The sequence below is a fragment of the Liolophura sinensis genome, chromosome 6 (genome assembly GCF_032854445.1).
Source record: "Liolophura sinensis isolate JHLJ2023 chromosome 6, CUHK_Ljap_v2, whole genome shotgun sequence".
Taxonomy (NCBI): Eukaryota; Metazoa; Mollusca; class Polyplacophora; order Chitonida; family Chitonidae; genus Liolophura; species Liolophura sinensis.
Window position 1 is genome coordinate 55,841,269 of NC_088300.1, and position 144,179 is coordinate 55,985,447.

The window sequence follows — 144,179 nt, forward strand, 5'->3', positions numbered from 1 at the left end:
TTCTCAATGCAATTTAAACCAACTTCAAGTAGGCCTACATGTATCCCCTTGTATATAAAGTAGTCTTTTACGTACCGGTACATCTACATGTGGCCAAATGACGAGGAGTATTTATGATGTCAGTATTGAAGTTTTCTTGTACAGGTAAAAAATGGTAGATTATAATGATGCAGTGCACTTTCGATTAAGATTAAAATTGTTGTGGATTTTTCTGCAGAGCAGAAAGCAAGGCATATAACAACGAATGTTGTTGTAGTATAGTGGAACCGTATTAGTTTACGTGATTTAATAAATATCATTATAATCATGGCTTGAATTGGGCTACATTAACAATATATGGACAGCCATTCCGCTGAGATTCTCGTGATTGGTTGCTGCACTGGTATAGCAAAACTTGGATATATATACTCTCTTTCTTAAGTCATACTGGAACCCTCGCTGGCTAATTGATACAAGGCTTTGTTTCCGCCTAATTTGATATCCACCTGATCAGTGAGGTCGCCGGGTCGAATTTAGCTCTCGCCGCTTGGGTAGTGACTCAGTACAGCCAGAAGGTTCATCAGGCAGACGTCTACTTGGCGAAGATCGCAGGTTAATTCCGCGCCCTCCGGATTCCTCCCCCATGAAATTGACCAGAGTGGTATAGGCGCTGACAAATTCTTGATTATGGCCATAGTCATCAATAAAATAATTAAATGAAAAACTTATTACTATAAATTATAATGCAACACTGTCAGTGTGTGCGGATTTAACTTCAATGGAGTAAACACCAAATCAGGTTGAGGGAGATGAGGCACTATGGACTTAGGCCTACATAGACTTTGTCATAGGGGTGCTCTTGTATAGGCTGTACAGTCGAGTCAATTAGTTTTAAAATATTTTAAGCCACAAGATCGAGCCTGTGTTTGTCTCGGTCATGCACATATTACACTATAGTGACGACATTCAATCACAAAATGACCAGTTCTTATGTGTTTAGCTTAATAATGCTGATGTATTAAAAATATTTAAAGAGTATTCAAATGCCGTCCTTGGATAGATTATTAGAGTTGTGGATTCCTTTTCGGGACAATAAGCAGGCAACGACTCTCGTATTTGTCGTTTGCGCAATCTAACGTTTGTTGAACACCAAATTTCTTCAGCTGCCAATGATGTGTAGGCTACATAGGTGTACATAGCAGAAGGCTAAGGTCGTCAGTGTCTTGCACTTTAGTGTTTACCCCAGGCACTGTAGTTTTTACCCAGGGCACTTTAGTGTTTACCCCGGGCACTCTAGTTTTTACCCCATGCACTCGAGTTTTTGCCCCGGGCGCTCTAGTTTCCTCCACCCGCAATACCGTGAAGTACTTAATTTTCCCGGATTTCACAGTCAATAATGTACCGCGAAAAATAATTCCAGCGAAAAAAAATATCCAGTACTGAATCATATACTACAGGCAATGGTAATAATGAAGTGAAATCTTTGCCAGGGTCAAGGGAATTGCGCTAAGAAAGCACGACGGGCCAGCTAAATTTTTTTACAGCAGGGATGGGAACTTATGGTTTGAATATATAAAAATTCTGGTGCTAAGGCTTGGTGGGTATAAAACGAATTGGCAGTTTATTCGTCTTTAGTTTGATCAATCTTCACTATGCCCGTAAAGTGAGAGAAAAGTAGATACCAGCACGTGCTGGCTTTTAATGAATGTGGCTCTGATACACGCTATCCCATTGGCTGTGTCTCTCCTGTGGTCCAATAAATGAGCTTGTAACAAACTGTGAAGCGTGTACAACAACACAATGGCCGTTTGACAGCTGCCACAATGTTTGCGCTTTCTCACCTGCTACAGAGGACGGTTAAAACCGAAAACAATGCAAAACTTTAACGTGTTGCTTGATAAAGAATGAGTGACTGGCGCCGATAATGGTGAATTCATATGTTTTTCGTTGAACTGTTCAAAAGGTGGCAGATAACTTTGCCAAGTGTTTAAAAGTACTCAAGAAGTGACTCCTGTTTGAGTACTGCTCACGGTAGGTGCGAAAGTAATCTTCTTACTTAGTGATACTCCATCCCCTATTGTTTTAATCTCTGATCCAGATCACGAGGATTAGCGACACCGCAGGAAACAAAGGAGGATTGAAGCCACCCATGATGATACCTGTTTGACTTGCGTTAATAATTTCGGCCATATTATATCTTTGAAAATTTTATGATTTGTTCTTCAGTATTCTCTTAAATACGCGAAACTCAATTCCCGCGAACATATTTTTGGAGAATATCCGCGAAAATAAATTCCAGCGAATAATAAGGACTTTACAGTATTGACCGACATGGTATAAGTGAACAAAAAATTCATGGCGTTAAACAACGATCAAATAAATAAATAAATACATTTTAAGACTCGCTCTTCCAGTCAAGGTTCGAATATCTCAATCGATTTATAGATACGCCAGAGGGACGTTGACTTGCATCATGTTGACAAGAATGTTCCGCCTTAACGTTGCCATAAAACCATCATTAAAAAGCAACAATCCTCTTCGTAACAGATTGAAAAAATGTCTACAGACTTAGGGTAAGCTCCACAGAGTTACTGAAATATATATGAATTTACATTACAGCAAATGACGACAGTGTGATAGTTGCCGGGCGGTAACACGTAATCGGTGAAATACGGCCTCTTGTCAGACTGACGACTGTTTTAAGAATTCGCCCCTTCACCATAGGTTGTCTTCTGTATAGATCTCAGATTATCTGTTTAACGAGATAGTTCGTCGGGATAACAAAAGAAATGTTTTTTTCTTACCAAATTGAAGACTGTTCTATCTTGCCTACACAGATATCATTCAATGCCAGGAGCTTCAGTTGGGGGGTCTAAAGCCGACGTTATGCTCGTACCTCGGTTGCCATGTAGAAATGAATGTGAAATTCTAGATATAGAGTCATCTACCTTCCGCTGCAGACATCCAACGCAAATTGTTCAGAGTCTTATATTTTTCATTTTTGTGGGGAGGGGAAAGGGGTAAACAAAGCCGTTTTAGCGGTGTTCCACAAACGAAAAAAAAAAATACAAAAAAATTAAATAATCCTCCTCCCGCATCTAAAAAAGAATACAGAGAAAATAAATCAAGAAAATCAGATATCACGCTTTATTGCATCACAAGAATGGCATGTTCTCAAATGACATTACATGGCTAAGGACTTCTGCAATAAGTCGACCAGGTCACGATCGTGTCTTTAGAACTGTCCACGCCCAGATATATAGCATCCTTACCACGTCCATTAAGTGACATATTTGTTCTTTAACCCGGCCTCCAAGAACCCTGGCTCCTATATCTCAAGTGGACAGCTTCTTTGTCTTGTCACCGGGGTATTAGCTGGATTAAGAAGGATTAACGGTTATCCGATAAGCCTTGATCATGGCTTTTCCCAGACACATTAATAGGCCAAGAATGTTTGTGTAGTGACATGTGTCTAGGAGACTTAAACACGTCTTAGATATAACTATGTTAAGACGCATGTACTTTGATATATGACTCTAACACTAGAACAGAAGTGATGCTTTGACGCACACATCGTTTGAACAAAAAATGAAGAAAATGGTAGTTATAAGAAAGAGCTGGATTTAAGAACACTGCACAGGGGTTGTCTGTCATAAAAATGAAAATACTTCTAAGGGTGTAAAAAGTCTTACAATATGGTATTTTGGGGTGCATTTTCCACTGTGTAAGGCCAGTATAATTTATTCCAGTTTATTGATGTCTTGTTTATTCCGGTAATTTAACCATGAGTATTTCGGAATCTTTGAATCATTATGATGATCGTTTAACAGAACGTTTTAGAACTTGAACACCCTGAAAGGGGCTGTTTAAATATTGAGTGAACACATGCGATCTGACCATGACTGACAGTTATCCGATGTTTGGTCGTTTTCTTCCTGGAATTTGGATGATATGGTCAAGATTGTGTTAAACCACGCGGGGTGTATGCAGCGCGCACTTTTGTACAAGCTTGACCCTGCACTTGTGCGAGGTCACGCGACAACAATTTCATGTGGCTAACCATCAAGGCGTGCAGAATTTGCTTGTGATTAGAAAAAAACACGCTTACAGTCCATGAGAGATAAATAATTCTCATGCCACGGCTTTCAAATATTGAACGTGAACGTGCAATTGCCATGCGCCACGCTGACCAGTCCACTGTGGCTGTTGCACGTGTCATGAGATGCAGTAGGCGAACAATTCACAATCTGAGGACACGTGTGCTTCAAAAGGGATCGTGTGACGACACATGCCGAAGACAATCGAATTCGGATACATCATTTGCGCAATCGTTTTACGACAGCCACTTCAACCAGTAATGCATTGCCTAGGGGTCACGTAACTGCCCAGACCATACGAACTTGCGCCCTGCCCATCTTCTTGTTCGACGTCCTTATTTTGGGCCGATTCTGACACAGATAGACCCGAGCGAACGACTACGCTGGGCACTGGAACCAGAGACAGTGGAATAGGGTTGTGTTTAGGGACGAATCACGTTTTACGCTGGGTTTTACCGATGGATTTGCTGACCTTGTCCCGAACTGGTACCACTCTTGGCTGCTCATATGGTGGGAACCTCCAATTCAACAGGACAATACGGCACCACACACAGTTAAGTTGACACGAAGTTTCCTGCAAAATGTGGGTAGGGCCTACTGACGTCATAGAGTGGTCATCGAACTCACCTGAGCTCAGTTCCATCGAACGCGTATGGGATGCTCTTAGAAGAAGCCTTCGTGCCTTGAGATGTCACTCCCAGAATGTTCAAGAGATTGGCGCCATGTTGGTACAGCAATGCCACAAGTATGCTGTGTTAGGCAGTCAATGAGACAACCTTGTCTTGCTGTTGTGAATGTGAGTTGGACGGGAGTGGGTCAGGGTGGAAGGCGTGAGGATGGAAAGTGGGGGAGGGCGGGGGGGGGGGGGAGCGATGGCTTGAGCATACGCGGTACTGAACAAGCTCCAGTACAGATGGCTGGTACCCCATCATGCCACTGTTCACTTTGGAGGGTGCAACATCTTAATGCCTAATCCTGTTTTAGTGTAGGCTCATTACATCCATAAACTAAATTGACGGCCAAAAAAAACTTTAAGACTCCGTGAGTTAAATGTAACCAGCCTTTTCAGTAAATTAATACCAAATTATTGTAGGTAAACATTGTACGAAGCATATTCCCATGTGCGACAAGTGTCATATACGGCCACACGAATTTGTTTTGAGACAACGAAGAAAGCTGAAAAATCACGTGACTCATGGATGGCCGCAACTGCACATGTAATAAGTGTATAAAAATGTTACACACAGTGTGCTGGACTGACTAAAAACCAGCAATGCATCGACTGACTCCAGAACAACGCGAGAGGGCTCTGGGTATGGTATACATGGGAGCCACCCATGCCACATTGCAAGGACCTTCGGCTGCTCTCGTGTAACTGTGTCAAACTTGATGCAACGTTACAGACACACAGGGCAGACATCGGACAGGCCAAGAAGAGGCAGGCCTAGGGTAACTATGCCCAGAGAAGACGGGTACCTGTGCCCCTTACCCCAGGCAGACCGTGTTCAGGAGACTCAAGTCTCACGGAATTAGGGCCTGTCGACCATTCAGAGGGCAGTTGTTGACATCCGAACATCGTCGCCAGAGGTTGCGATGGGGTCGAATTGTACGCCGTTGGCGGCGACGTGAATGGCAACGTGTTGTTTTCACGGATGAAAGCCGCTTCTGCCTGTTCCGCGCCGATGGCAGACAGCGAGTTTACCGTCGAAGAGGCGAACATCATGCGTCCAGGAGGTGCATCATGCGTCCAGGAGGTGGTACCGTTTGTTGACAGCAACGTGATGGTGTAGGGTGGGATTTGGGGAGAGGAACGGACACTACTGGTCATCATCCACAGGAACCTAACAGCTCAAAGTTACGTGGATGAAATTCTACGTCCTGATGTCCAGCCATTCCTTCAACAGCAGACCAATCCTGGGTCGAGTCACACCTAAGACTTGAAAAGAGGAAGTTGTAACTTCCTCGCTTGGCGTTCAGCATGAAGGGGATAGTGCAACGACTGGATGACCCGTATCAGTATAATGGCTTGAGCGGGGTGGCCTACTTGCCTTCGGTAAGTCGTCTCAGTGAAGCAGCACTAGATAAAAGAGCGGTGGAAATCCGTCCTGCAACAAGGAGGTACATTACATATACCCTAAGGATTCATCCGTCGTCATATGACCGAAAAATTGTTGAGCACGACGTTAAACCCCAACCACTCACTCACTAACTCAACAGCAGACACGTGGTGTCCTGTACCAGCATGACAACGCCAGACCCCATACAGCTCGAGTTGTGCAGAACCTCCTGGACGCCAACGACGTCAACGTCTTGTCGTGGGCTGCACGTTCCCCATATATGTCCCCCATATCCTTTGGGATATCATGGGCCGTCGAGTAAGACAGCGGACATAGCTTGCAGCCAACCGACAAGAACTGGCGTTCGCTCTCCCAAGATGATTGTCCCACGTCATCTCATCAGACGACTGACTTTTTCTATGCGTCGGAGAGTTTTTGCATGCATTGATGCAAGGGGTGGCCACACACGATATTGATTGCTTTTGATATTGACTGATTTTAAAATTAGTCTACGTTTTGTATTCTCTGCCCATTGTTAATCAAGATGGAATGGCTATTTTTCTACCCCTGCTCTGTTTGTTCACTTGTAAAATGATTTGAGGGCTGCCTTGTCCGTTCTTGCTCAAGACTTTCAATATATAAAGGTCTTATATATAAGATTATTTATTTATTTATTTATTTGATTGGTATTTTACGCCGCACTCAAGAATATTTCACTTATACGACGGCGGAGAGCATTATGGCGGTAGGAAACCGGGCAGAGCCCGGGGGAAGCCCACGACCATCCGCAGGTTGTTGGCAGACCTTCCCACGTACGGCCAGAGAGGAAGCCAGCATGAGCTGGACTTGAACTCACAGCGACCGCAATATATAAGATTAAACATTTCATATAAGATCATTATGTTAAATTTCAGTCATCCTGTTTTTTTCTTTGGAAAAATAAATTGATTTGATCTCTTTGTAAAGTTTCTTTTGGGCGTCAGTTTAGATTTATCCATTCTGTAAGACGGGTCTGAAGTTGGAGGTCACGTGACCACCCTTTCGTGTCTAAAGCAAAATGGCGGCCCCAATGTTAAAAAACATTGAAAAGGTCACTTTTAGCCACTTCGCTAGCGACCAGGAAGGCTTAGTTGTACAAAATAACGCCAAAATAAAACTCTGCAGAAATACTCAGACTATCTGGACAGCTAACAATAATATAAATCCAACGGATACAAGATCGCTGACAGCGATTCAAGAAAAGGCATTCTCCCATGTAATAACATTGGAGGGGGGGGGGGGGCGTTTCCTTCACCCATGCAGTTTGTTACTAAGGAGATCACGTGGCCCCTAGCTTCCGATCCGTCTTCAGAATAAAGTAACACGTGAAGTTTTTTTTTATTATATATTCATTATATATCTTTAAGGGCAAAGGTAAATACTAAATAGAAGTATATTATCATGTCCAGGCAAATTTTATTGGGGAATTTCTCCACCTGGTAAAGTGTATTTAAACATCGGATTCCGCGGTAGTTCGTTAAGTATCAATGGCGTTACAACCGTATTTTTTTGCTTGAAATAGTTCGTTTCAAGGTCCATTCGGCGAATGCATTCATATATAGTTCTATATTCTACAATACAGAAGTCCAGTAGTCTGTTCAGAAAAGGACACACTATAATCCATTGTTTGAAATGCATTTTCACTCGGTTGGAAAGAATTCTGAGAAAAGAAAATCGAACAGTTTGCCTGGACAGTGCTTTGTCTTTCATCAGTACGACATATACGTCACGAAAGAATTCTGAGAAAAGAAAATCGAACAGTTTATCTGGACAGTGCTTAGTCTTTCATCAGTACGACATGTACGTCACGTTATAGTGTTTTCTTTGCCTTGAAAGGACATCGTTTCTTTTCAGCTATTTATGTGATGTGTGACTTTGTAATCCATCGTCCATCCAGCAAGAGTATGACCTTAGTGTTTGTTGATGTAATGCTGCTGAGTCATTTCATTTTGATATTTAGTTTCAGTGAGATCCGAGAATACCACAGTCCCGTCAAACTTCTCATGGCCTCGTGTTAAGCTGAACGCCAGATAACGCGAGACTGGCGTTTTCACCGAGACCACTCTTAATTTGAGTCTGCTCACGGAGTTTCATTGATCACATAAATCTACAACATGGACAAAAACTTTTCTGTGACAGCAAGAGATGCAGATGTACTAATCAGAGATGTAACAGTCTTGGTTCCCTTCGGCGATATGATAAAAAAGAATGACGTACAAAAAAAATACGACTACGTTGGTTCGATCTTCCATGCATGTGCATGCGTATGGCTAAATGCATGAGTGCCCGTCCATTGTTATCTATCTGCAGATTGAAACTGAAGCAACTTTTTTTGCCTTATCAGGTAATGGTGTTTTTTGTTGGAGCAAATGCGACATTGGGCCGAGAGCGTATAATTTTTACAATCTCATACACGAAGACGACGGTGTGTAAGATGGGTCCTGTGGCTCACGGTATCAGGAGGGTCGTCGTTGTAAATGATGACTGATCTTCCAGTCGTCCTATGCTCAGTGATGTTAGTATAAGATAAGTCCGTCTGTCCACGTTTATACTCCTTTGGCATTCCATACCCTATAGCCCTCAGGCCATGGTGGTGCCCGACAGGACATTTGACATTCTGTCTTGAAGATGAAAGTCAACGCTGTTTGTTAATGTTGTCATTAACAAAGACTCAAGTCAAGCTACTCACCGTGCTAATAATTTATGACGGTCGTCATATGACTTAAGCTTTTTGTTTCAAATGAAAGGGATCGTGGGTATGGATGTGACATGAATTCCGGTGGACTTGTACCCTTTTTAAGGCCACTTCTGGCCTGTAAGTGACAAGATCTGAGTGTAGCTGGTTGTCATCCATTAGCCGATGCGTACGTGTGTGACGGCTGTAGCGGACAGGTGTCAGAGCAATGGAGAAGCTGTGCAGGAGAGCGCGTCAGTCGTCGACTCCATCATGACTCCGTCACATTAGCCAAATGCTTCTATCAGACGTGTTAGTCACATTACAAAACCTGTTTGATAAAACATTTGTCTGTATGCTAACCGCAACTGGTTCCCCCGAAAGCTTCGTAAAGCGTAAAACGACCAATCGGTATTATAACTGATGGCCAACATACCTGGTTATGATCTCACATCAAGATACAAAGATGAATAATTCTGATGTCATTTTTATGTCACTTCATATTTTATGAGGTTAAAGTTCGTTCGCAACATTTCCGGCAGAGGTTATGTCTTGTTTTTTAATACTATTGTTTTTAATCTTTGTGGTTTTACGACGATGAACTTTACTCACAAGGTGTGATATATATGGTGTTTTATATGAACACATAAAACACACTCTGGATGACACCTACAACCCGTCTTCCTGTATACACTTTCTTGCATGTTATAGAACCACTGTAATACTTGTAGTCGATCCACTGAAATATCATTCAGTACCAACACGTAAGTATATAAGGTGCAAAAAGAAGAAGTCTTGATTAGAACTAATTAAGGTTTCATATCTTGGCATGACTGGGTAGTCTGTAATACTGCCGATGTTGGTAAGCCGTATCGTTAAGCCGGTCGTTTAAGAAAGACCACAAAAACGCAGTGAGCATAAGGAGATAGGCAATTGGATATACATGTATTTAAAATCAAAATTGTTTAAATTCGTTTTGCTCTGAATTAAATGTTTTGATTTAAAGGTGGGCGTTATGGACCATGATGCATATTGATCGCTATTGGAACCATTGACCTCACACAACATTTTCTATTCATATTTAGGCCTGAATGAAATTTTTTTTCTGCTTTTGCTTACATTATTTTCACATTTTTTTCCCTTCAAGTTTTCCTGTGTTACTCATTTTCACTTGTGTGAGTTGTGCACAATCGATGTGTCCATGCTTCGGTGTGTTTGTTTAGAAAACTGTACTATACGGGTTTAAAGCCAACATTTAATCCGCTATACGTCTTCTATACGTCAATTGTGTCCACTCCATCCTATTGGACCATCCCTACAATGTTAGTTGTATACTAATTGTAGAATTCCAGACATGTTCAGATATAATCCGAAACAAAGCTTCACAAGGTGGTCAAGACAGAGAAAGAAAAAAAAGAGAGAAAAAAATACTACACTAGATTGTTGTGTCTATATCGACTAAGCTGTAGCAATCAAGAGTAGCTTAATTGGCACTTTATCTGTCTGTTTGTCATTAGATATGATAAATGAGCTGCTGTCAGTCATGGTCTGGTTCTGCTGCCCTGTTGAACTGTCTGCTTCGTATGGCGATCCGCCTGATGGCCACTTCAACCTTAGCACAAGCCTCATGTCTCCGTCGAGTTCAAGGTAACTATATATGAACATTACAAATAAAGGTTCACAACGAAGCTCTTTTTACGTAATCTATAATATATCTCAAGATTGCGCCATAATGGCAAAGCAGATTTTGATAGGTTGGGATAGGAATCTTGTTCTATATACTTAGCTTCTCATCTCAACTCCGAGGCCCAATTCCTAATAACGTATAGTCAGAAGACATTTTTAATTAAATCTATTTTTTTAGTATATACTAAAACTAGCGTGGATACAAGGATTATTATTATTAAAAGCATTTATGAAGGTGTAGTCTATTGTTTGTATTATCGTTACCGTGCTGTTACGGTTACCATGCAAAGTAATGATGTGCGAAGAGGCAAGTGTCAGTTTTTCGTACTAACATGATTACCTTTTAACTGAAACGACCAGGGTATGCTGTTCATATCCACCAGCGTGGTTACCCTTCGTCCAAAGAGAGTATAAAGTCTCTTGTTCATGTTCACCAGTATGGTTACCCTTCGCTCAGACACTAATGGATCATTTGTTCACACCCAGCAGCATGGTTTACACCCTGTGTCTGGAGATGCATATTCCTGTTTGGTTATGGTGGTTACACTGAGTTTGAAGACACATGGGTTTATTGTTTATATACTAGCTAGGATGCATGGTCTTTCTCTATATGAAGAAGTATGCTATGAGAGTGCATGTTCACTGCACTAAGAGCTGATCCACAACCACTCAGTGTTAATAACCGTCACCACATGAACATTGTAACAAGTGACGCTGATTTGTTAACGACCAAGGAGATCTGGAGAGATTACGTATAATCAGCACAGTCAGGATTCGAAGCTGTTATAGCGATCCTATATTTTGAGGTGTCCCGGTCCAAACAACACTCGAATATTTTTATCAGATAAAGGAATTTTATAGCCCTGGATACCGTTAGATAGACAAATACAACTTCCCTTTCTCATGGGGGTTGACCAAATAGTACCTTTATACTCTTTAATGTCAATACAAGATACTAAATATAATCCTCTGTGGTTATTCACCACGAGTTTTACACAGGCTAACGTTAGTCTAACTTTACTTTGCTCCCCCTGACGTTGTTTGCCTTCAAATCGCATGATAATAGCGCTTCGGAAGATGTGTGTAATTATTTGTATCTGTTCAGACTAACTAAATATGTCTAAGGTGTGGAGGGTCGGCGAATATGCTCGGATTACATGTAACTAGGAGCAACGTACATTATGACAAATTGTGAAAAGTGTAGGCGATTTTTTTGTAATGAACATTTATCTTAGAATGTATTTTTTGTGTGTAGTTGATTACTTTTTGTCTGTAACGTAAACATAGATTTTTGCATTTAGGCGCTCCCTTTTCATGAAATTTGCACGAAAAAAGCGCATGTGAGTAACTGGTGATGAATGTCTGATGTCACGTGGTTAAACAGCTCCGATACAATTAATCTATGGAATGTACATATATGTGTGGGTCCTATATAGTTGTGTATGTCCACTTTTTCACTAGATACAAATTTATAGTAAGAATGACCAATACATGCTGACCCCTTTACTTGATTCTTAGGTGTTTTGTTTTAATTTCTTTTTTAAACATTGGCCATTGCCATTCAAATATTCAAATATTGAATGATATAGTGCAACTCATATTCCGATGTTTACTTGCAGTTTTTAGAATGTGGCAAGCTTTTACATCGGTAAATTGCTGACGTGGGTTAAAAATTGTGCTGACCTATAGTGCTAGTGCGCGAGAGATGTATGTTTTAGGCACCACCTAGTTCTACCTATGGTGGATATCCGACTCGCTGGGATTTTCACGAACTTGACCAGTGAATTCCCGTGTTCGAATCTGGCTTTCGCTGCATGCTTGATCCGGTTGATCTTTTGTGCTGTAAAGACTAATGGGATAAACAAATAATGAAATTTTTGACATAGCATGCGACTTTGATTTTGTATATGAATTATCACGACTTTAATCCAAAACCCAGTTTCTTTCATCATGATCATTGCAAACTCTAAAAAAAATGCGCATGCCATGAAATTGCCAAAAAACTTGCCAAGCAAGACTTGTTAGAACTGCGGCCGTTTTTGGACACATCTCTCTCTTCCTGACACATTAGAGGCGAAAGCTGGATAAGCTTATCTGACATTAATGCTGCTAACACAGTACCTGTCGGGAAGATGACATGACCACATATATCACGTCTCATCACTCTGCTGTGTCCTCGGTGTTTGGCAGACACGGGTGTTTATACCCTGTGTTTGTATCAATCTGCCTGAATACATAAAGCTTTTAAAAATCAGTCATACGTTCACAAACGGTTTTATAGTGTATCGCAGTATTATATCGTCTCACGGCACGTTGGCCTATATCTTGTTACAAAGTTCAACATCTCAGAAGACGAATTCTCCCATATGCACGGTTTCATAGTGCACTGGCCGAGATTCGAACCAACAACGTCTCTGACGCTAGACTATGGTTTATTACACCGCACGCCTGTCTTCAAATACAAAAGGCATTTGCACGCTATCTGTATGTAAATATAAGAAAAGATTATAATTGATTGTTTATTTAAATAGTTTTGTCTATTGTTGTTTTTTATTGCCGTATTTAAGAATGCTTCACTTATTTTACGGCATCAGGTTTATAAGGGTGAAACCGGAATGCGCCGAGTAAACCACCGACGTATATCAGGTACCTGACATACCTACTGACTTAAAGGTGTAGCAGAACACGAGACCTTAAAGGCCTGGTAGTTGCATAGTGCTATAGCGCTTTAACCATCTGAGCCATGCAGCGAAGCCACCAAAGCAATGTGTGTAAGGTATGCTGGTTTCATTTGTGTTTGTGTAGGCCTACTGATCCGATCGAAGAAACTGTTCTGGCACTTATGATATACGTTGTACGTGTGTAACTGACTATACGGAGCGTTTTAACTTATATTATTTTCTCAGCTGAGTCAAACAGGGTGATATCGAAACCTTTGTGATCATTAATTTTGTGCACAAAAAGGGCAACTTTTAATGGCTGAGCGTGATGAGAGAGGCGACCAGAGATTGGCCGACTCTGACCGGAACACACCATGTCGCACGTGATCATGTTTCAGCAAAGTGTATCACAGGAAGGTCTTGGTACCACCTGTGGTAGTGTAACGTGTTTCCTTCATTTAGTAATTAGACCTATATGTAAGTGATCTGGGGGATAAGTTATTGTAGGGTGTCAGAAGACGACGTGTATAGCACATCAATCCATCAGGGCCGCTCAGATTGTCCTTTCACAATACAATGGTCTCAGTGGTATGGGTATTTCATCTATGTGATCCCTCTATCCATCATGGCTTTAATTCAAACTTCCCTTTAGCATTACCCCCTGGAAACCTCTTCTTTTCGGATGTTTGTCACTGAACAGAGATAACCACCCCCATCGAGTAAAAACTGATTTATTTTGGACTGTCATTGTATCTGTTTTGAGGTAGCAGGACTGACCGTTCAGGATGACTGCTCCTGTACGTAGATCCCACGGAGTCGCTGTACCCACTGGACTACTATATATAATAGTCCTCGATGACCAAACCCAGCGTTTTACAGCCAATTTCTTGCCTTTGCACTGTACAATGTAAAATGTCAAGAGCAAACAATGGGATGTGTAGTTTATAAATCTTCTCTTGAGAGTTTTAGCTATTTGAAAACTGTGGTCAAGAGGAGATTATCTTTACAAACCCAACGAACCCCATCAACCTGTAAATTATACCTATATAAATGTACTTTATTACATCTCGATTTCTCTATGCACTGACTATACAAACGCTGCGAATGAAGGTGGCAGCGTTCCAGAATCTGAATTTGCTTATTACGAACGAAACATATAGTTTGGGCAGTTTTTATTCTCTATAATAAGCACTTGTAAAAGTGAAGCAAATCACTTCATTCACTGATTGATCGATTGGTTTTGACACCTTAGTGGTGAGTATTGTGCTGTTTTCAAACGTTATTGGTTAGGATAGTTAACTATTATTGAGTTACTTCAAAAAGCTTTCTACATCGATTCTATACCTTTTGGTTCAGATCATTAAAGAGAGAAGTTCGTGGGTTGTGTATTTCTATAAATATAGTTGCATTGAAATTTTCGGCTTATAATTAAGTAATAAACGAGCACACAGTATAGCAAGCAAATAACGCATTCATACATAGATTATGGAGGAAAGCTTTTTCTCGTCAACCATGGCGACATTGGGTTTATTAAAGGGCATCGCTGATTAGTGGACGATAATATCTGCATCTCTTAGTATGCCGTATATAAGCTCTTCTCCACGCAGTCACGGCGGGCCCATTCCTATTAAACTTGTGTTCAACCTTGTGATGAACACCCTCTTCCTCGCCTTTTTTTTTGGCGTCTTCAGCAATAATTGCTGGTCTTTAGTTGCTTGATCTTTGCATTATGAGACTTTGATGGCGCTCTCGCTGCCTATATATAATGTACACGAGATGATTTATTGCGCCGTTGACGCCACATAATACAAGCACTACCATGACTGTACATAATAAACAGCCTGACGTAGTTCTGGTATAAATGTATGTATATAGAGAGCCAAGACTGGAATCGCGCTGTGTCGTGTCCACACTCCCAGACAGCCAGACAAACAGAGGCCACGGTAATGTATAACCAGACATCTTGTCAATTGTCCTTTTTTACGAGCCAGACATTGCGTAATGAATATTCACGATGTGAGCACGAGAGATAAAGCCATCAAGCATACCTGTCATTGTCAGCTCTATGTTTGCCTCAGGTCATCGTATCTCAGCCATACATGTACATAGGTACATATCTTATACACTATACTGATACGGTAACTAATTTAAGACGAATATAGATATACATAAGCATATAGTCCGACATTCGTATACCACTCGTAAACCACGAAGGGTGCACCAATTTCCAACACAATCTAAAAGGTTTCCAAAGGTATTTGAAAAAGTAATTAAATTAAAATAGCAAGTATAAAGCTGGTAACTTGCAAAAAAGATGCACTTTGCAGTTATGCAGTGAAGAGAAGCCATATTTTAAATTGAATAATTCCTTGGATCAAATAATGCAAATGTTGGCATCTCATTCCCGTCTTGATTTGCAACTGTTCATGCTAGTATCATTGTTATGCATATTCATGAAGGCCATCAGATAACTGCACGGCGGCCCGGTTTGTGAGAGAAGGAAATGACGATTCAGATGAAACTAACAGTATACATCGATGGGCACTCGAGTTAGATAAATATCTGTGTTAAAGTAATAGCAGTAAAGTGAAAGCGAAACTTGGCTTTACTGCCACTTTGATAGCAGGAAGATGTGATGTAATCACTGATGTGTTCAGTTAAGAGTGCGAACAAACACAAGGAGGACTCGCGTTACGGCAGACGGGTATGGATGAACAACGTCTCAACTGTGGTCAGGAGAGATGTTCATACAAAATATGAAGAGGACTTTACCTCTTAAGAAGTGGAGGGTTGGACAGATTTCTACTTTGTCAATGTTAAACAGCTTAACTGGTCTCAACGTGGCAGCAAGGAGATGTCTAGGATGGCACGGAACATCTTGATAGATTATTCGTTATTGCGATAGATCTAGTGACTAGATCAAAATATTTATTCATCAGAAATTGCAACCGGGATGTAATTTCCTTAAATTGTGTTCATGTGCACGTGATTTCCACTTCTGGGCCTCGTAGGAAGCCTTATACTCAGTCAATAAAGCGGCTCTCTTGTCTCCACACTCGCTCTACTGCTCCCCTGCCCTCGATTACACATCAGCTGTTACGGCCGTCATGATCAATTACCAAAACGACACTTGGTCATTTCTGACCGATAGCAACAGTCTTTGCTCATTTGCAGGATCACGGACACATCCGGTGGTCGAGAGTGTGAGGGAGTGCATAGATCTTTGTCCATGTCAGAAGAGAGGAACGTATACAACCAGCAACTATATATCACCGTGGCTGTTCGTCTGAGGCCACGCCAGATGTGTTACTGTTTTGATCAATTGTCTAAATCCCACAAAACTCACATGAATTTGTCCCACATTCTTACACTTATTGCTTTTGATTTTCGTAAGTTGTAAAGTGGCACTATAAATCCAAACTGCCATACAGTTTTTAGACAAAGCTTACATGTATACAAGGACTGATGTTCACTGTTTTAATTCACTTACAACCCCGTAATTCCCTGGTCAGCAAGTTGTAGGCCACTGCGTGAAGATCCGCTGTCCAGGCCTCCTGGGTGATTAACGCTCTCGGCTAATGAGCACGCCACAAATATCCACACGGTCAGAGCGAATACTTCAGGCCAAGTAAAACCGTGAAGAAAAACAGATTTGTTTGTGAGACAATATATACGGTGGCTTAACTGTATAGGAGTGTGTGTGTGATTACATTCACTAGATTTAGTTTAACTAGGCACCTCTTGTTGACAAAATTATTTACCATAATGTAATTATTTATTAGCATTAACTATTTTTCCTACATTTATCATTATATATTATATCGGTAACTGATTTTGTTTCAACTGGCTTATAATTGCCTTGTAACATATATTTCACATAAGTATGCATTTTTCACATCAGTGAAGTGCGCGTTCCGGGCACACGCCATTCTTCTAGTCCATTTAGGCATACCTATACTCAATTAACTGTGAACAAGAAATATATTTCAAGGCGAAAAAATGCCATTCGCTGTTTCCCAAGTTTAGTACTTATCAAGCTTTTAATTTAATTACAGATGAATTTGGACTAAATGCACATCCTCGCTGCCTAATGCGGAAGACAGCGGGATACCCTGTAGTAGCCCACCCCCATCAGGGGCAGGCCGGACGACTGGACAACTTCCCACGGACTCCCGACGCACACGCAGAACATCACCTATAAATGTTAACACATTTCTCAAACCTGAACTGAAAAACCTGTATCTATATTTACTGTGGCAAAGTTTACTGTTTCCACTTTTATTAATAAAGTGTCTGGCCATATTTTGTGGCCGATGTAGCCTGGGCCAAGGGCGAGCATGCACCTAGTAACGTGGAAGGATATTTTTCAAAGCGGATAATGTTCTTAGTTTTGGTAATACATGAACTTAGATGACCCATAAAATATTACCTTTGACAATAGTTGAAAAAAACAATGAAAATTCAACGAAATAGCCTGATGTATAGCCTTAACGAGTTTACGATATATTGTGAAAAGAGTTCTTAATCGCTGCTTTTTGAAAAAATGTAGATTAAGTTTTTCTATTCAAGCTCATCTGTCTTAACACATGTGTTTAACCACCAAGCAGAGGACACGCCAGATAAAAATGAAAGCTTCCATATTATTTACCTTTATCAAATCTGCCCGAGTGGAGTATCTGTTTGAATTTCTGCGTGAGTTTCTGCGCACTGCATAGACAAGCCACCATAGTGTAGTCTGTGGCAAAACTTTTCATCAAACGTGTTGCCAGCTCCACGCTGATACACGGAGCTATACACGTTTCTTTCTGTGTAAATCAAATATTATCTTACTGCGTATAAAACACTTATGTATGGCTGCTTGACAGTGTCTAATGACCGTGGCATAGTGTTCAGTGGCTAATGTGGTCTGCGTCTAGTATAAACGACAGATGTCCACGATAATTTTAGGTATGCCATGGACTGGATCTGACGCCATCGTGCTCTGGACGGTCTCCATGAAGGTCTGATGGACAGACGTAAGCCTGATTCCAGTTATGATAATAGCGATTCAAGAACAACATGGAAAGGAAAGGATAAACCTCTTAAAGACTACACTGCAGGGAAATCGTGATGATGCATGCTTTATCTGAGATGTTATGAAATCTAATTCGTTCGTAGTTTTGCAGTGTGACAAATGTTTTATATTATCCTACTTCAGTCAAAGAAAAGAACATCAAAGAGTAGGGCTGGAGCAAAGTGAATATCACAAGCAATTTGAAGGAGACACTGGTCTGTTTCCTGTACAGGGGCAATTAATCTTAATAAGACGTCCTTGATATAGATCTGTGCGGGCCTGTTGGACCACTGGACATCTCCAGCCACGCAGACTGACCACTGGTCAGTATGGACGGGACGGTTGACGGTCAATCAGGGTTCATGTCCTCTTCATACTTACCTTAGTCGGTCACTTGAAGAATGATAGGTGTTTCCTCGAGTGGCATGAAACCTATGAATGTTAGCAGCGCGGTCCCTTCGCCTCCCACCCACGGCACCCACCCCACCAACACAAATGACCTAGCACTCGGCGTGAGAAGCACCACGGCAACGATCTAATCAACTCTAATCAACTTCTCCGGATAACAACTTCATTCACCAACCTGTTTTCTTACCGGCTCTGTACTTAACAAGCGACAGTTTACATTAATCTTCGAAGATTTTAGAGATAGGCGCGGAAACGACCATAAAACGCTGAATGTGAGCGACAATGTGTGACTTTAACAGTTATGATAACAATATGACAAATGTGTGTCTGTGAGCGAAACCGGCTCGTACAGAACGAAATGCTGGATAGAGAGGTACGACTCTGTACAAACAGTGTGGGGTGACAGGTAAAGCTGTTGTGGCAAAAGGGCACAGACCAGTGTACAATGCAGTAAATGTCAAGGGGACAGAAAGTCACCGAAATACTCAGCGCTTGGCCTACACAAAATTACAGCTACGTCGAGTCGGAATGAATGGAGTCAAACTCAAGCGCACAGCATTGTCACATCAGAGTCATTAATTTCTCCAAACATTGTTATTGTTTGTAGTACTATAAGTAGCTCTTAAAGACTGTATGACTGATGTGTACCGTCTGACCGGATCTACATTTGACGCTGACCATACCTTTCGATAGTTCTCATAATATGCAGGTAAATTTGTAGCTCAACGAAACAACGAGTTGAGACGTTTTGTGTGGTCAAAAGATAATGATCTATATTAAAAGAAATCACGAAGTCTCACTGTAAAGATTAATGTAATATCCGCGCGGCAATTTTTGATGAGATGTATAGGTAAGGTATACATAACCTGTAACCCAAATACCTTCCTTAATATTATTAATATATGTACTCGTGTAACAGGAGCCAATGGTTGTGTACAGCCACCATCGAGGTGGGAATGTAGACGCATCGTGTTGAATGAAATAGCTACGCTGGATATAGAACGGTTGCATTCAAAGCGCAACAGCTATAAATATACGTACGATTTAGTGACCAAGAACAATCCTTGCGTCTTCCCGGCATCATTTGAAAACTGTAGACTGCTCATTTTTTGTAAGATTTTGTCTTAAATTCTCACTTTATATACCTCTTTTTTTCTTGCTTTGCTTTGAACGTTGTTTCAGAAATTTGTCTTGCGATTACTGGCCGGGGACTGAACATTTTGGTCGACCATTTTCGTATACAAATACCTGTTACTACACCGTGATATGACATGAATATCTACAATGAATAATGACAAGAATATACAAGTCTGTTATATCAGATGACTGAAAAGATGAAAAGACGTCCATGTGAGATTGTGAAGAACGTGTGTGGTTCACGCAGTTGTGTGTATAAGTACGAATGCCAAACATTAATCCAGATGATCACCCGTTTCCCCTTTCACCAGTTTATGTCATGTCATGTATCGGACAATATTTGTTAACACACACGATTACTTTGGGTATTACATTAAGAGACTTTTTGTTCCGTTTTAGAAGAATGTAATAAAGCCGACCTTGGTAACAAAAGGTTCAACAGAAATGTCAGGATGGCGCAGAAGGTTGAGTACATTAAAGCTGGTTTGAATTCCAACAAAAGTTTTCTCTCCGATCTGAGATATTACCCACAGAAATACATGTTTTTTCACGTGCAGCTTGTGTGTTTAAGAAATAAAGGGATATCGGTTCAAACCTATTTTATTTTTGGAATGTTCATTGGCAGATACCATAGCTGGGTTGCTGTGGACCACACCTTGAAGTGATAACGCCTTGCCCCGCGGCGTTCCCTTCCAGACATTGCTGGCTGATCGACTAGGGGACAGTCGGCTTGCAGTCAAGCGGTGGGGACGCGAGGAAACGTTGTGTACCCTCACCCTCCAACACGTCTAACAGACACGTCTTAACGCCGTTGTCACTGGTGCCTCATGATGGATGCTGTGTTATCTCGACTTTACTAGAACCACGTGTTACTCTTAAACTACCGAACGAACGGTTCTGTTTTAAATTCCTTTACATGAAGACATCAAAATGGAAGTCACTAAAAACATTGACAAATGGTTTCACTTAGGCATGGTGCGGTATAAAATGGGCGGTGCTGTTCCCAGTTATTGTTATGGTTAAATTCGCAATCCTGGTTGAATGGTTGGTTACGTCATTGTTGTGTGAAAGCCGTAAAACAACCTGGCAGCTATTGTTTTCCAGCTGAGGGGAATTGTTCACTTAGAGGGCTCAACAACAACGCATGTTCACTGGGTCTGATAGTGGGTCTGAGGGATGTAGGAGAGATCTTCTAGGACCCAGATAAGAAAATATGTCGTTATTAGCCACGTAATACTGGGGCATACCTAAAGCTTTAAACCCACTGGACTGTTCATAGATTCAATAAAGGTGCTAACCACGAACATACTTCAAATAATGGTGCACAAACGTTAGGAAAACAGTTTAACAGGATAGTCAAAAAGCTTTTACTATGACAATGGTGAGCGAATTAGCATTCACTTGATAAATGCAGACTGGAACAGATTAAGGGTAGGCTGATTAGCGCTTAGCAACAATATTAATTCCTCCAATAACAGTAGAGTAATACTGCTGCATTTCTTTCCGCACACCGGATAAAGCCAGGAGACAATACGAAACCCATACTAATATATTCAGCCTGAAGTAAAGGAAGTAATTATTTTGTGATTTAATAGATTCTGATGGGTTCTACTGGCCGCTGTTATTGAGAAGTTACTCGGCTTTTTGCTTAAATAGTAAAGATGTAGAAAATTATTCCAAACAGCACAGTTCCATGTTTCTATGATGTTTATGTTAATTGAAGCTTTTCTAATACCCGCGTTATTACTTTATAACCTAAAAAAACATGCTTCACCTCGTGCCAAGCAGAAGAAACCCGTTCTTCGGCATATTTCGTTGAATACAACAAACCACTGATCACTTAATGAGGTTCCAAAGTGGTTTCAGCACTTGCTCCGAAGCGCACGCATTCGAATTTCCGAACGGTCCAATGGGAGATTTTTCCAGTACAATCTAATAGCTCAACAATGCTGGAACATGTGGAGAACACCAATCAGACAAAGACATCCACCTTGCAAGTGAAATGAGTTTTAAAAGGTAACTTGTTGGCTAACTATACATTTACCAGTAATTTTGTTGTCAAACTCACGGTTGTTTCATTTAGCACATTTGATGTATTTACTAAATGAACCTTGTATCCTGGGTTCGGAGATACATAAATTTCGCGGCTTGGTGAGTCGTAACTGATGAAATTGAACGAAATTTATGTTATTATGACAACTGTTCGGATAAGATGTTTCTTTTATCATTACCTTGGATATGCCACAGTGATGTCCTTGGTGGAGCAGAAGGAGCACAACACCTGTCTGAGATGATCTAGAAACCAGACACTGCCATGGCTATAGGGCCACAATCGTTAGGACAAGTGCCACAGTCATTCAAGGTATCGGTCATCCTTTAGAATAACAAAAACGAACAAAAAACACAAAACAAAAACAACAAAGAACAATTCAAAACAATGGGCATGATAAATACTTGGCTCAGTTTATTTATCTGTTACACCTGTGCCTTTTTCACATTTTTCACACGTATACATGTTTCAAATAAATAAACAATAAAATAAACATAAAGGAATCATGCAGTTTAGGGTCATGCACCATAGGATGGTTGTTGGTGTTTGCCAAAGTTTCATCTTGGGCATTTTATGTGTTGATGTTCTATGTTGCTCTTGGCACTAAACCCTCATCAAGTATAAATGGATGTACGGTCTGGCATATATATTAACTAAAACTCTATCGAAGAACGTACACAAAGTTCCTTGGTCTGCATGGAACAGATGTGCAGAAACGCCAGTAGCGGGGCTTTTCTCAAAGCATGGCATTCAGTTGAATAAACTACCCCTGTTTCGCTAGGTGACAAGTGAGATGTACCAACTACGCTAGCTGTGGGTTTTAGTACGATGAATGGCTACAAAGACTCGCACTAATAGCATATACGGATATCCCGGTACGGATTGAGATCTGAAGTAAAAAAATTATTCCGATTCCGACTGCGCATCTTCTAATCAAATTCTTCCGTATTTTGGGAGATTGTTTAATTGTTTGGTTGTTTACTTCGTTTTCTATTTTTTAAACAACGATTCTGATTAGTACTACAAGTAAAAGGTTTTAACCAGGTGCTACTTTGTATCTATATAAGTTAATCAATACGTCGTAATCATAACGTCCCGTTATCATATCTGACCTGAATGAGATTGGGGTGTATAATTATTATTGGGGTGTAGAGAGATTATAGATTATAGATTATAGAACTTTATAGAATAGCGTGACTCAAGACTTGGGTACGGATTTCACTCATTTCTCCAGAACACTCTTTACGTATTTCCATTATCTTGAAAACTGCTGATTTCTTGTACTTTGTATACTTTCTTAGTTCTTTGGTGGTTTGTTTTGAGCGTTGTTTTGGGGAATTGGCCTTGTGATTATTGACATGGAATGTCGAATTTGGAGGATGAGTTGTACACGAATGTCTGTTTTAAATGTCTGGATTCTTGCTGCTTTGTCGAGACGTGTGTCGTACTTATATTATCGGCATGTCATATCCCAGCGTAACACTGTCGTCTGTATATCATCCGTGAATCGTATTTTTCCGATGACGGCTTTCTCCACCTCTAAGAACATGTTTCCGTTTTGCTCGATTTTGTCATCACACCCTTGCAAATGAAGTAAAAAAAATTGCTATTGAACTGACAGTATCGAATCAGCCCATTTCATCACCAAATGTCAGGGTAATGTAAGAACTCAATCCGACCATTTCCTGTCTCATCCGTATCAGTTTTTAGATGCTTGTCACAGTTCATCACATGTAGCCAGTGCCAGCTGTACCTGTGGTCTATATCAAAGTGACTGCAAACAGCCCACGGCATAACAGATCACTCCGATAAAAAGGTGCCTTTGTTGTTCTCTTTTTGAAGAAGCCAAAAAACGTTCTCACTCCTTCAGTCATTCGACAGGTTTAACCTTGAGTTGAAAAAGCTTACCTCGTTCAATTGAAGTTTTAGAAAGGCTATCCATGTAATATGCCAGAAGGCCACCCCGACATTAACAATCGTCCTGTCTGTCAATATTTCAATGAACGTGCCCTCTATCTTCTTGTAGTCCAAATGGCCTTCCATACCATCACACGACCAACTGTGGATAGTTTTGTGTGCCATCGTCTGATCTCAGATCTCGTGATTCCTTTTTATGCAAGACTATTTTGATTGTCCCATTAGAAGACGGTCACAAAGGCATGCTTATCGAACCTATCCTGTTTATAGTTAAGAACCACTTTTAAAACTTTTGTCAGATTTTTCGTAACCTTCTTGTTTCGTTTCCCACTAGGAGACAATGCGATTTACAAGTAAATTTATTAATAAAAAAATCTTAAGAAGTTTTGTGAAAGTGAGAGGCGCCTTGTTACCTTTTAAGCATTTACATGGACAATAAAAATAATACTCTATCTGGGGTAAGTTGACAAGAGACCAAATTTCACCGGTGTGTACAGTTCAAATGTGACCAGTTGCAACCGTCACACTTTCGTTGGCGCCGTCGTTTTGCTCTAAGACTCTGAACTTTAGTATTTTACGTTGACCAACAAGGACGGAGCCCTGCATTTGGTGTTATAATTCCAACAGGATATGGCGTGAAATGCTGACTAAATGTTAACTGACCAGAGAAATATTTTTGCCAAAGTTTACTGTATAGTTATCGTATAACACTGAAACAGCTTAGTTCACAGGGGAAAGTGTAACAATGTCAGCCAAAAATTATTTTTCTTAAAATATATAATTAAGGGCACTTTCAATGATATAAAATGCACTACTTTCATTTAGTAGTTAGCCAAGTGGTAAAAGATAACAGTGAGGCTCGAAGAGATTTACAGTGTCCCTGGAATTTATGATGTACTTTCATCCCGCAAATAATTAGGTGACCTACCTGACTAAGAAATGCATGTAAACGTTACTTGACTCACGTGACTCATCCATTACGTGGATCAGTGGACAGAACTTCTGTGAGGGACTCGTCAAGGTAAGTGGAAATTATGGAGGGAGATCCAAATGCGTGCCATGCTGGAGAATAGTTAATGAGTAAAATCGGCTCATGGGCAGTACTTGAGTGCCCGGCACTCTCTGAATCGCCGAGAAATGTATCACTTATAGGTACGAGGCGCACACGACATGTTGATCGATGTTAACCGGCTTAAGTCCTGTTCATCACTTTTGGCCATTTGTTTTACACAAGCCACACCGGTTAAAACAAAACGATCAATCCTGGTTCCCTGTCATCTTGTCACCGGGGGCCAAAGTCTCCTCATTAACATATCGTTAGTGTTCTTACCGAGAGGTCTGGGTCGGTTGACATCGTACACGCCAGTCACGACCTGGTATGAACCAGAGATGGCGGATTGATCTATGACGAGCAGCCAGCTGTATGAGGTCACGCCTTAATCATTGGTCATGGGCAGGTATATGGACACTACAACTAGTTCCTCCGTCATCGTGTGCGAAGGTGATATCTCTTTGTTACAGGATTTTCTAACTGTCGAATAATATTTTATGAACGACCTCAATGTCAAGCAAAGCCATAAATGTTTGTTAGACTTTGAAAATATAATAATTCACCGCATTACCCATCACGGTAAAAACGCTTACAAATTGGTCACCGTGCTACCCCAAGAAAGGGTTTTCAGATACTTTGTGTATTCTAAAAAGCGATTTTATCAGAATTATTTGGCGCCTAATACTCTCTGGGCCGTCCAATGTACAATGTACACCAGAATGGCAAACTGACTGCAGGGCAATTCAAACTATTTGAATAATGTTTCCAACATGTAGGGTTATTTCAGTGGCTTTGCTGTCTATGCCTCCTGGTTACATCATATACACTTGTTACATCATATACACTGGGGCTAATCACACCTGTCCTCCCCCCACCTCACCTCTTCTGCACAAGGCACCAGCCAGTGCACCAGCATCTTTTGAAACTGAATCTTGCCCAGATCCTTACCCCCCTCAACCAGTGTACTAGGGCTGTGTACTATGGGGTATGAAGATGCCGCTGTGAAGCGGTGTGCGTGATACCACCCTTATGATGAAATTATCTCTGATGTTTCAGACTGTGCAAATGTATAAATAGCAGCTAAAAGCACAAACTCCCTGGCAAAAAATTCCGAAATGGTTTCTGCTTTATGAGTTATATGCTATACCATCAAAACATAACGCCAGTCTATAAAGCACCTGATTCAGCCAACGCCTCGTAAATAACTCTAGAGCCTACCGCATCCAGGAAAATACTCTGATATTTTAGGTAACGACTCAGTGTGCTTCTGATGGCCGTTTCTGAGTTAATTCTGCCTGGTTACGAATGACAGAGTCCACCTGTGGACCCTCGACCAGGGGGTACGCTTTGTACACCGATTTAATAATGACCAGGCAGGTTGTGGCGCTGATTTGGAACTGGTCAGGGAAGAAAGCAGGCAGTATGTAGTAATGGTCAAGCCGTACCAAACCTGTTCGACAGCTGTTCCCTCGTAGTTAGGCTATAACCCTGCCAGCTGAAAGGGGAAGCATCTTTTCACTTTCCTGGCACCATCATTCAACATCATAATTAGTCTACCACACACTTCAAAACCGACCTCTCTCAAATTGGTTTAGACATCTCAATCTGCATTCTGGCCTGCAAGTTCAGCTTTCCAAATGTTCCGTCAGTTCTTTTCTTACAGAAATCTTCATTGACCTCCCCATCTTACTTCGCCAGGAATTCTTCGAATACGGACAAATAGTAACTGCAGTGTATCCCTCTAGCAGGCCTTCAATGGGCTTGCTCTTTGATTTTCGCATAAATCAGTGTAAGTATTCTTCGTTTTTTTTTTTTATCTCTTTTCCCATTATCGTCATAGTGCTGCTTCACTGATAGCATCATGTCCATAAGACACTACATGACACCCCATCCAGGCACAATATGATAAATCTAAGCGTTATGCCCGACATTTGTATAACACTCGTCAACCACGAAGGGGTCTTCCAAGTTGATAATCGCCACACCAGTGGCCAATGGAACTATGTAAGAAATGGCTGAATACAAACCTGACCTAAACAGACTTAAATCAAGGCGTCGTATCAGACCAATCATGAAACAAAATGAACGTTACCGTTCAGAAAGATTCCCCCGTGCCATCCCCAACCCAACCCCTACTTACATACACACTTGCATGCACATAAAACTCAAAACAGTACGAAGAAAGTATGTACAAGATAATAACTTACAACAGATTCGTATAAAGAGAAGCAGTCAAGAGTTAATTAAAATATTAATCTCAGCATAGCGGCCCTTATATTATCATTGATGTACTGATGTATACAGCCCTATTGCAGGGATATGCGCAATTTAACACAATAATGAAACAGAGCTTCGGCTCTGAATCATATTCATTGTAAAACAAGAAATGTAGTCTTTTGTGTTTGATGTGATATCGTTGACATACTGGTTTTTGAAGTCATATAACTTGTAAGTTATGTAAAATTGATTAATGTCATCACAAAGCACAGAGGATCTAATAAATATAAGCGTCAAGTCCGACATTCCTATACCATTCGTAGTCCGTAAAGGGCGTTCCGTAAAGTCGATAATCGCAAGATCCATTTTCACAACAACGTTTAACACTAACTCCCGAAGACAAAGGTATGTAAGAAATTATACAAATAAGAAATAAAGCCGGTAACACACAAGAGAGAAGCGGTCATCAGTTTTCAATGATGCCGGGCAGACAATGAATATTCCAGGCATGATCACTTGTCCATCGTCGTGCAGTCAGAATTATTTTGTTACGGTTCTTAGGCTGGCAGTTAAGCATACACTGCGATTTCTTCGCAACAACTACTAACTCCTTGGACTGCTTGAACCCGACTGGACATTTCCCCAAATATGTGGAGGGAATTGAAATCAGTTAGTCGGTGGTTTTCTCGACCATTTTGTACACAGCATAACTCAGACTCAGAAATGTCCAGGTTTATTAACGGTCGGGAGGCAAACCTCTAAGAATGATACTTCTCAACTGGGCCCTAATTGAATTTGATAGCACCCCTGGTGCATGGGACCAAGAGGCCGGTGTTCCTGGGGCGAACCCGTCTCCACCTTACCGGTTGGGCACGGAGCCCACGGCCTAAGACATACTCAAGGAAATTTCCGGACCATTGGAGGAGGCCAATAAATGTCACATTTATAAATATTCCATATACAGACGAGTGATGACGAGTTGCGTTGTTTATGCAAGCCTCGGTTAAGGCATCTCTCTATAGAAGACATTTATACGGTCACGTGTAATGCCAAGAAATGAGCACGGATCAGTTAGAAGTCCTGTACGAGGCATGTTTGAAAATAACCCTGCACATCCTTATTTTGGCCCATTTTGTGCGTTGAATTAAAGTTGCAAGTTTGAAAAGATGTTTAATTATTCATAGGTAACTACAAGTAACTCCGAAAATTTATATATAGCTTAGGATATCTATAGCCAATGTGACCACTGAAAAACAGTTGGCCTGTGTTTCAATTTTTTGGAACATTGAATACATTGAATGAATTATTATGGCTTAACGCTACGTTGCCAATATTTGAGCCTTATCGTGGCGACGCACGCACTGAATGCATAGTTATAATATCTGGAAGTCACGCAGTTACGGAGGATAATCTTGGGGCCTCATTGCCCAAAGACTGGTCGGGTAGATTGCAACCACAATTTCGACACAACTAATGTTCAAGTAAAGAAACTTGTACCAGCGTCCGGAGTGTGCAGGATTCCTAGTGTCGGTCTTTGTTTCGGCCGCCTGGGTGAGAAAGGCGGTGCGTCCCGAGGGACAGCATCTGGCTCTCATCGCCTGTCTGCGTGTCGCTGTATGGAGGAGAAAAGTGCGAGAAATGCTTTCATGCCCACAGTTTATTAATACAGTCCGTTAACAAAAGGCCACAGAAGTTTTTGTTAGTCTTTCTGGAGGTCGATAGCTACAGAGACAACATACTGTTTGTCTATTAAACCATATAATTTTCGTATATTTATAACCCATTTAGTGTCATCCAATACCGCATTATGTTCCAGTGGAATGACTTTTTTGACAGCAAACATTAGTAATCTGGTTACCCGGGTTATTATATCCCATTGCAAATAGCCATTTTTGAAAAGAAAATTCCGCCAGGACAAAAGAAGGAATTTTTTGCAGCACAGTTTACAAACAATGTCAGGATTTATTTTCGTTCCAAGACTACTGTACTATTGAAAAAACATACCTTGTGGTGTTTTTAGTGAACAAAATTCTTATTTAAGTGCTAAAACTTGAGTTGCCTTCAGCTCTGTCCATAAAGTCAACAAGGTTACCAAAGGATTGTCGTGAATCTGTCAACTGCAAACACGACAACCTCCGAACAATTTCCGCCAAGACCTTACTCAGTCAAAATGCTCAGAACGTCTGAGCGTCTGCCGTGTGTCGCGTCAATGCGGTGCCCAACGCATTTTACCAGAGCTTCTGGAAAAACATCGTTACGACGATAAATCCAACCGAATTATTTGACGCCATTTTTGCTACGATATCCGTGCTCTCCAACAATATAATGTAACCTTCAAGCCGATATGTAACATTGGCAAGACTGGTTGATGTTTAGTTGCAGGGTAATTGTCGACGATTCGTTAAGCTCAGATGACGATAACACCTTTTCCCAGTTTACCTCGATCTGTTACTGCACATTTGGGTGAGGTCACTTCGTTTCAAAACAGCTTCTTAGGATGTTTCATGTTTGTTTGAAATGAAAATGTTGCAAATGTTAAAAAAGTCTTAACCATGCAATCACTGGCCTTCAGCAATTAAATGTAATATTTGTGTAATAATTTGGGGTAACAAAATGCCAAGAAGTTAAGGAAGCTGTCCTATACACATGTAACTGCTGAGCACCTTAGCGATCTATTTTCAACTCATGTGTCGTATGAGACCGGGAGCCAATCCGGCGAAGCCTTTCGTGGCTCCATGATAAACATTTTGAAACCTCATCACAGTATTTAGTTTTTCGTACTGGAAGCTGAAACCCTAACACATTTGTCTTTCGTTCAAATTTATGAGGTAGTCAATCTTTAGTTGCAAAAGACCAAAAATAACCTCTACATTCGTAAGCCATAACCTCTAAAGGTTTGTCAGAAATGGCGTTATGCAATCGGTACCAAATACGTGATGGCTTGGTTATAGATAACATGTCGTGTAGAAGTCTTAACCTTCTTGTCTAGATTCGGCCACAGGCTGAAGTTATACAAGCCATGTCAACCCTAATGATCGATGGATACACTTTCTTACCGCCTGTTACCAGTTCATCATGTCCCTCTGCTAACTCTCTCAAAATGTCGGAGCTGGCTTATGTAAAATGATGCCTGTCTGGCATCAATCGATGGTGTTGCCAATCTTAGCAAGGCTATGTGACGTACAAGGCGTGACCAACAAACACATGATACTAGTATACCAAGAAATACATACTTAAAGTGTGTCCGGTGACTAAAGTATCGCTAATTATTTAAAACAATAGAAGGGAGTTTCGGGCTGAAGTTGGCTTGAGAGAGTGCCAGGCCTTCGCCATCTGCCGGTAGTGTTGGGCTGTATCCATTTTGGTATTTGGGTGGAATGTTTAACCAAGAGCTCGGCATTGCTGAGTGTGACACGTCTTTTGTTCTTTCCATTTGTCAACCAAATGAATGCTCCGTAAGGAAATGGGCGATATCATTGTGTAGTTAAAATTAACTAAATGGGACATGAAAAGGCAGTGGCAAAATCAAAGTAAATCTCTTGTAACAACATGCCTTGTGGGCATGTCCTGTGATGACTTAATATGTGGAACACGCTGACAAATGGGACAAATGTGTGGTAAACTGGAATCTGTAGAATAAAGTCACAGGGCAAACAGACTTAACGCTGTCTTGAAAAGAAATCAGATGCCAATCAGAAAACGATGGCATCATGTCTTTTTTGTTACAATTTAGGCTACAATTAGGCATACCTATATACTGCGTCTTGTATTGGACAGCAGTTCGTCACAACTTTTTGTACCGTTGATAAACTTTAATGATGTCTTTAGGCTATGGAAAAGCAGTGGTAAACTTACCTCGGCCTCATAACTCAACATTGTTGTATACCCTATAATACTTATACTTTGCGTCGACAATGGAAGGTGGTCTCAGCACAAATATATATTCAAAATAACGTTACTTTTTATTTTATCATTATGTTCACAGATATTTAAGCATATATCTTTGCACTGAATTGTATCTGGATACCAACCATCAACAGTTACTTATCTCGTTGTCTGCAGGCCATGTTGCATTACACTGACAATTTACGCCAGCTATACTGTCGTTCGAACGATACAACATGAATTTAACTGCAATGTGTTTTGAAACATACATGTTAAACAAAATTAAAAATTAGGAATTTATACAACATGAACCAAATCTAAGAAAATGATTTCATTCAAATGATCTTAGCTAAAAAATAATGGGCTAAATAACCACAATTATAACATTTTTAATGTATTTATTTGATTGGTGTTTTGAGCCTTACTGGTATTTCACTTGTACGGCCGTGGTAACATTCTCTAATTGCTAGGTGCCTAATTTGGAGTGTTTTAATTAAAGTTGCCCATGCGATTATTTAAGTCTTTTCTATATTTTATTCTTACGGTTGTTTATTGACGAGCACAGATTCGGATTCGCTGCTACGGCCTCTTTATGTTGCAAGTTCATGATCATTTACCACGGGGCACTCCTCCTCGAAATCTCCACTCGTTGTTGTTGGGTTTGTTTCTCCCATCTGGCGCCCAACAGTTGTCTCGCCGTATTGGCCCTGCACAAGGCGGGGAATTATGTCAGCTATGTCATTCGGTTACACGTCATCGCCATATTTCGCTTCATTCTCCAGTTTTTCATTGTAGTTGGCCGACCTCAAGGCTCTAAAGCTACCTGGTATTTGCTCTGCTTCTGTTTTATATCAATGGGTTTTGTCAGGGAAAATTGGTCACAGCAGGCTTAGAATTAAGTTTTGTAAACGTAAACATTCGCACATGTGCAGCGCTGCTGGCCTTTCACTGTGAAATATAGTCCTACCTCGGGGGGTACACACGTCTATGTGCTATAGTGTCAGGGTGTTGTCCGATCTGCTTATTTGATCTCCATATTAAGGCTATAGTCTTTGATGTACTTGTCATGATTTCTTTGGGTTGTTATGAGGTGCTAGTTTGATAATCTACTACCTCTGTATTCATTTATTTTATTGATTTGATTGTAGCTTTTAGCCATACTGCAAAGTCTTATACCATCCTCAAACCACTTATGTCACTAATAATTTATAATGTTGATTTCGCTTAAATATTAAGAATGTGTGTTATTCCCTCACATCTGATCTTACGTTCATCTTGTTAGATCATATTTCCGTCATTACATGGCTTTAGCTAGACTATAATATAGTCTTTTAAGAGCTTTACTCTTCTTGAACATATGTATCCTTTTCATGCAGTTTGAAAACCATCTTTGGGAAACCGTTGCTGGTTTCATCAAAGTCTTACAATGTCAGCCATATTGGTTTGTAATCCTGATCGTATCACCGACACTTTGATCATATGTCTTGTAAGCCAACCATGCACAACAAAAGCTATAAATCTAACTATATTATAACTGTTTCAGCCGCCAGCATCTAATCGGGAGTGTTGCTATACCGATGTCGCCGCGGTGTCATAATTGCTATGTGACTGGTGCTGCAATATACATGGTAACCATCGGTTTGTCCTTCACTAATGCTCCTGTACATGGCAACAACGATTGTTGAAAGTACTGAGTAGGTAATCATATAACTCAGTCTTTAAGGCAATTTGTTTTGCCTGTTTTCGGCAGGGGATTCATTAGCATTGGAATAAATGTATCCGTGACATCATCGGATTCATTAACCAATGTTCTTTGGGCTGATCATCCACGACATGCGTGAAACATAGGGAAAGATGTATGACAATACTCCATCAAATAATGTGTTGAAAGCGAAATTAATTCTCATCTCAAGAATCAAGGGAACACCTCAGATACAAAAACTCTTCAAAAAAGGTAAAAACACAGGTAAAATAATTGATTAAAAGATCTATCAGTATTATGTAAATTTACATGAAACTTATATTTAGCTTGAATTGATTTTTTTGAAAATAATTGTACTCATAGCAACTTCCAACTTCCCACGCTGGTGAATCGTTATGACATCATCTGTCACACTCACGGAAGGATATATATTCCAGGATGACACCCGCGAGACACCTGTGAAAGTTCTACTTCAAGCGGAAGTTTGAACTGTGGTTTCCTCAGGTGTTGAGAGTGTAAACAATACCCACGGTTAAACTCGATCCCGTAATTAAGCCCACACTGATTTATGATGAAAATTTTCGTGTAGGAACTAAAGATTGTTGTAAAATGTATTAGAGGAAAGGAAAGGAAAGAAAAACGATCATTTTGTTTGAAATTGCGTACAGTCCATCAAAGGTGGACGAAGAATGGCTGGAGATAAATAAAGGAAACGATGATGAGACTTGTTCATTCGAAGCCGTATTGTATCCCTTCAACAAGGCGTGACGCGCACAGTGCCTACTATAGAATAATCCCAGGATTCCCTTATCGTCCGGATGTTAACCCCAAGGGGTACGCACGGGGCACACCCCGGCCGCCGGCGAACTGACCTGGTGCACTGAGTGATTGACAGCCTCTCTGTATAGCTGCCGCGTGAGAGCGCCTGACAACCAAACTGGCTTGCAGCGTGAGAGCCCCTGACAACCAAACTGGCTTGCAGCGATTCTGATCCATAACTTACATATCAGCAAAAGAAAGAGGTATTTAGAAAGGATTTTAATCGATTAAACAAACACAACGGACCGTGTAAAATAACAAACGCTATACGAAAGAGAAAATTCATAAATTTATTTAAAATTAATTCAGAAAAAATTTGGTTGTGTCTTAGAGGTAATTGGAGCTGCTATATTTGCTAACATTGCGCTGTCTGGTTGACTGCGCTGCCGTATTACTAGCGAATGAAGGTTCTTTCTACATACCTTGTAACCAGCAACTCAACCGTAACGTAACACTTCTTATAAAATTACGATTTGAAGAATTCGGTAGAAATTAGCATATTACCTCGCTATCATTACGCGTAATTAAGTTCTAAATTATTAAATAACACCCTTACATTACTTGCGCAAATATCTTGTCCTGGCGATTATATAGAGCCACTTATCAGAGCTGATTATTCCTTCGTAAACAAGTATGGGTGGACGCAAAATTTGAGTTTTTTAATAGCTTAACATTCCTGAAATTCCAGTAAGACGAAATCTAGCGCTAAATCTTGCGTGTAATAGACACTCTTAACTAGTCGAACATTTACACCCAGAGTCCTTGTCTATAGGTCAAATTATTAATTATTTGTTACAACAAATGCTTAGCAAATTGTAGTAATATACCACGAGCTTTATGCGTAGCACATTTTTAAGCCATAAGTTTCAGTTACCGCTGATTCAGTTACATTTCATGCCAACTCGACATACACAGACAGACTACGTGTAGAACATGATTCATCATGTGTCGTGAAGGATCTAAACAGAATCGTACAAATGCATTACCAAAGTTATGCGCGGACTGCTGGAAAGTTAATTTAACTTCATATGCTGTATTCAACGACAGTGTGACTGACAGGAAAAAAAGAAGTTTTGAATGTGGTTTTCTAACAAGAGGGTACCCACTTAATAAATGTAGGAAATAATTCTGCATTCCTTTTTAGTTGGAAATTAAACACCCCCTTGACATGTAACAACAAGAGCCCAGTGGAAACAATTCTACCGGTTTCTATCATTATGTAAAAAGTTTTCATCGCGATTGTTTGTTGTTACTGTAGTGGCACAAGGTTCATCACCATTAGCCCGCTTACTTAACAGCTGTCTAATCTTTTTTCTATCTTTTTATGAGACTATATTTTCAGAAGACGTTGGCGTACAACATCAGTAAATTTCTGTTTGGTACTTTCTATCTAGTTTACCTCTCAGGCCAACCAACGAAAGATTTTTAAGTTTTGACGCTCTTTACTGTTGTGACACTTTGACTGTTGCGTACATCATAAGATCGTCACGAGTGTCGCCTTTCCTTCCCCTACCTGTCTATCCCTGTGTCAACACTGGTCAGATTGACCCACGGGCCCACTATACAGGAGACAGGTTTGTTCAAACCTCAGTTCTCTCGGCTGTCTGGGGTGGGAGGGCTGATGGTCGTGCTCTTTTGTGTCCAGCTCTCGGTGTGACCAAAACCCGGTGATTAGAGCAGCGGTCTCCCGATGCAGAACGGGTGACACCCTCTGTTGGTATTTCACTCCAATCTGAATAACCTGTACACACAGGCTTGCAGTTTTGAACGGATCATCTTAACACATGTATAAAACAACAAACAAACATGCGATGTGACCAGCTGTTTGACAACCATAATACCAAACTCTTGAGAGATTGGGATTTGTTGATCCAAAGTAGCTGGTTCTCTATTGTGCCCTTAGGCTCTCCCGCTGGGGAGGAGTGAGGATGGGGCACAAAGCCTTTCTCATTTCTCTTGGTATTTTGACGCCAGCTGATAAAAGCCTGCGCCCGGTTTATTTCATGACTATTCTGCCAGGTATAGACATCACGGGCGTGTTTCAGCTTCGCTCACTGTACGTCTTATCCAGTTAGACCACCTTTGTTCGAAACTCAAGTCGAATTAAACAAAGTAGGGCTTCGCCCAGTTCTTTTGCTAAAGACCCATTTCCGACAACAATGGGCAATAAGGGATTATTTGCCTTGGCTTTTCATCGCTATGGGCTGACCAGTTGACCAATTACTTTGACCTTCTGACGATACTGTCCAATGAGTGACCATTGGTCCATAAACTGCAGCTCCAGTCTATTCACTGTTTACAGAGAGACAGGCTTGACCATTCAACCGTCGACATCACTCATCAAAGCCTTAGGGTTGAGTGTCTTTATGCCATAGTTACAGCCACTGATTTAAGAGAGGGTATCAATAGATACGTTAAAATGGGGCAACATAGAATTAAACTCCAAAGATCTCCAAGATTTGTTAAAGATTTGTAACTGTTAGGTGTGTAAATAAAACAGAAATGAAGTGATTATTCTGTTTGACAGAGAGTTATAGCTGGAAGCACCAAGCTATGCCCATGTTAATTCGCAAGTCTTTGTCTGTGGTGCCGTAATAAAATGGACCTACACTGATAGAACAGGTGGCGTGACGGTAATGGCGTTTGGTGAGGAATGAGACACGAACCAGATGCATGTAAAACTCCCCAAATCCACCACCTACACATGCACCCCAAACTACCTGCACTGAGGCTGTTATACACTAGATGCATAAAATCGACACGTTAGATCGAGCAGTCATTTTTTTAGGTACTGTCATTATACGATCCGTGGAAGTCGGCAACGAGGTTTATCATCTAGACATTATTGCAGGTTTCTCCATACCAGTCATCAACCATAATGGACGTCTCATACAAATAACGTATACCGCAATCCCCAAACGAACTATGGGAGTATATAAAGTAAGAATTTAGAAATTTAGCATTCGACAGTCGCCAGTAATACCAGCGAGCAGCAAATAATATTATCAGATCCATATCGTGTGCCGTGTTAGTGTATAAGTGTCGTTGATAAAAAATATGACTAACCTATTGGGCTTTGCTTGCAGCTATTCAAAATGATGTATATACAACCCCTAGCACATTTTAAGCGGAAATAGACATAATCACGAAGCAGAGCACAACAGATTCGGGGCGCTTCTACGAAATTTACTTACAGAGGAATAATTGAAAAATTTTTACAATTGTTTATTTGATTTAAAAAAACTAAAGAATTTTAAAAACTAAAAAAGTCTTTATTATATGCATAGTCATTGTAGTCGTTGAAACCATTAGTTAGTTCCATCGGTTAGTTAGTTAGATTCAGCTGAAAATCTGTACATTGGCTCAAACACATAGGGTCATAATAACTGACGATTCACTACAGAGGAGTGCCCTGTCAGGCTTACTAGATGCGACTTCGGTCACACTGGATGTGACATCAGTCAGTCATGATGTTGCATCTGAAATTTTAAAAAATATTGCATCTGAAATTTTACAAAAATGTTGCATCTGAAATTAAAAAAAAAAACGCTCCGGTTTACGAGTACAAGAGAGTTTGTTTAGACGGACATGATCACTACAGAAGCTCATTCAGGCGTATTCCGATAGTGTGAAATTCAGTTGTTCATTTTACAAGCAGTTGTTTATTACAACTAAGCAGGAGTTAAATTTTTTTACAAGCGCGCCCATTTCAATCGTTTATAAGCATTTTATGAATACTGTTGAAAAACACAATGGCCTTTGTGTTATTCACATAAAAGCGAATGAAGTTTACGCATTTGTAATAAATACATAGATGCATGTTAATAAAACCGTTCTAGAAAGCAGTCTTTTTTATGTCTTTGACGCGTTTAATTTGGTAGTTAAGTTAACTTAGCTTGCGATCAATTTGTGGCGAATGTTTCCTTGCAAAAAACCTCTATGTGCGGATTTGCTCTGGCCCCAGTCAGTAGACAGTACCTTGTCTTGTCTGTCTTCTAAACGTGTTAAAGAAGCTTGTCGGTCGGTTGACAGTAAACAGTCTGTGAAAACCCTGCAACGCTGCTGCTGTGTTGCAGCTTATGCGGATTAGCTAGCAATGTCTGATTCGTGTAGATAGTTTAAAAGCCGCATCCTAAGGGATTGCATCAATCAACACACATTCCAACTGCTTGTTGCGAAACTGAGCCTTCGTCGATGCCAGACAGACGTTATTTTTTATCCTGATCAAAAGGTATCTCTCTAGGGAAATTACCCGCGCCTTTGATACTTACATATACGTAATTTACCAAAATCGTTTCATCATGGCTAATGATCATATACAAGTACATTAATACATTGCCAGATGCAAACGCGTGAGCACTGGAACTGGCTGCTGAACAGTTAAACCGTCACTCAATGAATGCCGTGGCCACGACGACCTTAAACTATTCACCCAGCAGGTTTCCAAATGCCCGGAGATGGTAAATTAAGGTGGGGGTGAGGCCCTATCCCCCAAGCACCCAGTACCCTAACAGTAACCTGACCAATCCACAACCGCCGTGTTAATCCTTGTATCTCATTCCTCAAATATTTGGAGACTTCCCAGCAGGACAATTCCCCACGGACCTATGGGGAGAGCACTTTACACCTCTGGATTAGGCGGCTACTGATCCTGTGTGCCACCTTCAAAAGGCACGGCCAGCACCCTCATGGATGGGTTACTCTGTACTTAATTAGTTTCAGTAATGACGGCTGTCCTCACGTTTTGTCAGCAAATGTGTTCTGTCCACGTGTGTTGAGTACTTCGTCCTGACTATTTCTCATGCGCAAGCTGTACAGCTTGCCAATGGAGACTACCTTCAGTTTAGTTCTGAAAAACACGATGATAATTTTGGTCTCTGTAGGACGCTTTATAATCATTATTTACATTCTTATATTTTTACAGTTGTTATCAACATTTTATAGCTTTTATCATCATGTATATAGCCGTGTAAGTCATCTTCTACGGAACGTCTGTTCTTATTTCCCTCCTTAACAACCTTGCTCCAGTGTAAGAGTGTAAATGTGTTAAGCAATCCTAAAAACTGTCGACGATAAACCTTGGAGAGTCCCCGGCGAGATGTAACGTTATCTGAACGAACACCCCTCAAGACTAGTTACAGAATTCGCCGTGTGCAGTTCTGGAGTAAGTCGTCAAGGAAACACAGCCAAATTCTGTCTGACATCTCACCGGGGAATAAAGTCGCTGAGAGAATATGACACATAAAGCAGTTTATAAAATGCTGTTATAGGGCAGTTAACAGAAAAGCCGAAATGGATAATCAATTAAAATTAATTGGTAACAGTTGAGGGGTTTGCAACATGAATGAATTGGAGACAAACCAGAAATGGCTTTTTGCTGGTGTTGGCATTGTACCACGCAGCGAGAGGACAGTTCTTAAGAGAGGCTGATGTACTTGGTTTACCTTTCCCAAGCAGCTTTTCCCATGCAGATTCTATCTGCATGTATATTCCAGTAGGAAATATCGGGGCCGGGGAAAACTCTGAACTGAGAACTGAGACGGTCTGAGCTGATAATAATAAGAGCTGCCCGAATAACCGGTACGTCACATCACGACCCCAGATAGACCCTACTCTAACCCCCACTCAGGCAACGAGCTAACGAGAGCTGGGTACTTACACCATTATAATAAAACATCTGTGAAGAGATGCCAGTTTGTTTTGCCACTTCCCTTAAAAACTCACACCTCACTCCGGCCTTCGACAACACACAGACTCACGAGAGTCTTGTCAAACTAAATTATCTACCACTTCTGGTATTTGAAAAACTTTTAAAGAACAAAGAAAACGTTTAATAAAAATGTTGTGTTCTTTCACACCTGAACTGTGGAATCCATAAAATCCATAAAGATTATATATTTTCTTTACAGCCATTTTTCTGGGAACACGCAGTAAAAATTAAGAAATATTTAGAACATCTTACAGTGTTAATGTAAAAAACGCTTTTTTGTCATTGTTATGGTCTCTAAGACTAAGGGAAACGGATTTCAGAACTTTATGTTTTTTTTTGGTCTTCAAGATAACTCCATGTCGCCTGTATGGGTTTCAAAACTGTAGATTTGCAAACCACAAGTCTGCAAATCCATACTTCTGTATCATGACATACTGTTCACTGGGTGTACAGCTATAATTTACACTGGTCGTTGGAAGACAAATCATCTTCGTAGCTTTTACTGTTGAATCGAGTATATATTCCTTCTATTTTTGTCACATCTTCTGAACAAATTCCCGAAAGATTATATACACATATATATGTATGGAACTAAAATAATGTGTCAGTCACTAAGATGAAAATAAATATGGCGATTATATGTCTTAATTTCGCTCTCAGTTGTAAGCCTGCTGTTTAAACAAGGTAGTTTGGACTTCATTCTTTACTTTCTTATCATTCTCGTCGTGCTCAAGATTTTCTAATTCTGTTTGGACAACAGTCAGATTTGCTAACTGTCCCTCCTACATCCAAGTGGCGGTGTACACACGCCACGATATGCCGGATTCCACAGATGCAAATAAAGGAACATTTATTGGTGTAGATATTGTTAACATGAACAACGAACCACGTAGCACTATAGTTAACGGTTACAAAAGATTCGTCGGTTTGTTCTGTGGAGAGAAGAGTCCCAATGCATACTTGTTGAGCAAAGCAGCTCCCTTCGTGTTCATTCACGGCTCGTGTACTTGATCGCACTTGCAGACCGTCAAAGTTGTGTTGGGTTTTGTTTACCAAAGAAATACACACTTCCAGTAACCTAGGAAAAAGCACTACAGCTTGTTGTCGTGTTCTTGTCACGTGATCTTCGACGTGTGCCCTCAAAAAGCGGAGCTTTGGGTCATAAATGGCGGTCTCAAAGTGCGGTAATCCATCAGGAATTTGTAAACTCTCCAGTTTATATCTAACGTATGGTAAAATACATGCTGTTGCTGTGGCAGCCTAGAGCCGCCCTGCATTAGCCGCTGATGATTTATCTCGAGGCTGTAATGTCCCCAGCAGACATGGAATCGTTTCCCATATGCTAGCCAGGTGAAAATGGAATTAACCACGTGTCTAGTAACTGTAGCGGATAGAGTTCGCGCCGAAATGTTCCAGTTGGGGTAGTTCTCTGTATAACCACGACCACGGCTTGTAATGCTTTGGACGTTGAGCGCCTTATCGACGTGTGTGGTGACAGGGAATGAAGGAGGAGTTACCAAAATGCCCTGAAATCCTGTCGACGTTGATTCCTATATAACGTTACGAATGGACGGTTGGTCCCGATGCGTGTTTCCATACGGCGAACAGTTTACACCTGATAGAAGCTCAGCAATACCGCTATATACAATGACATACGCGTTGCTCATTCTTTCATAATGCATGATATGAGTGTAGTTAAAGGTATACAAACTGGAATCCACGTAGCGTTACGTAACAGTGTTATTGTTTGTTATTTCTAGTAGCTCCTTTTGCACTCTGTTGTGCTTGTAGTAACTGTATTACCATTCTGCGCATGTCGAAAGCATCAAAGGTACTGAAACATCCGACATTGTAATGACTGGCATGCGTGGATAAGACATCTGCAAAATCTGAGCCATCTTGTTTGTCAAACTGTATATATAACAGGTGTTCCATGTCGGACTCTTGTATTAAAATTCACTATTACCCGGCTTTACTTCGACCATGATATCCTGGGTTCGAATTCGGGTCCGGGCATGTTTTGAATACTAGTTATTACCAGTACCAACTTATGCATGTATTTCTCAGCTATAATGCATTGAAGACTTTAATATATTAATCTCTTCTGTTGTCAATCAGACTTTGATTACACACCTACAGAATACTGACTTTCTTGAATGATTTCTAGCTCCCTTCTTTATTTAGTATGTCGTCCTATATTTGTGTATTCATTACACTTTCTGGAGGCGGTGTTATTGGATGTTTTTTTTTTACAGCGACGATTATCTGCTTGTCATGCTCGATTGACATGTGACATAAAACGATTTACAAGTACATTCGTAAATTAATAAGCTGTAATCACAAGTTTAGAGCTATCCCACTAATGATGTTATTGAGATTATGTATATATATAAAAGCGTGCATGTTGGCGCCGAGTGTGACACGAGATCATCAGTGATGATGTATGATCTTTCAGTGTGAATGTGAACTGGCCTTGATGAGCTCTGGAAATGAAGGATTGATCAATGTATCAGGGTTATGTAACCTTTATACGTAATTCATAAACAAGTTTTCACGGAGGAGTGTATTGTTTTCTTTGAGGCTGATTTACACGGTAAACTTAAACCAGAGTTGCTTACTTCTTAACACATATCGGTATACGTATACGTGGGAAGGTCCCTCAGCAACCAGCGGATGGTCGTGGGTTATCCAAGGGCGCTGTCCGATTTCCTCCCACTGTGATGCTGGCCGCTGGCGTATAAGTGAAATATTCTTGAGTACAGTGTAAAACACCAACCAAATAAATAAAAAAACATGTCGTTATGGGCATGTGTAGCCCATATTTCTAAAATGATGCAAAAGTTTGAAACGGCTTTTCCCCTTGTTTATCTACATCAAAACGCTTGCGCCGAGGTTGAATTGGAAAGATAACATGTCACTTCAACCATAACGTGTTCAAATCACTCCACCTCTTCCACACGCCCTATATCTTTTAGCCACAGTCAACTACACTTCTGCTTACAACTTAATTTTGAGTTCGTAGCTATCTTTGGCAAATTGTCAACATCTTCCAAGACAAATACCCATGTGTTCACCTTACACTGATTCTGGTCTTACACCTTAGTCTTTGAAGTCATATACATGGATATCGAATGCGGTCTAAATCGGGCTATCTCTTCAGACAAAATCTGCTCCACTTGTTTTGACGGAGTTAAAAATGGATGCATAACAACTGTTTAAGGAATATCAAATTAGTATCACGCATGCGTTTCAGGATCCGACGTACCGTGTTCTGGCTAAACCAACAAGTTCATGTATTCATTTATTTCAGTGAGATAGTTCTAGTCATTCTCCGAGAATATGGTATTTACATGCATTTATGAGACAGTGGGTGAAGGAAGCAACGAGTCTCATTTGGTCGCCATGCAGTCTATTGGTCGTATGTTTGTGTATCAGCACACCCACGTGTACAACCAGACCATAGAGAACCCCTGACCTTTAGCCTGTATTGGACGATCTCATATCATACACAGTTTAATAAGGGATCTGTGTTAATATAATAGGTGTCAAAGTGCACTTGTTATGGCCTTATGCAGTAATGTATACGTGTGAATAGCCATGACGGGATGGAATAGCCACAGCTTTCAAGGTTACAGGATAGCGGGACAGGTGGTCCTTTATTGAAGGAGAATATGATATTTTGTGATTCATATTAGCCAGTGGAATCCGGGGTCCGACTGAATAATGAAATCAAAGGCACGTTTCATGTAATGTAGTCAACAGTTTAACGTATTATAATTTTTTTGAAAGTTTCATTGTAAATTTGTCTGTCAGACAAGTGTCAGTCAGTAAGTTAATGCCAGTCAATTTGGCAATAAATCTATGAAATATCAATTTCGATCTCATACAACACCATGCAGCCACATGACGGTGATTTTGTGTAATGCAGATTAATCATGGCTGATTATCCTTTACTAATCCTGTAAATTAATGGCTCTGTGGCTCAGCTGTGACAGGATTAATCAGGGTTAAGCCTAATACCATTGATCTCTGATCTGCTAGAAATAAGAGGTGAGAGTAGAGGTTTGTTTCCCTCACTGGGTAACAGCCGTGCCTTATTACACTCCACGGCCATGACACCCACCTGTGTGACCCTATAGCATATTTCTGACCACTTGATAAAGTGGTAAAAAACAAAAGACGCCATTAAAAAAAAACATTTTCAATTTTCCAACCTGAATCATCATCGTTTTAAGTACGAACTCGAAAAGAGAGGAAAAGAAATTTAAAAAATTAACTGTTAAACCATATCAGGGATAATATCTCGAAAAGTAAATTTAAAAGAAAACAAAACCAGTATCTATTTTATATCTGTTCATGAAGGTGGAATCTTCCTGACGTATGATGTTAGAGTCCACTTTTATTTATATGTCTTATTTTCAACGACGTTAAATTTGTGTCTGTTCTTTATTGGTGTACATATAACATGGTGTATCCTTCACAAACTCATGATACATGAAAAGTCATTATTTGACCAACTTAAATCCACGACCCTAGTAGATCGGACGTGGGCTAGGATAGATGCAACTGTTTTGTTGACACTTCATAAGTCGTCAGTTTAACTTTAGGATAGTGTAAAGAACGTCAACCTTCACTGCCTTCACCGATATCCATGACTCGCGACACAAATGTTCGATTGCACAGTGTAAAAGAAGTGTGTCTGTGGAGCAAAGTGCGTGGCTTCAGGGTACCTAATCCAAATTGTATTTCCACTGTCTGGCACAAAAATAATATTGGGTTTTCATATACGTGATCTATTTGATTAATCTGAACTCAGCCGGCAGGGGGCGCGCCGGTACGGCGGGCAAGTAGTTCAGCAGGCACGTTGTGTGTGATATAGCGGAAAGACGGACCAGCTCCCCATTCGTGTACATGCTGTCAACCGCAGCGCATGCTCATCACAGAAACCAGCGAGCGGAACTTCGCAGACCAGGTACTTTTCGGAGATCGCGCAACACAGCGGTGATATAACATAGGAAACTTTATGTTTTCTTTGGCTGAAAATTATTCAGTGTGAGTTTTTGCTGTGCTGATATATTTTTATGGAGAGATATTCCATATTAAGCATGATGGAGTTGACGAAGGTGTTATAATATTCAGTGGGTACTCAGGCAGAATTTGAGTGGAGCACAAGCTCAAATAGTCATATCGTCGTTAACGGCACTGAGAGCGGTGCTGGTGCGTGTACACTGGAAGTTTTACCTGTCAATACGGGACATTTCACGTCAGCCACGGCTGATATGTGAGACACAGCCCCTGCCTTGGGACTCTCATATCCCACTACCGGATTATCTACCGGATTATCTTGGGATAACATTTTCCACCAGATATTCAAACTGCAAGGTGAGTCATTGTGGGCTTTTGGCAAGCAGATGGAATTTATAACCAATGTATAATATACTAATGTAAGAAAGATCTTCATATGTTTTTAAAGTTTTTAACCACAGATTTTTATGCCAGATTTTTTCAATTAATTTTGTATATAAGACATAAGGCTAGATTAAAGATATATTGCAAACGAAATATGCAAATCAATGTTACCATAGTTATATTGCGACAAAACATTCAAATCAATGTTACACAACGTGTGTATATATATATTTTTTTATTTTAAATAATGCTAATGAATTCAAAATGAAGTTTGAAGCAGTGTTTTTACATTTTCCCAGTAATTTTAGAAATTTCCACTTGTCAGTAAACTTGCTAACCTCCTGTCAGTTGTTATGAAAATATAATAAATGTTTAGGATAACTGATGGCAAATACTTTGTCAACTTAACGTAAAGATTGTGTTAACAATTACCCGTTATCATAAACACTATAAATAATTCTATCACGTGAAAGGTTAGCATGTATAATATATTGTTCCTTAGTCATATTAACTCTGTTGATTTTGTACATACACATTGCCCGGTTTTTATTTATTTACTTGATATATACTTTTGAATTATTACTTTACTGCAAGTTTCACCGCACACTTCACCCCTGTTGTCTGACGTCTCGCGGGCAAACAAGTCTGTCTGACCATATATTCGAAGTCGTTTCGGTCTGATAAGTAAACTTGCCCTAAGTTTGTATCCGCCTGTACATACATCGCAGTTCAGCGTCGTACTTTGTCCTACACGAATATCAGAATGTTATCCCGCTCGTATCATATCGCATGTGTAATTGGTGGGTGCCGTCATTTAATCCCGTTGTTTTGACCTGAATGTGTACCGAATATTTTAGGTAGAAAGTAAAGGCCCTTCAGTTGTACTGAAAGTCACAGGTGCGAACAGGTATCTGGCTGAATATGGTCGATTTCAATCCAGGTGCGTCTGCCCGCTCGGGCCGATTGGAGGAGAGCCGCGGTCTTTTCTGATGTTAAACCTTCTAATACACCTTACCTACGGGCGGCTTTAACTGGGTGCTAAGATGTAGGGTTAAATGTTTCAGACAGAGATTGAATACGTGATTTCCTCACAGACGTGTTACGTGGACTTGTTTATGACAGGGTTAAGCTAACGCGAGACTATGTATAAACAAACCTTCTCGGCGATCTTCTTACGTGCCCCTTTAAGAAACGTCAGCAAGAGCCTTTCATTTAAGTAGGGCGCACTGAGGCAGACATTGTCCCCCGACCACACGAGCCACTCTGCGCAGTTGACTCCTTACATTAACGCTCTCAGCCGAGAAATTTGAGATTTCTGCATTTATCATTAAATATGTGTACATAATAATAATTTAAGCCGTGTAGCCGTGCCTTGCTTCAAATCTTTCTGGTTTAACGGCTCCAATAAACCATGCAGACCTGCATATATAAGATTCTGTTGGACCAGTGCTATTTCAATCATTTCTTTATGGTCCCAGCTCTGGTATTTATTAATGTTTGCAAACTTTTGGTGGCAAACGTACGTCTGTAAAGCGCTGGTGGAGAGCGAGTGGTACGGCGTCATACTGGTATATACGTCATTGTGTCTTACTGAATATCTCTAAGACATGCCTTTGTAGGTTACCATAGCGTTATTTTGTAAATCTTCGCTATTTTTTTTATTGAATAAGTCGTGCCGGAGAATCGCTGCCGGAGATCCCAGGTCTTTAGCACTGTTACATGATATACTATGGGTGTCACGCGGTCGCTGTGTCAAAGAATTGCGGACAGAAACCCAGAGAAAGACCCTCCCCACGTTCATATATCCAACAGTTTCAGTTCTTAGCCCCCTAATACCCTCAGTTCGTCTCCATTATGCAACTGAGCAGTTATGTACAGGGGACAGGTTATACCGCAAAGTCAGATCAGGTTGTCGCTGCCGTGCTGTGTCACACATTATTTCACTTCGCTGTATAGGCAGGTTTGTTATATAGGGCCTGCCCGAGTATCAAGTGCTCAGCTCAAGTGGTGTTTATAAATATATCAGGATATACGGGAAAATAACTGGGTAATAATGGCAAGTACAGGAAAAGGTTTGTCTGTCAAATTCTTTCCTCTATCAATAGCATCATGTCGTCACCGGGAAATGATTTTCAAGAATCTTGGAAGCTTTAGGGACTTCTTTTCATATATATATATTTAATTTGAATAATAAATGCCGATTCAATCCTGGGTGTTAATAATACTGGATAAAGATTTTTTTCATCTGGTTTTAGTGTAATAAGTTGACGCGCAATACCCTTCCCGTACACATAAACCTAGTTCTTTGATAACCTGTTGTTATTATATAGCCCGGTATTTTTCACGTAATTATGTTCGTTAACATTTTCTCATTTGTATGTATAAGATTTTCCAAGGATTTGAAAGTTGTCTCCTTATTTTGGAGTCTGTCATTTTTTCCCGTCGCCTTACATCTTTATTGGTCGATCAAGGTTGAATTGTAGCTTACATGAAAAAAAAAAACAAAAACAAAAGGTACGCAATTATTCTATTTGTTTGAAGGGTGTTTATCTCTGTGCTCAAGAATACTCTACTTATGTTACTTTTTTGAGCTGGAGAATGCCACCCACATGGACGAGTGTCTTAAACAAACCACTAACGTAAGTTCATGTAATCCCAATGCCAACAGAGGCCGCGCTGGTTTCGAGCGCTTCGCTTTGGAATTACTTGATGCTGGTGTAGGAATCTGAATGAGTGACGATTCCTGGGCCATTAGTAGGGTAGCTTTGCCCTTCCCGCACGTAATGAGAATGCATTTGTGATTTTGCTCCTCACTTCACTTGCATGTAAATTAAAACAGTAAAGTTAGGTTGCACACAAAGGCCTTGACGCGTCGATCAATGTATTGTGGATAATTCTCATCAAGGGATTGAGGTAACTAAAGAGACTCATATGAATTTCCACCTCATCTAACTGCTGACGAGGTTAGTATTTTGATTAAAATGTTGATTAATTAGGCAGTGTTTTCATTACTTGATCCAGGGCTCAATAAATAGACGCTTTGTATAGCATGTGATGGAGTTCTGTATGCAACGTCAGGAGTTAGACGCCGAGCCGTTTTCAGGCGGAACCGAGACCGCGCTCCTCGGCCTGCCACCTGCTCGACACCGGGTGAAGCTGAAACCTTAACCCTGTAAAAGAAACAAACAACAGAATTCTGATATAACAAACACGGACGATGAAGTGCCAAGTGCAAACCATTAATCTGAACATTCAGCTAAATGATCTTTTTGGTGCTGGGCTCAAAAGGTGAATGACATTCTGTGGGAGTAAAGCTGAACTGTAATCTGTGAGCAGGAAAACGACATCAATGTACCATACTGTATAACGATACAGTCCGGTTCAGTCATCAACGTTATAGAGGAGGTAATAGACACAGAAGACTGACAATGGTTGATGTGAAAAGAAATGCAAAGTATAGAATGAAATAAAGACACCCATACAGTAACTGTAAGTTTTTTGTAAATCTGAATTTAAATAAATACATTATAGCGCAATATTCTAACATTAAAATGTTGCCGAATCATGAATATTATTTGTAATGGAGATTTGATAAGTATTGGCGTATACTTAGCAACAATATGCTTGTAATGTATAGAAGAGATGATTTGATTGGTTTAGGTACGCCACTGGATCTTTCATATATTGTCGTATTTGGGGGCCTGGATCATGCCAAGCTTAATTCTATCTTGGAAAAGTTCAATATTCCTTGGAAACTGGGACAGCTGCAAAGCAGACGACATGCTCTGATTCCTGGGGCTATAAAGAGAAAAGAAAGTATTTTGTTTAAAAATCGGTCCTATATCCAAGAGTGTATACCATAAATATGACTACATGGAAGACTTGCTGAAATGGAGAGACTTGAAATAGGAGTTTTGCAGGCATTTATCGGAATAATAGTTTTCGATTTGTATCTACGAAGCATCAGAAAATTATGATATAAAGTATTGTGTTGTAGCTTTAAATGCAGGATTCGGAATTACACCGAATAAAGATAATTGGCACGGCTGTAGGCCTATTATGTAAGGACGATTCTTCAGATAAGTTTACGGGTATTCAGGCTTTCATAGTAGACACAGTATAGCATCATAAATAACTCACGAAGGAATACAAACTGAAGGACAAAGTGACGGAGTGGAGTCGGGGCGCGTGTGTAGAATAAACCTTGGTTGAGCTGAGATATCGGAGAATCTGAGGCGAGATGATAGAGGTCGTAAACAAAGTAGTACATAAGGTTAGAGGTAGCGTGTGTGGCTGATAGCGGCTGTCAACGCGGGCTTTAACTCTGACAGAAACAGTCCCATTACATCAGGGAGTACATTGAACACCAGGCCAATACCCTCCACCCTCCCTGATAATAATGTGTGACACAGAGGTGCAAACCTTTAGGGCACTGGGGATGGAGCACCAGTTCGATGTATACAAGACCTGACTTCAGTCTGTCGAAGGGTTATGTCGAATGTTATAAATCCGCGGGATTGTCGAATGCATGATCGTGTACAGAAATGCCAAGCCGTAGTTTTTGCTGAGGTGCCGGCTGTCCAGGAAGAGTCCTTATGTCGAAGAAGATTTTTGTCAGCTAGAAGAAGGGATAATTTACTGAGGTGCAGATTATATATTGAAGAAAGGGTAATTTGCTGAGGTGTAGCCTGTTAAAAGAGGTGTCATTTGCTGATGTGCAGGCTGGTAAAGAAAGGGTCATCTGCTGATGTGCAGGCTGTTAAAGAAAAGATCATCTGCTGATGTGTAGGCTGTTGAAGAAAGGATCATCTGCTGATGTGCAGGCTGATAAAGAAAGGGTCATCTGCTGATGTGCAGGCTGTTATAGAAAAGATCATCTGCTGATGTGCAGGCTGTTGAAGAAAGGATCATCTGCTCATGTGCAGACTGGTAAAGAAAGGGTCATCTGCTGATGTGCAGGCTGTTGAAGAAAGGATCATCTGCTCATGTGCAGGCTGTTAAAGAAAGGGTCATCTGCTGATGTGCAGGCTGGTTAAGAAAGGATCATCTGCTGATGTGCAGGCTGTTAAAGAAAGGGTCATCTGCTGATGTGCAGGCTGTTGAAGAAAGGATCATCTGTTGATGTGCAGGCTGTTAAAGAAAGGATCATCTGCTGATGTGCAGGCTGTTAAAGAAAGGATCATCTGCTCATGTGCATTCTGTTAAAGAAAAGATCATCTGTTGATGTGCAGGCTGTTAAAGAAAGGGTCATCTGCTGATGTGCAGGCTGTTGAAGAAAGGATCATCTGTTGATGTGCAGGCTGTTAAAGAAAGGATCATCTGCTGATGTGCAGGCTGTTAAAGAAAGGATCATCTGCTGCTGTGCAGACTGTTAAAGAAAAGGTCATCTGCTGATGTGCAGTCTGTTGAAGACAAGTCTGTCAGAGAAGAAACCATTTCAGATTAACTTCTGGGACATTGGCTTCTTAAATGTATAGAAGACTGGATTGAGATTGACGGAGGAGTGTTCGTTTTGATATATCTTTCTGAACTACACAGAATTCACCTAGGAATTGTTTGTAGCCTACTTCGATGAATGTTATGGGATTATATTTTTAGCGGGAATATTCTTGGTTTTGAAATTCAAGCTGAGTTAGCCTTTCTTCCAGCCCAGACTTTAACTTTCTCAGTGTAAGTTTATTTACAACAGTCGTACCTAGTACTCTTCATCCACTTGTGTATTTATACTGGCCTGTGTATTTGTATTGGTCACTTTTGTGTTTGCTTTTGTCACTTTATCACACACCAGTAATTACATCGGCTGCTGTCTCTCATATTTGTATATATATCGGCCAGCCTGGCCTACATTTTCTCTGCCTTGTCCACTTCGCTTGTCCCAGCACAATCAGGGGCCTAGCAGTCATTATATGACACTTAGCAGCCTCAATTCTCTCTCACATGACAGGTCCACTCTCTTTTTGTCCTCATGCTCATTTCTCAAGTCCACGTAAGTTTCCAGGGACAGGTTTATTGCTGGGTGTTAGCTGTGACCAGTCCGAGGGGCAGTAGATTTCTCACCTACTCTCATTGTTTGCAGTTCCTAGCCTTGTCCTCGCTGGCTACCTTACACTCTCTTTACCTTGGGGTCATCTGGGGACACTCTGTGTCCAGGTATGTATATCTATCCCTATATATTACGCCCAGTGTCCATGTGCATTTTCTTCCCACACATAAATTGTCCCAAACGCAGTGTCAGCTGATAAAGCCACGAACATACAATCATTTTCTCTCCTGTTTCGCAAAACAGGTCACATCTACATCTATGAGGTTTTATGGACATATTATTATGTGTGGCAAACATTTCTTCTGCTGATGAAAGCTAGAATTCATAACGCCAAAGTTTTTACTGTTAGAGGTAATATCTTTAGTTTTTGTACACATATTGTGTTCGTATGTGCTTAAATATTTGCATTTGTGAATTACATGTAGTTAAGAAATGGGTTTTTTTTCCCAGTAAATCTTTGTATATTTTCGTTGTGTGGAAAGTTTTATGTTAACATTTAGCTCTGGTGGAAACTCTTTCATTCTGTGTTTTGTAGCTGTCCCTGCATTTGCTACTACTGGCTTCTACTTGCCGCTTTTTACTACAGAGGAAAATCATAAGCTCTGCATATACAGAGTGAAATGCACCGTGAAGCTGTGAACTGGGGATAATTTGACTCAAACTGGAGGTTGCAAATTTTGATCTGAAGGAAGATCGTAAAATAACAGAATAATGTGACCTGGTCATTCGTGTGTTTCTTATTTGTTTGTTTATTTATTTGCTGAGTGTAGCTCAGTAAAAGCTGGACCATGTCCATCGAAGCGGACCAGGTCTTGTAACTGGCTGAACATTCGCGCCAGGTGTATATACAACCACGGTTGGTCATTATAAAGACTGTAATGAAACGCCACTCACAGCTGGCCTGAAGGCAAAATGCCCAGCTTTGATCGTGTGTATATATGAAATGATTGTTTATGCTCTAGATGGTAGGTCATTGGTATTTCAAACTATAACAGCATGGCTATAAGGAAAACAAACAACTCTGTCATACTAGGTCTGGACACTGGTGTATCCCATGCACTGTATTGGTTGAACGTTATATCGTTTTGACAAACACAAAGCGGTAAAGAAACAACAATTGGCAAGTAATTGATATTTTTAGGCAGTGTGTTTAAGTTCATGGAGAAGTTATTTTTAAAAGTTACACCCATATGGCACAGAAGAGATACGGAACCATTGTTTTATATTATCAACTTGTTTAATTTACGACGAATGTTTCTTGTACGAGGGAACCACTAGTTTTGTGCATGTGTGTGGTAGACTTAACGTTGTTTATCTAGGGCCAATGTAGAGAAACAAGTAAATGACAGACCAATTTCTTGTCCCCAAAAATTTTTCCTATTTCTGCCGCTCCTCATACTGATCCTGCTTTTCTATCGGCTGCGCCTTCTTCGGAAAATCCAAGCCTGTCAGACGACTGATTGATGACATTTTCCTGTGTCAACTGGCTCTGACTTGGTTCATGAAAAATTTCGTTTACATTTTTTTTTGTAGTTTAGTCTAAAACAGGTTTTGATAAGTTATTCGTGGCGTTTGGGTTATTATTACAGTTTCAGCTTTAGAAGAGGTGTATGACAAGTATAGTTTATGGTTATATTACTCGGTTACTGTGTATTATGACATCTATTTCCGAGATGGCATTAGGGGGGTATAAAATCTGTTTGCCAGATCGTATTCTTGACAACACAAACTCATGGTGTCCAAAGGTGTTCTTGTGTTTTTAATGGACGGATTTTGTTTGACGTGGTTGCACTCATAGCATATATAGCTGGGTATTTTGTTTGAACGTGTGTAGTATGCCCATATATTCTGCTAAGGGTGCGCTTTGCTGTAAGATCACAGGAGAATTTGTTCGCAGGAATAATTGTTTTGTTGTTATCCACCGCGGTGACTACGGTATTCTGTGTGGGAACACTATTACCGAGTATATATACATTCCAAAAGCATGCCGGAACTTTATGAGTGATAAACATTTAGCCCTCTATTTCTTTGCTCTTTATTTCTGTGTATGTGTGTTATCAATTATACATTAATCTACACACAAAGACATATACAACCTCGACTTTTGTTGCCTTTTGACTAAATTAAACTATGTTAGTATTTACAATTTGTACATTCAGTTGCTTAAGTAATGTTAACATTTTGCTCTGGTTGTGTATTATATTAAAAAAATGCCTGGGAATTTAATTTAGAGAATGAGACACAAGACTATGCTACTAAAGAATGCACCAAAAATAACTCCCCAGTTAGACATATATTCTGCGTGACCTTGACCCAAACTCAAGGTCGTTTGTAATACAGTAAGGGTTATACATGAGAAATATCAGTGCATGTGCAGGTTTGCTGCGGTTATCACCTATAGTTTAACTATTACATACATGAACTAGGAGTAACATAAATCACATATCTACATCCTGCATGGGTTTAACCAAAAAGCCAGTGAAAATGCTCTAGTAGATCTTCTTTGTCACCCAAAAATATAATTTACTGAGGTAATTCAATATAGATCAAAGCGTACTACTTAATCCTGTATACCACTCGTAAACCACTGTGGACTGCAGTGAAATCTAAAATCATAGCACTCCAACTGGATTAAATGCAGTATTAGTTTATTCCAACGCTTTACTTCCGTGTCATTTGAAGGGAAATACAATATCAAAATAAGATTCAGCTGTTTACAGATACGATAACTGTTTTCAGGAAAGTATCAGATGAATTGCTCAAGAACATGCTTATCTGCGGCAATTCAGTTACAGTAGTATCGCCGCCACTGCGTTTACTTACATGAGCTTTATGGTTCATAATCGGTCCATGCATATGTGTCTTGAACTGAATAGTTTTGCGCGGCCAGTTAAATACAACTTATTTGTTCAAATGAAGATTTTTCATTGCCATTGGCGTCTAAGTTTTCAGCATCACTGAGAGTTTTAAAATGTCAATTGCGGATCTTAGAAAAGATCAAATGCTGAAGTTGTTCATTAACGACTTAATGTCCACTTCTTTTTCGTTCTGAATTAAGTGTTATTCTAATCTTAAATGAATCCACCTATGGATGCATGTGATAAACATTTCTGATTGTTGTATTTCTCGTCTGGCATACCTTTATGTTCACTTTATTGTTTGACTTATAACCTGTTTTTCACAGTGATAACACTGAGGTGTAGCTTGAGAGAGAAATGTCCAACAAATAAGTCAATGACGACGAATAAATCTTAATCTGTTTGCTTGCTTTATTGGAAATGGCGACTGGTGTAGTGTAAGAGACATATGCCAGCTTCGAGTCAGCAGTAAAAACTTGAACAAATAAACACTGAGCGAAGTCTTCAGAGCGAACACTTGTGCAAGATAAACAGAATGCGGCTCGTAACAACATCGCTAAAACTTTCCACTTAGAGGAGGAAAAAATGCCAAGTGTGCAAACGCTAGATGACATGACAAATTCAGGCGTTATTGGCTGAGTGCCGTTACGACATCTGCAGTCGTTTTTTATGAATTAATATTAGTGCCAGATGCAGGCAAGTGTCTCGGCCGACTGCAAAGCTCTTTCGCAGAGTCACACGTATTCTTGCTGATGGCGAAAAGGAGCACGATTATAGAATCGCACAAATTCGTGTCTTGTAGGCTTTCTGTATTGCATATGACTATTTCTCTCAAGATTTCTGAAGTAGATAGTAAAGACTGTTAGGGTCAGAGGACCCGCACAGATTCTTCGTTTGTAGGTTTCCGTGTTGCATACATCTGTATTTCTGCCAAGATTCGTTATGTGTGATTTTAGGGGTCATATCTTTATTGCTGTTAGGCCTTTTCAGGCAGTCCGTTAGAATCACTGCCGCTGCCACTGCCCTCTGCTTTTTTGGTATCACCAAACGAATCGGAATTCCAAACCTAGCGTGTCAAACGTGAATCAACGCTTTAAACATGTTTACACTAAAAAAAAGCCGTCGAGTGTTGGCCTGTCCACCTGTCGTGTTGAACTGATCGCCTTTGACATGTTTGAAAAAATTCTTAGGTTCGCATCGTCTTCATGATGAGAGAGCGTTGGAGAAGTTCCTTTTGGCCTGGTAGTCTTGTGATGGTTTTCTTGTGATGTATAGTACACAGGTGTAGATGCCAGGTGAGGGTTTTGCTGTTAGATTTGAAGGGGTGAAAAGGAGAGTGGGGGAGGGGGCAGACATCTGTGACCCGTCCCCGGCTTCCGTTACAGAACCAGGCACAATCCGTCTTCCAATTAACTCTCGGACTGACTTTCTGATTTTTGAACTAGAAGTGAAGTAATCTCGGCAGATGTTCCTTTCATGTTTGTCTTAGGATTCCTCGTTTTGTTCGGGATTTTTAAAATATTTGCCCGTTGGTGTCTATTATCAGCAGAGCACACACGTATCAGAGCTCAGATCTACCAGTTAAAAACCTTGAATTGGAGAGTAATGTTTATTTAGTTTAAAGTAAGTAAGGATGTCTTGGGATGAATACATGGTACTCATATTGGAGAGCGGTGCGGATCTACACAAGTTTACCTAAGTATGTTTTATTCTTAGATTCCCCACTGCACTCACGCGCCCCTGCATGTATAAGCCATATGCTAGCACTCTGTGTTCATCCGTGAAGTCTGAAGAACTGAAAGATCAGTGGATCCCCGTATGTTTAATTTTTGTTTGTGCCTTCATCTTCATTATTATATTATGAAGATATTTCCTGCACACTTAAAAGTCGCGTGTATATGTACATCTGTCATTCCATGTTTTTTTTTAAAGCGCTAGGTTTGTTTTTTCAGTGTCATACTACATACGATGAGTTTAGCTGAGTGACGGAATACGAAGAAGGTTACATCATAGGAGATTTTAGAGTCCAGATTAAAAGTAATCAAAGTCACTTATAACTAAAGTTCGGGAAAAACCTGCTCGGTAGTTAATGAATCAGTCTCGGAAAGGAGCGGAGCATGGTTTAGTGAATTTTGGGAAGAATAACCATTTTATGTAAACTCGGAGCAGAAGGCAATACAATTGAAATTAAAATTTAGTTTGCCGACAGAAGAAGTATTTAAACTGTTGTCAAACGCCTTCACTTTAAAACCCATGAATAGTGCAATGACTTTTTTGGCAACTGTGAGAACTTGGAAGAGAATTCAGGGTGTCTGGGGATTTCTCTCACAATTAAAGCACGACTGAGTTACATGTATTTACGTGATGAACAACGTAGATTGTTACTATGTGTCTAGATGTCGATTATCGGTATCTAGAAAACTATATTGTCTAAAGTCTTTCCTCTGTCACTTCATGCCACTCGACTTGTTAATTGCCAGTAGTCATGTATTTATATCTTACGTTTTGAGTCGGAGAGTTGTGCCAGTATTTGTTGAAAACTTTTCAGCGCGAAACATTAACTGTTGAAAAGTGGTCGACGAGTGTCCAAAATAAAAAAAATTAAAAACGGGAAGTTTTTTTTTCCATGGCATGGTTTGGGATTAAATAGGTAAAGTTTCTTCTGTTCATTTAAAGTTGTTCAGATTGTATATAGTTGCGCAGGTAATTGCGCACTAAATGATTGTAGCGACGGGTGTGTGAAGATCTCTGAAGACAGTTGGAATGGTAGAGTGTTCATCCACATGGGTATAACGTTGAACGTTTCCATTATAGACTGGACTTAAAGTCTTATGAGGGTTGGTTCGTGTCCTTGTCCAGGTAGTCTCGTATAACCTCGTCTGTCTCTCCGCTGGACGCCTGATAAAGCGAGACAGTACGAGGTTTTGTGTGAAACTACATCGAAGGATGTTTGACTTTCAGTGACGTCTATACCAATCTCGATCGCATAAAGTGCACCACAACTGAGCAAATGCTTGAATACAGTGTCATCATTGGGTTCATATCAAAAGCAGTGTGTTCCGACACATCGGCGGAAACAGATGTGGTATTGGATTAAATACACGTGTTCGCATTAGTACTTGTAACATAAAGAGCAATGTTCGTGGAAGAAAATGTTAATATTCACCCAACCAATACTGAACGCTGTAGAATGACGAGTCAAAAAATGTCAAGTATGGTCTTAAAAGCACTCTTTACAGACCGTCTTACATGACATATATGTACACTTAAATACAAGGGCCAGTTTTATGTAGTATATGTTCGATATATAATGTCGTTTTGGGTCGCTCTAGTGTAGTTGTTCGTTGGATTGAATTCCGACCTCAGCGAGCACATGAAAACAACTGGGTGTGGTCGGTTGTCGGTGAATACGACAAGAATTCTTGTCGGGTTTCTTTGAAATCTGTCCTGGCATCATAGAGAGAATATAAATATGTTATTTCTTTATAGTACTGTGTGTAGGTGGGTAGACAGATGGTCGTGGAGAGGCCGTTATGTAGTCTTGTGCTTGTCTTGTTTACCCTGATGTGATGCAGTCCCGTCTAATGGTTTGAACAACGTCCCCTCATGGCGACAGGAATGCAGTTGATCATCCGGCCGAGTAACGACCGGGTAGGGAGTGCTGAAGTTTTTGATTAATCGTTTGTCTTCTCTTGCTTCTCGCTTTTGATGTACCGTTAAGTTAAACTGTCCTTCCTTCTATACGGCAACTGGTCGAAGTGTGTTGTGTTCAGTCCATTGAACATTTACCTGTATAGATTCACGATAACGATAACGACAATCGCCTGTTGTCAAATTATGGATATACATTATGGGATCGAATTCTGAATGTAGAAGATTTTGCTTTGGCAGTGCTTAAGTTGGAAACCCGAAAAAGAAGCCGAATGCGATAGATTTGTTATAACACGTGAAACACAACCTTAAGACAGTTCTGCTTTTCGTAGTGTCAAAACGAGTCCAGATAAGAGATATTGCATCTGTCCGCGTACATATCCACTAGAGCATTGGATCCAGATGCCTGTCAGACTTGCATACTGGCTTACTTTCCTGGGCAGACGTAAAACACTTAACACACGTCATACTTTCCCCGTCCCTACTTTACTCCAGTGCTTTAATCTGGCATTTTATTTCTAATATACAGAGTGTTCTTTCAAAAATATCGCATTCCACTCGTCACCTTTATATTAAAAAGGCAAGTGGCTCCTTCCCTAACTTCTGTTGCCGTGTGTCTGTGTCGTCAGTGGTCCTGGGTTAATGGCCTCTAATTGTGTTGTACATACGATATCATGACTGGCCTGTTCAGGGGGTGGCGGAAGGGTAAGGGTGGATATAAGTGTGTGAGCTTCAGGGTACTTAACCCGAACTGTGGGACTTTTACAGTTGGAAGTGGAAATCGCATTGTTCAGATTCCATTGATTTTGCCTGTGCCGCAGTCTGCCGGTGCCAGACCGAGGTCCGAAGTTTCTCCGACACACCTTCTAAACTGGTGGTGGTGTTTCTAGCGAGTAGAGGACGTAGGGAGACTACAGTCCTTTCTGACATGCACTTACAGATAACCGTTGCTGGGCGTTATGCTGGCAAAATATCTGGCTCTGTTTAATACTCAAGACCGAGTAAATACTCGAGACAACTCGGCCACTTTACAATAGTGCTTTCTTTGCGTTCTAAGTGTAAGTGCGGGCGATACAAGAGGCACGTATTTCAGTACTGAGTGTTTTTTCACTGATAAATCGGGCCGCGTAAATCGGCCTTATCTCTGATACTGCTGCCTCGCTCTGCTAACATTTACAACCTGATTAAAACATCTCTGTTTGGCTTAATAATGACTCGGTTGTTTCCCAGTAGACATGGTGTACGAACCTAACTATCCCATGTTCATTTCTGTTGTGTACAATTTGGACGTGCTAAGTTGGCACCTGAGATATATACTGTGGTGCACTTGACATTCCCCTGTTCAGGCCACCCTCGGGCCGAACCTGGGCCTGACATTTACTTTTGGGACTTGGGTTGAGTTTTGCGGGACAATCAACCAACCAAACAACCCGTCTTGTCCCGTTTACCTGAGCGACACCGGCCTGCTGTTTGAAGTTAAGTAAAAACTGATTTTTCAGAAGGTCATCATTTCAAGCTGTCTAGTCAAAAGTCACTGAGAAGATGTTTAAAATTCTTGTAGCACAAGCATACGGCTGAGTAGTTCCGGTGAAGCCGAGTCGTTTTAATGTGGAGCCGTATGCGGCGATGAGGGCAGATTTATGGCGTTACGTCCCGGAATGTTATCGCTGATTGAAGGGACTAGTGTGGCGACGGCTAGTAAGATCCGACCGTAGACGGACTCAGCTCTGGCAGACTGTTGACGCTCGATCAACCGTGGGAAGACCAATACATGACAATTCGGACTCATGAATAATTTCTGATCATTTTTTTGTGACACGGTGTTTTTCAGGAGATAAAAGGTTCTGGGTTAAACACGCACACATGTCCACAATAACCTGTTGACATGTCACCAAACTTTTTGTACAGGTATGCGGTTCATTGTACTGATATTGTGTAACTACTGAAATGATGGGGGCCGTCAGATATGGAGTATTCAGAAACTTATGACGTTTTGGGGCTAGTGCTGTAACATACCCATCAGTGTTTCTTTTCAAATTCCTTTTACACGTATTGTGCACGTCATTACGTCAATATGTTATTTTGGGAATTGATAACAGCCCGTGACTAAGGCTAAATGACTGCCCAGATGACGCCAGTGGTCATCTGGTCGTGATCGGATTTGGATTAACGGATTATCCCCAATAAGGTACAGGTGGCGTGACTTAGGTTATATACGGCCTGGTCTGGTGCCGGGTCGATAGCACAAACCGGTTAACTGCCGACTGGCCAGCAGTAAAGTCGTCTCAGTCTGCCAGTCCTCATTAGCCTCTAAGTATGGATAATTCTAATTTGTTTTATTGAGAGACTAATTGCCGATAAATCAAACAGAGGTCGTGTAATTGCCAGAATTATACCCATCACGTGACTTCCACCGACAAATTACGCTGGCCAGTACCTTGTGCGGTTTGCACGGAAGGCTGTAGGGGGAGCAGATGTACGAGAAACTCAAAGTGTGTTTTTATAACATTCTATCGTTAGTCAGTGTCAAGATTCGTAATACACTTATATTTACAACTGCAGACAGATAAATTGGGTCAGTGTTTACCTCATTATGCCGGATCACTACATTAGACACTCTTCGAATCCGCACCACAGAAACCTAAGGCCACATATCATTGGTTGATAAAGTAAAGAGTTTATTCTATACCGTATGCCAGGACGATCCAATACCAAGCAGCTTCTTCAACAAACGATATAGTCAGCAGCCATGAGTCATATAGACATCTCTACTTTGGAGGGGTTTCTTCGCCTAAACTTCATAAAGCATCTTAATGTAGATAAATTTCTGTAGTTTCATGTAAAACATACGTACTGTATCCAATCACATCCGCACAACGATAAGAATGTCTTAAGTTTCTTTGGTTGAAAAGATGTCTGTAAAGATTTTAAGATGGGAGGAAGCACTATATACTGTGTATGTGGACATTTACTAGTGTGATTATTTGGGGTGATAGAGGGCTGGCAAACATGTAGTACCACCCTCACTCAGTTAGTCGGTGTATAAGCACAGCCCTGTGATCTACTGAAGCATCAGCATCTATTGTCCTGCTCATATACCTCAGAAATACTTACAGGCATGTTTCCCTCAGGTGAAAGCGTGCTGTTTTACAAGGCAGGTCTTTCCCAGGTTGTTTATACAAGGCAGAAGGTGTTCCCTCCTGGTAAGGTCATATACTCACACACACTCAATACAAATTGCTCTTAAATATGATACTTTGAAGACGCTAACCTGAAATAAGGAGATTTTAGTCCGGCCGGGTACAAAAGCTGAGTCGGGCTAGGGCCAGTTTTCTGTTTACTGTATTTCTCTTTTCTGTTTTTTGGCAGATGCTGTCGCGGTGGACTGCTGGCCTGGTGGCCCTGTTAGTGCTGGTGGGACTCTGTAGTGCTCAAGGTAAAATCTCCACTCTCTCTTTCTCTCCCTCTCTATAGGTACCCCGTCTCCAATAGAACAGTCGGTCAGCTCTATGGGTCTTACATCCTGCTTTATTAAAAATCCGTTCAGATAGCGCAGATATGGAATGTCTGAAGAGAGACTCACCTGAACAAATATTAACATGTCAAAGAAAGTCTTGATTACCACGTCACAAGGTGGAATACTGTAGCACGCTGGAGCACATAAGCTGATGACGTCACAGGATGACGGGCTGGCTTTCAAAATATTTCACAAACAACGTCACTAACTAAATGTATGTATGTTACATTTCTTCGCCCACATAATATTTATTATGTAGACTAATGTCTTTAAGATCCTACCTGTCGAGCAACAGACACCCGTGAGGCATTAACACTTAAATATGGAATAAGGCAAAAAAGGCAAGAATCTCGAACTTAAGCTTCACTGCAATGTTTTGTAGAGGGGAGAAAATTAACATTGCACTATGATGCCTCATACCGTGCATGAGTGCAGGGGTGTGAGCAGTCATATATGTCACGTAACGCTGTACAACTCCACAGTCACAACTAACCTGTTTTATACGGAATTGATGGGAGGAAATGCATTCTGGTGAATGTGTACTTTCTGCAAAGCTGTAACTGGCTAACGCACCGGGTAGTTTGTGAACGAAAAATGGATACTTCAGCCGGAGTGAATTATTTCACAGGTTCTGACAAATTACAGAATAAAACTTATGAAGTGAATAAGGTAAAACTTGTTCATGAAAGACTCTACTCTGGTTAGACAGTTTCTATGACTAATATACTCTACATAAAGGAAGTCAGTAAAGGAACTAGCATGTGGATATGTTAGAAGAAATGAAAACCAGCAAAGCGATATTCTGAATAAGAGATGTGAACATATCATATGTACCATTTTGAACTTACATTTAAACTATGTAGTAAAGAAAACAAGCTTTATCACGCTAAATTTGTGGGATGCAAATGGTTTAAAGGCCAGGTGGGACGAATAGACCGTATTGTTTATCTTACACCTGAAAGTAAACAGTTTGCATCATGCGGTGGCTTCAGATAACTGGCACTGTATGTCGGCGGCAACACTTGGTATAAGAAGGCAAACAACATGTGGTAAAAGTTATTGTAAATATAACACCAAGTAAGAAGTGACTTCTGGAGAGGTAAACAGCAGGCATCTTATCTGAAGATGGATTATACATGCAGGTTTATACAGTACGCTGTGTAATCTTTTTCCGAATGGATAGCCAACCAAAGTAAGATGACACTGCGGTTGTTACCTTGTTTTGGATAAGGTACTGTATATATGGTTACATAATGGGCTTCAGTGGTAGGACAGCTAAAGAGCCTATTGTCAACCCGCCTATATAACAATGGACGTGCTGTCACGTTATGTACAATTGGCTCGGACATTTCGCGGGCAAACAAAGTTTTGACTGCGGCGAATTTTTCTGTACTTGACAACCCATCTCTTGTCTGGCGAGTGCTGGTGGGAGAAAGCCCGGGACAAGGCGGGCATATTTTCATAACCTCTGACAGGACGGTGCTAACACCAGGTTCTATACCTGTCACAATTAGCTGTCCTCATCTCCAAATTACCACAGCTTTACCGCACATTAGCTGACATTTCACAACACCTAGGTGCTTGGTATGGCTTACTCGTTGGCGGAATCTGGCGTGGGTTTTCAATGGCAAGGTGGAGACGGCGTACGAGACGCTATTGCAGTAGAATGGGGGAGCGATTAGAGCATCTGTTACACACAATACTTCTGTCATGTCACCAAGTGCGATAAGAAGAATCAGCTTTTCATTTATTTGACCTCCAAAACATTTCTCGTGTGTCTACCACGGATCAGTCAATTTCGCCAAGAATGTCTCTGGAACAACACTGACTGGGTATGGTACTAGAGCAGTGCCAAGGTGTTTATTTTTCTCACATTACTAAGTACCTTAGATATGATTGTCTGAACGCTGATTTCTTTGTGGTTCGGGGAAATTCGGTTTTGTTTGCACAGAAGACTGAGTACCTCGCAAATAATTTCACTCGCTTAAATGCTTCAGTAATTATATTATAAACGGTCATTTCTTCAATTCAGAGAGTCAGCGGATGCAACATAATTTGTTGCAGAACAGTTAGTGACATATAAAACTACTATACATTAAATCGTGCGCCTATGTTTTATAAGTTTAGTCTGTAACTTAATCTGTAAACAGTGGACTCGCTTGAGAAATTTATTTGCGAACTGCTTTCTTGATATAAAGTGCTTTAAAGATAGGCGTAAAAGAGTCAACCTGTCATCAACGCGAATAATTATCCTCACTAAGGAATGTAATCCTGGCCGTCCAAGTTTTCCCCTTATATGGCCTCGTGTACACATCGTACCGTGGACAGGAAGGTGGGGCCTTAAACTCCCCATCTTCCGCAAATTTACCCTGGCGTGTCGGCTACCTCATGAGGTCGGTATTGTTGGCGTAGACTGAAGAGACACGTGTTACTGGATCCTCAATACTTCGGAACGCCTGATTAAGCTTGGCTTGTTGCGTCAACAGGCGAGCCGGAGTGAATCCCAATGAAAGTCTTTTCAGTGCGTAGAGTGAATGTATTTGTCCGTATTGTGAGGGTAATAAATGGTGGAATTTAAGGAATTCTCGAGGTGTAAAAACACTTATTTGTCGAGTGCAAGGTGTAGTATGCTTCTATCAACGTTTCATCCTTAACGCAATGTTCAGCGCCCCCTGGATACACCTCACCTTCATATCCCATGCAGGATGCAGTCTAAGCCAAACTACAGCCCAAATACCCTCACCGTTTCTGCGCCATCAATTTGGCTTCATTGATATAAACATGAAGCTCAAGGACACCAGAATCTGCTCAATTCATGTGATTACATAAGAGCAGGACGAACTTCTAAAACTGTCAGTCGCTTGGTGCAGCCAAAATTTGGGCCTGCACATGTTCGTTATCAGAGGACCCCCCACTTGGTTCCAGTGAACCTCAATCGCCCCATACATCATCATTCATCTCCACATAGAAGTCAAAATACCACTGGATACATTTTCATCCAGATTACTATTACTAGATCCATGCCATGCTTTCGTTTTCCGCTGACGCCTTATTGACGTAGGCGAGACGATTTGCGTAGTTTTATTAATATCAATCTGTTGACGCATAAGTCTGCCGGGTGACTGTTTCTAACTTACGTCATCACTCACTGCAGTAACGCTCATGCTAACAACATAGTCTGCAGCTAAACACAGCAGTCATTTATCTTAGTACTTTCGCAGTTAAAGCGCAAGACGATTAGTTACTGTTTGTACACGTACATACAGCATAGATTCCCTGCATGTGGGTGTTCTACACGTTTACAACATATACAGTCGTACATCCCTAACCTGGTTATTCAAGACAAATCCAGGAACACCTGATAAGCCTGGAGACTAAATGCAGGTGACTCTCTTGAAAATGGCGGTAGATATACGGACATCTGAAACTGACATATCAATTCCAGGAGCGGTGGAACCAGTTCCAGAGTCGGGGATGGAAATGGAGATGGTGACGGATTCTGAGGATCCATTGGTTTGCCGAACAAAATCGGCTGCTTTTGAAAAACGTTGGGTTTGACTCCCTACGAGAAATCCCCCCTGCTCCGATTTCGTGGCATGCACCTTAAGTCCAATAAGCCTAGTCGTTTATCCTTTCTTATGTTGACATATATAAACTTGGATTAGACCTATGTGAGTCATTGGATTTATTTCGCTAAAGGTTAAATCACTCACCAAGTAATAAAGTATATATTGTCATGGTCTCCTGGCTTGGAAATTGCCCCATAAAGAGAAAAAATCAAACGGCAAGAGTTTTGACCAAGGTGGACAGCTTCTGGATGTGCCTAATCTAAGAATTACTCACACAGAGAGCTTCTTGCTTTGACGCCTTTGTTTGCTGGGATAAAACTGTCGTACAATAAAACTGTGTGCTAACGTAAGTTATTCTATATGAGCCAGTATATGAAAACTTAATCCGTAGGTCAGTTTGTCTGTATTTGCAGTCTTTTCCGTTGGGATTTAGATACGCGTAAATTGGCCAACCTGTCATTAGCACGGGTTCCAGTTAAAGGTCTAACTTGTGTACAGGGGCTTTAGTAGTGGCAGTTATTTGAAGCTTGCGTATAGAGAGCGGCACTTACTCTATCAGAAGTATGGGAACAGCCCTATATAGATATACACTGAAGTACGCTTATAGATCGAGGCATCGCGATTACCTCAGTCACACCTCACTCCAACATGTCTGAAACCTCACAACTCGCGTGAATGTCTCAAGTTTCTTGCCAGTATACTATGAATTTATTTCGGTTATTTACCAAGTTTCTTCACACAATTAAATCTGAAGAGCTCTTCTATATTTTTATAGCTGAAATATTGATAAATACGGAGTTAAACACAAACCACCTTTTTGAACCACTTATTTGTTCCTTTGGTGCTAAATTGTCCGGAAACATGGTGCCGTTTATGTTACTGTTGTTAGCGAGGCATGTTAGATACTAGAGTTATGTGTACCCTTAATATGCCCGTCCCCCCACCGATAAGAGACCACTTCCCAACTCGTTAAGCTAATTTCTTCCTTGGTATTTCTTTACTTCTATGTGAAGAGTTCAAGCGTGGGTAAATGGCAGTTTGTATGCGGCAGAATCATATATCCGCCACCTCTTTATGTGTATAGTTTGCTCGATGTCCTTAAAGTCTCATCGTCTCACCGCGCAAATAATTACACTGAGGTAGTGTTAGACCATTACAGGTATTGAAAACAGGTAAACTTTTTGCTCATTTTCAAGGGACGTACAAAAGAGCTCCCCCCCCCCCCCCACCTCCCCCAAAAATACATGACGGTGGTTAGCCGAGGCAGAGCTATAGCACATAGATCTTGTCCTTTTGTCCATCTCCACCAAATAGTGTGACATACTTCATGCTTCAAGTGGAACTATTCCAAGTATGCAAACCAAGGGACCAATTAATGAAGAGATAGATCGAGTTGAACGCAGGCTGAAAACAAATATCTGCGAGGTATAGCAGGGGTCCTAGGCCATCCGTCACTCAAGGAAGCCGCCAAGCGTTGTAGGGAGGATATCCCGGGGCGACTCGGGCCTTGTGAATCGTCTACCTGTGGTTAGAAGAGAAAAACATGCCTACCCGCCGAGAAAAATGCTCTGCTAAAAGAATTCGATACCACCGTATATGCAGTCTGCTATTTCGATCACCTTTCACGTAAAACCGGGGCCACCTTAATTTTCTCTATATGCTCTAATTTCCGCTTGCATACCTGTATCGAATCATATTCAGGCGTTGTAATTTTATGAATGTTTCGTGAAAAGTGGACATATGAGAAGAAAACTTGACATACTGGCATAACCTTTCGGCGATTTTCACACGCCAGCGTGAGTAAGAATTACCGATGTTTCTTGTAGCAGTATAGTGCGCTAAAAAGAGGTCCAGAGGGCCGACAGGTACACGGACAGTAACAGGTGTGGCTGTCTTTGCAAGCTTACCTGCTGGATAGGTGGGTTTTAGGGCGCAGAATATCTCCCAGATGGAACAGCCGTAATTACAGACCAGCACCTTAAAATATACTTACATGAAGCACGATATCTTATACAGATCATTTTAAACCTTTCGGTTATCATCTATATTTACTGTGCAATTAGACCTATATTATTTGAAGCGGATTGAAAGGACGAGGTTTTAACGATGGAACCCCGTATTATAACTGCAGGGCATTGGTCACTGTGTTTAATAATGATAAAACTCGTGATAGCGAGGTTTATAGGGGCCGATTAGCGGTCACTAGAACTGGTCATTACTGTTCACTGTCCACATTTATAATGGCTATTCAACAGGGAACGGTCCCCTATTTCTGGACCATCTTCATATAGACACACAGATGTGTCGATCGTCACAAAGGGTTCCCCAGAAACTTTGTGTTTAGCAGAAATGGATTAGGTATTTGGGACTAGCACAACTCGGGACCTACATATATTTGTAAAGGACCGGTGTATTGTGATGCTATAGGATAGCTACATATGTATTTACACGTCCTGTTGTCAGTCTCTTCACGTATTTCGGACAATGAAGTTTTCACAGTGTCCTTTACTCAAGCTTCCGTACAAGCTCTGTCGTTGATATCAGGAACCAGATACGGTTTATATGTTTCACGTATATACGTCTTACTCTGTATGTTGATTTGTATAAAATTATTTAATCTGATATATGATATTAATGTAGCGCGGACTTTTGTCCTAGAACGGTTCGTTTCGTGACTTACTAAGCTGAGTACTTGTCTTAAAACTCTGGTTTTAAAAACTTATTGTTTAGAGATTGGTGCGTATACGGTAGTTGCACACTTACAGTCTCTGATATAAAGTTGTTTTTGTTAGCAGATAGCATCGTGGTGTAATGTTATATTAAACAGCATATACATAATGTAGAGCATGCAGAACGACATGCCTACGGGTATTAGTAGTGATATGTATACATATCCGTACATATGAAGCTGTGTTTCCTTTTGGACAAGGTTGAGTGGTTTTTACGTTTGTAATAAATACACCGTAATCGTTATCACGTGGACTAACTGGAAGTCGGAGATAGACATCGTATTTCATGCAATAAAGACTAAAAAGTTTAAACTAGCACACCATGTAGATACAGATTGACTGGAGTTCGTGCCTCCCGGCGGACTCATTCTGAACGTAAATCAAAGTCATTGTTCACGGTCAGAATCTTGAAAATTAATTTAACATTACACATACTATAGGTTTGTGTGTTTTATGTTCCATAAAACAAACACTGCGAAGAAATCATTTATGACCTTTTTATGCCCCGGTATTTATGATAGCAACCAGTTTACACAGAGCCATTTGTTGTGAATGGGTTCAATCTGTTCTGTTCTGACAGTGCTATGTATACTCATTCCGAGATTGAATTGTAGATTGAATTTAGATTGAACTAAAACATCCAAGACCTAAGAGAAAATGCGAAATGTCAACAAAACTTCCCCAGTTAACTGAAAGACCCCACATACTACGGCGGCATAGGCAGTCTTTCCGAGTCACTGGTTTTAATTGGTTGGGTCACACTTTTCTTATATACCTTCGTTGTGTACTGACTGGTGAAACTGTAGAGAACAGCCTGCATGAGTGTCAGTTCTTTCACTCCGTCATTAATGTATATCCCGCCTTCGGGCGGAATCTACGAGCGTAGAAAGAACGGAGGCTGTCAGCGTTCCTAAGGGTTCACCCCTCGCTGCTTTACCAAACTTTTACTTTGTCCAGAAATGAAATTAACCCTCTCTGTACGGAGGATGTATAGCTTTCTCTACGGTCAGTGCGTCCCTTGAATGTCCCCCTTTGGTGTGTATTATATGTCATCAACAAATGAATCTGGCGCGCTATTCCGCGATGTAGGGGTAGAGACACAATGGTGAGCGTATTTTTCTTACCAGTTAAGGTATGATTAACTTTGCCCATCCAAGTTGAAGACATATACAGATACATATATATGTATATAAGAACATCTGTTGTATACAGCACAAATGTCCCCAGGTAAAAGAGTTAAAATGTGATATGTTATAAACATCAGTTATACAGTATAAATCGTTGCAGTCAGTACCGGTATAAACCTTTGATATAGGCCTACGTGTTTTTTTCGTGGCGTCATCATTTTGATGTCGTGCATGTACTATATCCTTAAACGTGAATCTATGACTGCCGAAATTACTAGCAACTGTTTTCGTGCACGACATGCTTATTAAATCAGAAAAAAAATTTAAGAGTCTCCTGGAATTTTACTTCTCTTAAAATTTCATGGAATTCTCTGTTTATTGTTTTCTTGACTTGAATTTTATCACCTTGTGCATTAGATTATATGGAGATTGGATAAACTGTCGTGGCAATATTGCTATAGCCGTATGCTACTGTCTGCTTTCATCCGTAAACTAAAGCTCATTTCCATAGCGCCATAGCCCCAAGTGTATAGCAATGCCATGCGATTTAAACGACCACTATAAATGTAATTTCGTCGCCTCTCGTACAGTTAAAAATGAAGCACGTGGTTTAATCAAATGACATCTTCTGAACTACTGACGACAGTGACATATACCCGTAAGAAAATCACAGTGTGGTAGGGATTTACACCACGATGTCAGTATTTCAGCTATACTATAATTGGGTATATGTCTACAAGTCGTCAGGGTATATAGTTACAGTGGCCTCAAAGCTCATATCTCCTGGGACAGGGCCTTCAGTGTTCGGACCTTGCTGAAATGCTAGTGTTTTGGTGTGGTGACTAATAGCGGTCAACGATTTGTTATCGGCTACTGTCAGAGAGCATGCCAGAACTGGACGTTCGGGAACTGAAGGGGATTGGGAATCACTGCGATGTAGTTATGCCCGTGCCCTGTCACTTCTATAGCTGTCTACTTGAGACGACAAAGCCTGACAAATATCTCCGGCGACAGCTCCCTGAGACCTCTTCATATCTGAGAGAGATTCGGTTCCTATCTGCCCCTGAAGTTCGCCCTCAGCCCCTCCCTTACTCTTTGAGGCCCCGGGATCCTAAACCGAACTCAGTATTACTTTCTAGGTATATACACATCTCGGGTCTCTTTTTAGCGGCCATCAAGTGTGAGGCTTACAAATGATACAGGTATACAGGTGTGTCTGACACAAACAAACAAGTGGTCACTCAGCGGGATAATCTGCTCATCACCTGATAGCCTTTATGAGGAAATCATAGCAGAGAGCTTATATAAATCAGGCTTAATGTGCGGCACTGTATTCCATCTGTGACCCTCAGCCCAAAGACCGACCGTATAATAAACCATAGAGCTTTCTCAGTGGTGAAAAGTCCTACCTTTGAAGCCAAATGCTTTGTACCAAGACGGAACTGTCACACTGTACAATCTCACGTCTGTGGGGCATTTTGAGCATGCAGTCTGAAACAAAATCCGTGTCTTTGAAGAACGTTGGCAGCGTTGTCTGAGCAAGCACCAAACACTCCAGATGTGATATGTCGCCCTGCATTCTGGGTGACCAGAGAGCTAGCAGGGGCTCCCCTCACAGTACTTCGTACACTGACTTTTGCCACAAATAACGTCAGCATGTGGCGTACAACATGGACAGCATATATCTGAGAAAACCAATTCTCCCTGCGCAGCTTCGTGAAAGTGGCCGAAGATACAAATAATCCCACAGTTTTCGCTACTTTGATCTAACTTCCTTCACAGGTTTCCTGTATTGGATAATGTCAAATTTCCTGTGGGTTTTACGATCATCGATGACTGTCCATCTGACCACTTCAACTAATCTATACTAGCTTTAGATAAAAGCTCACTTTATTCTGCGTCTTACTACGGAAAAATACTTACTTTCATGAAATCATGAGTATTGATCTTGGTCATGGAGCACTACGTTTTTATGTACGTGTGTCAGTTAACAGAATAGTAGCCAAAGGGAAAAGATACAGGTTGAATGCTTTACCCTATTATCATTTTGTTGCTAAAACATTGCCACACGTTCAGCTAGTGTTAGTGATATGAAAAGTCCTCCTGTTTATAGTCGTCTAGTTTCATCTATAACGTTTGATGCAGATACAGGACCACTTTTCTAGAAAGTCTGGTTGTAGCTGACGACAATGTCAAGAGACGGGACCTGTTGGTCACTTTTCTAGAAAGTCTATATCTGTGTCTGATGGCAACGCCAAGAGACAGGACCTAAGTCTACCTGTAGCTGATGGCATTGCCAAGAGACAGGACCTAAGTCTACCTGTAGCTGATGGCATTGTCAAGAGACGGGACCCAAGTCTACCTGTAGCTGATGGCATTGCCAAGAGACAGAACCTAAGTCTACCTGTAGCTGATGGCATTGCCAAGAGACAGAACCTAAGTCTACCTGTAGCTGATGGCATTGTCAAGAGACAGGACCTAAGTCTACCTGTAGCTGATGGCATTGCCAAGAGACAGAACCTAAGTCTACCTGTAGCTGATGGCAGTTCAATCCATGTTTCATTAATGTCACAGTGTCTCTTATCATTTGTACCCTGCAGCTGCTCGTGTTCGAGGCGCGTGTTTATTCAACTCTTCATTAGAATATTATGATGTAACAGACGATCAAGTTCCTTTTTTCTCTGTGTTACAGTCTGTGTGAACAATGGGCCCCTGGGGATGATCACGGGGAAGATCCAGGACTGGCAGATTACGGCCTCGTCTACCTACCCCCAGGAATGGGACAAGCACTGTCACGAGAAGTATGCCCGGATCTACCTTCCTAACAAGCTGGGCTGGTGCGCCAAATACAAATCCAGCTCGGAATGGTTGCAGGTCGACCTGGGAGTGGCTGCTAAGGTATCAACTCTTCCACTGTCTCCTCGACTTTCTATTTCAGCCTGGTTGCCATTGAGGTGACACAGAGGCCTATCTAATTGCTGTACAAACCTGGCGGGTCCCGGTGAACCGTCCGACCTATTAATTAGCCCGTTAAACAGGCGGTCGGGCTGAGTGGGTCCACAAGCCTCACCTCCGTGCCGCCCGCCCGGTTTGTTGAGCAAACTTACGTGAACAGCTGAATAAGATGGAACAGGACCGCGAATTCTTGCTTAGTTACAGAGTCAGTAGTGACACTTGTTCAGTGCGGTGTTAGTTACTGTTAACACATACTATCAAAGCAAACTGTCGCAGAGGTGAACTAAATAACTGATTTCAAAGGTGTTCTTAGGGAATAAATAACCCGCGGGAACATCTGAATCTGAGGTTAAGGGTCATCGTCAGAAGTGAAGTAGTCGATGATGGCTGGATGAGTACAGAGGGACCTCGCTGCCGATTGCCCAACCCAACTCTCTTCCCGACCCCCCGGTCTGATCCAACAAGCTTGCTCCACAATGGGACAATTACTTGTCTAAATTTGTTATGTGGCTCATGCGAGAAATGGTACCTATCTTACACGGGGGGGGGGGGGGGGTAATGGTACATATGGTGGGGTTAAGAGTATGTGAGGTCTTCCCTATATCATATTATGTCAGACTGATAGTCAATACCCCGTGGTTAGAGAGCTATCATGTGTCCCGCGAGGCGAGTCTCGTACGCAGGCTCCGCTCGCAGTCACTGGACCAGGTGATGGCCAAATAACAGGCTGCCATAGAACGGTCTAATTGTCAAACCGAGGAGAAACTCACGGCCCTGACCCGCCCCTCCCCAAGCACGGATTCCTGTCGTATACCTACTCTACCAGGCCCACGTGATTTGTTACTCGGAGATCAATGACTGACAATTACCTTAGTTGCCATATCATCAGGAGCAATTTGAGAAAACTCTATACCTGAAGTATCCCGATCTGACAGTTTAGCAAAAGGGTAAATTATGGGACTTCGCATAGTTGTGTCGTTGTTTCCACTCTTGCCTGTGTGGACTCGTTTGAAATATATTTACGTTGTTCTAACCAAGTATCTCTTAGATTATAGCGTATGAGTTCAATATCAATTATCATGGAGTATTAAGTCGGATCACCGTAGGATTGTATTCGTTGAATACTTGTAGGGCTGATGGCTTACATTGCTTGGGAATTTCGTGCATACAATGCACCCAGTGACTTGTATGTCAGCCCTTAAAGACGATTTACGCCCTTCATAATGACACTGACATTTGTCATTATTGGTTTCCTTGCTATGAATTTACGATAATGTCGAATTAATGCAGTGATTAATCAGAGAAATGTTCACTGAACAAAAGGTCAGGGCTGTATAACTGTAATCCGGTGAAGTCAGTGCACGTGCAGTAGGCAGTTTGACAGCCAGAACAGATGGGCTCCGTTCTGGTTCCCTAAAACTGCCAGAACTTTGATCTCATCTGACGTCGAAACCCATTCCCTAGAATATTTCTCCCCAATGTGCCTCTCAGCGCCTCTATTATGCAGATCTACCACATGCAATGCCCGCAGTTAAAACCTTATGTACCGCGGTCTTATCTCATTGGCTTAATTAAACCGTTTATACACATGTTTGCATTGGCACGTCTGTATGTCATATTTGTTTTAATTTCCTTTACACACTTTCTCACGCTTTCACTATTTGTCTCGTGAGCCACAATTTAATAAGTTTAGGATTTTTTCTGCTGTGCCAGTGAGTTATGCAGTTTCTTTAGGCGATGTGTATTTTATGATAATTCTTGTTCGGTTATGTAGTTTAGCTTAGGCGAAGTTATTACATATCCTGTCTGTTGTTTCACAAGGTGACCGGCCTGATGACACAGGGTCGAGGTGACGGGGTGGAGTGGGTAACCGCCTTCATGGCATCCTACAGCATGGACGCCTTCAACTGGCAATACGTTACAGACCAGTACGGTAACCAGCGGGTGAGTTATCACACGGGCCTACTATGCTGGGTCCCTAGACACGATAGGAAAACACAAAAGCTGAACTTGCCTAATAAAAATTGTGACAATTTGTTTCACTGTCATATTGCACATATCACGATATAGGTAACCTGGCAGGGAGTTACAAAACCATTGGTGGGGATCAGCTGTATAGCTGTAGGGTAATTGTTTTGTAAAGATAGTATGTAAATCATCAACGCTTTGCCAGCAGTGATAAATATCTAGGACTTGTATGTCAGCTCCACTGGGGTAGGTAAACAGAAGCCGCTGACTCTCTGGTCCCTCGTAACAGCACACTCCCTCACATAAACCACAGCTATGTGAGGCCATACCTGTGTCAGATGCGACTTTATGCTGTTATCGCACAGAGCACCGAGTGAATCTTTTTGGCAAATAGACAGATATGACGCTGACTGCTTACATGAATATGTGCTGTATTTTTATACTTACGTACCACATAATTTGCCTTCTTGGTCGTATGGCGGTATAAGGAAACCTGTGTGCAAACTATCTTGTTTTGCTCGTAAACTGCTTCTATCTGTTATGGTCTTGCAGCAACCTGCGGATGGTCGTGGGTTTTTCCCAGGGTTCTGCCCGGTTTCCTCCCACCATAATGCTGGCCATCGTCGTATAAGTGAAATATTCTTGAGTACGGCGTAAAACACCAATCAAATAAATAAATAAATCTATCTATTATTTAACATATTTTTGAGTGGATAAAATAGTAAAGTTAAATGCTTGAATTTTATATTGGGATATTTGTACCATGCTGATAATGTTTGATGTTAATGAGAAAAATCAGGTTTTGTCCTTTTATGTTCACCATTGGGTGAAATTGTTATGAAGTTTTACTAGTCCAATGTTCACTCATGCACAAGAAAGACCTTTCCTAGCATTAAAACGGCAGTTCAGACAAAAAAAGCATTTCCCACGTCATTAATACCTAAAGTCGCCTAAAGTTTTCCACTTTAAAGTTAATGTGCCAGTAAATCCGACCTACAAGAACATTGGCTTCGTGTAGGCAACGTCATTTGACATGTAATTTTAACGTATGAACACAAGTACTTTGTTGTATACATCTGTGTACGCCAAGCTGTTTGGACTCTTGAAAACAGTTTATATGTTGACATCAAATACGGGTTGAGAAGGGTGTATAGTCACTCTTTTGTAGTAGGTAAGGACTCAGTTTGAAACATATTTTGAATATCAAACGCCTATCAATCAATAAATCTATCACAGTAGTAGTAGTAGTCTGTCTTTATGATGCTCTTATACATATATATAGGGATGTTTGGGTTATTATCTTCCAGTTTACATCCCGCTGAAAATGGAATTGAGTTAATTACTGAACTATTTATCGTTGAACGAAAACAGTCACCACTCACCTCTGTTTCTACTTTATATTACTTCATTTTGGTTATCGTTTTGTTAACGGTTGTGTTTATGCTTTGGTGGTCAGGTATTTGAGGGAAATGTGGACTCGTATGGTGTGAAACATTCCTACCTTGATAGCCCAATCATCGCCCGTTTTATCAAGTTTCACACCGTCCACTGGCACAGACATCCCAGTATGAGGGTGGAGGTCTTCGGGTGTCAGTGTAAGTCTACTTCTCTATATACAACTAAACCTACATTACATCTGTATTATAACCGTTCACAAATATTTATTTATTTATTTATATATTTCGCTGCTGTTTTAGGCCGTGCTCAAGGATATTTCACTTATAGGACAGCAACCAACATTACGGTGGCAGGACATAGCCAGGAGATCCACGACCATCCGCAGGTTGCTGACAGGGATTTTCCACATCATCGGACCAATTTTATGCTCATGTTTTGTACAGTGTATATATACTGACAAGATACATGCACTTGGATCGAGTCGTGCTTACCATTTTATCCTTGGCAGAGAGTACGACAGTTGCAGATCGAGTCGTGCTTACCATTTCATCCTTGGCAGAGAGTACAACAGTTGCACTACCATTTAAAGTTACGTGGTTGTGCCATATATTTGTACATAGGCATGGCTCTTCAAAGTTTAATAATTTTATTTCCAGTGTGCAAGGAACCCATTGGCCTACCGCCGTATGGCAAGATGACAGCCTCGTCGTTTTCATCCCGGAAACGAAAGCGATCCTGTCAACCGGAAGATGGCAACATTCTTAGCAACAAGGCTTGGTGTTCCAAGAAACAAGATGGTATGTACTTATGTTCAGAGAATTTAGGACGGTCTAAAGAATTCGGCGTAACAATTTATTGCACAAGATTATGTGGCGCCAAGCAGGATAACATAGTCCATCCGCAACACCTCGGTGAATATCCAAAATAGTTTGAAATAGTTCTGCTTTGCCTTTGTTATTTATTTGTTTGTTTGATTTGTATTTTACGCCATACTCAACAATATTTCACTCATAAGACGACGGTCAGCATTATGGTGAGATAAAACCGGGATCGGAGAAACCCAATCTGCCTTTGTTTAAACTGACCATAGACCTTTTTTGATGTCAGTTATTTATGGCTTCTCTTTGACCTTAAAAGGTGAAACACAGCCCCGGCATATTCCATTGACTAGAACATTAACACGTTGAATTATATCCTTAAACGACCTGACGATAAAAATATATAACGAATGCCGAGCCATTAAACGCTTTTCAGGTGATTTAATGGCGGCTAATAGTTGAGTAAATTCTGATCAGCGTTCCCCTCGTTCGAGCAAGCCTTTTTGAAACGTCTTTGCGGATATTTAAGCACATTATGTAGAGGAAGAAAAGCTTCACTCATTACCATATGTGCCAGTGGTTGAAGAGGCGGTAACAGGATATAGACGGGGAGGGTTTCCTCTTTCACGTACAGCTCATTCAAATCTCTTCAATTCTTTGCCCAGTATGTCTCGCTTTTGATTCTGGGACATGAAAATGGTAGAGACGGCTTGTATCAGTAAAACCGACCCTGTATTGCTCTGGATTCTTGTGGACTTGGATACAAGTTTGTGTGTTGTCGCAGTTCCTGCTGGGACTACAACAAATGGTCGTAATTAACATTGGTAGAGATAGGATCGGGGACAAGCGACGATGCCTGTAACCGATAGGTCGTCGTGGAATGTATTAGAGCCACCTGACTGAGTCGGCCATGCTTGGTTGAACCACTCCGAATTAATGTCCGATTAAGCCTCACCGGCTGACTTTACGCACTTTCAACGCTTAAACTATTTTAGATAATCCCTGAGCTGTTGCTGATGGACTATGGTATCCTACGTCCCTCATAGTCTTGTGCAATAAATTGTGAAGCCTAATTCTTTAGTTGTTTGTTCGCCAAGATACACACCATACTGTTTTCCTCAGTGAACTGTCAGTTACCGCTATCTGGACACCGTTAGGTTACACGGTACGGCTGGCGTTTTTACGGCCTCTCGAGCTGTGCACAAGATGTCATAAAAACTATCCTCAACGTAATAATCATCGTGGACGTATTTCCATCCTCACCGGTGCCTTTAGTTGTGTTAGATACATTATAGTGAAAGTAGTTTGGGCAGTTTTTTTCACCGGTTAAGTTCTGCTGAATTTGTTCCATTTCAAGAAAATGCTGTTAAGTTTTACCCTCAACTATAAAAAGGAATTTTCACTCATTACTTATGTAAAGTGTTGTTCAAAATAGAAACGGTCTGTCTTTTACAACACTTCACTTAATAGATCATTCTGGTTCATGGAGTGGCACTGAATTCTGCTAATGTCATTGACACAAACTGTATACTTCATTGTCGAGAAAAACATGTAAAAAGCATTTTTGAGATGACTCATAATTGTCTTTCTCGAGTTATGCTGATTCATCCAGTTCACGGTTTTCTGTGATTATATCAGGGTTGTGGGTTACCGCGAGAGCATCTCGTTTGTAAGATTTCTTTTAAAGGGTTGAAAGGATATCCCCGCCCCAACAATAGACACAATATAGATTTACTATCACATCCCAACTTCGTCGAGGGTGGCAATATAAGTTTACTACTGTAACAATATGTGTGGTAATTTTCAGAAAATCAATGGATACAAGTTGATGTTGGTCCACCAACACTGATAACTGGCATCCTGACCAAGGGAAGAGAGGACACCCGGCGTAAACACTGGGTCACGCGATTCAAGGTCTCCTACAGTAACGACACCCGAGTATGGTATTTCTACAAAGACGCCAATCATCTGGACGCGAAGGTATCTTCAGGCATCATGTAACCAGCTTACAGAGTAGGGCCTATAGTGTTATTGTATTTAACGATTCTCCAACGTTAGGAAGAGAGTGACAGACCGCCTTTGGCAATTAAGTGCTTCTTTAGAAATCGATCAGAGCTAGATACTAAATCGTAGATGCTGTATCTGCAGACTCTCGTTTGAAACTATTACTGTTACATATATAAACAGAGATTCTCTTTTTTCTTACGCTACTTAACGAGTAAATTCCGGTAATTCTTTAATATTGATAAGGGTAACTTGTAATTGTAAATGAATAATAATTTTTATGTGATTTTTTAAAGGAAAGCGAAACAGTTTAAACATGTATGTGAATCTGTATATAGGCGTGCATCTGTCCAAGTCGGGGATTAATGTTCAGATTTAGATGTTGAAGGTATTAGATCATCCTCACACGCACACGAACACCCCTCCAATCCACGGGCAGCAGCAGAGGAGAGAGATAAGCCATCGAGTAGGCATTCATCTTGGCTATTTAGTTACCTGTTGCCCATTGCCAACAAGATCTGAAGGCTCTCGTCCCAGTTCTAGATACCTTCCGGTCCCTTCTCGGGTCTTTGGGTCCAGCCGTGCCGGGCCTAGGCCAGTGTCGGGGGAAGGCTGCTCGTCTGGACAGGCGCTTTACTCACTCGACTCGCTCAGGTGTCTCCGACCAATAATATATCTCTATCGTTGCGGTGGTGATTGGATAATATGGTATAATGACAATATCCTCGGCTGTGGCGAAATCCTCTCCATTCTCCTCAGGGGGAGGGCAACATGGACAGGGATGGTTTTGTAACGGCTTTTTGTTCATTTTCGACTCTTCTTTGTAGAATCATTGGTTGTGGACATCACCGCCTAACACTTCTACCCATCAGTTTATACCTGATATCCACACCGAGGACCTCATGGTAAGCACTAATCCCTCAGCCCACCTCTAGTGCATGTCCACACATTAACTTTAATGCTACGTAATGCCAAGCTTTGCGCATGTACGAATGGGTGAAGCATGTAAACAACGTGTTCATATTATAATTGCATGATTTCTAAAATACTATTTCGTAATTTTCTTTTTAACTGAAACTTTTTTTCTTGTGTAAACTGTTCTATATTAATGAATTTACGGTGACGATATTATTGTCTTTTTCTTCTGATTACATCTGTCATTCATATTAAAATTTAATGCCTAAGCTTCAGATGGTGCATGATGACGAAATATGTTATTCTAAGATTAACCTCGGACTTCTGCATGAAGACGCCATGGCGTTATCACTAACCTTTACTAACTGTCCTCTCTGGCTAACCATTGATCCTCCTCCGCATCGCTAACCCCGACAGCGCTATGACTGACATAACGCACGAGTCTACCCCGAGATGCCTTCCCCTCCCATGGCAATGCTCTATACCCCAATTGATCCCCTCCCCGAGCACACCCTCACAGGGCCCCTGACGCCGATGACGTAGCTGCATGATACAGTAGCTGCTAGAGGAGTTCGCGCACGGTCAGCACACGGCATGTCGCCCAGAATAGAGTAGATACCAGCACGACCCCGCCTTGACCGGAAATGACCACCACACTTCCGGTTTGGGCATACTCGCCATAGGATCTTCATGCTTTACATTTTCACGACAGGAATTCGGTGGCAATATGGACAAGCACATGGAAAGGGTTCACTATTTGAATTCCCCTTTCGTGGCCCGTTATGTTCGGTTCCATCCAATCGAGTGGCACCAGAAGATAAGCATGCGTGTTGGTCTTCTCGGCTGCCCTTACACAGGTGAGTGAACTTTAATGACGTCATCGCCAGATTTATTGCAGCATCACAAGACAGCCTCAGGAACTTCTACCTCCTTAATGTGTTAATCAACGAGATCCGGTTGCTGGATTTTTTTGTTGAACATTTAATGGTGACAGCGTTGTATCTATTTTTGCTTGTCTGAGCAAAACGCTCCTAAACATTCAGCAAATTCAAGTTTATACAATTTTCAGTCGAAATTTTGTAAAGTTATGTCATTTTAATGCGTTATAAATGGTTGAGAGGCAAATTTATAACTCTTTATGCCACTAAAAGTGAGGAATGTTTTTGTTGGGTCGGGTATTGATGTCAAAACGTAAATAGTGGGCGATCTGTTAGTTGGATGGGAGGAGAATTGACTCCTGTTTATTTGCCGCCCCAGGAATGTGCTCTGACTTGGACTCCGTCCAAAGCCATTCAGGCAGGTTTGGTGTAAGACACAAAAGCTGTAAGGTGATTTGTGACGGCTGGCCAATATGTGTGCTTTTGGTATGGTAATTATCACTCGGCAGTCCCACGACCCCTGTATTCTACACACAATCTAACATCCACTTCTATATGGCTCCACAAGTCAACCGTCTAATTGCGCATATGAAACAGGTTACATTTTTGACGCGTCACTGGGCATTTCTGCCATGCCCGATACTCATATATTACCACTACCCCCTCCTTGTGTTTCTGTGATACCCCTTTATCATTCTGACAATTTTTTATAGGACAATAAAGAAAAATGTTTACAAATATGCCTAGTCACTGTGGTGTCGAATTACCGACTGGAATCAATTTCCTAAAATCCAGTAAATGTTGTGTTGTCATTGTCTTCAAGATGTATAATTGAGGTATTTTTGATACAGTGGCGTCAATAAGCGACTTGTGTCACATTCCTGGTCAGGTATTTTCTCAGAGGGTACTTGTATAGCAGCGTATGTTTGTAATGTTGTTAGAGTTCATCAACACCAACACCCTAACCACTAGTCATTGTGTGGTACACCAAACACAAAATATCACACAATACCCGAGTAAGATATTGTGGTATGATTTATGAAAGCCCGGTACCCTGTATTGTGGCATGCACGTTTTATGTAGCGTAGAAAACGTATCAAAGGATTAGCTGTGAGGGAAAAAACCCACCCTCTGTATCATTCTTCGCAATGCGCATCTAGCACGACCACATGGCTTCACTGTTGCAGTTAAAGGTTCTAGGTATGAACATAATTATAGGGCAGAAAACCATTACCTAAAGTCGTAATTTTGTTTCCATAGGTCACTGCGGCTCGGGTTTTATGCGGGTGAACGACGACACACCTTGTAGTGAGTATGACCTTAATAAAACTCTTTAGATATTACGACCTGCTGACGTAGATGGTAATCTGGTGAAACATCCCCGCATTTTTTGGCTTTGTTATTTACTGTAAGGTGTAGGTGTACGCCCCTCTTCGTCAGACTCTTTGAACACGGATTGAATATCGGGAGACTGTCTTTATAGTCTGGTGCCCTCTACAGCGCGGGTCTGGACGACGTGTTACATTACACTGAAATGTGACTGACATCAGACTTTATCTCAAAAATACACTCTATTTAAATTGAGGTCTTCAGCTCACGCGTTGAGCCGGTTATAGATTTGAAAACCTGTCCAAAGTTTAATCTGTATGAATCCAAAAGCTTAAAGCATTGAGAAGTAATAAAGTTGTCAGTTGTTGGAGATGTTATTTTTATACTGGTATTTGCGTCTTTACCCCAACAGTTGAAAACTTGGCGTTTAAAAAAGAGAGCTGGATTAACAGCCGGCGCCATTACAAACGTCACATCCGGAATAGAATCGTCCACGGGCATGCTTCAAGGGCCGTTGATGGCGACTTCAACCGTAACCTAAACAGCTGCACGATTCTGGATAACTTGTATGGAGACAACCCGGTGTGGATGGTAGACTTGGGCAGGAAGGCTAAAATCGCCGGGGTGATGATTCACACCTGGCAGGGCAGCGGACAAGGTGAGACCAGAGACTGCGCACGATCGTAGTCATACCGGAAGTGGTATTTAATAACTTCAGTTTTAAATGATTTATGATGAGCCTCAGGGTTTTTAATTAAAGAAAAACATTAAATAAAAGATTACGAAAACATTTTCTACTGAATTTATAAAAATATACTTTATTTATCCAATTATATATATATATATATATATATATAGATATATATATATATATATATATATATATATATATATATATATATTGAAAAGTAGATAGGACCAAATAACATGCAGCTGCAATAGCCATGCATGGAATTCTGAAAATTGTATAGGCCTACCATTCAGAGGTGATTAAGTTATGTTATCTGTTTGTTATGTGTTATTTTTTTCTCAGATATTTCTCAGATATTTCTTTAATTACTGTTGTCCAATAAAAAAACTTATGGTGATCATCGAATGACATTCACGACAACGCACTGACATCTCCGATTAACGTAATTCGAAATTCTATGCCAGAGCTGTTCAATTTAACCTTTTTTAAAATGCAAGGTATGTGCAAATTGGATTGAGTGACGTCATTTGTAACTGAGTTGTTCTAAAGCTGTCCAAAAGATGTTTCATGAAAATTCCGAACATTTGAATAGATATAGCATTTAAATTCCAAACAGTACGATGTTCACGTTTGATTTGTAAACATTAGCGCATTCCTCTGAGATTGCAGCACGCCGTGTAATTGGTGTTTTACATGCAATACTTGACCTATGGGGATCAGTTACTTCTGTGAACAGAGGTTTTTGAGGGGCTTCTGACGCTATCAGGTTATCATACCATTGGATAACATAGACAGGTGACAGCCGGGGTCAAACTGTCTCTATAGCGCACTGCTCTGTCATCTTCAGACCTTCTAGTATGTTCTACACGCGCAGGCGTACTGCCTTAGTAGTAGGTTTTGCCAGCGCATTGATTTTCGTTACTATTTATGTAGTAAGTTTGTCACCTTTAGCCGAATCAATATAAATAACCAAATATTGGCGTGCTGCTATGGTCTACCACCAAGTGGAGCTTGCAGTTTTCTCTACAACAAATGAGAAAGTCAACCTAGTGTGACAAGCATTTTTTTAGTCACTGCTGCTGGATACCAAGTGGTGGGATTTTGTGACCTTGGTACCCTCGAGCGGGTGGTTAGTATTGGTTGTTAAAAACTGTTCCTTTTCAAAAACAGACAGAATTTCCTGCAGAATATTTTACATATAACAGGGTACAAAAATAAATAACAAAATTTTTGATGTATTTCCAACCAGTGTTGTCTGTGTAGCGCTAGCTGCGTAAATTTCGCATGTCTAGCACATAGCAACATACTTCTCACAGCCAAAGCACCAATTAAGACTTTAAAAATCTCACCGGAAGCACGCTGAGGGCACAATTGTAACTCGGAGCAGGAATTTGTGTAAAACATTTTCAGGTCCAACAGATGCACTTGGGAAAATAAAACAGGACTCTAGTTATACCGAAACCTGTTTGAAAAAAAACGGATGTGATAAGTCATTTTTTTATCATGACTTATGGTTTTGCTAGTGTTTTTGCATGCAGAATTAAGACAGTTAAGTAGGCCTAATTGTATAGTTATCAAATACCTATCAATCACATATTATGGTTTTTCAGAATTCTTAATTCAATACATTGAAAACATTATAATACCAGAGTAACCCTGCGTTTGTGGTTTGATTTTCAGAGGATGTCACTAAGTACAAGAACTATCAGTCGAACCTCGACAAACTGGTTGTATATGTTGACGATAAGTTGAAGGATGAAGACGATTCCTATGCTTCTGGGAACATGTGCGGCTACGTGTCTCGACTAAATAACGCACTTTTCCTACCCAGGTTACACATCAGTTGTATCAGACCGATGGAAGGTCGCTATGTGCTGGTGGAAGCCTGGGGCGTGCCTAATAGCTGGAGCAGACTTTTCAGCGCTGTATTATGTGAAGTTCAAATTTACGAATAGTCGGCTGACAAGAATTAATGCAGATCCGGCCACGGCTGACGGACTGTCTTCTACAGATACGACCTTGGACGGTCTGCTTCTCTTTGTCAGTGTTTAGCGTTTATGGCACAGTGTGATTCCAGAAAAGTGGTAAACAATGGACCATGGGTACAATGGACCCAGACTGCATCACTGCCGCTCCTCAGGTGACGTCACTTCCGTTGAATTGTTGTGCTCTGGCGTCAATCTCAGGCAGCTGAACTTTTATTCTGGGTGGACGTCATCATTAGACTGTTGGACAAGTGTTTCTCACCATGAGATCATCGTCGGTTGATATTTTCGTTAATATGTGCTGCTTAACGTGACAATGGCCAAAGTGCTATCACCAGGTAGATGTACCTTCTGCTTCACACAGACTGCATAGGGTTGGCGATGTATGTGCACAGACTTGATACAGATCGCTGCTCTCCGTACGAGATTATATGTCTGCTTTGATTGTCATATTATGTGTTGGTTGACGTAGGCGGGCCTTATGCCGATTGGTGAAGACTAGCATCCTATAACGACTGGCACTTAAGCTCTGTCTTAAAATGACGTCATACGGGAAGCACTATTATAGGTCAGCCAATCTATTCAAATGGGTTGCGGCCATTGACGCCGCAGAAGATGATGATGGTGTGGAAGTGAAATCACAAACTATGGTGTCTCATACAGCGCCTTACAAGTGGGAAAATTCTCATGCTTTGACAACACTGTAAATCTGTAGTTCTCTGGACAGATAATGGTGAGGGCCGCTCCACGGAAGGTCAAAACTCACCGGTACTACAATGTTATTATTGTATTACTCCAAACAGATATTCGACATTCAGCAATCCTAGAGACTTGCTTAAGGATGTGTACCGGAAGATTACTACTTCACACGACCTTTAATCCAGTCACTTCTTACTACAACAGCTGAGCAGTCGGGTGTGCTGTACATTTAGCTGTACAATAAGGCCATTGTTAATTTAACAGTGGTTGTGGACTAAGCCACGTCACTGATTCAAAGACAAGGTTGTTATTTCTGTTTATCAGACAACTTAAACACATTTGATTGACTTCTGCTTTGAACTCCCAGTAGTCCCAGCTCTCAAACACTATCAAAGTTTCTGTTTAAAAGTGTTGAAATTTGATTGTACTTTGGCTGAATTATTTTGAAAAACTGGAAAATAACATGATTGTTAGTTTAGGACAGCATTCTCCTCAGACATCAATTGATCTTTAGGTATCACCCAGAACTCCCAAATCCTAACTCGTTGACCACCATCCACAAGTCTCTACTCTAAATTTTAACGCAGATGATGCCCTCTAGCTCCTGGTATATGTTATATGTGTGACCGTTAAGTTTACACCAACGTTGACCATAGGAACTTGTTTTCGTAACATGTTAACACGCTGTTTGAATATGCATGTATATGTATGTATTAAACAATTGTTGGTGTATTCTCTTAAAAATAGAACGTTATGATTAAAATTTGTGAATTGCTGAAGTGCACGCGGTATTCAGAAGGCCTTATCGTCAGTACTTACTGAAACAAGTTTATCTCGTCTTCCATATATCTCCACCCTAACACCCTCTCCCTATATGTGGATTGCTTCATCCAAACTGTTAGAATATATCCTTAACCGTGACTTTTATCTCTCATGCCTCCAATGTTCATCAAACACCTGGAATAGTAGATTTGTCGACTTGTGCATAAGAATATAAAGTACCGTAGAGAAAACTGTTATATTGTGTGTTCCCTGTTTATATACGCCGAGATCCAATATCTTGTGAGTGCATAATAAACGCTGGGCGTTGTTGTTGTTGTTGTTTCATGTTTACAATGGCGGAGAAAATTAAGCCGCGCTGTCTCTCTCGGTCACGTGATGAAATAGTAGATTTTATACACTTTGTTACTATTCTACATTCGTGATATAGTATATAGTTTTTATACACATTTGTATTCAATGGAAATCATGAACTTTGATATCAGAGGTGTGAAATAGGGCCTGTTTTTGTAAAGAGTTTTATGTCTCTTGTCACTCGTTGTTTGGTATTTACCGTCTCGTTGACCTTCTTCTTCAGCTGGTCTCTTTATAGGCTGACGTATAGGGACTAAGGTCTGTCTTCTCAACTTATGACACTTTTAATGACTTGTCTCAGGGCAGGGAATGTTCAAAGGTGCGGGTAAATTTATACCATTTGTCATGGATTGTGTAAGTGACTGGCTTTTCTTCACTGCCTTTCAGGCCAGTCGGGACGTTTTTGGGTAATAATTGTGTGACATGCGTTAATCAGTGTACACGCTCCGTCCATGCCGGCAGGTCTTCCCTACCACTTAGCGGGCATGAGCGGGAATACAGACGTGAGTAATATCGCTTAACGGCTGTTCATCTCCCACCTGTGTGAGACTGTTATATACAAGGTGTCACTTTTACACCTCTTGTATGTACTCTTCCCTCAGTCCGCTAAACTCTATAGACATCTCACACAGATGATGTACATAATGGAATACTTACATAAAAGAAAAGTGTGGAAGAGTGATCTATGTATAGAAAAAGTTATCACGATATGTGGTGGTGATAACATTATCACCATATTTAGCGACAATGTATTATCACTGTTAATAATGATGATGATAATGCCATCACTGAATGCTGAACATAATTCCGCATTCCCCGCGGTTATGGTAATTGCCATTACATTCTGTGATGATGTTGTGTCATTATTGTCTATTGCAATGAAGAAATATGCCATCTCTGTACATGCTGAGGATGATATGACGTGTCTGTATTTCCTTAGTGATTGTCGTCTTCGATGTTATGGCACTGTTCATCATAATGTCATCAATGTCAGTGCTGATTTGTGTTGTCCATGGTGGTAACGATGTTAGTACGGTGAAAATAATTCCACGACTATCGTCCGTGTTAAAACACCATGTTCAAATACGGTGTTAACGATGTTGATAACAAGTATAGTGGCCATCAAAGAAGACAATAGTGTCATCGGCCACTGATAACATTGTCGTTGGCGGTAGTATAAGTGTCATGAGCCGTGATAATATTGTTATCAATGATAATAACATTGTCACCAGCAGTGCAAACAGTGGCATAAGCGGTGACATTAGTGGCATAAGCGGTGATATTAGTGAGTCTAATACCATCCTCATTGTGTACAGTGCTGGCTTAATCCTCACAGCTGAGTATATGATGTATTTATTTATGGACATAACAGTGGTTGGTGCGGAACGTTCTGCATCCATCAATCATGTATAGTTTACCTCAAATAAATTATGACACTCAATCTCCACTGCTCTATTGCTATGTGTTTTTGTCTTTAATGGCGACAGGCGTTATTGTGTGCGTGACTTAAAATTGTTTATTTCTTTTCGATAGCTTTTTTTAGTAGAATTTCTAACAGACTGGTATGTCATGAATTGTTGTATGTAGCACAAGTGGACCCTCAAAGACGACAAAGCAGATACAAATTTATTTTCTGGTTGTTCTGCAATTTTAACACCTTGCGTTCACTGACGACTCTGTCATCAAATATAAAGAGACTTAAGAAGAATGGAATCGTTCGTGTCCCGTCTAAAAGTAAAGTTCCGACAACTACCAGTAGTCTCGGAGAACCTCACACAGAATCCTGGCACCTGGGGCCGGTCATACAAAGCAATCGTAATGCAGCGTCAAGCGAATTTACCATAGTGACATATCTCTTCACTGTGCGATGTCACTGGCGCTACATTGTTACTGCATCGCAAGACGGGCTCTTGGGGGCAGTCCTTTCGTCAACGGAACATAGAAACGTTCACACTCTGACTAGATTTCCCTCTCAAGACGTGCACCGAGAGGTCTTCGTGTTCCGCATGTAATCAGTCGTAGGCGGAGAAAATTGCCGTGATCGAGGAATAGATCTGTGGGTAAACCCAGTTTATTTGTTGTGGTGTTCAGGACTTTTTACTAGTTCAGCTGCCAGAATGTTCGCTAGACGCCATGGCAATGGCACGAGACAGACGAAATTCTGAGGTACTAGACTACCCTGTGGCCAATGCGGTCACGTATATTTGTTGGAATCAGACATGTTTTGCTCAATCGGTTTTGGTCTTATACAGCTGAAGTTTTATTACGTACCTGTCGAAAAGTGGTAGTTCTTTTCATACTCCAGCAGGCTTTCTCAACGTCTCCACTAATATTCTTGAGTTGGCCTCTATGGCGAATGACCGGCCCGATGGCTCGGTAGAGTGTCCGCTTCATGGGGCGGTACTGGATCAATCCTGGATCGGGTCATACCTCAGAACTGAAAAGAGGAAGCTTCTTCGCTTGGCGTTCAGCATTAAGGACATAGCGCAACGACTGGTTGACTGCTCAGTATAATGGCTCGGGTGGAGCGGCTTTCTTGCTTGCGGTAAGTCGTCTCAGTGAAGCAGCATTGGATAAAACAGCGGTGGAAACCCGTCCTGTAGCAAGGAGCCACATTACACTTACATGCTCTCTAAGGACTCCGTCTGCCTCAACAATAACTATAGTTTATAATATTAGTGTGGATACTATGACTGAAAAATTGTTTTACGTACGACGTTAAACCTTAAGTTCTCACTCACTCTGTGGGGAAATACCAATCAAACAAAGCCATATCTGATGATAAACCAAGCGAATAAACTCATATGGGGAAAGACCAGAGGTAAGAGCAGCTGAGATCTCCATTCAGAGGTTTTGAAGCTGACTAAGGCATGATATAATTGTGCAGCATAATATATGTAGATTTGCCAGTCTTGTGCTACGTACCGCCTTTAGACGGTCATTAAAACTCGCTCATTGAACTCGCTCATCCTTTTGCTCATTTAACAATGGTGTTTGAGTAACGAAACTCGCCCGTGTTATGACATTTAATTCTGAGATGTTAATGGATGATGTTTACAGGGCGGGCAAAAACTGGTTTCTAATGTCCTAGCAGATAAATAACTGATTCCTTTTGTGGATGTCGGGGATATTACGGTTGTCACGTCAAATTTCTCTTTTCTGTTTACGTCGTCACACAGTCACCCTGGATACAGTTATGAGATAAGTGTATACATACAATGTGGTAAAAGGTTCAGACTTATTATAGTGGCGATAGATAAACTTTAATAGATATAAAGATGTGCTGTAGGTGTAAATTGCTCCACCCATAAAGTTAAATCTTATCGTCGGTGTATAAGTATATAGAAAATCTTTGATTACACCGTTAAACCCCCACATGCTGATAAACAAGTGTGGATACGAAGATTAGATGTGGTTTAAACCCGTCTGTAGATCAGTTGTTCTATAGTCGACAACCACATCGCTGACTATTGATGTCGAGAGTTCGTTGCATGCTTCCGCCAATTCGACTTAGTTTTACTATCAACAGAATTACAAACTTGGACATCATTTCAATTTTTTTTTTTTTAGAATTTTTGGAACGGAGCATTTATTTTTTAAATTTATTTATTTGATTGGTGTTTAACGCCGACTCAAGAATGTTTCACTTTACCACGACGGCGGTCAGCATTATGATAGGAGCTGCAGGAGTGTTGGCAGACCCTCCCACGTAAGGCCGGAGAGGAAGCCAGGATGGGCTGGACTTGAACTCACAGGGACGGCATTGGTGAGAGGCTTCAGGGTCTTTACGCCGTGTTTGCGTGCTAACCCCCTCGGCCAACGGGGCCCCTTGAACAGATTAAAATGCATTACAGAATTAGTTTTTCTACTTGCCAATTTTTTATATATATATTACATAGCTATGAGTGCATTCACTTTGATACCCACTGATGGTTCACAACAGACAACCCGTAAACACCAGTGTTTTAAATCAGTTTTATTGATCGGTAGACCCAGGGTCAATCCTGGGTTGAGTCACACCTAAGATTTAAAAGCGAAAGTTGTAACTTCCTCGCTTGGCGTTTGGGATTACGGCGACAATGCAACGACTAGCTGACCTGTATCAATATAATGGCTCGGGCGGGGCGGCTTTCTTGCCTCCGGTAATGCATCTCAGTGAAGCAGCACTAGATAAAAGACCCGTGGAAACAAACAAGGGGGCACATTACATGCACTCTAAGAATTCCTTCGTCGTCATATGACTGAAAAATTGTTTAACAACGTTAAAACCCAAGCACTCCACTCACTCCACTCTTTCAGTATACGTAAATGATGCATAAAGCAGTACATGGTCGTATAAGGTATAATACCTCTTATAGTATCCACACTAATATTATAAACTATAGTTATTGTTGAGACAGAAGTTCACGGGAATGGTATGAGATCATTTTGACATGGTACAGACTCGTCCCACCCCCATACAAGACGACTCGCCCCTTATCTAAAGGTGTACGTGTATGCCTTCATGTGCATGACATTGGGTACTTAACCCGCTCCTTGAGACAGTTGTGTAACAAAGAATTATGATATGATGCAATACTGGCAGACGTTAAACGCCCTTGGTTAAACGCCCTTTGGTATCACCCAATATGAAATCACACATGGTATTAAACATGTAGATAAAGCTTGTGGAATGTACAAAACAAGGTTACTGCGGCCTAGGGATCACACGCCTAGTGATTGGTGTGTGCGTGTCGTAATGCATGTACAGGAAAAGGCGTCATTATGTCACAACATGGTTATTTTTTATAAAACAGCGTACAGCTAGTAATTTTGTACATTGTGCAGATTAGAAGTGTAATAAATCCGAACCGGTGAATCGAATTGTCGTCTTTCAAGAACAAGATATACATTGATCTTGACGTGTTAATTGTGTACATTTTTTGTGATCTTCGTGAACATGTAAGAATTTCGTTTGCATGTGTACTTGACATTAACTAGTTATATCGATATGCATACTACGCTGTGTTGTATTCAGTGGGATCGAATCACTTGTGAACTTGTTATCAGTATGTTTATGATGTGGACAAGCGTGCAGCTTGGATTCCATTCTTCCTCAACACGTCACTACTGTCATATTTTATAATACATTCTCAAAAATAAAGGTGCCGCGTGAAACCATAAAGTTGCTCCAGCTTATAGCTATGATGGAACACCCAATGGTTCTATACAGAATTCTATCCACACGTGAGGTTCCATATGGGACCATGTTAAAATGGCATGATACGCAATTCATGCCTGGAATATCCACTGTCTGCCCGGCATCATTGAAAACTGATGACCGCTTCTCTCTTGTGTGTTACCGGCTTTATTTCTTATTATTTTCATACATACCTTTGTCTTTGGGAGCTAGTGTAAACGTTGTTTTGGAAATGGATCTTGCGATTATCGACTTGGAACGCCCTTTATGGACTACGAATGGTATGTGAATGTCGGACATGACGCTTATATCTACTATTTTCTGGTAAAAAGTTGTTAACAGAAACCTTTTTAAGGAAGTTTTCTATTTTTGTCCAGACTGCATTCCGAGCCTCAAAGATTAGCACAATTTCATACCCCCAATTCCTTAAACTCTTTGCACTTGGAACCTTTATCACTTGTTACAAACTTCACAATCATAAATTTTATCAAGACAACTTTGCTCTCATAACTTACAACGTAAATGTGTGAAACCAAAGGTTAAAAAATGAAATAAAACATTCTTCAAACTTCTAAGGTAGGCCCACACGTATTTCTAGCCAGAGGGCGAGTTGATCACTAGGTCAGGTCTACCTTGCCATGCTTTTATAGACCTATGTCAACAAAGGCAAATGCGACGAAATGATATGTGGAAATCCTTATTTACATTGAGCAAAATATCCATTGATTCATTTTTCACCGTGGATAATTGGCTAACGGGGTTATTGTTTTGGATGTTTTTAACAACAACAACAAAAACTCTCAAATATATAAAACCTTGCAGAGCGTTTTGTGCGAAGCAGAGATGAAACATTATCTTCAATAAAATATGTAGACGTTTCATTACGCTGGTTGTGTGGTATAAAGGCATCGAATTCTCGATGACGGATCACCCTGTATAAATACCTCTATAACCGATTTAAGCACGCTGTCTGCACATTGCTACCCTAGCCTCCCTGGTCCTGTGTTTATGTCGGCCACATCTGTCTACACGCAACCATCAATCAATCAGTCAAAAAAGCAAACTTCCACAAGCGGAAAAACAGGTTCTCTGGCTGAATGATGCGCTCAGCCCCGTTTTGCTGGCATCGAGCCTCGTCCTGGCCCTCAGCTGACCCACAGCGCCGTCTGTAGGCCTCCGCCAGTGACATATATGATAACAGTTCCTTACCATTACGTAACCAAACAATAGCAGGTTAATAACCCCGATGTTTAAAAGAGCTTAGCCGGTTATAGCTGTGTATCATCAGCTCTTGGAGTAGCCTACATCCAGCGGAGATTTTGTGAGGGATTGGTGTCACGTAATGCGTATACGGTTGTTCTATAACCGGAGATGAAAGCAGAGTCATGCATGCCTTTCACATCTAATAGTTTTACTGACCTTATTCCATGCTCGAAAATGATCTTGATTGTCAGCCAGTTGTTACCGCATAAAACCGATGAAACATAAACTGTGCAATTAGACAACACATGCAGCAATGGTTACTTTATGTGTGTGCATGGGGTTCTGTTTGTGACACTCAACCGCAGAGTGGGTCTACCTAGCCCCCAAAACGCGACGGTCACAAAACGCGACGTCGAACTTTGAAACGCTACATGGGTTCTTTGCAATGTCATTTTTGCTCATGTTAAAAACTCATTTAAAATTTGATGTCGCGTTTTGAAACTGGACGTTGATTTAAATGGGTCATCAATATGTCAAGTCGGGCTTTTGGTGTGGTTTTCCAGTAACAAATATAACACCATACATAAACTCACCATATATTGGCAAATGGCTCTGTTCTGTTAGATTTTTAATTGTGACAAAATTTACATTTCTTTGTTCCAAGTAAGTCAGACACCAGTTTTAAACAGGAATTATGATGGTAATGATAATGGTGACGGTGATATATAATGATGCACGTCTTTGATTGTTGTGCTCCTACAACTATTATTGTACTATTATAAGCCTCCTCACGAATTTCACTTCTGTGATAACTGTTAGTATCATGGGTGGACAAATTCAACTGACTGCCTCCTCACAAATGCCACGATAACACTGATAATGATAATTATAATAAAATGTAAATGTTGATGATGTTGATGAGGCATGGCGATTGTTTATTTATTTGATTGTTGTTTACCATACTGAATACTTATACGATGGCGCTCAGTTTATGAGGACAGGAGGCTGGAGTTCTCGTGCATGGTAAACCACCAACCTTCGCCAAGTTACTAACCAACTTTCCAACGTATGATGTACCTACACTGGAATTATACTGATAGAAAAGAAGTAGTCGTCAACGAAAGTCACATTAACATGACATCGCCGCTTCGGTGTTTCGCTATACCTTTCCGTGTGATACAAAGTTTGATGGAGAGTGAATTATCGAAGCAGCCATCGATTTCCATAAACGTCTAAATTATCCGTCTGCTAGGTAAAATGCATGTTCCTCTTAGATTGTCACAATGTCTAATAATATGCACTTCTCTCGAATATACAGAACGCTTCGGTGGTTTCATTGTTAGATCGTCCGCATCGAACTCGCGGGAAAATTTAGTAAGAAGTAAAATCCCAAACATCCATTCATTCATTTGGAGTGGGGAGATCTGGGATCAAACCTGGGTCGGATGAGGCGGTAACCTGCGGATGGTCGTGGGTTTCCCCAGGGCTCCTTCCACCATAATGCTGGCCGCCGTCGTATAAGTGGAATATCCTTGAGTACGGCGTAAAACACCAATCAAATAAATAAATAAATAAATGGGTCGGATGATACCAAAGTATAAGAATTCGATGAAATATTCTTGAGTGGTATAAAACAAATCAAATAAATAAATGTAATATGGCAGATTTCGTATTACATAAAAACTGCTTAGTTGGAAACTTATTTTTATTGGAAACCATTTTCTGAGTCTAAAATACATAAGCTAGGCCAAGGAATACTAAGTACACAACTTATAAAAGTATACACTAATTATGAAGAAAGAATACCACCCACTACTTCCCGGAGAATATTGACTTTACTAAGAATACAGTCAAGTTATTATCCATTGGATTAAGTAGGGTTCATATATATGATAAACAGGTTACCGCAAAAAGGTAGGCCTATGCTGTACTTATGGCATTCCGAATGGGCACGTAACTCCCAATGTTTTAGTTATAAGTAAGTTAATAGTAAATGCAAGGATTCCATCTGTTTTGGGGAATCGTACTCAGTATTGTTCAGAAAGAATTACAAGGAGATGTCTTCTATATAAAACAGTATGTGTGCGTAAATTTTCTTAATTGTTACAGTCTGACGTTGTGATGTGAGCTTTTTGCTAAATAAAATGCGAATTTTATCAGATGAAAACTAAAGAACGCTCTTGAGAAAATTAGATTTCCTCTGCATGAGGATGAAAGTTAAAAAGAGTAGAAAAAAACCTATTTCTAGACCTATTTACAAAAAAAGTACATGTACATTTATCGCATCACAACAGATCATTGGTTGATGTGAGTCGACACGTCAACATAGTGCGCTATATGTCACTCTGGCATCTGTTAATGTTATAATGCCGGGTATAAACCACAGCCCTGTCAACGCCTGTTTGATATCATTGTAAGCGAGGTAAGCTAAGTGCAGAGATAGCGCGCGACTGTTGTGGAGTATCAGCATATGTATCTGACGCATTCATGCATGGGGATCGGGGCAGACCTGACCCACGGGAAGGGTGGGGCAATAGGGTGGTTTTGAGTCGCTTACCTCATTATTCTTGATTGTAAGAACTTTTGAACTATGCGATATGTGTTGAGATATGCTTGTGGCCATGCTGTGATTCGGTTGACTTCAGACTGTAGCTGACATGGCTGGTACATGTAAGTGTTATCTCGGCAGGTGCCCGCATAACCTCTGTGTCCTCAAGCCAGCGAGTCCTATTCTTTCTATATGGTCCTATTTCACAACCTTTTACTGAAAAACCCAACTATCGCAGATTCTTGACAAAAAAACTGTAAGATTCTTTAATAATAAAGAAATAACATAACTACTGATGGTATCTAGGGCGGTTTTTATCTCTAGTGCTATTATGTAGGACTCGCATGCTCGGGGCTACAGTTTTCATCCTTTACTCAGGACTGGAATGTGGTATGCTGCGCAATGTGATGACTACATATAAGGAACATGAACAACGAAAGAAACTTGTAATGTAACGCCTTAGAATTACACACCGAGAGCATATCACGACAGTTACGGCATGTCAGATATAGTTTGTCGATGTTTATCTCAGAGTTTCATGGTGATTCCTTGGTAGCCCATATAGTAAAGGGTAAAATGACAATTCATCTGTTTTCGAATATCCAAAAGTTATTAACAGTTAAACAGTATTGAGGGCATTATGACGTAAACCTCGTACCTTTGATACTTGATAATTATAGTGTGACACAAAGCTTGGCTTGTACCTGTGATCTGTTAATACCTGATGATGATAATGATGATGCGACATAAAGTTTGTACCTGTGATCTGTTAATACCTGATAATGATAATTATGGTGTGACATAAAATTTGTACCTATGATCTGTTAATATCTGATGATGATAATTAGGGTGTGACATAAAGCTATTACATGTGATCTTTTGATAAGAAAATATCATAGTGTTGTTGTGTAAAGCTTGTACCAGTGATATTTTGATAACAGATCTTGTGATGTAAATCTTGTACCTGTGACCTTTTGATAACTGATTATCATGGTCCTTTGACGTAGAGTTTAGACCTGTGATCTATGGATGACATATTATCAAGATCTGGCAACGTAGGCTTAAACCTCCTCTCTGATGATAACTCATGGTGATGTTGTGCTTCAAACCTTGTAAAAATGTAGAGATTTACGAACAATTAACTTAGAATGATTTTGTTAGAAAAGGTTACCAGTTAGAAAACATTTGACACATGTTATTCTACATAGCGTTTATCACAAAATGTCACAGACTGACGCTTCAGTAAAACGAGAGAAGATATGACAGTGTGATAGTTGACAAACGGCTACACACAACCAGTGTAACCCGGCCTCTTGTCAATTTACCCCAGTTAGGTTTTTATTCTAATTGCCCATATAAATGCTTAAGTGGTAGCAACTTACACACACTTAGCAACATTACTTGAGAAGAATTTGATAGATAATTCATGTATGTTAACAGCAATTTATTAGACGTCATCGTTATAAAATTGCTCAAAACATTGTGTTGTCAGTACATTTAATAGACAATGACATTGAAAGGGTGCAAGGGGACCATAACAGTTTCCTCTCATAGGGCGTTGACGACAGTATAGGAATAGTTTCAATGCTGACATTGTTTATAATCCGTAGCAATTTATAGCAATATATGCAGGCACGTGGCCTGTACATATCTCGCCTTGTAGCGGGCGGAAGGTAGGGCCAGATTCGTTTTTCGTTATTCAAGCATCGAATACCGTGCTAGCACCACATTCATTAAATGAATCTTGAATAACACCATGACAATAAAGAAGTTAGCAAGACATGCGTTTTTCATTATTCCATTTACTTATTTGGTGTCTTACGCCCTGCTGAAGAATATTCCACTTATACGAGGGCGGCCAGCACTATGGTGGGAGGAAACTAGACGATGCCGGAAGAAACTCACGACCAGGCTGTCAGGTTGCTGACAGCCCTTTTGTTATTCCAATTACGACTATCGTGCTTGCAAGACACCCACCATAATGCTGGCCGCCGTCGCATAAGTGAAATGTACGTCGTAAAACACCAATCAGATAAAAAAAATAATAAATACAGCATTTAGCATCGAATTTACACATGCTGACCACTTACATTCTTACCTCCAGTAGCGTGCTCACTAGAGTGCAGTGCTATCACGTTATTCCAAGGTGAAGTAAGAAGCTTGTTCGAAGTTTGTGCGTAGACATTTTTCGTTATTCGGTTAGTCATTAACGTTCCTCCTCGAGTGTAAGAAGTTTACACAAACATGGTGCTAGTGAGTTTTACGTTATTCAACTTCTCAGTAACATGCTGGCTCGAACATGGCGCTGACACGCTTTTCATTATTTAGATTTTCAGTAATGTGCTGACTCAAATTGGATGAGGGCGTCCAATTGATTTTCTTTTGTACACTGCTTATAAGCTTACACCATGTACTAGAGCTATACATATGTCAGCAACAGGACTGAATTCAAAGATTGGATGAGTGCTTTACATGGCCTATAGGGCTTTTAAGGAAACCCTTTGCACCGTCAAGTCACGACACAAGAATACAAGGAAACCCTTGTTTAAAAACCCTTAACTGATTTTTAATATATAAATAATTGTACTGTAAAACAGCGAAGTCTTGAGTCCTGTACCTGTTTGGAATATACAAAAATAGTAAAATATTTATGCTATACTTCACCTTGGGTAACTGTGTGTTGATACTCACTATCATATCCATATATAATACGACGTCGTACAGTCCTAAACGTCCTCATTAAAGCTGCTTAATTACTTTGTTTTATCTCTTCTGATAACAGATACCTTGTAAATAGTTTTTATTCTACATTAGTGATCAACATACCATAACGCAAAGCCTTCATCTTCATTGGCCTCTATGTTTTTTCTACAATTTGGTCAATAACAAAATTATTAAGGCGGCGCCAAGGGAGTGGAATAAGATTCCTTCGAAATTAGGAAGATCCTTTATCTACTTGGCTGTAATCTAAATCTAATCAAAACTGAGGTAAAAGAATATTTGGTAAATACGAACGGGTTTTTCTCCAATTATCCATTTCCGCTATTTACAAGTAATCGGGCCACCAGCAAAGTAAAAATTACCCAAAAAAAAAGAAGAGAAAAACAGAACGGAGTTAATAAAAAAGCGAAAATTTCTCACAGCCTTGCAGTTTGAACGGTCTCGTGAGGCCTGTCTGCATCGCTTGATTCGATTTAATACGTAAAAGCGTTTTGGCATATAAAGCTGGTAATAGAAGAGCAGGAGCAATCACAAGAAAGAACGCACGCGTAAACGTAGTTGAGATTCTTAACCTCAGTTACTTTATACATAGGGGGGCTGCCCAGTGTTTCACTGGATTAGAACTCACGGCAATATTTAGTAGGTTAGTGAACATCATTATCAACATTGTGATATTACAACAGAAAACTGTGGCTGCCGATACCCATGGTAATAAACCGAAAATCTCTAATGACAAGCAATCTTTTCATCCGGTGCCTTGCGATTTCATTCCGTTCGAGGGTAGGAGATAGGCGATACCGGAAGTCGTTTCTCTGCTCAGTTGCACCTATCTCGTCTACATTATGATCGCACCTGTAGTAACCACACTCTTATGACATCCTATATCTTTGCTGGTACAGATCTGACGTTATTGCGTGTATATTGGCGTACATCATGTTCAGGTCACACTAAGTGTATTTATTTGATGCAATTATGTGTTAAGTGCACATTCCTTGTCTAAGTATTTTACATTCATGAAGTTTGTCAGCTTTCCTAGAGAGCAGGTGGTAAGTGAGAAGCTTTGAGTATTTGAATCAACTTAGTACAAGAGCAGCCCAAAGCGTCCCAGTCTCGCCATCTTCCATGCTGATTTGATGCGTCGATCTGGGTGGGAGGCCATAACACAGCAGCAGGAAAACTGCTGCCGTCTTTCTGCACAATCCCTGGAGATGTCATTAGCCGTTTTCATCAGTGTGCACCCTGCAGGGAAGGTTCTCTGCCGTTTCACCCACGTCTTAGCGTATTATTGGATCAAACGGTTTTTAATTTTGGCAAAGTATGGAAATAATATAGTGGGCGAATTGGTTTCTGTCCAGCACCGGTACTTGACAGAGGATATATCCGGTAACGGAGCGTAAATCCACCAGATTTGAGGTTAAGGAGGATCAGCAGTACCGCATTACTTCATCAGTTACCTCAATGCAAACCACATGAGGCTCATTTTCCGTTCATCTGAACCATTAGGGAGCATTTAGTCCACAAAGTGCATCCATGCAATCCGCTCATATACACCATGTCTACAATATAACACTTATGGACACTTGTACAGGGAGTATCCAGTCACGATCTCGTCGACTCTGCTTTGCAGTGCTACTGTAGGACAGATGATGTGAAGAAAATTCCTGGCACCGATGTATAGAACAAGGTGTGAACAGTAAATTCCAGTCGGAGGGGTTCGCTGACTGATGCTTGAGTGATGGGCTGAATTGAACACGTGACTTACTCTCATATGTGATAGTCTTACGTATGTAGCATGGAGCTACAGGAACCTAGTTCAGAGCCAAACAACTAAAACCAAGACACAAAGGTGATTTCTACAGAATGTCAAAAGCTTCAGTTTTGTGATTTTTAGCTTACACAAGTATAAAAACCTGTATTTATTCCTGTGACAATGCATGTACGATATACGAATAAAATGACCAATAGGCCAATTGGATGGAAACTAAGTTGACTTACTTACTTGATTTATTGATTGTATATAAACTACCGGGCAAAAGAAACGTATAACCTTGTTCAGCACCACAAGAAAGAGAAATAAAGACAGACAGTATCAACATAATAAGCATTATAATGCAATAAACCATTTTCCAAGTTCTGTTCAAAAATTCAAAGCCATATGGATATTACACTTGCTGTCAGTCCGAGTAAAGAAGGCATGGGGTAAATCTGAAAAATTACACAAATGCAAGTAAAGGGACTCCCTTAAAAAACTGTACCTAATGTCCTATCATGTCATAAGACAGATCGTTAGTAGCGTGTGTGAGCACCCATTGCATCAATTAAAGCTAAAATACGTCTCCTCATGGAAGTCGTCAGCCGCCGGATGACGTCATCAGGAATTCTGTCCCACACCTCAAATAAAGCCTGTTCGAGCTGTTGCCTGTTTTGTGGGGGAGGGACGCGTTGTCTCAGACGTCGATCAAGATGATCCCACAGATGCTCTAAGGGATTCATGTCTGGCGATCGTGCTGGCCAAGGCAGTACATTGACATCAACGGTGTCCAGATAATTTAGTACAACTCTGGCGGTATGAGGTCGTGCAATGTCCTGCTGCAAAAGGATACCCCTTTGCTGTTGATGCACGAATGGCACCACAACAGGTTCCAATATTTCATCTCGGTATCTTTGGCCAGTCAGATTTCCCTGGATGATGACCAATCTCGTTCTAACCTGTCCACAAATTCCGCCCCATACAAGCACCCCACCCAGCACCAAAAGGGTGGACATTCTGAATGCAGTTTTGTGCCAATCGCTCTCCCTTGCGTCGATACACACGAATTCGACCATCATTTCTGAAGAGGTTATATCGGCTTTCATCAGTGAACAGCACCCTTTCCCAGTCTCGTCGCTGCCATCGACGTACAACTCTAGCCCAACGCAGCCTGTTTTGACGGTGTAGAGGAGTCAATGCCATTCCACGGAAGGGGCGATAGGCTCAGATACCACTCACGCGGAGTCGTCGTAAGACAGTGCGTCTGCTGATGGGGTGTCCCGGTGCCGTTTCCGCCGTTGACATCGCCGTCACAAACCGGTTACGCAGGTGGATTGTGCGGATGTACCGGTCTTCGCCAGGCGTTGTAACACTTGGCCTGCCCGATCTTGGACGATCTTGTGTCCTGCCTGTTAGGCGGTAACGACCCAACAGTCTGCTGATGGTGGCTTGACTGCAATTGAATGTTCTGGTAATGTGGTGTTGGCTGGCCCCCATGTTGGCCATACCAGTGGCTCTATCACGTTCTGCTTGTGTGAGTCTCGGCATCTCTTAGCTGTTTTTTTATGGTATTGCACCCTTACCATGTGCTATATCGGTATTTATACGGCGGTCATTATCGAGAATTTTCAACAGGGCCCGAAACTCTGTTTTTCCGATTTTTCATGATGTCTTACACCAGTTTCAATGAATCTCGTTAAAAAGTGTACGTGTACACAGGGTGCTTATGTGCAAACGTATTCGCACAACGTTCAAACTTATTCAACTTATTTTTCCATAGAAAAAACTGCATTTAAAAGTTATACGTTTCTTTTGCCCGGTAGTATATGACTAAAGTAACGATGCTTGGACTGCTTGGATTATTGTTAGATGTTTGTATTATTCTGCGTCACGCAGTTGATTCGTAATATTTTTACATGTCCTGATTGTCGTTTTGTTGTTTAAGTTGGTGTTTTTAAACGACCTGGTACGGTAAGGCGGAGAATCGGCCCAAGAGAGGTACGACAAGAAAGTGCAAATTTCAAACTCATACAAGTTATATGGCCATAAAAGAAATGGTTATTTGGTAATAATCCGCCAAAGGTGCACTCTCGATCAAAACGCCAGTTTTTCGTTCAAACGAGGTATTGTGTTTTCAGTTTACAGTATGAAGATCAACGTTGACCAGAAAAATATCTTTACTGGAACTTGTGAATATTTCTACGTGCTGTCAGAGTTTTGTTTTAGTTAACATTCGTCTTCATATGTTAAAACATAAACCTTATAATATGATCAGTTTTGTCATATGTTGGCAAGCCTAAAATCCGTATTTCTGCGATAATCTGTCAGGCAACCTCCATAGTACAGTTGCAGTTGAGAACAAGTTGTACATCGAGGAAGAGTTCAAGTCTTCGTGTTTCTTTTTTTTTCTTCTTTGGAAACATAATTTTGTGTGAGTAAAGATAAAGGCCATCTTGCATTAAATAAGTGTTATCCTGAAAGAGAATGGTTAAGCTATGGTATTACTTAACATTCAGCAACTACAGCTAAATCATACGTGAATTGGGGTTTAGAGCATGTGTGGTTCTCTAGCTATCATTAACATTAACATGCTCTACGTAACGAAATTTACATATTTGTTTAATTGACTGGTGCAAAGCTGCGACCTCAAGAATGTTTCAGAAAGTTACATTTGTAGTTCTGTGATAGTCACAATTCTACAGTGTGTAAAGCAAAAGAAAAGATATTTCAGTGTGACCGGAGCCTGGTACAATTCTTCGATTTTATGATCTATAAAATTGTATGATCTACAATCCGCAGGTTGCTGAGGACCGTCCCACGTACAGCCGGGGTGGAGCTTTACAAGTCACATGCTTATCATACAACATGAGAAGAAGTGTAAAACAGAACTGAAAAAGAAGTAACCTTACGAGTGTGTCAGCAGCTGTCAATCTTACCTATAGTGAGTTTCTCTCCTTGTGGTGCACAGTTTATCGCACTGGGGACGATTCCCCGCCTTGCCGTGCCAGGTCCTTTATGACATGTGGCTGAAGATGGTTTACTATCTGCGGTCTGGTTTATCGGTGACTTCTTGCTTATACAAATAGGCTGGTTGGTTGGTGTTCTGTTGTGTGTGTGTTCGTTTATATTGCCTTTTCTTGTTCTTTGATGCCTTATTGTTGGTGGCGGTTGACGGTCTATTATAGATGAGTTACTGATATTTTATTTGGATTTGTTAAGAGTATTTTATCTTGGAAACTTTTGATGATATGTTGACAATCAGTTTTTTGGGTTGTTGGTTAATAATGTAAATGAGGGAAAATGTCTAGTCGGTTGATGGTCTCTATGCTTGGATGGTTGATGATCTGTAGTCTAATGTGATTGATGGCTACTGTACCTTGTTTATGATTAATGACTGGTTTTTGTGTGGATTAATTGGTGTATTGATTGGTTAACTATTAGGTTTATTAGACAATAAAAGCAATGATCGATTGGTGAGTGTATTAAAAGACTGTCAAATACTAACTAGAGCACAAATGGAAGAGATACTGAAATTATGAATGTTATGTGTGGGTTTGCTTTACAGACGATGGACCAGGTGACGCATTAACAACAGTAAAATATGCACGACCTGTTGATAGGTGATAAGGAATTTCCGGCTGATCGCAGAGAAACGGCTGGGTAGTTATCGTCCTACTGGATTAAGACTCCGTCGTGGGATTATCCAGACTACTGACCGCCGAGTGGCCGGAAAGGTGAGCTGGCCTGGTCATAAGGTGAGGAGGGAGTTAATTAGCCTTACCTGTTCACGTCAACTGGCCGAGACGGAGAGCGCGGCGTCCAAACATTCCGACACTCTTCATTCGGGCCCGTCGCGCGCGCAAATTCCCACACGTTCGAGAAGGTGGGATCGGAAAATGGTAGAGGCGAGTCGAGCAAATAGCCCCTAGCATGTATACACAAAATTCTTGTCCTTCCTTTGAAATGTCATAGCTTTCTGGTAAGAGAAGGGATCATGTCAGTAGGTGCTCTGAAAGGGTAGTAGGGCTGATGAACAGCCGGGTTCATCCCTGAGTGACCACTGATAGATCGCGGGGATGGCGAGGAGTGGAAGGAGGGTCAATCTGAGCTCAATCTTCATACCGCTTCCGTGGTCATTAAGGCGGCAGGCGCTCTAACCGTTGATTTTTAACGTACGGCTAACATGAGTAGGTAAGATCAACAGGGGGTTTAGGGAGGAATTACCACGAGCTAGATATACCGACATTACAATGACCATTGACGAACTGAGGGTAGCTCGGGTCCATATCGGTGTCATATTTCACCAATACCAATTTATGAATGCTGGCCAAAGAGTGTACGTTCCATTATTTTGTAGTTAAACAATGCATCCATTCATAAGTTAACTTGGAATGAACGCGGCAACTATTTTAGGCAGATTCAGATGAGAAATACCAAACATTGCCCAATTATTATAGACCTCATCTATAGTTTCCAGTACATATATCATATTAGGTATGCATTGTGTTATTGGCTTTAATCTCTCTTATTTAATGTGCTGTAGCTGACAAGCTGAAAGTTGTCGGTCATGTTTCCACTATTTAATCTGTTAAGATCTTTTAAACCGAAACCCAATAAAGTGGAATTAGTGGAATTTGGGTTGCTTCGGTTCACCCGGGAACAATGCAGACGTTGTGTAAGTCTGTGGGCTATTTAGACGGCGACACCTCGTCACTATTATCACCTGTCACAAAAACACACCTTAACCAGGTGTAATCAGAGGGTGTCATCTAATTTATGTCTCCACGAACGCATAAACTATACCGAGGGGTCAGAAAGATTCACAAGGTAAGAACTACAAAGTGGCCTTAAAGATCAGGAGTGGGATTCTTCTGGTGATAATAAACTGTAGTTTACAGCTCTGATCAGTAACTGAATACACCATGCGGCCTGTATATGGACTTGCTAACACCGTGTGGAGGCGCACAGCACTGAGTTAACATAGCTTACTACAAAAAATGCCCTAAGCAAAGGAGGATGTCTGGGGCCATCGTGGCCGTGGTGGTTAGCACACCAGCGAGGCGCAAGGACCCAGGAGCCTTTCGCCAATGCGGTCGCTGTGAGTTCAAGTCCATCTGATGCTGGCTTCGTCCGCCGTCGGCCACCTGCGTATTGTCGTGGTTTTCTGCCAACATACTGCTGACCGCCGTCGTATAACTGAAATATTCTTGAGTACGGCGTAAAACACCAATCAAATAAATAAATAAATAAATAAAACCTGCCTGTCTTCATGGGTTTCCCCGGTCTCGTCCCACCATAATACTTGTCGCCGTCGTATAATGGAGATATTCTTTAATAAGGCGCGAAACATCAGTCAAATAAAGGAATAGAAATAAATATTGAAAGTGAGCAGGAGGGGTGGTGGTGGCAAAATGTCATGAATCAGTAGGCGCACGGCTATCCATAATGATGTTGTCCTTATAATATACAGATAGTGAAGGTAGGACATCAGGATTTGCCAGCCCGAGAGAAGTGATATTCATCTTGTCGAGAGCTGACAATTCCTGAAGTCCCACCTCACAGCATACACCATATGCATTACTGCGCAGAAAAAACATTACCTTTTCGAATTGTACTTTAAATCGCCGAACTTGTACGTCGACAAGGGAGTTATAACCACCGTCCGGTTGTTTACTTTACGAACAAGCAGACGCCACATAGCTCATAACTGTGTGGAATAAACGCACGTGATCGTTGGATATTAACACGAGATCGTTGGATATTGTCTCGTGATAATAATTTATGAGATTGACGTTGCATTCCTTGGCGCGCGTGATTGTTGTACATCATGTTTTGAGAAATATCATGTGACCGTCTCTCGACCAATGGAAACCGAGAATTACCCTATGAGGTATAATAATGCTTTGAGCTCAAAAGTTCCCGCTGATTTTGTCAAAGAACATTTGGCGTAGAATAAATCCAAGAGTAATGACATGATGTTTTTGATTCAAACCTTTTTGAAACAGTACAAGGTATAATATAATAGTGGTACAATAATGTAGCCCTCAGGTTAAATGGCGAAAGTGTTATCCGGGACAGAAGAGAATCTGGGAGAGTTTTGTCTCAATTAGAACCGAAAACTTTGAGGTTTCCTTTAATACACAAAATGGAAAATGCATTACTTTGTCGATTTGGGAAAAGAAGACGACTTTACAATAAAACGCAAGCATGGTGTTTTCTGGCTATAATGGAACAAAAGTAGGGTTTTGTTCAAAATAACAATGTGAGTGATGGTAATATGAGGATGATTTTTAGTGTTATGATGTGTCCGTCTTTGTTTTCAATAGTTAAAGGACAGAAATAGAGAATATCACCCATGATAGGTTCAGCACTATGTCCTCAAATGAATATAAAAATAATTAATTTCTTTTTATAAGAACAGACGGAGATGGAAGGTTTCCTCGGTCGTAAATAAAGTTCTGTAGAGAAATCCGTATTGGACGTTTGTTTAACCTAAGTAACTTTATTCTGTAATGCCAAGAGAAGTCAATAAAAGACATCATTATTGACTTACGGCCAACATATTAACTGAATAGCACCTCTGTACCTATAGTTTTAGTTGTAATTTTGTTTGGAGTAGTTTCCATAAGGATGAAATAGGACTGACTTACACACTGGGCTAACCTAAATTAGAAATTGTTTTGAATATAGACTTTAATATCATATGGAATTCTAAACTCTTATTGTCTCACGCTGGGTGTGGAATTTTGATATGTGACATATTTTTTTTTTATAATAACAACCCAATGGATAAGTTGTTCAGGTAGAATATTAACCACCGCCGTGCCACTGAGAGCAGTACTCCGCCACATATAAGGTAATATATTCGTGGCCTAGACAACAGTGTGTCCATTGTGCTCCGCGAAAACTGTGGACCAGTCAGACTGACCAATCATGGTGGACATCTGTCTTTGTCCTCACGCAGTGAAGACCACTGTCAGTTAATTGACTTATTATTAAACCAGGAATCAGCTGATGACAATGATTGCTGTAAAAATCCAATAAAGACATTCTTTATCAGAGATCTCATCAGTGCGCCCTCGGGGCCATTGAAGGGCTAAGTTGTCAAAACAGCCATGTGGACACGTTATTTCGCCCGACTGACCATTCTGTTATGATAAACACGTTTAGAATGGCTATTTGGTGGTCACTCTCTAACGATTGCTGTCTAATTTGACATGTTTGGGTCGACATGCAGTCATTCCGGACTTGTCAATGTCATCTCCGATCGTGAAAGAAAATAGCACGCGGATTGTCAGATCAACAACAGATAACAGCCAGTTTGTCAAACCAACTTTTTCTTCTTTTATCTTTAGTTCAATAGAAAATAAAAAAACAGGGTCCCAGCTTTTATCCCAGGTAAGTTCTAATTGCTGGTTTGACCAGCCGAATGTTTAACCCAAATTCCAGATAACACAGCTTTCTGCTGTTAACAGCGAGTCGCCTTGCAGAAACATCCGCAAAATCAGCTCTACTGGTCCGATATGCTAACTTATCAACTTCGCGAATAAGCCGATCCTAGCAACACAACAAATATTTGACTAACCACATCAAAAATAGCCAATGTTCATCGTATATCCCGTTATCTTTTGATGAATAAAATCGATTTCACAACTTAAGTCGTGTATAAGTATGGTTTCTGCTTCCTTTATGGCTGGTCTAACGTTTGTCTGCTCTTACAAAGGTTAGCAAAGCGGAGTTTGCTCTCCTTATATCACCGTTCACGGTGATTTTTTGTCCGCGGGCAGAATCTATGGCCTCAACAGTTTTAATTGTGCAGAAGAAATTAAAAATACCGTACGCCTCAAGGAACGATCTGTAACCTACCACACGACACTCGGAAGGGTGTAAGTCTACAGATCACATAATCCAATACTGGAGCTAGCTCAACTTTTAATATAGGTTACATAATTCAATACTGGAACTAGCTCAACTTTTAATATAGGTTACATAATCCAATAATGGAACTAGCTCAACTTTTAATATAGGTTACATAATCCAAAACTGGAACTAGCTCAACTTTTAATATAGGTTACATAATCCAATACTGGAACTAGCTCAACTTTCAGTTTAGGTATAGTCACATACAGACCACAGGGTCATGAACAAACACCAGTATACATTCACATGTGTGTAGGTTCATATACAGGCAGATTCAACTGTTTCCATTGCTCACGGTGCACTGGTGGAAGGAAGCGGTGGATGGTGCTCACATTGGTGTGGTGTAACATGAAGTTCGCTGGAGACAACTTGCCATCCACTAAAACGATGTACTGGTATACTTGGAAAAATACGGCAGTAACTTGCCGATGTTCGGTGATTTACTGCTTGCACCCCGGTTACCTCAACCCATGAAACTGGCCTACATATACTCTACGTGAAAATTTTTGAGTACACGGCGTTGAACCACACAATCCAGTAAATAAGTGTATTAACTATTGTGTACAAATATTTTAACACACAGGAACTGCTCTCTACAGGCAGACTTATGCAGGTATTTCCATACAAAGTTAAGATTGCATACAGGCATAGTGGTATAATGGCATATAGGTGTACGCCCACTGTTCCTTGACAAGAGATTTTAAACAGAGTGAAATCTATAATTAAACACATGTAACATCACATGACATTCCGGTGTCGCTGTGTATGAATTCCAGCCCTTTACATGTTTCGTCATATCACTAACTGTTGTCGGAATTATCGTGTATGTATGTGTAGAGGCGGTAAGGTCATATCGGTGCTCATAAAACATGCTGGCTTTACAATATATTTGTCAGCTTTGGACTTTGGTTTTAAGACGGACGAAATGATAATATTTATGTACTGGCCCCTTATATTACCCTGCGGAAGTCACCCATAAATAGCCGCGGATTGTGTGTTGTGTAGTCTGTTTGAATCGTCCGATACAATCAGTATATATATACCCGCCCTGCTCTGGCTCTTACCTTATAAGCCTTTAGATTTCATAAAAGACATTTTACAAGACGCCTGAAATGTACATAATCCAGCAGGTGTGTTTGTGTGTATATATATAGCAATGTGGGGGAGTAAGTGTTCTCGACGACTGAGCATGTTGATCTACCACTCACGTTACACAAAAATACATCGGGTAAATAAAGTAAATATGACTACACGTAAAGCCGGTCTAGGGGCGGTGTAGAGTTGGGGGGGGGGGGGGGGGGGGGGGGTTGCAAATGAGTTTTAAGATAAATGGGAATGGCGCACTTGTACAGGTATGTCATGCTTGCATCATAATGTGAAAAACTTCTCAGTTCACATTATCCGGATTACCTCAGTGTCGGAGTGGAGTGATGAGGCTGTTCATTGTGTGGCATTATAAGACGTGCAGTGGCCAGGGTGGTGAGCGAGAGTTGAGCTGACTCTTGGCGCCGTCTATCCCCAATCCCTACCACAAGCCTCTGCACTATTAGGTACCGGTACTCCACAACGCACTGACATCTCCTTCATTCCTCATAGCTTCAAGTGCCCCTTACATACCACCATTTACCACATTCATTAATAGGCTAAAACCATTTTTTACCGTCTCTTTCACTGTTAGAAACGTTCCATGACTTAAAGTGGATAACGTTCACGTCTTTATCAGTAAACCATTTTTTACATACATATATACACATGTATAAAACCGTTTATTAGAAAGAATGACATAATTACGAGTACCGTCAACTTGCCAACATAAATAACCGGTGACTCGAGTGCTGTGTTTTTGTCCTGTCAAGAATGGTTGTAATCAGTGAGAAACTTGTAACGCCTCAAATGCCACCAGCTGAAGAACGTAAGTCTAGCGCAGAAAGCATGCGCGATGCACAACTTGTTACGTAGCACTGACGAATGTCTTTGTTCCTTTGTAAACTGACGCTGTTGCTAATGATAAAAGGAACGTGTTATGTCGGGTGGACAGTGGCAGCCAGAAAGGAAAACGGAAAGCTTATTCCTAAAGTTTGAATCGCATATTACTTGTCCATAAAATTTGTGAAATCTCTATAAAACCTGTAAATGTTAAAGAGCAAGAACGAATTCGCAACATACGATGCCGAGTTGCACTCATGAAGGCAGCTCATTATGACCTATGTTAAACCATGTTCAATGTTAAAACCCAGGATGCTAAACAAATGACCAATGCACAGACAGAGCGAACGAACTGCTGACCAACTGACCAGACGGACATACGGAGCGGCATATAATGAGCTGAATGTGAACTTCATAAGACGTCAACAAACTCAAAAATCGCGGCAGTCACCAGGTGAGGGATGACACAGGAGGGGTGGTGAGGGGCCTGTAGATGGCTAGTTCTGATAGCGTTGCCCAGAGAATGGGGTAGCAGGGTATACATTCACACGACTGACCACAGAGGTTTTAGTGTGATAACTATTATAGATCTGTTCGTCACCATTGTTAACACGTTTATACAGTCTATAGCATCTCGCTTTGTACTCTTCATGGCGGTGACCTCTATAACAGATCTGCTAATTAACGATGACACGACGCTGTAATCAACTCAGTTAAACCTCTGACAAAATGTGCACTACAATTGTAATTTGCTAGCGAAGGAAACAAGTGCCGCAAACGTCATTTCGCTTTCCAATTATCTTGTGATTTAATCATTCAATTACAAGCCGAATCTCGCCTGGGCCACCCACGGTGGAGCTAGACAGTCTTACGCCTGAACCCTGCACCAGCCCAACAACCCGTATACATCTCAGGACTTTTCACAACAGACAATCTAAAAGCTGCCATTTGTTGAGAGTAGGAGACAGATACAAAGCTGGATTCTATCTTGAATTAGGTAGGTCAATCATCAAGTCTACTATGCATCAGTCTCCTTTGTGGTGATTGAACGGAGAAATTAACTTAATCACACTGGTTACACTGGTTATCTGACCCCTAAAACCTGAAATAAGACAGGAAGTATCTGGGTCTTGGTTTCTTTTGAGTCATAGATTAAAACTCTTTAATAAGCCATACAAGCATACAAACCTAATCGGTGACAACATCTACACACATATCTTCTCACCATAATGCTATCCGTTGCATAAATGAAAATATTACTGAGGGCAGCGTAAAACACCAAATAAATAAATAAATAAATAAATAAATACACGCACATATATCGGACAAAGATGATAGTTGAAGGGAGATAATCCAAGCAACGTGTCTTTGAAGACATCCTGTTTGCGCATCGCCTCCCTTGACAAAGCCGAGGGCAGTGAAATCCACTCCATAAATGAAAAAGGGAGCCCATAAAACGAATTTTGCTTCCAAAGTTTCCTTTGTGTTCTCAACCTCCCCCCTCTCATACCACCCCTTCAATACACGCACACACTCAAAAAATATCGAAACAGACTGTGTAAAATCTTGTGTCTTTTAGGCTACCCCTAAGATTTCACAGAGCTGCCTTAATAGCCTGCCTATTATTTATTAATATAGTTTGTGCATTCGGCGAAAACAACTTCCTTTTCACCAATATGACTTTCACCTTGTACATTAGTTAAAAGCTTGGGTAGCCTAGATGTATGTTTGGTAGGTTGTGGTGACTTGAGAGGGACATTTCTGTTATCCTCAGTTCATTGATGTTTACAGAGTGTTTATCTCGTCCAAATAGAATCAAGAAAACTTTATTTAGTCATTTAAGTTTGAATTTTTGACTTGGATTCTTTGTTTTCAGAATTTATTTGTCCCCCCCCCCCCTATTGTGTGTCTGTTTTAAAAGAGTAAACTACGGTACATGGGCGATGAAAACGGATGAGGAATTTATTACGCGCCACAACTGTATGTTGTTGTGGCGAGAAGATTTGGCGGGAATGCCATGTCATCATTGTAAACATTGGGTCTTTCCATGTGTTAGAGGAAAGCTAACACAGAGTAGCCATAACGCTAGAAGATTGGCAGTTCTGTACTTTCAGCGTAAAATTTGGTGCTTGTGGTTCGGTTCTCTACCAGTAACAATGCCGAGTAACGTTGAGATCAAGGCTAAGGTGGACGATGTAGAGGCCTTAAAACGTCTGGTCGAGGAGCGAAGCGGACAAAAGCCTACTGTCATTCTTCAGCGTGATACATTTTTTCAGGTGGCGTCGGGTAGACTTAAACTTCGCTTTTTACAGGTAAAATGCTACTCTCAAAACAGATGTCATTCTTAAGCGTGTAACTGTCTATATATAGTATATAAATATACACAGGCCTACGCTATATACCTATGTCAGGCCTCCGTGCGTGGCCTAGTGCGCAGCATAATGACCCAGGAGCCTCTCACCAATGTGGTCGTGTGAGTACAACCCCGACTCGTGCTGGCTTCCTCTCTGGTCGTACGTGGGAATGGCTTCCAGCAACCTGCGGGTGGTCATGGGTTTCTCCCGGGCTCTGCCCAGATTTCTCCCACCGGAAGTGAAATATGTGAAATATCCTTGAATACTGCACAAAACAACAGTGAAATAAATAAATAAATAAATAAATATGTCGCTGTCTTCGTCAGGCATGGATAAAGATTAGCTATTAGAAAAATCAATTTATTTCAACTGGATTGAATCGCTGTTCTTTCCCAACATAACATTAACATGAATTTAACTGTTCGCCAGGAAATTACACAGTAGTGAGGCTCCTCTGACTGAGACCCCAAGACGGATAAAGGTATATACAGACCTGGTCAATTATACTGGACATGTTAGTGTACAAAATCCGTCAAATTTATACCTTGTGTAAAAGGTACAGCAACAAATAAAAGATATATACCGAATAACGTGAAGAAATGCCTTGTTGTGTTAGGACTCTCCATCCCAACTTATCTTCTACAAACGAAATGACAGTTCAGGGCCAAAGCACAGTGAATACCATGTGAGTGAGACTCTGGATCCCGAGTCGCTACAGGTGAGTGTGAAGGGGTGGGGGTTATATCAAGTGTAGGGAGATATATGGGCGAAGTGATATTTTCATATATTTGGAAGAGTATTGGATAATCTTGAAAGGGAGTGAGAGCTTGACCCTGAGGTAATAGCAGGATAGGAAAGTGATGATGTAATAGTGGAACAGCGATTTGATACGACGTCCGTCTGAGTGATGGGAAGAAATATTAACATGAGTGGGATATGAGGAGAAAGGAAAGTAACACTCAGAGAAGGCATAATGTGTAGATGCAGTAAAAGATACGGAAGGCCTGTGTAAGGAAGAAAAAAAAAACATTAGCAAAAAGGTTAAATGTGAAGATAAGTATATGATAGGAATAATGGACAAAGCCTGAGAATAAAATGTGACAAAAATAACTTTTGAGAGAAGCATTCGAATTTTGAAAAAATTCGCTTAGCAAGGAGGGAGCTTAAGCTGAAGTTTGGAATTAATACGAAAGTAGAATGGACACTGGAAAAGTAAGGATCGCCTTTTATGCTGTATTCCTAATACATTACCTTTCTATATTTCAAAACTTAGCATGTGGAAATGGTGTCCTGTACTTGTCAAAACAGGTGCTTTACTTCAGGCGGTCTGGTTTCCACCACCCATGGAATTGTAATCGTATAACGGAAATATTCTTGAGGTTAACACTAATGAATTAATCAATCAACCAGTCTATCTGTGTATCTATTTTGTAAGTTTGCCTTTCTTTCCCAACCCTAATAAGAATGTCCTGGGCGAAGCTATAGGGATAAGGGGTGAGGTGAGGAAGACGCGACTGCTGTACATGGTTGGGCAGACACGGGTGCACGTGGACTCGGTGGAAGGACTGGGCGATTTCATGGAACTCGAGGTAAGACAAGCCCGAATCGGGCGGAAGCTTGTGGGAGAGGTTGGGGCAGGTTGATTTAGTTTACGTATGTGTATATCTGTTCATGGCAAGAGGTGGTTGTTATGTTGGCAAAGTATACCCTAATTGTGTGGTATTATTTTGTTGCAACAGTATTATTGCGTTGGCACATCACTGTTGTGTTGGCACTCTATGTATCATATGCAGCCACAGTATTCATTGTATTCGCACAAAATGTATTGAGCTGGCACATCGTAAAGATGTATGTAGTATGTATTGTTTTGGAGCAGTATTAATTGTGAATGTTTGAATTGTCTTGAAACAGTTTTTTGCCTTGAAGGCAACATGCAAGACTTCCTTAGCTTACTGTTTCATGGATCAGTTTTCGCACACTATTCAGAGTTGTATAGACAACGCTTCTTTATTTTTATCACGGTCTACTTTTTTTTTTTTTTTTTTTTTTTTTTTTTTTTTGATTGGTGTTTTACGCCGTACTCAAGAATATTTCACTTATACGACGGCGGCCAGCATTATGGTGGGTGGAAACCGGGCAGAGCCCGGAGGAAACCCACGACCATCCGCAGGTTGCTGACAGACCTTCTCACGTACGGCCGGAGAGGAAGCCAGCATGAGCTGGACTTGAACTCACAGCGACCGCATTGGTGAGAGACTCCTGGGTCATTACGCTGCGCTAGCGCTTTAACCGACTGAGCCACGGAGGCCCCCGGTCTACTTTAGGAACCGAACCTAAAGTCGTGTGGGAGACTTTTGTTACATTTAATTGACCTTGGCGTAGTTAGTCAAGGTAATCATGCCCTCTGTACCTTTGTTAACACTTTAGAATTTGAACTATTTATGTAATGTATACTAAACATATATCTCACATCCACTTTGTCGTGGTGAACAAGTTTTCTGTCTAGTCAATAGGGCAATCTTTCATGCAATGGTTCGAAATTGATTTATGCATTAGTTATAATTTTCAGAGCTAATATTTTATAGCATGGACACGGTGTCTAATTTATGAACACTAAAAGTTTATATTTTTGACCCAATGTGTTAGCTGTGAGCTTAATGTTTTGGGTATAGACTTTATTTAGCTCAGGCATCTTGAGTTTAGTACATACCCCGCATCCTTCCATATGTTTACTTTTTCCGTCTGTCACGGCTTGGTATTGAAGACATTAGCATATACATAGTCTGTCATAGTATCATTTTGAAATTCTCCTTTTTTCTAAGAAATCTTTTATTCAATTCCCGTTGGTTTTATTCCGATCTGTATCATAAAGAACGGGTTACCCGTTCATAGGTTAGGCCTTCTTTTAAGTATTTGTAATATACGTTATTGTCTTAGTCAGGTTTCTCCTATCTTTCTGAAATCTGTCTGTCTTCATTATGTGTTTGACTGTTTTGACTCAGATATTGCGGTTTCACCATCAAGTAGTTCAAAGTAATTCAGTCGGCTTTACTCTCATTATCTTGGTACATAACAACGACAAATACCAAATCAGATGACGTACCTCAGGAATGTAAACAACGTAAAATGATGTTGATCTTCTCCTTTTTTTGTGATCTGATGTATGTTTGTGTTACTTTCCGTCGTTTCGATATCATCAGGGCTTAAGGTAAGCCATCGCCACAAGCATTTACCTAGTTTTGGGACAACACACGGGATTAAGACATCCAGTATGTCTAAGTGGATTAGCCGTTTTGTTTTAGACTACTGGCATATTGTACCAAATGGATTATGTCGTTCTTCCGTGACGTGAATAGCCATTATACCCTTTCAGATAGGGTATTCAAATTTGAAATGTTGTGCTTAATTGCATAAATGTTTAAAATAGGTAACTCGACTCAAATAATGAACTGTGATTATATATTGTGTGAAATGAGGTTCGGCTACACGTCATATGTGAACATGTACGTGAAACGTCATGAAAATGTGCGGTGATGTCATCGATTGAAGAGAACCTGTCCCACGTAAGCGATGTAGGCCACGTGTAAGTAACTCATCGTTCTGAGCAATTAGACGCTCTGTCTAAAAAAGGACGTAGGGACCACGCAAGTATATTGAATGTTGTATTCATATTTTCCATCTAGCTCTGCTCTCACAGCGCTATTTTCAGTAAAACTTCAACCAAGAATACGTCTAGTATTTTGGTCCTTGGTCGTCAATGATGCGTTAGCAGAAACGTAATGCCAGATTTTTGTTGACAACGTTCAACTGCTGTTGTAGGTCTCTACACGTTCACTCTCGCGTAAACGTGAAGCCGAACTTTTTTAATTTCCCCCCTATTCGTGAAAAACTCTCGAATATCCCATTCATGCACTGCTGATGAGATTCAGCGAGTCGTACTCACTTCTTCTTTCCCTGTGCCACCGTGCAATCGTACAGCCGATGAGATTTAATGCGTTATACACTCTTGTTTCCTGTTTCACTATCATCTTCCGTGACAACTGGTTCTGATGATTTATTTATTTGATTGGTGTTTTACGTCGTTTTCAAGAATATTTCACTTATACCTCGGCGGAGGTTCTGATGACATCGTGTTGATATATATTGCATATTAGATTAAGTGTGTCTGGCTCATTTCTTATTTTTCTTATTTCTTATTTCTCTGTGTCACCCAGCTCAGATAACGTCATATATACTGCTGATGGGATGTCATGTGTCACACTCTCTTGTTGACCGGACCGGCCCCGACAGCACAGTTGGTAAAGCGGTAAATCCAGGGTCAATCCTGGGTCGGGTCACACCTAAGACCTTAAAAGAGGAAGTTGTATTTCATCGCTTGGCGTTCAGCATTAAGGGGTTGACCCATATTAGTATAATGGCTCGGGCCAGGTGGCTTACTTGCCTTTGGTAAGTCGTCTCAGCAAGAGATGAAAGAGAGGTGAAAATCCGTCCTGCAACAGGGAGGCACATTACATATTCTCTAAGGACTCCTTCGTCATATGCCTGAAAAATTGTTAAGTACGATGTTAAACCCCAAGCATGCACTTACGCACTTCTTGTTTCTCTCTCTCTCTGTGTCACCAGGTTCAGATGAGGGACGATCAGACGTTAGAAGAAGGACAAACTATCGCCGAAGCTTTAATGGTCGACTTTGGTATTGCTAATGAAAACCTTATTTCCTGCGCATACATGGACTTACTCGAAAACAAGTCTTGCTGACTCACATCTGTTTATGCGAAGCTAGACGTTTTCATATTTGTCTGCTTCCTGAAGTTTTCCACGTGTAACAGACTTACCATGAACGATCAGTTGTGGAGAACAGATAGACGAGATGTTTTCAAGTAACTGTTATCCCGCGAGTTTGGCTCTAAAACAAAAATAACTGGTAAATATAGATAATTGCTACAAATTCTTTAAACCTTTATTATTGTTCATAAGAAAGCAGGAGAAAAGACTCCAGAGAAAAGATTTTGAAGATTTGGATACTTCCACTTCATTGAAGTGCATGTATAGTTAAACTGACACATACAATGGTCATCCCACGAAAAAATACCCATCTCAGATGGTTTTAGAGCGATGATAACTTTCTTGAAAATGTTGTCAAAACATTTTGTAACTCGGTAATCAGTTTATCCAAGTTTACATGTGGTATAAAATAATATGTTTGTATAATAATAATATGTTTGTTTGGAAACGTATATTATTAAAGTATATTACGTTTGTTCAGTATTACTACAGATATGAAGCCTGTTAATCCTGACATCAGGCCAATATTAGTCTACTTGGAAGCCTCTTAGTACGGACATTTGATTTGCCTGAAACATTAAAAACTGTTCATAAAAATATCACATCATACCATATCGTTTGGAGCGTTCAGATTTATTGTATTGTCACGTTGTGTTAGCTGCCCCCTTGTTATTTTTCTGTTACGTACAGCAACACAGGGCAAAGATAGAAGAAAGAACATATTATTTAGTACTCTCACGAAACGCGGAGCGATACAGGGCAAACATTGAAGGAGAATATTATATCATTCTTTCTCGTATATACCGTTGTGCGACCGAGGCCAAAGACGGACGTTTTAACGGAGCGATATATACATGACAAAGACTGAAGGAGGAACATGTCATTTGTTACTCGTATGTAACACGGAGCGATGAAGGACAGAGATGCAAGGAGGAACCTTCAATTTGGTACGTATGCAACGTGTAGCAATACAGGACAAATCTGCAAGGGTGGGCATACCATACTATATAGTTACTTGTATGTATGGTGTAGCAATACAGGACAGAGTTGCATGGAGGAACCTACCACTTTTTACATGTACTCGTATGCAACGTACTGCGATATAAGACAACGATGGGAAGAGAAATACACCGTTTTTTTCCGTGTGTAACGTGTAACGGTACACGACAAAGATGGAAAGATTAATATACCGTTTGTTACTTGTAACAATGTTATATGGAGGAGTTCAGGTGAACGCAGGGGTACACTATTCGTGACCTGGGTGTATGCAGTCCGACAGAGTATGTAGCATTCCCTTTTTGGGGATGTTGGATATGCATTATGTTCAATTTGTTATGCCAATTTGCATCCCGTTTTCGTCCAGCTTTTGGGGCAATATTTAAAACTTAACACCGTGCAAGGAACACCTTGAATAACCCACAAATTTGAGAAGCGCCATATGCATCATTCTACATAGATGTTCTCACGTTGCTGCTACTCTGGCGCTCTAAAATTTTGGTTCCTCGACCAACCATGGAACCTTCTGCTCCAGTTTTGCTGACAGTTTTTGTTCACGAGTTAGCATTTTCCATATAGGTATAGTCATATTTTTGAACAAAATATTGTTCGTATTCCGCATTTGTACAAGTTTGCCTGGAAAACATTACAAAAGACTGGATATTTTGTCATTGATTAGTATAATATTACATCTGAGATTAGATCCCACTGCATGGAAATGGTGTTCTCTGTCCATTGATGTGGCGATTGAGTAGGCGTTGAAGAGAATTACGCAGCATGAGAAGCGAATGGAATATAATACCTGTACCTGTATGATCGGAAAAGCAACCTGGTTATAAAAACATCATCACTCAAAATGAATTTATCTGTTCTGGGTGTCACACAGCGCGATGACATTTACATGGAAGAAATGCGTGCTCTTAAATATTTAGTACCCGTTGTGCATCTCTGTGAATTATCGAATGTAAAGCATTGATAACACACCAACGTAAACACGTTAGAAGAGTCGTAATTTTTGTAATACAATACAATACAATACTATATATATATATATATATATATGAAAAAAAAATAAATCGCCGTCTTAACTTTTTCTACATTCTGTTATATTCCAACTGCAGTTTCAAACTTCATGTTATTTTCACGGAATATGAATATGAATGTCCACAGAGGTCTTTATATAGGATATGTGTTACCAGTAACCAAGGAACATGTCACGTACATGTCAAAACAGGCAATGGTTTAGTTACAGGCATAATACATGGATAAATTGTTGCTGGGAACAAGGTCGTACATTTATGAAGCAGTTAAGTAGCAAACATTAGAAAAATCAGTACTGAAGAGTGTCTATCCGCAGGGCGACTAGTGATGATGCGTCTTTATTAGCATCGAACGGATGACCCTGTGGATAATCATTGCCATAACATTTGTACATATACGATGAGTAATATATATACACAATGAGTAATAAAAATTAACTGGTTTGACAAAATTAATCAACATAAATTATACAAGCATGTGGTATATCATGATATTATGAGATACGATATTAGGGCCCATGACATGGGTTGTATTTGTTTATGAAGAAAGTTTCTTTTACATCTAAGGTGGCTTGGTTTCCATCTAATACTTTATAAAATGGAAAGCGTTTTAACGAGAGAGTCATTGACAATGCACATGAGCGTATGTGCTTACCGACTGGAAGATGACAATATTCGTCGTTGTTGATATGTTGTTGATGCAGTGTCAATCTGGAGCGCAGATCTGAGGTCTGGCCAATATATTGTTTGCCACATCCCATGCAAACAAGTGCATATACAACATTTTTTACAGTACAGCAGATATCCAATTTTACATTAAACAAAGAATCCTCTCTCAAACTGAAAGCTTCATTTTTCTAACATGCGTATGCAAGCTCCACATCTATTGCATTTAGAGACCGATGGAGTCACAGATTTTTCTGAAAAGTGAGCGCGAGTTAACATTTTCTTAGGCTTGGAGCCTGTCGTTTGCTATTAATGACCTTAGATTTGGCAAGAATATCTTTCATCCTGTCACTGTTTTTTCAGAATTGGTAAGGTATTCACAATGATTGGGAAGATGTTGTTATTATTGGGATTATGTTTTGAAACAAATGGAATTACCTTCTCGTCAGGTTTTTTCTTTGAGGGTTCGCTCAGGTCAGTTAATGAATGACTCTGAGCGGTCCTAATTCCTTTCTCAATTAATCCTTCCGGATAACCTCTGTTGCGTAGACATGATTTAAGTTCTATTAAGCTCTCATTTTGTTTCGATTTTACGTTTACTATTGTACAGATTCTTCTGGCAAGGCAGTATGGGATATTTTCCCGAGTTTGACGCGGGTGATTCGAACTAAAATGAAGACAGAGTTGTGTGTCCCCTCTTTCAAGACAAGTATGTCTAAAAAGGGTACTGACTTAGAATTTACTTTCATGGTGAAGGATATTTGGGGATGAAGGTTATTGAGGCTATCAAAGAGAAGATCAATCGGCCCGGCTTCCTTTGGCCAGAAAATAAAACAGTCATGCAGGTGTCTTTTCCACTGGCTCTTAAATTCTGTTGCAAAGCCATATCCAAACATGGTTTCTATTTTTTGGTAAAAAGATATTTCTAAATAGCCTATTACTAATGTTGCATAAACCGGGGCCATCTTTGTTCCCATTGCTGTCCCAAGAATTTGTACTTAATAACAATCGTTAGAAGGAGTTATTGTTTAAGATAAATTTTGCTTTTGAAGCGTTTGTCCAGTGATTCGGGATGTTGATTTAACCAATATTGTATTGCTATTCTATTCCTAGCTCGTGGGGAATGTTGCTATATAAAATGTTAACATCAAAAGTGGCCATTTCGACGTCATGATCTGCGTTTTGCGGTAACTCTGGTACGACCTTGTTTCCAGCAACAATTTATCCATGTATTATGCCGTGTAACTAAACCACTGCCTGTTCTGACATGTACGTGGCATGTTCTTTAGTTACCATATATATATATATATATATATATATATATATATATATATATATATATATATATATATATATATATATATTGGGTAGCGCAAATGATAACCCGTAAACATTAAATAAAATACACAATCACAATCTGTAGAATGAAGGGCGAAATCTGACCAATGATGACAGCATGTATGTGTCACACTTAATCGGTGAAATCCAGCCTCTGGTCAGTCTGTTAGGGTTTGATGCTATAACTGTTCATGCAATTGGTGAAATAGTAGCAACTTAGACACCCCCTAACACCGTGGATTAAATATAATTGGATAAAAACTATGTAGTGATGTTAATAATTTATTTGACGTCACTGTTTACAGTAGGAGAGTTTCGAATTCCAGAGCTTGTCTACCCTAAATGACTTTTGTAAACTTATTTTCAGACGCCCATGTTTGTAAATATATTAAATCAAGAATAACGAATCATATATAAAGAGCTTAAGGAACGCCGGGAATATGTAAGAGGGAACTGGTCAACTATTTTCAGTGATGTAGGAAATATGAAAGATTAGAGTATGGTGCTCCATGTGTCCCTCTCCGATTTACCGACATTATTTATATATCTTTAACTTTTCACCTTCACTTTTACAAATCGAATGGAATTTGTCCTCTAAACTTTACCATCTTTGAATCAATATAAATCGTACAGACACAAGAAAGCACGTTTGGTTACATATGAATATATAAATCCTTTCATTCCCAGTGAAGCCGTTTCAGTGAAGCAGGACTAGATAAAACGGCGGTGGAATTCCGCCCTGCAACAAGGATACACATTACATATACATGTTGAAGTGGTTAACTCCATATACATAAATCTTCCAAACAACTTGTGGACTTATAAATCTGACAACTACTTGTTTCACTCGATTTATTTCACTCTGTTTTGCATATAATTAAAAAAACAAAGGCAACATTCTATGCAGGGATTTATAAATCGCTAGTCACTACTTATTAACATATACAAATACCGGCAGTCGTAAACCTCGGTCTGTCCGATATATATATATATATATATATATATTATATATATATATATATATATATATATATATATATATATATATATATAGATAGATAGATAGATAGATTTATACATCGGAGAATCTCTTCCACATGTCAGGCTTATGCTATTTAGATCACACAAATTCAATCCGAATTGTAAAAAGATGAAAAGTTAAGATATATAAATAATGTAGATATATCAGGAAGTGACACATGGCACCCCCATAATAGGGCCTTTCGTCAATTAATCTGAGTTAGGGTTTTTATTCCGTTCATGTAAATGCACCGTGGCTAAACAGAATTAAGTAAGAAAAAAGTTCAGTAATGTTAATATCTAAAATGTATTACACATCGCTGGTCTACAGTTAAAATGCTGTGTTATCACTACAGTTGTTAAACGGTAGCATGGAAACAATGCGAAGGGATCTGGTTTCGGGGATGCTACTCCATCAGTCAAAACCATTGTATATTGTTGCAGGAATTCAATATAAAACACAACAGAGTAAAACCAGAGGAAGCACCAGAGTGAGGTAGTTGGAAAATGGTCACACGTATCCGGTGAAATACGGCATGTTAATTGTCAGTTTACCTCAATTAGGGTGTATTCTGAATGTTCTTGTAAATGCTTAAATGCTGGCAAATTACTAAGTGCATGCGCCCTAACATCATGGCTTCAGCAGAATTAAGTAAGACATGCAGCGATGTTAACAGGAAGTAACTGGTCTAGAATTACTCAAATTGTTATTACTCAATGTGTTATCATCACATTTTCTACATTATTACATTAAAACAACAACAAGGACCAGCTCTCGAGGATATCTATTGTCAACTAGCAGAACCATGACATTGATCTTGAATTACTCGACATGTCCATGACATTTAATAAACAGTTACTTGAAAACATTGCAAAGGAAGCCAGACAGGCTGCTGGCAGACCTTCCCACGAAGGAACGTTGAGGAAGCCAGCACGAACTGGATCTGAACTCACAGCAACCCCATTGGTGAGAGGCTCTCGGGTCAGTATGATGCAGTACGTAACCATATTTGTTTTTCCTTATTCGAGTGACAAATTCGGCTCTATTCCAATAACCAATAGTTGATGCTAGCACTATATTCGTTATTCAAATAACTTATTGTGAAAATCCGCAACAAATTCGATATTTGAATAACGAAGAAGAAATAGTGTGCTTACGTCTGTATTGTCAGAACCTTATTCAAGATTCGCATAATGAATGGTCTCGAATAACGAAAACCTAACATGGTGCTGACTTCTGTCTACCCATGCAACGGAGCCCTGTGTTCTCTGCGCGCTTGAGTCTGTCCCTCCTTTCCCTATGATGAATTGCTAAACCCCGTGGAGATGATACCTGCACTTTGTAACAACTAACCGCAAGGAAACTAAAGATCATGACTGGGTACCCAATCGACAGTGTAAAACTATATCACATCGATAGCTCATTGGGTACGATTTGATCTGAGCTCTTTTACCTCACATACTGTGTCAACTACATTAAAATTTCTAATTGTCATTATGATCTGTTCGCTCACAGGACCTGTCAATATAAAGACCAAATCCCGCTGGTAAACAATATACGTCACAGTTTTGGTCATGTTAGCTGAGACCTGCAGTGGGTAACAGTACAAATGTAATTTTAGTTCAGATTTAAATAAATTCCATAGTGGCCAATCGCTCATAAATCTTGCCAAGGCCAAAATTTACCCCCGCACCTCGTTTGCCAACGAATCGGGTCGCTGGCCTCTCAGTGCTCTCAGTCGTAAAAGACTATCTCCATGAATCAGACCGATCACACCGTCAAATGACATCCTGTATATGTCTGGTTCATGGAGATATTTAACACCCTGTGTCTATTACACGTCAGTGTTGTTCTTTGATAAGACATCTTGTATATGCCTTGTTCACGGAGATAGTCTATTACCCAGTGTCTATTACATGTAAGTGTTGTTCCTTAATAAGACACACTGTATATGTCTGGTTCATGGAGATAGTTTATTACCCTGTGTCTATTAAATGTAAGCGTTGTTCTTTAATAAGACACCTTGTATATGTCTGGTTTATGGAGATAGTCTATTATTCTGTGTCTGTTACATGTCAGTGTTGTTCCTTAATAAGATACCGTGTGTCTATTATATGCCAGTGTTATTCCATGATGAAATACCGTGTGTCTATTACATGTCAGTGTTGTTCCTTCATAAAACACTGTGTGTCTATTACATGTCAGTGTTATTCCTTGATAAAACACCCTGTATGTGTCTGGTTCATGGAGATAGTCTATTATCCTGTGTCTATTACATATCAGTGTTGTTCCTTGATAAGATACCATGTGTCTATTACTTGTCAGTGTTGTTCCTTGATAAAACACCCTGTATATGTCTTCTTCATGGAGATAGTCTATTATCCTGTATCTATTACATGTCAGTGTTGGTCCTTGATGAGACACCCTGTGTCTGTTACATGTTAGAGTTATTCCTTGATAAACATTCTGTATATGTCTGGTTCACGGAGATGGTCTATTATCCCATGTCTATTACATGTCAGTGTTGTTCCTTGATAAAACACCGTGTGTCTATTACATGTCAGTGTTGTTCCTTGATAAAACACCGTGTGTCTATTATATGTCAGTGTTATTCCTTGATATAATACCCTGTATATGTCTGGTTCATGGAGATGGTCTATTATCCTGTGTCTATTACATGTCAGTGTTGTTCCTTGATAAGACACCCTGTGTCTATTACATGTCAGTGTTGTTATTTGATATAACACCCTGTATATGTCTGGTTCATGGAGATAGTCTATTATCCTGTGTCTATTACATGTCAGTGTTGTTCCTGGGTAAGACACCCTGGTTGGTTAGTGCGTTAGCACAGCGTAATGACCCAGAAGCCTCTACCAATGCGGTCGCTGTGAGTTCAAGTCCAGCTCATGCTGGCTTCCTCTCCGGTCGTACGTTCGAAGGTCTGCCAACAACCTGAGGATGGCCGTAGGTTTTCCCGGGCTCTGCCCGGTTTCCTCCCACCATAATGCTGGCCGCCGTCGTATAAGTGAAATATTCTTGAGTACGGCGTAAAACACCAATCAAATAAATAAGACACCCTGTTTCAAGTCAGTGTTGTTCCTGGGTAAGACACCCTGTGTCTATTACATGTCAGTGTTGTTCATGGGTAAGACACCCTTTGTCGATTACATGTCAGTGGTGTTCCTTGGTAAGACACCTTGTGTATCATATTTATCTTTAACATCCTTGACCTGGCCAAAATCATTGCAACATTCGTTGTTTCTGAAAACTTGTACGAACAGATTTGTTCCCCAAAATTTGGCCTTAGCTACATGTAGTCAAGTTTTGTATTGGAAGGTTATATACTGCTGTCTTTTGTGTTGGTTGCCTCTGTCGGTTGACACTGATGGATCTCTATAGTTGAACAAGTGTTACACTTATCTCCCAGAAAAGTACTTTGTGTCAGTGACGTAGACTATGATCAGTACATTTCCCCAAATCACCTGTGTTTACGCTTAGGAACAGACAATTGGGCCTACTTCCCAATGTGTTGCACTGGCTACAGTGGTGTCAAGTCTTCTGGGGAGACTCGGATTTTAGTGGAGTGTGGTCCTCTTAGACACCGGGAAGAGGTATACTGGTGTAAATATGGGGGTGGTGATGTGAAATTCTAATAGGGCAGGGGTAGACTGCTGAGTGTACCCATTGTATGTCCTCCCCATCCATCGGCCTCTGGGGACAAATTACCTGGAATGTAAACACAGAAATACTCTCTTCTAAGTGTTCGTTCATTTCATTTGCCTTGATTGAGCTATTAATGGTGAAAAGGAAACACATTACCAACTGGCTTTGTCTCTTTCCCTCCGATTGATAAATTGTGTAAACGACGGGTTTCTTGATAAGTGCATGGTCCCAAATCATATCAGGCGAAACAGACACCTAATATATCTAATGGACATGAAAATTTAAACAGCTTTACGAGTGCATCCATGGGCCGTGGTACATGTAGCTGGTTTACGGGATGATGCTAGTATCTTCTGCAACCACGTGCGCCATCAGCTCTCTGGGCAAACTGTGGCCATACACACCAGGTGAGTGCAACAATATTTCATTGAAAATTTAGTTAAAATGTTACTAATTAGCGCACTGGTGGCCAAACTTTCAGCGCGGCACTCCCGGATGTGTGAGAGTCGTTGGGCTCGAAATACCGGGGTTTGCTGTATTCATCTATCAGGATTGGCGAGTCTTATTTCAGAGAACAGAATTTATGTCCGACTTAAAACACACCGACAAATTACAAAATTCCAAAATAGCAATATCGCATGATAAATTACATTGCGGCGTTATTTCTGGGACTGGGTCAAATGTCATCATTATTTGTGCTAATAAATATCAGTGTGGTCAATACTCGGGTTGAATGAAAGACTAGAATAAACTGTAACTATGGGATTACATTTCACTGCTGATTCACAGGAATCACTACATCCACTTCAAAGGGGATTTGTTGCCAGTTGTTGTGGGATTGTATTTCCATAATCGACAGGTATATACATGATGCAACAATCGTAGACAATGCTCCATTCGCTTACTCATGGACTGGGACGTTCGATCCGTGTGGAACACCCACTACAAGTTGTTATCTCTGTTCAATCGAGCCACATGAAACGTTTCAATGACCTTGTTTAATGGCATATCGAAGATGGCAATGTTCTGAAAATTACTAATGACTAGATAGTGGAGCGATAACGGTACTTTCCGATGAGCCTGCATAATTGTCCGTCGATAATGAGGCAGAGGGCACTGGAAGTCGGTAAATGTCACGGGTTGGATCCGGCCAGCTCTCCTATGGCGTCCAGTCTCTCTGGACACTTCTCGGCCCATCGCTCCTTTAACAAGTTACAGTCCCTGGGCAGACTGGATGTCAAGCTCACTGTTCAAATCATTAACTAATTGTTGAGCACTCCATGGGTCTCCTTCCAATAGCATTCAAATTCACTCCAGTCACCACTGGCTGACTGACCTTTACTAATACGCCGGTTCACCTGAAGTTGCAGTATATGGTCACAACTGAATAACAGGACAATTGCAAACTTGGCACTCTATGTGCAGCCTGTGATTGCCATTAAATACTATTTTTGTCCATTACGAAGTTACATTAGCCCTGGTGATAGAGGTTTATCTTCATGGACTTTTTAGTTGATAGTTACTGTTGTCTGGTGGAATAAGTATGCTACATGGAAATGTTTAATCAGATCGTCGTTTTGGCGCCATTACTGCCTGCCGTATAGTTTATTTAACAGTCATATAAGTTTGTTTGCATGCATATTAGTTGACAAGTGTTAATGATCAGTACCTGTCAACAGGATCAGATTACTGCGGTCCTTGAGCTGCACAGTGTTATCACACGCGAACCTTTTGCTGTACCTTTCAGCATTTTTAGTAAAGTGCTGATTTATCATTATTCTTAATCATTGTTGTTGGGCCGTTTCTGAAGTACGTGTCACTAATTTCTATCTCATCAATCCTTTAAGCTATAAATCCTTACGGGAACTGTCTTTGACTGAGCCGGATAATGGTAACTGTATGCAAGTCAGCTAAGCTAATTTATTGCCTCCTGCACCGTTAAAAGTGTGATACGTGTGTTTCCAAGAGTCCTGTCTAAGCGTGCCCTAGGGTTTTGTACTACAACCCCCAGGCATATAATCCAGACAGGAGCAGAGAAAATGTATTCCCTAGCCACCCTGCGTTGCCACCTTCAGGTGTTGGGGTGGTGGTGGTATAGAGCGTAGAGAATGGTGGCATTGGCTGACGGCCTCTCGAGCGGGGGAGTAATAACATCAGAGTAAATAAGTGGACAGATTTCTACTACTTCAGCCTGATGGGGTTTGTGGGTAGGATTTGTAATGTAAACTCCCTCCAGGCCCGGTAATAAGTCACCTTTCTGGGCCACCTTGCTTTATTTCCCCATATATAATAAAACAATTTGGAAGCGTGAACAATATGCACTGGGCAGCCAGTTAGCGACAGGGAAAAGCTATTCAAGAGAAGAGTAATAGAATCGCTTGTCATCGCAAGTCAAACAACATTCACTCACCTAATTTCACAAGCTTCGTCTCGTCTGAATGAAGCTGAAAATGAGAGTTGGGCTTCTCTAGCCATTTCTAATTTGTGGAGCATACAAGACAATCACGCTCGTAAGCTAAAAACTGAAGTTGAAAGTTTTTTTTTAATCGAAATTTAACAGAGGGTTTGTCCTTGCCACCTTGTCAAAGATAAAACATTCATTGTCAATAGAACCAAAAATATGAGATGGCGCGGACTGACACGATATGAAACTACAGCCTGGATCTGATACGTTCTGTAAATCTCAGTTTTATATCTACTTGCTTAGAGTACTAGACCGATACAGCTTTCTCTGCAAGCATATTTGCACTGATCTGATCCACAAATCAACCAGATCAACAATTATACCACTACCAATAGTAATCGTGCAACGAATCTATCTTATGTCCAATTGTAACAAGAGCAAGACAATAGCAATCATCAGTAACTGTCCACCCAATATAGCTCATATCAGCTACCAAAATCATGGCATCTCTAACCGAATTTAGTAGCCGTAACCACCCACCATAATGCTGACCGCCGTCGTATAAGTGAAATATTCTTGAGTACGGCGTAAAACACAAATGAAATAAGCAAATAAATAACCGTAACGAATTTAGTAACCATACTTCCAGTTATCATATCAGCTACCAAGACAATGACAATAGTAGCAAACCTTCCAATCCATCGCTTTAATATAAACTAGACAGTCACTGATAATATTAACTTGCCATAAAACTCATACCAACTTTCCAGCGAATGGTAACCATCCCTCAGATATATAGGAAGTATTTCCAAGAAATGCAGAAAGGAATATATATCATCTGTACGTACACCATCTAGATGGACCCAAGGTGCTATTTTAAAATTCTGAAAATATGTTTAAAATACGGTTATTTAGCTTCACAGTTAAGGCTAATGCAAAACACAGAAGACAGATGTGCTTTAAAAATCTTGCATGTGGCTCCTAAGTTTTCCCTCGTTTGTCTCCACTAAATTACGTCTTGACACTTTTTTCCAAACACCCTGGTTATAACAATTGGGACAAAAAAATAGTTGTTTAACATTTTTGACATGACCACATGATACAGCAGGACATTGTTTACCTTTACCCATAAAAGAGTTGGAATTCGAAACTTCCCTATCAATTTGCTACAATGTTCAGAATCGATTTAGAATGTTTTGCTATTTTGAACATTGCCACTCATTCACCCACCTCCAACTCCCAGTTTATTTTTTATAATCTTTCATTCATATTGAAATATCAGTAGTTATTCAATGATTATTAGGCTTCCCTTATTTAATCCTCTTTACTTCAGGTCTCATTACGGCTCACAAATTAGCCAAATCATTAAGCCTTATAATAATAAACGGCCAGTCTTTCTTTGGAGATGTCACCTTGCTTAGCATACGTGTAAAAGTACTATATCATACATGGCGTATAGACATTTTCAGTTTCCCGTTATACAGTTCAATAATGAGCATAATCATAGCTTTCCCAATAGCTATCTGCTAGTTTAATAATTCAGAACAAAAAAAAAAACAACAAACAAAACAAACAAAAAATAAATAAACGGAGAGTGTCAATACAGATTTGCATGGTTCATATTAAACAATGCCCATACTTAAACAAGTACTTGTAACATCATTCCCAAGCCTATGGTATGTTCTTTTTTATCCTCAATGGTTATTGTTACCAATTCCATAGCTGGGCCTGTTGAGTCTGTTGAGATCGAAGTTAATAAAATAAAATAAAATAAATACAGAGTTGGTGTAAGAATTATAAGAGTATTATGCAAAACACAGTTCACAGAGTACAAGTCTAATGCAGCACTGCAGTACAGAATGAGCAAACAACATGAAACTATAGAATAACACGAGACTCTTGCTCTCAAAAGTCAATAAGATGCAATGACTATAGGTATCTATCGGCAATCTATTAACATTTCATAAATCTTGCCGATGTGATGCTGATCACTGTACAATGGAACACGATGTAAAAACACAACAACGAGATAAAAACACAACCAGTCAAAATTACAAAATCACATGTTAAGCTCGGGAAAATTTTCCGGTTTAACTGATCTTAGCCACGACCTTATTGATTAATTCTGAGCCTCTCAACTCTCTCCAGTTCAAACCGTTAATTGTTCGTACTCCTCACCCCCTCCTGAGCCTCAGGCTTTGAGTTGTTTATTGCTAGGTTAGTTTTCATTTCGGTGAATCAAAGTATTACAAAGAAAAACATATTACATAAAAGGAACTTGACGTGATCCTTTACTTTGCTGGAATAAAATTACTATGATCAAAGAAATCAGGAAAGCTTTTAATGAGAAACAATTCATTTTTTACGGTTAGCTTTCTTCTTCAATGAAAGGCATGGCGTTTTCCTTGATTTGAATTGTATTTTCTCTTTCTGCCCGTTGATCTATCTCATTTTAGTGGTTTTCATCACATGTTTCATGCACGAGAGCTACAAGATCTGTGAACAGGTGCTTCCTGCAGTTGTACTCTTCTACTGTCTTCTACATCTTCTATATGACGTTTCACGTACACGTTCAATTATGTCAGCAGACATGTTGTCCCTTAAATCAGATGCCACCGCGTGGGCTTGTTTATCTCATGCCTGATGTGTCAAGATGCGCATTCAGCGTATACATCCGGGGATTTATACCAAGTCAGCGTCTTTGTTGCGTTAGTTTGGTTTGATCCAATACCCAACACCACGCCCCTGTAGAAATGGCTGATCTAACATTTCGACTCTACCACGACGCCGCCTTTGTTTAAACATCTGCCTGATTACGTTCACTAATTAAATGTGTTCTCCGGTCAAGATGTGTCTATGTCCTGTTTCTTAGCCCACTCCTCCCATGGCTTCACATCTCCCTTCTTTGATGTGTATGGATTTTCCAGTAATGATCTTGAGTCAGTAACGTCTACTTGGATACATCTTGAGTCTTGATTAATATACTCATGGATGGGATATAACTTTGCAGTTGACCGTGGGTGATTAGTTATGGAAGTGATCCACGAGCGATTATATATCCTCATGACGTCTTTCTACAGACTGTAGACAGTTGATTTGGCCGGATTTGATTACAAAATATTCCCTGATAAACAAAACAGCTTTAACAATAATTCTGTTTATTAAAGTATCTACAACTAAAACAGGCCATGGGTAAAAACAGTGGTGAAAAAGGCTCAGAGCACATCAGTTTATTTACTCTTATATAGTTAATTTCTAATCTTTTGTCTAAAAACATAGGCTTTTGTCCAACCTGTGTCAGAGTACTGTTATGGAATTTAAACTAAATGAAAGTTATTCTGAACCTACTATACGCCGCAAAGGCATTCTTCAGCTGTTCTGTGTGTTCTACAGCATGCGTACAGCACCTTCTCTTCGTTGGCCTGGTCTTACAGTACATGCAGGCTGAGACACCCAAACAGAATATCGGCGAGAGTATAACGCAACATAATCAGTTTACAGGAAATATGCGTGGGGGGCACTTCATATATTATTGAAGCCGAAAATTCACATGAAGGCGAAAAACGATCATCAAGCTTTTCTACAATTTACAGATTTAAAGGGTGCAAGAAACTTTTTTGCCACGATCATTACATTCTATTGACTTTGTAGAACGTCAGCAAAGGAATAGGTAATTTTTTAAACATATAAATCATTGATCTTAATTCATCGGTACAGCGCAGGCTATATTACGACAATGACAATTTATTACACGATTAGTATTTAGATCGCCATTAACATGACTGCAGATTCAACTGTCAGCAACTCAGCAGCATTTAAAAGTCATCGTTCTGTCTCAGTACCACTCTAGTGAGATCTGTCAGTGTTACTGTATCCCTGTAAATGAAGTAAGGGATAGTGTATTTTATACGTTCTTATTTTAAAATGATTAACAACTAAATCTAACTTAACCAAGACACAAGTAACTACTTAACCAAGTGTACATATTAATATTTAACTAAGATGATGAACTAAAGAATTCCTATGTTTGTAAATGGCTTGAAGTAAATTTCATTTGTTTTTTTTTTCTTGTTAAGTGGCAAGAGTTTAGAGTCACATTTTGGCGCTGTTATTGTATTGGCCAGTACCAAAATTGACGATATTGACGGTATTGATGATATAAGAATCTACACATCAATGCTATGATTTCTAAAGCTGGATCAGTCATGGTTTTACCTATGTCTGCGAATGATATACTATTTTGATTCGATTTGTTTATTTGATTGATGTTTTCCTATACTATTTTGAATAATACACATCTATTATAGGACAACACATAGCAAGGATTGTTTATTTATTTATTTATTTGATTGGTGTTTTACGCCGTTCCCAAGAATATTTCACTTATACGACGGCGGCCAGCATTATGGTGGGTGGAAACCGGGCACAACCCGGGGGAAACCCACGACCATCCGCAGGTTGCTGACAGACCTTGCCGGAGAGGAAGCCAGCTTGAGCTAGCAAGGATTGTAGCATGCATCCGCGAAACGTACCGGTTACCAATTTATATGACTTCAAAAGCTTTCATTCAGCCACTACAGTGCTGTAGAAGATTGTTTATTCATGCAAAGTGTACCGCCAGATTTGAGCTACCAATACCACTGCGGTATGGTTGTCGTAAACATCTACATATTGTTTTTTTAAGGGTGCTTCACTCTGTCCCTAAAAATATGCACCCTGTCCCTTTTTGGTAGACACAATTTTAGTAGAAAGGCAGTGGAAATGGTCACCCTTCCCTATTTTTGAGGAGTGTAGCTTTGTCTCCTGCCTCTTTAGATTTCTCGCTAGGTGTCTGTATGCCTCTACTACATCCCACGCATCACTGGATGCATACAAAAGCATTACGCCCGCGTACAAATCCCTTCCACTTTCCATTGCCCATTGAGTTTCAACCATCGAGAAGTTAATGTGATGTGTACAGATTACCTCTGTGCTTAATCGTATTGCGTCTGTGTTGTAAATTGAACTTGCTGGCTGTTTACGATGTATACGTCCCAAAATGTTGGTTCTTGTTTCTGCAACAGTGACCGTGTCAAACGCTATTATCCCCTCTAGGTAATTCTGTTTCCGGTATCACGCCATTTTCGACACGTGCAATTGACTTACAAAACAAAATCCTTCAACAAGAACCAGTGAGATTTGAAGGTTTTGATGACGTCACGTAAATCGTCATTCAGTCATATTGAACGTTTACCATGGATATTATTCCTACGTGCGTTAGTTTATTTCCGGCGGACGCGGTCATTCACAAGCATGTTAGTAAGTTGTTTTCTATCCACACTTCCTTAAAATACCCCTGGCGATTCTGGCTGGTTGACGGAGGGAAGACAGCTGGTACTGTCAGCTCCAACCTTGTCCACCACTTATCATCCCATTTTGAAATCTTTCAATCAAACTAAGGTTATATATATCTTTGGAAAGCTACCCTTCTGGCTTCTGGTGACTGTAGCCGTGCTGAATTCATCGCACCTCACTGATGTTGTCTTGTGTCTTTGTACAGGTAGTGGGTATGAAGGCCAACGCACGTGGAAGTGGACAAATCACGCGAAGGTTAGAGCTGTTAGCGGCCGTCTCTCACACCTGTCTGGTAATCCACACAGCAAATATCACTACAGGCCAATCTCACATTTGTCCTAGACATAGGCTTTTAAAAATGATTCTATTGAAGGATTGCGAGGGCAGGAGTTAACTTAAAACTATGGCCCACTAATCCAGCGTGCTCCAGCTAAGTCCTGTGCGTGGTATGCCGCCTATACGATTTAATTCAGGCTTTTTTCCCATTTGATGTCCACCAAAAAAATCTCGAAAAGCTGTTATTTTGACAACAGAAATTACCGCTGTTTGTGTAGGCCTTAGTAGTGCATATGATCAACAAAAAGCCACGTGTGCGACATTTGTGGGTTTGTTCTTTTAGGAATATCTTTCATGAATATTCCAAAATTATATGCAGATTTCAACAAAAGCTTTTTTCATATCATTAATAGGGAAAAAAGAGAAAATTTTCAGAGATCTGAAATTGGATAATAACAAGTTTTATTCGTGGACAACAAACTTGGCTAAAAATGATATTTAAATATATATTTGGAAAAATTGTAACAAATAGGTTAAATGGCGTGAATTCATGAAAAGCTAAATAGTCCTATTATCTGTTCAAAGGAAAAACTGTGTCGAAAAAGCTATTGTACAGACGGCAATAACATTCTAGAAACTCTTGCTCGAAACACCCAGTGACGCCAGGGCCGTATGACAATGACGTTGAGGCTGTACATATGGCAAATGACACTCCAATAATTCTTGCACGAGATCCACCGTGACGCCAGGGCTATATGGCAATGACATTGAAGCTGTACATATGACAATTGGCAATGACATTGAGGGTGTACATATAAGAGATATCACTCCAGAAATTCTTGCACGAGATCCACCGTGACGCCAGGGCTGTATATCACTGCCCCTTATACTGTGCAGATGACAGGTGGCGCTCCCAAACTCTTTTAAGTGACCTCCAGTTGACGACTGGGCGGTATGACAATGCCGTTGCTACTGTATATGTCACAGATGACACTTCTGAAACTCGTACACGAGACACCTGGGCTGAATGACAATGGCGTTGTGGCTGTACACATGTTAGATGGCACCCCCGAAACTCGTGCACGAGACGCCTGGGCTGTATGACAATGGCGTTGTGACTGTACATATGACAAATGGCATTCCTGAAACTCGTGCACGTGACATGTGGGCTGTATGACAATGGCGTTGCTACTGTACATATGACAAATGGTATTCCTGAAACTCGTGCACGAGACGCCTGGGCTGTATGACAATGGCGTTGCTACTGTACATATGACAAATGGTATTCCTGAAACTCGTGCACGAGACACCTGGGCTGTATGACAATGGCGTTGCTACTGTACATATGACAAATGGTATTCCTGAAACTCACGCACGAGACACCTGGGCTGTATGACAATGGCGTTGCTACTGTACATATGACAAATGGTATTCCTGAAACTCACGCACGAGACACCTGGGCTGTATTTGCCTAATTCTAATTTTTATTGCTATTATTTCAGTTTTGTATTCTGGCTGTTCACTACTCCACTGATCGTCCTTTCTTATATGTTCCTATCTCTATTAAATAGCACCTGTAAATATTTCTTGTCAGTTTAAGCATATATTACACCAACGTGTGTGCTCGCATCGATCTGTATTTAAAAAAAATTAGCGGCATCCGTTTGATCTGCGTTCACAGTCACATGACCTACCTGAGGTTTACTAAAGTGCGAGTCCTTCTGGACTGCGACATCATGATCATTAGGTCTTCGATTTTCACCACAGAATTGCCCAAGAAGGCTGCATATCTTCATCGAACTTCCATTGCGTAGGACTAACACGTGTGAGCATAACTCATGTCGTGTTAATGCTGGACAGAAAAGTAATTCTTTTGCATTCGTTATTCTTTTATTATTGTTCTTTGTTAGTTGATTCTTCTCTTTTAATGATCTATTTTGATTAGTTGATATTCGTCACAACATTTCTAGTCAACCAAGAAACCTGTATACACTGTGGAGTCAGCGAAGTGTCCGCATCACACGTCAGACTACCAAACGGTAAAGCCATATTCCCAAAGACCAGTGCCATTAATAACATTAGAATTACACGGTCTTGAAATTATACATATGTAATTGTAACGACAGACAGTTACCTAGAAATGACAGTGTATAATAAATGATGCGTCAATTCCAGTGCGTAGTCTACCACACTTCATGTTTAAAACAATAAAAGGTCCATATTTGTATTATACAAATATCATGTGATGAAACAAGAAAAAGTATAAAAGTATATCAGGTACGCTTTTATTACAACTGTTCATATAAACACAGCGCTGACATGCTGCACTGTTTATTCAACTCTTAATTCTTGTTAAGCGGGATTAGATATAAATTTAAGAAACTTTATTTATAAGGATTTGATGATTTAGAAATTTAAGCAGCCATTTTTTTTTGACGTACGTAGAAATCGCCGATGTTTGTTGAGTATACAACTAGCCGACATATGTATACCATGTTCAGGGCTTTGTGGGGACACTGGGATTCATACATGGATAGTTAGCACTTTGTAAACAATGATGACAGGGGCGTGTAATTTGCTACCGCATGTATTTAAGTATTTACATGAACAGACAGAATAAAACTCTAAATGAGGTAAACTGACAAGAGGCGATATTTCACCGGTTACGTGTGATCATTTACCAATTATCATACTGTCGTCACGTTTTTAATTATATTATAAATAAACAAATTCAGATAAGATATGAAATCAGGAGTCTTCTTTCATTTCAGGGAGCTGGTATATTTTTCCTCTACTGCTTCGTATATATATTACACCACCAGAAGGTCGTCTATGTAACGTTTAGTGAGTATAAAGGAAGTGGCTTTTCATTATGAAGTTGATTGCTTTTAATCTTGTTATGCATAAAGTGGTATTCATTTGTGAATAATTAAAGGTCTGGTTTATTGAGATCTTAGCACAGATTGGGATACCTATATAATGTTGATATATCACTCTGCCGAATTTCATGTAGATATCTTTTATCAGAAATTCCAGTAATTCCATAAACCGTGCAACATCACCAAAATGGTGACGTGAATAGTGTTTCCAACTAAAGAGTGCACGTATATTTAGAAAATGTTGACATGAAGGGTACACATGTATTTAGAAAACGTATGGAGAACACCAGCTTTATTTATGGAAAAGACTGCTAATACGAGTATTGATCGAAAACATCTATTTAAAGCTTTCCGGATTTGTTCTAAATTAATCTGAATTAGATTTGTATCAAAATAACAAGCTAATAAAATATTTAAACACTTTTTCATTGCTTTGTGCATATCTCACCAGTGTCAAAACCCATAGTCTTTAGCGCTGATCGGACACGATTTTTATATGTTATCCTAACCTTAGCTTAGCACAACTACAGTAGTGAAGAAGTGCGGCTACGCTCTGAATCGTTGAATTCACGCCATCTTATAACATTTATACATATATACATGTGCAGAATATAATTCGCAGGGGTTAAGCCTCACCCCAAGCCAAATGGGAATGCACTCAACAGAATTATCATGTATCCTCTGATGTCTGCCAACTGTGTCTTGTCTGACCAGGTATTCCAGACACGTTAGCCGGTAGTAAACTGTTCAGCAGCAATGCACTGCCTAAAATCAGACCCACTGTATTTACACAAGTAATAGCGGAAGCACCGATATCTTTTTATGGTCGAAAAAATGGTTATATAATAGATTGCCAGTAGATTGCTTCAGAAACAATTTATGTATGTAATTGTCGTACTGATTGTTTCTGGATTGAAAGTACAATTAAAGCCATGAAGCACAGTTTGTAAGGTATATTCAGGTACATTATCAAGATTTTTCAGTCATTCAATTCAACAAATCTACTTCATAAATTAGCCATAGTCTTGATGATGATACTTAATTTGTGACACTATACTTAGGAGTTATTCGGGGTTGGCGATCACACTTAATTGGCACCGGTGTTAGAACTGACTGGTAATCTCGCTTGATACTTGACAGGTATTCAGACATAACTGGTGATCAGCATTCTTTGGTCATCATACTTTAATTAGTGAACTAGTTCATTTGGATGGTTGTTGATTGAGGATAGCACTTCATTGGTGACTAAATTCATTAGCGATAATACATTATTAAAGCCCACACTTAATGAAAACACGTATTTTAACATCAAAATACGCTGCAAACAGCTCTTGCCATCTTTTCTTTGCCATTTCTTAAAAATGTGACAATTTTTTTAAGCACATTCTAAATGTCACACATAAATAGGTCGTTTGATTAAATGCATTTTTTCCACTATATCAAGCAGTGTTAATACTATTACTGAACATTGTTTTAAAAATTGATGTTTCGTCTTCACTTAATTCATCCAACCACTTATAATTCTGTCCTCTCTGATGGATGAAGCTTGGAGATGACAGTTAAGCCTGACTTGTCTGGTCCATAAGTCCACTAATGTACGTCTGCTGGTCTGTTATATCAGCTGTGTCTATGTGTCCAGCCACTACCTGCTGATGACAGGCTCATCAGCTCAGCCCGAGCTAACAGTTACTGGACTTACTGTCACATCACCTGCCAAGCTCCTAGGCACTATACCCAAGGGAAGGTCGCACTGCCTTGTCAGGGTGTGGGATGGCCGGAGACGTAGACCTCCCGTCCAAACATCATAACTAGAACAGTATCATAAATGTAGGATTTATACTACCAAACAGAAAAACACACCGGGAAATAATAGGATAATTGTCGAATAAACCGCCTTCTAAACCCCGTGGAGGTGACATCAAAAGAAAGCTGAAATTCGCTTGGATGTCACACCTGGAACACTCAAAATGTCGTATACGTATTATTCGACGAGTTTACACACTTTTGTATACCAATAGTTAGCCATAGAGAGTTCCATGTCAGTGGTCGCAAGGCTAGTTTCCAAAAACAGCATTCAATACAAATCTCCAAAGAACTAAGTGTACGAAGTGATGAATTATGACAGTGTTATTTGCAAAGAAGAGGAGACAATAACTTGCACTGACGGTGGAAAAAAGAAAGCAATGCTCTGTGCGGGGAGATTTAACCAGCATCCAAATAATCTGCCACACTAGTTTACAAGTTGTCTTTAATGACACGTATGTGTCTCATTTGCGATTGATCGTAAATGTTAACGATTTTTTTTGTGACAGGATGCATATGACACCCTCATAGGCCAGATTAAGGGGAATTGGACAGAAATTTGAAGCAGAGATTCTGAGTACTCCGTCCATATTCACTTGTAGAAGTTTGCTCTTTGCAGAATTGGAAGATTAAAGAAATTGTGACTTAAAGAGTGAAGGATTTTGGTGGATTATCCTTGGCTTACCAGTTTTTGCCGAAAAAACTGTGGCATTTGTTAGATCCTGCGCGTTGTATGACGATTTCAACGTTATTGAAAAGTTATTACTGGAAAAACCTGTGTGTCAAGATTATTCGATCAAAAGCTTTCACTCCAAGTTTCTTAAGTTTTACAGTAAGTATGATTCTCTTGTAAGTAAATATGGACAGAGCATCCAGAATCTCTGGCGCTCTGTTTCATGAGTGTGTCTAATTCCGCTTATCCCTAGGCTAGAGGCAGTATATTCATCGTGTTGAATTAGATCGCCACATTGCATATGTAAAGTGCAGTCAAAGCGCAACTGAGACACGTATTCTGTTATCGACAACTGATATTGTAGCACGGTAAACGATTTGAATGCTGATTTCACTCTGTCGCCCAGATCATTCCTTGCGTCTTTCTAACATCATTGAAAACTGCTGACTGCTTTTCTTCACATGATTCCGTCCTATTTACGTACGTTACATACTTTCTTAATTCTTTGGTGGTTTGTATTGTACGTCGTTTTGGGAATGGGCTTTGCGATTATTAACCTCGAACGTCCTTATTGGTTGACTGCTAGTATACTATTATATTACATTATTACTGGTATACTGAAGCTATTCCTTTTTTCATAATTGCGGCGTGAGGTTATCCTCTTTGGCAGATACAAGTAACCAAAAATGCATGTGATTAACATTGACCCATCTATATGTTTGTGTATATGCATAGTTGTTTTTTTACATGTTCTTAGATGATAACGTTTCTTTATGAAGCCAGTAGTGCCATTATTGACTCACACTTTCTGGTTTGACTGACAAATGGAAAACAAATGTTTCATTTCACGTTGATAGGAGAGGTGTTAGTACTGTGGTCTACAAGGAATTCATGTATTTGTAATGAACTGTTATGATTTATTTGTTTATAGAGAATAACAAACAGCCAAATATATATGAATTCGTTCGATTTTTTGTTGTTGCAGTAATAACAATGGTCAGACTAACGTTTTTTTTTACGTGGTAGATGAAGGGAGGAATCCCTAAGCATACCATAGATGTATAAACCATGCGCCACGAATGACTGCAGACAGTCACCCTGTGTACATTGCCCAGCTGTACCAATACTTCCCATGTAGTCTACACTGAAACCTAAAGAAGCCGGTACTAGTACCATCGATGTTATGTTCGAATTGATTTGCAAAAATTATCTAGTGTAAACCAGTTCACCGACAGATCTAAGTGTCACTGCCATAAATCCATGGATTTATCCACAATATTATGAAATTGTATATATGCATCACAGTTTTCGATAACACATGGTATTCCTTGCAACGTTTCTCTCACAAGCTTGTCTTAATATTAGAGAGGGAATCGCAGGCTTGTAATAGTTTACTTCCTCGTCGGATGAACGTAGAACGAAATCTTGTACGCAGGCAATGAGTAAAATTGTTCCCGCTCGACAATAGATTCGTTGCCGAAGCCGCCAGTCCGGCACCAGTCCTGTTATAGCCATGCGGCTCCAGAGCATGGAATGAGGGCATCTTTGGCGATCTCTCCACTCTGTCTGAGATACATGGTAAACTAGTAGATTAGTAAATTAGTGGGATATGTCGTCGCGGAGGGAGAACTAGATTGTCGCATTCTAATACGAACTTCAGCCAAACTAAACGATGAAATCGATGGCTTTATCATGTTATCTGCTGAAAAAGAATGGATAACGAGTTAAAAGCTATCTGGAGTTACGTTTGGGGTACGGGCTCTATCGACCTGTACTGTTAGAATGTATCCCGTGCACCGTTATGGGAATAAGGAAGCACCTGATGCTATCACGCTTTACACAATTCAATCGTTGACCCGAGTTCACGTCACCATCCAGTCAGCTGTTGTAAGCATGCTGTCAGGGTCACCCCCCACAAGCTACCTGCACCCTTATGTTACATGTGAGTACACGGACGCTTGGCCCTTAGCAGCTCAGTCACTGCTGTGGGCGGGGCACCGACTCTATAGCATCTGTATCAGCGTACGTACTCAATATCGACGCGCAATTGTACAGAAATACCAAATAACCACATGACATTACATTCATAAACTATGCCGTGACGCAAATGCCTGGGCGTGAACTCTGAACCACAAAGACAAGACATCTAATGAAGTAATAAAAGGTAAAAGGCAAGAGCGGGGCTGTCAGTGGCTAACTGTGGGACCCGTTTGTCTCACCCAATGATCGTCCGGCTCTAGGGGCCCGGTCTGCCAGTACAGACCTCACGTTGCTATCATCAGAGATGTGGCGGTACCTCCGTCTGTACTACTCGACCGGATTCTTCATGATGCGGTGTTTCTACCAGTAATCCGCGGGGCGATGCCAAACAGGCAGACTGGAAACTTTTCCGACATAAACAAGACAATGTCCCAAGTGCACGCTTGGTTCTGTTCCCCGTAGAGTTAAATCTTCACCTCTACCTGGTCACCAGTCTTGTACTAACTCTGGTACTTTATAAGTTTCTTCAACTTTTATTTCAGCTGGACAGCTAATGGGATGACCTGGTCACTCTCCCCGGACTATCGCAGGACAATATCTGTGTCACTATATTTCAGATATGCAACAGTCGCTCGTGTTTAGCTGGTACTGTGTACTGTACACTTTCTCCCTGGGCGTGCAGGGTTTATATATTCCCACCTACAGGACACGACTGTCTCAAGTCACCAGCTATGAACAGTGGAAAAGGGGTAAGTCATCTTCTCTTGACTGCAATAATTCTTTCAGAAGAGAGTGACTTTGCTTTATACTTTCATTTATTCTTTGGATGTTAAAGTCTTATAACATAGATAAAGCCGGTAGTTTACCATGGAATTCTAGTTTTCTCAACCGATAAAAATGACCGCCATCATAAAAGTAAGCAACATTTGAGTATGACGTTAAACAACATTCAAATAAATAAATCAAAGCATAGTTTTGCAACTTTTGGGAAACATTTTCATATTCACTAGCTTACTCATAGAAATCATGAGAGCAGTTGATGCGAGATATGTTTCTAAATGTTTCTATGAGTTCAAGAAACGATAGCTACATATTGGCGTCTGCGATGTTTGTACCAAACATGGATTGCTTTTAAATGTGAACTTGTCCAATATAAGAAAGTGTTTTACGGGGACGGCTTCATCAGATTAATACCTTTTATTATTGTCTTTTGAGTGGTAACTATTGGAAAGCGGCTAACTTGTGTGTTGGGTAACGAGCTTGCTTCTGCGTCTTACGGTATGGTCACACCTGTTCGGGACCCGGGCTTTCCCTGGCTCTGTGACCCCCACCCCCGCAACTTTGCTAATCCACTCGCCTAGTTGTTAGTTGGAACTAATAACGAACCACCCAAGATACGGGTAAAACGATAATGTGAGCTCGAGAATAGCCAAAGACACCAGCAATCAGCTCTCACGATCCGAGCAGCAAACACCCCCTTCCTTCCCTGTGTACACCGCCAAACTAGGCCGGCATGTACCACGTGACTCCCTCCAAACCAATCAATATTTCAATTTTCATCTATTTGCTGAGCATAAAAAGACCAAAGAGATATGGCGGAAAGCGCATCGATCGATGGCATATAGACAACGTCTTGGTTGTTCTTGACTCAGATAGACACATCATTGCGCACTGATGGTTCGGAGTAGCTCGTGTGACCAACAGCCACGGTGTGAAGCAAACCTGACCCACACAATAAGCCCCACCCCAGCTCATCCAGAAAAGTCCGCCATCCCTGCCTACTCTCTTTTATGCCCGGGGGAACCCCATCGATCTCGTCCCCACTCCTTTCCTCTCGTTCTCCTTTGAGCATTAGTACTGATGATAATTTGTGGTTTTACCTGTTTGTTTGAAGTAAAGGTTGTTGGTTTAAGGCAGTTTATCTCTTATTTCAGCCAGTAGCGGATGGTGGGAGGAGGCCAAGAGATCAAACAGCCAGTACGGAATGTTCATGGACAGCATGGCCCGACAGGCCCAGAGACGTCATCATAGAGACAGACATGCTTTTGTCGAGGAAATGTTTCAAATCTTTGACATAAACAGTAAGTAACTGGCTGAGTGAACTCTCATGGGTTGCTGTTTTCTTCTACTTCGCCACTTCTTAACTACCCGAGTACCCCAAACTACCCCTATGCCGTATCAGAGGTTTGAAAGGGAACCATGAACAAAACCACTACAATTTGCATAAGATAACGTAGTTTTTAAAGCTAGGTGACACATACAGCAACCTAGTTTCCCTGTGATATTGTGCAATGGAGGAAACATTGACAAAATCTTGGCATCTTTGGATTCATGAGCGCAGCTTTGATAAATCGCCAGTAGCACACAAGGCGTGGAACATGCGAAAATGCCGTCTAAATAACAGGCATTTGTAGCATTTTAGTAGACCGATAATTCACTCGCAGGAAGAAACAGGCATCTTGATCCTGGCAGAAACTATATACCATTAGTTAATGACCAACTTGACAGTCGCAAACCCGACACATACTAACATATATTCCTAATACGAAACTGTAGCAAAAATATCTAAAGTATTGTAAATATGGCGGATACCTTACCAAGAAGAAGTATCTGAACATAAAAAATGTCGGGAAAATGCACCATATTTTGGTTAGAAATGACAGGAAAAGTTCAACTTGGTACTGCGTTCCCAAGAATCAATGCGTCGGAACAGACATTCGTATACCAGCCTTTAACCGATGGGGTCAATTGTCGCGAGGCCATTTCCCAAAACGACGTACAACACAAACCACCAAACAACTAAAAAACTTTGTAAAGTGCGTAAACAGGACAGAATCATGCCAAGAGAAGCAATCCACAGTTTTCAATGATGTTTGCAAAGGCACACGATATGTTCTAGGGGAATAATTGCAGTCAGTATTCAAATCGTGTTCCATGCTAGTATGTAAGTTGTCGATACTAAAATATGTATTGCTGTTGTGCTTTGATTGCAACTGTTCATACGTCCAATGTGGCCATCTAATTCAACCCATTGAATATCCAAGAAGGCCATTATGTTGGCGAAATACAAAATAAATAGTGAATGAAAATGTGTGATTGGGCATCCTTAGTGTACCAACCCACTTTAACTAGTTATGTTTCCTGAAATATTACTCGCAAATGTTTATTTTGATCTTTCATATTTATTGAAATTTCGCCACAGGCGATCAGTCATTGTAGCTGGCAGTCCTGATAGCAGCTCTACTTACTGCGGGCGCTTTAAATAGAGTAAATCCGACATCGGAAAGCTATCATGAGGAGTTTAATGAATAAACTCAAGCTAACTAAAAGGTTACATGAACGTGGGCCAATGTTAATATAAACCACCGAGCTATAAAGCCATTGCACACGTAGGACGTTCAATCAAGATCATTACCCTTACACCGTCACTAACTGTGTGAAAGCCTCCATTAAGCTGGGAAAAACAGGTGTGTGATGTGGCCATAGTCAGACAGGATATGCGTGGTCTCTCTGCATACTAGGTATCCTTTGACCTTCGTTGGCCTTTAGTTACCACTGATCTGGCTTAAGTCTTTTTTATGTTATGTTCATTGTCTACTGTTACCCTTAATCTACATCGGTAACTAAGACTAAACATTCAGAGAGTCCACCACTGCTGTTGGCTGTTGAACTTGTCGCTACTGTCAGTAAATACATAGGATATCATGACGACAGATCTAGCTGATAATTGTTGTATGTAGATCATTATGGGCTTACAGGTCCCATCAGTCTGATAATGTTTTTAGCCACAAAGATCATCGTGGAATTTTTTCAGCTGATGTGGCTGGTTTTCCGCATAAGCACTAATGTCATCACCATGGGCCTTTTCTTTGCTGGTCCTGGTTGTGCTGTCTATAAATCATTCTAGATCTTTTTTCTGTTGATCTGGCTGGCACTGTGTATACGCCCAGACAACATGCTGGATCTTTTCTTTGTTGACTGTTGTACTGTCTATAAACCTAGGCATCATCTTGGATCTTTTCCTCTTGATCTGGCTGGCACTGCCTTAAAGCCAAGGCATGCTGGATCTTTTTTCTGTTGACTGCTATACTGTCTATAAGCCAGGACATCATCTTGGATCTTTTTCTGTTGTTCTGGCTGGTACTGTCTATAAGCCCAGGCATCATCCTGGATCTTTTTTCTGTTGATCTGGCTGGTACTGTCTATAAGCCCAGGCATCATCTTGGATCTTTTTTCTGTTGATCTGGCTGGTACTGTCTATAAGCCCAGGCATCATCCTGGATCTTTTTTCTGTTGGTCTGTCTGGTACTGTCTTTAATTTGGCGCTGACTCTGTGCATAAACAAACGGAGATTGGGATCTTTTTCTACTAATCATTCTCTGTATAAATACAGAATTTATCATGGATATTTTTTCGATGATACAGTATAAACATTAAGGCTATCGTGAAACTTTTATATTGATCACGGAATAGATATGTCTACTATATTTTTCTACTGACCTGTCTAGAGAAGCGACAGATATCTTGAATCTTCTCCACTGTTATGTCTTATACTATAAATAACCAGAGACTTTTTCTACTGATTTGTCCTAAACTGCGTAGCACCACAAATTATCACGGATATTTGTCCACTGATCTGTTTTATACTGTATATGACCAAGGGTTATGATCTGTATTATGCTGTGTATGACCACAGAATATCACAAATCTGTTTCTACTGATCTGTCTTACACTGTGAATGAGCACAGAATATCACAAATCTGTTCCTATTAATCTACCTTACACTGTGTATGACCACAGAATATCACGGATCTTTTTCCATTAATCTCTTTGATAGTGTGTATAACCACATAATATCACGGATCTTTTTTCACTGATCTCTTTGATAGTGTGTATAATCAC

General features: G+C 40.5%; 2 protein-coding genes across 4 annotated transcripts; both read left to right on the forward strand.

The window, feature by feature from the left end:
• Positions 1-44,085: 44,085 nt before the first annotated feature.
• LOC135467704 (lactadherin-like) lies at positions 44,086-86,261 on the forward strand. Of its 3 annotated transcripts, none has more exons than XM_064745517.1 (12): positions 44,086-44,523; positions 60,472-60,538; positions 70,737-70,942; positions 72,821-72,943; positions 74,424-74,562; positions 75,022-75,162; positions 76,991-77,163; positions 78,015-78,092; positions 78,815-78,959; positions 80,241-80,288; positions 80,722-80,967; positions 82,681-86,261. In XM_064745517.1, the coding sequence occupies exons 2-12, from the start codon at positions 60,472-60,474 to the stop codon at positions 82,953-82,955; spliced, it is 1,641 nt and encodes a 546-aa protein (XP_064601587.1). In that variant the 5' UTR covers positions 44,086-44,523; the 3' UTR covers positions 82,956-86,261. The 3 variants fall into 3 exon arrangements, with proteins under 3 accessions (XP_064601587.1, XP_064601589.1, XP_064601588.1); XM_064745518.1 differs by lacking the exon at positions 44,086-44,523 and adding an exon at positions 50,185-50,220; XM_064745519.1 differs by lacking the exon at positions 78,015-78,092.
• Positions 86,262-110,078: 23,817 nt separating this feature from the next.
• LOC135468874 (uncharacterized) lies at positions 110,079-115,811 on the forward strand. The gene is made up of 4 exons (XM_064747332.1): positions 110,079-110,377; positions 111,036-111,137; positions 111,883-112,008; positions 115,043-115,811. Exons 1-4 carry the CDS (start codon positions 110,222-110,224, stop codon positions 115,175-115,177), a joined length of 519 nt encoding a protein of 172 aa, XP_064603402.1. The 5' UTR covers positions 110,079-110,221; the 3' UTR covers positions 115,178-115,811.
• The last annotated feature ends 28,368 nt before the right edge of the window (positions 115,812-144,179 follow it).

Coding starts and splice junctions, on each gene's coding strand:
- LOC135467704 (XM_064745517.1), top strand. CDS start 60,472: ATGCTGTCGCGGTGGACTGCTGGCCTGGTGGCCCTGTTAGTGCTGGTG. Junction 70,943..72,820: donor ACCTGGGAGTGGCTGCTAAG/GTATCAACTCTT, acceptor TTGTTTCACAAG/GTGACCGGCCTGATGACACA. Junction 74,563..75,021: donor GGAGGTCTTCGGGTGTCAGT/GTAAGTCTACTT, acceptor TTTTATTTCCAG/TGTGCAAGGAACCCATTGGC.
- LOC135468874 (XM_064747332.1), top strand. CDS start 110,222: ATGCCGAGTAACGTTGAGATCAAGGCTAAGGTGGACGATGTAGAGGCC. Junction 110,378..111,035: donor TTAAACTTCGCTTTTTACAG/GTAAAATGCTAC, acceptor TTGTTGTGTTAG/GACTCTCCATCCCAACTTAT. Junction 111,138..111,882: donor TGGATCCCGAGTCGCTACAG/GTGAGTGTGAAG, acceptor AACCCTAATAAG/AATGTCCTGGGCGAAGCTAT.